Raw genomic sequence first — 144,179 nt, forward strand, 5'->3', positions numbered from 1 at the left:
AAAAGGAATTTTGTCTTTTCAACATTGGTGATGATATATGACGTAAGAATTCAGCACACTACCTGTAATTTTATTGATAGTAGCTGATAGGTGGTAGCATAAGGTCAATCAAGACCGAAGTGTGTCTAAAACTTGGAATGTTTTTATAAAATCATGTTTAGTAGTAACTTTGTGCCCTAGATGAGCTTTGCCATGCTCTAAATGGATGGTTTTCTTATCACATTAAAAAATCACCGTTCATGAGTCTATCAACAAATAGAAAGAGAGTGCTTTGAAAGTTACAAAGCATCTTGTAGACTTTTAGGAAAGTGGATTGAAAGAGACGTTGATGGCTCTAGTATGTAAAATGAAGTGTAGTACATTGAAAGAGTCCATTGAACTTGCTTCTGTCTTCAAAGATGGCAAGCAAGGCCCGATCGTTCGTCAAATCCAAACACCCCTATGATGCAATCTAATTTGATGGAGGGAAGGGAAGTAAAGGAGCCTTTTAGGATTACAACTCTCTCAGCTATCAAAAGAAAGGGATCATCTATGGCAGAGAGAGACTTTAATGAGTTGGTGTTGACCCCATAGAAAAAAGGAAAGGCTAAATTAGGAAAGTGAATATTATTATTTCCTCAAAGTGTGTAAAATAGAGCATTTCTATAGAGGCCTCGAATGCACGTGATATACATGGAGGGCTCACAAATAGCTTGGTGCACAGCAAATGCGTGCGAACAGTGTCTACACGAGTAGGGAGGAGGGTAACAATAAAAGATCTAGAAGGCAATGTTGTGCCACGTGGAAGGTTGGGGGAAGTAATTTGAAAAGGTCGAGTCGCTAGACGCGACGTAAGCAAACGCGTTTTACGTGGTTAACAAATCTAAAAGTTGATGACAATGCCTACCAGCAGATTACCGTGAGGAGTGAGGACGGGACTTGGTCCCCGCAGCAGCAGCGACGCCTATAAAAGGAGACGAGCTCATCAAGTGTAGCCTCATCAACTGATCAGCTGCTCAGTTAATTCTTTAAGTCGCAATTTTTGCATTCGCCTTCTCTCCACCGCCCAGCTCTCGCGCCTTCACAGATCATAAGTGATGTCTCCCAAGCAGCTTATGGCTGCCCTGCAGCTACCGCTGCTCCTGCTGGGCCTGTTCGTCCCCTTGGCTCCAACCGCTAGGGCCGCCGACGAGGACCCCCTGCAAGACTTCTGCGTGGCCCTCAGCCCCGACGAGCTGGAGGAGCACCAGCTTACCCTCAACGGACTTCCCTGCAAGCCTACCGCCGCCGTGCAGTCCTCCGACTTTGTCTCCCAGCAGCTCCGCAACCCCGCCAATTTCACCGGCAACCTCGGCTCTGCCGTCAACCTCGCTGCTGCCGCCACCTTTGGCGCCCTCAACACGCAAGGCCTCTCCATCGCTCGCGTCGACTACAAGCCCCGTGGTATCAACCCGCCACACGTGCACCCCCGTGCCACCGAAGTCCTTTTCCTCGCCAAAGGCACGCTCCTCGTGGGCTTCGTCTCCACCGCACCTGCCAACCAATTCTTCTACCAAACCATCTATGCCGGCGATCTCTTTGTGTTCCCCCGTGGCCTCGTCCACTTTCAATTCAACCCTGACAAGTCCAAGCCCGCTCTTGCCATCGCCGCCCTCAACAGCCAAAACCCCGGTGCCTCCCAGCTTGCCGTCGCACTCTTCGCTTCCGACCCTCCACTCCCCGAAGAGGTGCTCGAGACCACCCTGGGCATTGACGATGATGAGGTGCGTCGCCTCATCACCAGCGTCCAGAACACCCTCAATTAGAACTAGGGAAACTTTGTCATTGTACGTACACCAAACTTGTTGCGACGAACACGTCCCTAATTAGTTCTCAAGAATAAAAAAAAGTCACCCACACAATCAACCTCCCAATATTGTAACTAATTACCATTGAATTGTTCGCACTGCAGACTGCAATGGCAGCTAGCCCTGCTTATATTTGTAACAAATATATATACAATGGTGTAGCATTTATAAAGATCATTTGTAATTTTTTAATTACTGGCAACCCTGCTTATATTTGTAACAAATATATATACAATGGTGTAGCATTTATGAAGATCATTTGTAATTTGTTAATTACTGGCAATCATCAGGTCATTCAAGCATGTAAAGAGCTTCTTTGAAGCAAGAGTTTTTCATAATGGATCTAGGAGAGCTCCATTAATTCCTTTTTAAGAATTGAAATTATAGGCATGAAAGAGGGTACATGGCTATCCCCAAAAACAATATGCTTTGAATATGTTCGCAACATATCATATGCATGATTGTATTGTTATTAGTTACAGTATTGGGAGGCTGATTGTGAGCCTGTAGTGCAAGCAATTCAATGGTGATTAGTTATAGTATTGGGAGGTTGATTGTGCATGGGTAACTTTTTCAATTCTTGAGAACTAATTACGGAGGTGTTTGTCACAACAAGTGTTGTGTACATACAATGACAAAGTCTATTCTTGATTTGGCAATGTCACTATTACTAGGGTTTTGATTCTCCAATGCTAATGCAATGGCATGGCTATGAGCTACAGGCAGTGCATGAGACGATGGTATGGTGATTGATGAAAGATGTTGGTATGAACTCCATTGTGTAAGATAACAACCATCCAGGTCATGAAACCCACCTTTGTAAGATAACAACCATCCAGATCATGAAACCCACCCCCTTCCCTATGCCGAATGCTCTCGGTGTCTCTCTCTAGAAGGAAAACAAAGACAAGAGAATTTTTTGAGAGTCAGCATATTGTCTAGAATGCAAGCATGAGCACAACATGCATAAATGTCTCTACATTCTCCCTACAAATTATGATCCAAGGGAATCACCATTGAATGGCTTGCATTGTATGCTCACAATCAACCTCCCAATACCGTAACTAATTACCATTGAATTGCTCGCACCACAGCTCGCAATGGCATCTTTTCTTATGTTTGTATTTCTTTTTTTTATATGGCCCCATGTATAAATGTAACAAATATATATATATCACTATTTCAACACATGCTTCTCCAAGATACAATGGCGTAGCATTTATATGGATGATTTGATTGGTGATTGGTGGCAATCATGAGGTACCTTAAGCATGTAAAGAGCTGCTTTGAAGCAAGAGTTTTTGAAGGATCTCGGAGAGTTGCGTTACTTTTTCAACATTGCAATTATAGGAACAAAAGAGTGCACACGACTATCAAAAAAACAACATGCTTTGAATATGTTGGTAAAGTATTGTACGAATGATTTTATTGCTATTCCCTTGGATCATAATTTTCACGGGGAATGTAGAAATATCTATGCGTTGCTATTCCCATGTTTTGCTCATGCTTGCACTCTACACAATATGTTGACTCTCATCAAGTCCTCTTGTCTTTATTTTCCTTCTAGAGAGAGACATAAAGAGTGTTTGGCATGGGCAGGGGTGGGATTCATAAGTTAGATCGTTTTTCTCTTACACAATGGAGCTCATACGTACAACATCTTTCATCAATCACCATACCATCATGTCATGCATTGCCTGTGCAGTGTGGACCATAGCCATGTCATTGAATTACAACTTGAGAATTAGAACCCTAGTAAGATTGCATCATAAGATTTTGTGAAGTGCATGAGCGGGAGCATGTGTGAGTGTGTGTGCGGCAATGGAGAAGAGAGGAGAAGAGGAGACTTGTGTTTCAGGGGCTAAACTTACTATCAACATGTGAGCCCCCTTATTCTATTAGGTACATAAAGAATAAGTATAGTGGGTGGGCACCTCGCCTAACCGATCACATGGGCTTTACCCCAACAACCTCCCACGTAAAGGCCAATGTGGCCATGAGGGGGAAAACAAAAGAAAACTAACATGTACAAGGCCATCACAAGTATGACCTTAGCCAATGCCCACTGGATCATTGAATCTGTGTGCATGTAGCTCTAATTGTAGAGGAAGTATAGAGCGATCGACCACATACTCCTCACTAGAGCCGCACACATCCCACGGGTATCTCAACATACACTGCAAAATTCCCCTATGCTCAAGGCCAATATCAGCCACTACATGGCTGATTGCTCCCACTACAAATGCACCTACCACAAATACAATATCAGGTCTCGAGATTAGTATATCGTACTTGAGACTCTCGAATGATGATGCAGTAATGACAATCTCTACCAATCTACCATCTTAGTCAAATCTAGCTCAAAACTCCACTCATGGTAATCACTTTGACATTTGAGTTTTCAACGACGCCAATCGTAGAGGAAGTGGGGCCAAAAAGTTTTGCCACAAGACATCGAGCAAAGTTTGCTTCATGCCACCACCATCCGAGCATCACACTGGCCAGCGCAAGCTCTTCTCCTCCCACTCTCAATGCCTATCGTTGCCTGTGCCAAGTCATCCCCTCTTTTTTCGTCCCTTTCCCACTATAATTGCCCTCCCCCCACTTTACATTGGGCGGCCTCTGATATGGGCACAATCCTTGCTCGTCGCTAATAGGCGCCACCTCTCCCAAAGGGCACCACATTTGGCATGCATATTGACCAAAGCATTTCTAAGCACCAGATCTAGCATGAAATGATCAACCAAGGTAGTGGCAAGCTCCTCTGCATTCGGTTAAAATTTCCCGTGGCTTCCTTGCATAAGCACAATAGGCATACCCTACAATCAATGCTTTCCATGGACGACAGTTTGAACAAAAAAGCTCATCAGAAACTTTATGTGATTTTGTAAGGCAACCACATTTGCCATATGTATCGACCAAAGCACTGCTAGGTACAACATATCCACCAAATCATTGCCTATCACATCATATATCTTGAACCGCCCCCAATTAGCATAATTTTTTAACAAAGCACTAGCAAATAAAGCATCTTCCTCTGACAATTCCCAATCAGTAATCATATTGTGAATTCCCATATCAACCTCTTGTATCAGGGCCACATGCCTTTTAGGTGCAAGCATGAGTGAAGGCATTTGGAGAAAGATCTTTCATTTGCATCCGATTTAAACACATTTCTTCCATGCCAATAGTTCCCTCATGCTTTCGTAAAAGCATCACATCTGGCCTACACATCAACTAAAGCATTGTTAAGCACAATATTTGGCATAAAAAATCAAGCAAGGCATTGTCAAGCATCTACTTTGGCTCAAATATCAAGCACCCCTATGTTGAGCAGAATTTTAGTTGCATGCCCCATCAATTTTCTCTACTGATGGATATCCAAAGCTGCATAGAGAATTGATATGGCCATAAGTTGAGTGTTTAATGCCCGATTGAGCCCTGTAAAGCACACGTTGTAGCCCATGACAAGCACTATCAGTTGGACCTTGTTAAACTTAATTCTACTTCGTCAGCACACATCTCGAGGTGGATCAAAGCACTGGCAAAACCGACCTCTAGAAAATCTTATACTGCCCATATCTTTCTTGTTCAGACTCCGATTGACGAGCCGTAAAGAGGTGCATGGAGAGCATGTCAACCACTACAGTTTTGACCTATAAAACCACATTTTAAAAGCATCATTACATCTTGGCATGTAGGCAGCAACTTCATTTCTAAGCTCCAAAATCCACATTTAGCATACATCTTAGCCATCTTGATGACATAACAGCTACTGCTAGCATTGTTCATAAGTTTGGCAAAACTTGAAAATGCATTCAGATCCATAGCTTTCATCCCATGCTCACAAAGTGGTACAACATCCACCCCCTCTGAACCTGCACATCCTTTGGTATGTGGCAATCTTTAGAAGTCCTTCAAGGCAACATCTTCATTAGAAGACACAACTTCATAATCTAAATCCCCATCTTTATGCACATTCAAGTCTCCATCTCCAATCTGCAGCTCTGTATCCCTTTTTTATATATATTTTGACACGTTTACCTTCAACTAAAACCTTTAACTTTGTGCCATCCATTTCACAACTTGTAAATAGCATTGAGAAAAACATGTTTAACCACATAGGGGCCAAACCACCACTTAACCACCTTGCACATAGCTGTGTATTGATTATCTAAACTGCTATCATAAACAAGAACCCAATCCCCGTCTTGAATAGCATTTGGTCTTAGCCTATGTCGTTTCTCAAAATCATCCTTGTTCTTTAAACGAGAATCCCTTTGTAGCTTCCACATCCTCACTTTCTCCTTTCTAGCTGTTGAATCCTCAAAGCAAGTAAATCTTCTTTACTCATCTCCATATCCCAAGGTAATATACTCCATGTAGTTATTGTTTCCTCAAGAGGCATAATAGGTTTCCTACCATATATCAACTCTGACAGCATGAACCCTATAGTTGTAGTGTGTGAGGTACGATCAACCCATAAAGCATATGGTAGAAATCGAGGCCAATCATCACCAATATGTCCTTTGCATAGTTTAGCCAATGCTTTAATAATGAGGGGATGTCCTCTTTCACTTTTACCATTTCCTTTAGGGTTATATGCAGTAACTTATTATCGAGAGGAGCAAAAAAGTCCCTGGCCTCATCAGCATCCAGTTCTCCTCTGTCTCCAGTAATTTTACCAACACATCCATATCTACATATTACATCTTCAAGGCAAAACTTGCATATCATACCTGTAGTGTTGGTTTGCAAAGCCCTCCCTTCAACCCGGTTTGTCAAATCTTCCCAGGCAAGCACGATGTACCTCATTTGTCATAACCTTGTGGGAATTGTAATCAAATCAACTACCCATTTGAAATGCATGCACAATGGATACGTTGGATGTAATCCATCATGATGCTTTACGCTTGAGTAAATTCGACATACATTACAAGTTTCAACAAAGTGCATCACATCTTATACATACCCTTCCACCAATATTGATCTTTGATTTTAGCAAAGTGGTCCAAACTCCCCTGTGTCCTGTCCATAGTGACTCGTGAAATTCTTTAAGTATGTGGAGTTGTGTTACCTTATCACAAAAAACTCGCTGAGGGGTTCCTGTTCGCTTCTTTGGATGATTCCATAAAAACTCATCTTGTAAGAAATACCTGTAAGCCTTCTTTGGAATTTGCTTAAACTCTTATTCGGTCCAATCCTCCTGCTTCTTCAACGTACTCAAATATTTCCGAATCGGCAACCATTCACCTTCATATTTGTCCTTCGTAAACGATTGTAGTGCAAAAAACATACTTTTACATTATACATTTAATTTTGAAGAGGTAAAGAACCTCAATCCCACATCTTCAGCTTCAGAAACCATAGTCTCTTAGTCTTCAAATCTGGCCCTAGTTAACATATCAGCTATCAGATTATCCTTGCTTGCAATATGATGAAACTCGGATTTAATGACTTAATATATGCCATCCAGTGCAGCATGGCTATGTCTGGTGTAGAGTAACTTGTGATCTTCCCAAGTAATGGTAAGCAATATGTCTCTACTGTTACAAAAGCACCAATAAAGTACTCCTTCTCAAATCTTGTGTGCATCCAACTCTAATTGTAGAGGAAGTATAGAAATAGATCACATACTCCTCACTAGAGCCACACACATCACATAGGTATCTCACCATACGTTTGCAAAGTGTCCCTATGCTCAAGTCCAATATCAGCCACTGCATGGATGATTGCTCCCACTGTAAATGCACCTATCGCAAATGCAATCTCAGGTCTCGAGATTAGTATCCCGTACGTGAGACTCTCAAATGTTGATGCAATCCTAGCAATCTTTACCAATCTGACCATCTTAGTCAAATTTGGCTCAAAACTTTACTCATGGTAATCACTTTTACATCCAAACTTTGATCCCTCAAATCCATCCTCGTGTCCATCGCATGTCACATGCGCACAAAGAGCATCTGTCTATCCGAACTCTGAGTGGCAAGAGCAATGCCTAGATCCAACTCACACCCATCTGACTTTGGTCTAAGCATATCCATGAATGGCTGAATCATATGGCTAGGGGTCTATGGACTTTGTGAGGTTGTTATTGCGTAGGGAACACTATGTCTGTAATCTGGATCTACCCAGGTGCTGGCTCTAGATCCCTTTGGGTATCTTCTACCAAACTCCTTAATTGCTTGACTCGCTCGATCTTCTCTGTCGGGTTTGGGTAAGTTCCTATCTTCTTCTTGGGTCCTGGCCATTGTGTCTCATGAAGACCTTCCTTATTGGTTTCTTTCCTAGTGGGCCGTTTTGGTCTCCATGGTTTCACCTGAATCAGAATCCTCTTCAGCGTCGTTCATATATACGGGGTCGTTAGCAGTCCCTATGTTGGTCTTTGAACTAGGGTCTGACTTCACTGCTTTTTGTGATCTCTTCCTTCGTCTTTTCTTCTTCTTCTGAGATTGGGCAATTGATGCTGTGTCTCTTTCTTCAAGAATAAAATTACGTTTTTGGAGCATTGATCGTGTGAGTACATTTACTGGTACCACAGGTGTACTTTTGACGGCTCCTCGGTAACCTCAATCAAGTTTAATGGCATGATCTTCGGGCATTTGGATTATTCAGACAATGGGCAATCAAATTATCTATGCTCCATCTATGCCACATCAATTACACATGAGTATCGGCATTGTAGACGTGCTTGCTTACTTGGTTTGCATTAGTGTAGCATTCTTTTGTAGCCTAATAGGACACTCGGGTACACGATGTGGACCTCCACACTTGTAGCATTGAAGAGGTGGTCTCTTGGCAGTGTAATTGATATTCTGGCCTCTTGCAGCAAGAGTAGCTATTTGATAGACAGGTTTGACTTATCCCCAATAGTCCTCCATATAGTATTGTGGACTTTCTTCAAGTGCATCAATCCCATAGGCAATATTAGGGTCTATATCTTCCTCACAGCCTTCCAAACAAGCAATAGATGACTCACAACCCACTTGATTCACAGAAGTGATTCTCGAATGTGGTGGTTGCAGTCCTAGCATTGGAGGTGGTAAGGGTGTTGTTTGAACAACACTTTGGGCCCTAGGGACCATGTGTTGTGACGTTTGTTCAAGAGGTGGGGCCGACATCAATGCAGGCACTCGAGGTGTGTCTGTCCATGCTAAGGTTGGTCTATTGGCCATCGTGCACTTAAATACTATGCAATCCTTAGCTTGATGATCATACCTCCCATAGGCATTGCAATTCCCATTGAATTTTACTCTAAAAGTCGGGCATTCACTGGTACTATGCAGACCATAGCATACTGAGCAGCATTGTTTCTCCCTTCTTGGATACATATGATTGTTTTGCGGAGCACGATTGTCTTTAAGACTCTCTTGAATGGCCTTGGTGAGGTTTGCTAAAGTCATCTCAGATATCTTTGTCTCCTTAGCAATAGGATTTAGGGTCATTGGCTAATGCCCCGATGCTTGCGAGCTAGTAGATTTAGGCTCAGCAGACACTCTTTCTCCTTGAATCATTAAATTATCCTCCAATTGGATCGCATCGGTGGTGACTGCTTCCCAAGTGGTGATACCTCTAATGATTAGGCCATTGTAGATATCCTCCTGTTGTAATCCCCTAATGAATCTATCAAACAATTGGTTATTATTGAAGCGCTCATTTGGATTACAACAAAAATTCAAATGCTTCAAGCAACTAATAAAGTCTCTCACCGACACTCCTTCCCCTCGTTGGGCTTTTTGGAGCTGAGATGCTACACCCCAAAGTACTCTCTCTCATATGTATTCTTTCAAGAACGGTCTCCTAAGAGTAGGGTAAATCGTTTTTCTTCCACTCTTAGGGTTCTATACCAATCCCCAGCCTTCCCACTTAAGGTTAGGCTTAAAGCATTACTCTTATGCAGGTCATTGTGTTCTCCTAGAGAATTGCATATTTGTTCAAACACTTCAATATGCTTTCTCACATCCCCGTCTCCACTAAATTTTTGTGTGAGCTTGGCTATTTGTACTGCCTTACTTCTAGGCTCTCTATCAGGTGTGTTACTCATATTCTCACCAATAGATCGATCGATAGCTTGAGCAAATGTTTCCAAGTCACCTAAGTGAGCAGGCACCGTGGGTGAAGACGCTCCAACGACTACATGTGGAGTAGGTATTGGCATTGGGCTTGGTGCATAGGAAGCCCTTGGGTTCCAAGTTTGGTACGGTGTTGTGCCATGTGGCTGTCCAAAGTTCATATGTGTGGCCTTAGGCATATCAGACGTCGGATTTGACATGCTAATGCTAGCCCATATGGTCCCATTAAAATAAGAGCTTGGGTGTTGTGGTTGTGGAGCATAGGGTGTTGAAACAATGGGAGGGGCTGGAGCTACATGAGTACAAGGACCCAAGGTGTATACAATTGGTACACACTTGTAGGTATTGTTGCAGGCATTCAGCTACCATGTAGCGGTGCTTTACTAACAATTGAGGTCCATGGCGTGTTTCTTGGCATGCCCATCATTAGGGTAGTCATGGTAGCCATGGTGTCATCAAGGGAAAGATGAGCTAGACTTGAAAAGGTGAAGCTATCACTTGTGGGCTCAGATTACACTGAGACCCCTGGCGAAGCAACATATGGAGGATCCATCGGACTTACATAGGGAGTCTCCATTTGCGATAAGGTTGGTTTTTTAGCCTTCCCTGTATCCAAGAATCTCATGAGACCTGTTGAAGTATGAGGATCCCCTTGTTCTGTCTCTCCAGCTCAATAACCCTATGGATGACCTCACAAACTCTTTTTTGTTGATCCTCTACACTAGTAGCACTCGTTGTGGATTGTAGAACATCTAACCAACCCACGTGATAGGTGTGACATGTGTATAGGTTGGTTAGAGTTTCCGTTTATAGCTCGTACTCCCAATTCTTGTTTAGCAACGCTCTATCTAGGATTGAGGTGCGAGGGGTGTCCTTTGAACTAGATGCAATGTGGCTCTCTATGGGTTGACCCTTAATTGTCAATAATTCAGGAGCACTCGATTGCTCACGTGGCATGTATGTTGACATAGGAGCTTTCGTTTTTTGCTCTCTCCTTTGCTCTGCCCTACATAAGCTCTCGATTTCCTTTTCATTTGATGCAATGATATACCGCTTAACCTCTTGCACTTCGACAAGGCTTCTACCATCAAGTAATATAACCTCTGAGGGGAATAGCTCTGAAGAGTCAGGGGGTGCAATGAATGGAGTATTCACGTGCACACTCTCTAAGAGCATGGGGTCTACGTTGGTCATGAATGGCCCACCCCCCTCATTTACATCGTTAGCTCCATGTTTAGAGAGCGAGTGGCTCTACTAAAGGTTTCCTTCAAGCAACTAAGCACGCTCGGCCCGGACCGTGGGCCCATGGCATGCATGTCTTGGCTTGAGCTATCGGGATTAGGCATTGGGTAACCGTCCATGATGCCATAGTCAGAGGAAGAGTCACTAGACGCAATATGCGGGTCCTAAGTGGTACTGCTGCCTTGGGTTCCCATTGAGGGCCTAGAGTAGGCCTAAGGTAGAGGAATAATGAGTGCTGGCGTAAACGGAGACACTCTTGATGTGCTCGTCCTCTAGCACACGACCAAAGCATAGGTGCATGTGACCTCAATACTCTAAAAGTGTTGGTGAGTGCCCATAAAGGCCACTCACCTAGTTTTTTAGGTGTTTACAACCCAATTTTATTTTTTTTGGTCCCTTTTTTTAACCGAGCCATGAAATATGGCGTGCAATAGCACAAGACAAGCGTCTTGGCTAGGGGGACGTGTCGTGCTTTACAGCCCCTGATTTGGTTACGTACAACCCTCGAAATCCTAAAACTAGTCTTTTCATAAGTGGTCGGAGGACTAGAATTAGTAAGTCCAAAGGGTGAGTGTAAAGGGGATGGTGGAGGACTTGAGGAACTTGTCTCACATGCCCTCCCTTCACTTGAGATCCTAGTCTTTATATATAAGGTAGTGTGACTAGTATATCATAAGACTGAGGACTGAGGTCTGGGCCTAATAAGCTCGGACTCAGGCTCGAGGCTCGGGGGAATTATCCCAATTCCTTCCTTTCAGGATAAGGATTTTTAAATTTAATTTTTGAATTTCTTTTTGGTCTCAATATTCCCGAACGTTTTTTTTTTCAAAAAAAGCTTTTCGTGAGGATAATGTGGCAGCGTGGACACCGAGCTCCCACGCACACACGGCAGCTCCTAGGAGCTCTGTCTAACCTCCTTGCAGCTAATTAACTATCTAACACAGAATTGCACACTCACACACAGTCAACCCTGCGACTCACTATCTACTCCACTTCTCACTGTCTACACTCAGGAACAGCTCTACTAACACCTTCACAATACAGATCTTGCAAAACTAACAAAAACAAGTACAATGCAGTACTAATAAACCTTACAACCACTAATAGAATCTGACAAAAACCTGCTTAAACTGCATATTACAGTCACTTAATAGTAGTTAACAGAAAACCTACTCATCTGTCCATTGCAGCCACTTAACAATTCTCATAGAACTCAACAAAAAGCAAAAAAACAGATGGAAGAAAGGCTTCCAGAGGTAGCAATGAGTGCTCCTCAAGCTTAATGCAAGGCTGTCCCCGGTACTGGTGCCAAAAATGTACGCTTTGCCATACATAATGAAGACTGGGAACTTGCCTATGCACTCTGTGCAAGCCATGAAAGGTTGCACACACATAGCTAGACAGTGCTAGCAAGCACAAAGAACAATTATGTATCACTCACATCTCAATGCTTCCGTCGTGAAGGATCATGTGCTGCGAAGAAGAAGGAGCTGTCGTCGATGTTGCACTATCGAAAAATTTGCGGTCTTGCCAGGAAAGCACCAGGCTTTTGGCTATAAGAGTTTGTGATAGAAGTCCAAAAAGTATTTGACGGAGTTAAACCATAGATACCATGAAGTCTAGGGTTTGGAAGGAAGTGCAATCAACGAAGCCCCACTCTTTCTCTCTTGCACTCACACACACAAAGAAAGAACACAAAAGAGAATATCAAAACAACACAAAGATGAAAACATCAAGGCTATGGTCATATCATATCATGGGTAATATGAAAGGGTTAATAGATGAGTTAATGGCGTTCAATCTTTGCCGACCAAACAGGCTAGAATTGTTCTTTGGAATTATAATTTTGTGCTTACCATAATATATATGTTTTGTCTAGTGATTGGGAGTAATTGTGTGTACAACTCCTCTTGGTTCATAGCAAGATAACTACACTTACGTCAAAAGAAAAGTTGTAGTCTATAAGGGGTAGTATGATGGGATCCGGTGAAAGAAGTATTTCATTGAGCCTTTCTAGGCCAAAGAGAAACACTATACGTTCTTGAAAGTATATTTTACGGCTACTCCATATATTCATTCTAATCGATCGCACAGAGTGGAAGCGATAGAAATTCACATCATTTGGATTATTCATTTAGGATAATATGCGAGAAATGTAGATATGAGAGAAGTGAAGAGATGAGAAGTTTCCCTCCCAAGCCTTATTCTTGCCCATAGGCTAGGCAATAAGGATACTGCGGGGAGAGATGTACCTGTAGCAAGGAGAACCTAGAATTTGTAGAGAGAATGGATTTTTAGAGTGAGAGAGATAGGTTTGGTTAGAGAGGGAGATGAAACTAGAGATATATGTTGGATTAGAGATAAAAAGAAGATGAAAAAGAAATCAACAAAATATCAAAGTAGAACACATCTTACTTGACAAACCCTTCGGGAGTTATTCACCATTTTTTATGGAGAGAGAAGAAGAGGGAAGACTTCAAGCCTTGATTGATCCACCAACTTCAAGTCCTTCTTTGATTAGAGCTTATATTCCAAAAATAGCTTACAAGATTGGCTAGTCTTTCTCTAGGAGTAAGTGTAGGCTTAGGCTTATGTTTATGGCTAAGTACAATTAGGTATTACTACTCTCACTCGCTCATGAATTCATCTCATGAATGGCTTGAATGGTTTTTTAAGGGAGAAGAGGTCCCCTTTTATAGGTGAAGGGAACCGCCAAGGGTTTACACAAGAAGAGAAGAGCCAGTGTGAACAGAAACTGGAAAAGTTTGAAAAGGGGTGTCCCTACATGATGTGGGCAGACTAGGGTCCAATATTTTGATCATATCTCCTCAACCGTGGCTCCAAATAAAAAAGTAAAAATAGGGCCAGCACATTCAGCTCATTAGCTATACGACTCCCTTTTTATATACTTTTTTCAATTCGGATTGGAACCTTGTGTTAAAAAATTGTCAAAATAGGGTACAGTTTTGGCAGCAAAAGTCTTCTTGTGGTCCCCTTAACCCAGAATTTCATTTGATTCCAGTGGACACCTCATGCAATATGAAAGCATGACATTGCTCCTTGACAAAGTTTTGTAATCATGCTTGCAATAATGCAATTAAATAGGTATATCTTTGAAAATAATGTCACTTTAGTGTCCCACTAGGATTTGATTCCTTCCTAGTAGCTATTTAAAAAGAAATAAAAGGAAAAACATAGAAAATACATAGAATATATATATATTGTAAGTTACCCTAGATATAAGATCTACCTAGGGTGTGAGATAATGATGAGATAGTAGAAAGAAATAACCAATGTTTTTTGCCCCAAGTTAAAGAGGCGGAGCTATTGACGCTTTTCCCATAGTATTTTTTGACGATAAAGTAAGAATATGTTACCTTTGAGATAAATAATAGGTTGAGACATAAAGCTTATTATTATACTTAGATATGTATATGTACATTATACTGAATATACTTATGTATCTAAAAAGTTGCAAGATAGATATTGTAGCATTCATTCCCACTATGTACGTGTCACAGCACGACATCCACCCCCTCTAAACTTGCACATCCTCCGGTATGTGCCACATTTTCTCTTCGGAAGATCAGCCCTCTTGTACATCTTCCTTGCTTTCTTCTTAACTGGATGATTCCAAAGCTTCATCTTCACTTTGATCTTCACCTGTGTTTTGTTGTTCCTCCTCATCAACATCTTTTGGATCATTGTCACCTCTTCTCTTAAACATTTTGATCCTTTTTCCTGCTATGGAAATCTTTACTTTTGTGCCATCCAGTTCAGACAAGCTGTAAGTACCATTTTCATGCACATGCTTTACAACATACAATCCAAACTATCTTTTTGAAAACTTACGCATGACTGTGTGCTGGTTATCAAGGCTACATTCATACACTAAAACCCAGTCACCTTTGTCAATTGCTTTGCTCCTGAGCCGATGTTGCTTATCGAAATAGTCCTTGTTTTTCAACCTTGCATTTTTTAGTCGTTCTTTTGCAGCCTCAATGTCTCTAAGTCTTCTCTCTAGCTGCCTTATGCACAATGCAAGGAGACCTTCCCTGCCAAACCCTCTTGCCAAGGTAGTGCATTCCATGTGGGAATTGTATCTTCAATCAATGTCACTCGCTTTTGACCATACATTAGCTCAGCAGGCATATAGCCAAATACTGAGCTAGTGTTGTATGATCATCCCATAAAGCATATGGTAACAATTTTGGCCACTCACCAACTCTTCCTTCATAAGCTTTGGCCAAAGTTTTGATGATAGGAGGATGCCCTCTTTCACTCTTTCCATTGCCTTCAGGGTTGTAAGTTGTAGTAAGAGAAATCTTGATTCCTAATCTAGAAAAGAACTCCCTTGCTTCCTCGGCATCCAGCTCACCTCTATCTGTAGTGATTTTCCCCACATAACCATAATGGAAAATCACCTCATCAAGAAGGAATTTGCACACTGTTTCTGTGGTTTTAGCTCTTAATGCTCTTCCTTCAACCTGGTTACTTAGGTCCTCTCGTGCAAGAACCAAGTATCTCATCTGCCAGAGTCCTAAAGGCATTGTGACTAGATCCACAACCCATTTATAGTGCATGGCTAGTGGATATGTAGGGTGCAATCTATCAGGATGTCAAACATTTGAATACATTTGACAAATTCTCGGGGGTTCACTATGTGTAAAACTACCATATCACGTGCATTCAAAACATGTTTGTAAAACCCCTTATCTGTGAATTTTGTTAGGAATATAATGTACCCTTTTCTTTGAAAATCTTTAAGTTTTCTTCAAATTTGAAAAAATAACACACTTCTGTATATATATTTTTGTAAGTTTCAAGAACTTTAAATACGCTTCTGTTGAACTCACGTGATAGGTTACATTTTTATTAGGTGACCTCCCCGGGGACAAGTTACACACGACTCTACAAATTGAGATACATCTTTATATATACCCTTCCACCAGGTGACCTCCCCGGGGACAAGTTACACACGACTCTACAAATTGAGATACATCTTTATATATACCCTTCCACCAGTATTTTTCTTTCAACTTGGAGAAGGTTGCCCACACACCCCTATGTCCAGCCCATAGACTCTCATGAAACTCTTGCATGAGCTTTTCTTGAGTCTCTTTTTTACATATAACCTGTTGTGGTGTAGCATCCTTTTGTTCAGGATGCTTCCACAAGTAACCATCCCTTAAAAAGTACCCATATGCTTTCCTACGTATCCTCTTGAATTCTTGTTCAGACCAATCATAGAGTACTCAAAAAACTTCCAATAAGAATCCAATCACCTTCATAAAGCTCTTTCAAGAACATTTCAAGTGGATTAGTCATGCAGACATTGTTACCTTTGACATGATAGATAGAATAGAACTTTGTGCCTACATCATTTCCCTCCTCAATCATCTGTGACTCATCTTCATACCTTGCCCTTGATAGCATATCTTCCACTGTATTTTCTTTACCTGCAATATGCTTAAACTCGGGCTTTAAGGACTAAATGTAGGCAATCCACCGCAACATAGCAATGTCTAGCCTTGACCAACTTGTAATAATCCCAAGAAGTGGTAGACAATCTATTTCTACAACCACACATGCACCAGTTTGGTGTTGTTTTCCATTTTTCAAGGCTGTAACTATACCCCATCACTCTCTCTGTATCTGTGGATAGTTTCTTGGGCAAGCACTTAGTACCTTTGCTCCAAATCTCACCACATACCTGTGTCCTTCTTCGCCATCTTTCCCTATTGCCCATCCAATCCTTATAGAACTAGTGTCTACTGTAACAATTATTGGCCTTTGACACTCATAGTCTACCTTTCTCAAGGTTGCTGCTGACTAAAGCAACTCCTTTATCTTTCTCATGGCTTTTACATGTGCTTCTATCGATTTAAACTTTTGATTCTTTCTATGCAATTGATAAAGAGGATCAGCTACATGTGCATAATGTGGAATCCAAATAACATAAAATACAAATGCTCCCAGAAACCTTCTAACCTCAGTGATGCTAGTGCATATTTCTTTCATTATTTGGATGGCATCTACCTTTGTTGGACAAGGTTTCTTACCAGATGGCCCGCACATGTGCCCCACAATGAGCACTTCATTGACACCAAACATAAATGTTTTTCCTGACAAAGTAAGATTCACTTCCACCAACTTAGATAGAATTTTATCACAATCATTTATATGATTTACCACAAACCTTCGACATCCCTTGAGATCCAAAGCTTCATCTTTATCACTTTCTTCACATCCTTTGATAAGCAAATCATCAATGAAAGGCATTGTTTGAGGAATAAAGTCACGTAAGACCTTATTCATCCCATTCATCATATGTGCAACCGAGTTGGTTGCTCCTTGTGGCAAGGTACACATCCTTACCAAACATAATCACCCATGGTTACCCAAAAACTCTCACCCTAGCAGATTCACGTCGAGTTCACCAAAAATATGTAGAGAAATTTGCGATCTTGAGAGGACAGCACCGGGCTTTTGGCTGTGAGAGTTTGTGAGAGAACTCCAAAAACTATTTGAAGGAGTTAAACCATAGATACCATGAAGTCTAGAGTTTGGAAGGAAGTACAATCAAAGAAGCCCAAATCTTCCTCTCTTGCACTCTCGCACACAAAGAAAGAACACAAAAGATAAATATCAAAACAACACAAAGATGAAAACATCAAGGGTCATATTGTATCATGGGTAATATGAAAGGGTTAATAGATGAGTTAATGGTGTTCAATCTTTGCCGACCAAACACGTTACGAATTGTTCTTTGGAATTGTAATTTTGTGCTTACCATAATATATATGTTTTGTCTAGTGATTGGGAGTAATTGTGTGTACAAATCCTCTTGGTTCATAGCAAGATAGCTACACTTAAGTCAAGAGAAAAGTTATAGTCTATAAGGTGTAGTGAGATGGGATCCAGTGAAAGAAGTATTTCATTGCCAAAGAGAAACACTATACGTTCTTGAAAGTGTATTTTACGGCTAATCCATACATTAATTATAATCGATCTCACGGAGTGGAAGCGATTGGATTATTCATCTAGGATAGTATGTGAGAAATGTAGATATGGGAGAAGTGAAGAGTTGATAAGTTTCCCTCCCAAGCCCTATTCTTGTCCATAGGCAATAAGGATACTGCGGGGAGAGATGTACCTGTAGCAAGGAGAACCTAGAGTTTGTAGAGAGAATGAATTTCTAGAGTGAGAGAGATAGGTTTGGTTAGAGAAGCAGATGAAACTAGAGATATATGTTGGATTAGAGATGAAAAACAAAACAACAAGAATCAAGCAAAATATCAAAGTAGAACACATCTTACTTGACAAACCATTCGAGAGTTATTCACCATTTTTTATGGAGAGAAAAGAAGAGGGAAGACTTCAAACCTGAATTGATGCACCAAGTTCAAGTTCTTCTTTGATTAGAGCTTATATTCCAAAAATAGCTTACAAGATTGGCTAGTCTTCCTCTAGGAGTAAGTGTAGGCTTAGGCTTATGTTTATGGCTAAGTACAATTAGGTATTACTACTCTCACTCCCTCATGAATTCATCTCATGAATGGATTGAATGGTTTTCAAGGAAGAAGAGGTCCCCTTTTATAGGTGAAGAGAACCCCCAAGGGTTTACACAAGAAGAGAAGAGCCAGTGTGAACAGAAACTGGAAAAAATTGAAATGAGGTGTCCCTGCATGATGTGGGCAGTCTGGGGTACAGTATTTTGATCATATCTCCTCAACCGTGGCTCCAAATAAAAAAATAAAAATAGGGACCAAAAATTCGGCTCATTAGCTACGACTCCCATTTTATATACGTGTTTCAATTCGGATTTGAACCTTGTGTAAAAATTCACCAAAATAGGGTATAGTTTTGGCAGCAAAATTCTTCTTGTGGTCCCCTTAGCCTAAACTTTCATTTGACTCTAGTGGACACCTCATGCAATATGAAAGCATGACATTGCTCATTGACAAAGTTTTGTAATCATGATTGCGATAATGCGTTAAAATAGGTGTATCTTTGAAAATCATGCCACCTAGTGTCCCACTAGGATTTGATTCCTTCCTAGTAGCTATTTAGAAAGAAATATATGAAAAATATGAATAATACATAGAATATATATATATATTGGAAGTTACCCTAGATATAGGATCTAGCTAGGATGTGAGATAATAATGAGATAGTAAAAAGAAATAACCAATGCTTTTTGCCCCAAGTTAAAGAGGCGGAGCTACTGACGCTTTTTCCATAGTATTTTTTGACGGTAAAGTAAGAATATGTTACCCTTGAGATAAATAATAGGATGAGATAGAAAGCTAATTATTATACTTAGATATGCATATGTACATTATAGTGAATATACTTATGTATCTAAAAAGTTACAAGATAGATCTTGTAGCATTCGTTTCCACTATGTACGTGTGATAGCACGACATCCATACCCTCTAAACCTGCACATCCGTTGGTATGTGCCACATCTTCTCTTTGTAAGATTGGTCCTCTTGTCCATCTTCCTTGCTTTGTTCTTCACTGGATGATTCCAAAGATTCATCTTCACTTTGATCTTCACCTGTGTTTTGCTCCTCCTTCTCGTCAACATCTTCTAGATCATTGTCACCTCTTCTCTTAAACATTTTGATCCTTTTTCCTGCAATGGGAATCTTTACTTCTATACCATCTAAGCTATAAGTAGCATTTTCATGCACATACTTTACAACATACGGTCCATACCATCTTTTTGAAAACTTATGCATGATTGTGTGCTAGTTATCAAGGCTACTATCATACACTAAAACCTAGTCACCTTCGTCAATTGCTTTGCTCCTCAGCCGATGTCGCTTATCAAAATAGTCCTTGTTTTTCAACCTTGCATTTTTGAGTTGTTCTTTTGCACCGCGTCTTCTCTCTAGTTGCCTTATGCACAATGCACGGAGACCTTCCCTGCCAAGCCCCTCTTGCCAAGGTAGTACATTCCATGTGGGAATTGTATCTTCAATCGGCATCACTGGCTTTTGACCATACATTAGCTCCGCAGGCATATAGCCAGTTACTGAACTATGTGTTGTACGATTAGCCCATAAAGCATATGGTAAAAATTTTGGCCACTCACCAACTCTTCCTTCGCAAGCCTTGGCCAAAGCTTTTATGATAGGAGGATGTCCTCTTTCACTCTTTCCATTGCCTTCATGGTTGTAAGTTGTAGTAAGAGAAATCTTGATTCCTAATCTGAAAAAGAACTCCCTTGCTTCTTCGGCATCTTGCTCACCTCTATCTACAGTGATCTTCCCCACACAACCATAATGACAAATCACCTCATCAAGAAGGAATTTGCACACAGCTTCTATGGTTTTAGCTCTTAATGCTCTTCCTTCAACCTAATTAGTTAGGTCCTCTCGTGCAAGAACCAAGTATCTCATCTGCCAGAGTCCTAAAGGTATTGTGACTAGATCCACAACCCATTTATAGTGCATGGCTAGTGGAAATGTAGGGTGCAATCCATCACGATGTCGGACATTTGAGTACATTTGACAACTTACACACGACTCTACAAATTGAGATACATCTTTATACATACCCTTCCACCATTATTTTTCTTTCAACTTGGAGAAGGTTGCCCACACACCCGTGTGTCCAGCCCATAAACTCTCATGAAACTCTTGCATGAACTTTTCTTGAGTCTCTTTCTTTTGTTTAGGATTACCATCCCTCAAAAAGTACCCATATGCTTTCCCACGCATCCTCATGAATTCTTGTTCAGACCAATCATCTTGTTTTTCTAGAGTACTCAAATAAATTCCAATAAGAAGCCAATCACCTTCATAAAGCTCTTTCAAGAATATTTCAAGTGTACTAGTCATGTAGACATTGTTACCTTTTACATGAGAGATAGAATAGAACTTTGTGCCTACATCATCTCCCTCCTCAATCATATGTGACTCATCTTCATACCAGCATGTCTACAACTATATTGTCTTTACCTGCAATATGCTTAAAGTCGGGATTTAAGGACTTAATGTAGGCAATCCACCGCAACATATCAATGTCTAGCCTTGACCAACTTGTAATAATCCCAAGAAGTGGTAGACAATCTATTTCTACAACCACACATGCACCAGTTTGGTGTTGTTTTCCATTTTTCAAGGCTGTAACTATACCCCATCACTCTCTCTATATCTGTGGATAGTTTCTTGGGCAAGCACTTAGTACCTTTGCTCCAAATCTCACCATATACTTGTGCCTTCTTCGTCATCTTTCCCTATTTCCCATCCAATCCCTGTAGGACTGGTGTCTACTGTCACAATTACTGGCCTTTGACACTCATAGTCTACCTTTCTCAAAGTTGGTGCTGACTGAAGCAACTCCTTTAGCTTTCTCATGGCTTTTACATGTGCTTCTATTTATTTTAACTTTTGATTCTTTCTATGCAATTGATAAAGAGGATCAGCTACATGTGCATAATGTGGAATCCAAATAACATAAAATACACATGCTCCCAGAAACCTTCTAACCTCAGTGATGCTAGTGTATATTTCTTTCATTATTTGGATGGCATCTATCTTTGTTGGACAAGGTTTCCTACCAGATGGCCCGCACATGTGCCCCACAATGAGCACTTCATTGACACCAAACATAAATGTTTTTCCTGACAAAGTAAGATTCACTTCCTCCAACTTAGATAGAATTTTATCACAATCATTTATATGATTTACCACAAACCTTCAACATCCCTTGAGATCCAAAGCTTCATCTTTATCACTTTCTTCACATCCTTTGATAGGCAAATCATCAATGAAAGGCATTGTTTGAGGAATAAAGTCACGTAAGACCTTATTCATCCCATTCATCATATGTGCAACCGAGTTGGTTGCTCCTTGTGTGGCAAGGTACACATCCTTACCGAACATGATCACCCATGGTTACCCAAAAACTCTCACCCTAGCAGATTCGCGTCGGGTTCACACAAAATATGTACAGAAATTTGCACTCTTGCTAGGAAAGCACCGGGCTTTTGGCTGTGAGAGTTTGTGAGAGAACTCCAGAAACTATTTGAAGGAGTTAAACCATAGATGCCATGAAGTCTAGAGTTTAAAAGAAAGTGCAATCAAAGAAGCCCCACTCTTTCTCTCTTGCACTCACAAACACAAAGAAAGAACACAAAAGAGAATATCAAAACAACACACAGATGAAAATATCAAGGCTATGGTCATATCGTATCATGGTAATATGAAAGGGTTAATAGATGAGTTAATGGCGTTCAATCTTTGCCGACCAAATAGGCTACAAATTGTTCTTGGGAATTGTAATTTTGTGCTTACTCATAATAATATATGTTTTATCTAATAATTGGGAGTAATTATGTGTACAAATCCTCTTGGTTCATAGCAAGATAACTACACTTACGTCAAAAGAAAAGTTATAGTTTGAAATGGTTAGTATGATGAGATACGGTGAAAGAAATATTTCATTGAGCCTTTCTGGGCCATAGAGAAACACTATACGTTGTTGAAAGTGTATTTTATGGCTAATCCATACATTGATTCTAATCGATCGCACAGAGTGGAAGCGATAGAAATTCACATCATTTGGATCATTCAGCTAGGATAGTATGTGAGAAATGTAGATATGAGAGAAGTGAAGAGATAAGAAATTTTCCTCCCAAGCCCTATTCTTGCCCGTATGCAATAAGGATACTGCGAGGAGAGATGTACCTGTAGCCAGGAGAACCTAGAATTTGTAGAGAGAATGAATTTCTACAATGAGAGAGATAGGTTTAGTTAGAGAGGGAGATGAAACTAGAGATATATGTTGGATTAGAGATGAAAAAGAAATCAACAAAATATCAAAGTAGAACATATCTTACTTGACAAACCCTTCGGGAGTCATTCATCATTTTTCATTAAGAGAGAAGAAGAGGGAAGACTTCAAGCCTTGATTGTTGCACCAAGTTCAAGTCCTTCTTTGATAGCTTACAAGATTGGATAGTCTTCCTCTAGGAGTAAGTATAAGCTTAGGCTTATGTTTATGGCTAAGTACAATTAGGTATTACTACTCTCACTCCCTCATGAATTCATTTCATGAATGGCTTGAACTATTTTCAAGGAAGAAGAGGTCCCTTTTATAGGTGAAGGGAACCGCCAAGGGTTTACACAAGAAGAGAAGAGCCAGTGTGAACAGAAACTGAAAAAGTTTGAAAAGGGGTGTCCCTGCATGATGTATGCAGACTAGGGTCCAATATTTTGATCATATCTCCTCAACCGTGGCTCCAAATAAAAAATTAAACATAGGGCCAAAAAAATCAGATCATTAGCTACGATTCCCATTTATATACTTTTTTCAACTCTTATTGGAACCTTGTGTAAAAAGTTCACCAAAATAAGGTACAATTTTGGCAGCAATAGTCTTCTTGTGGTCCCCTTAGCCTAAACTTTCATTTGATTCCAATGGACACCTCTTGCAATAGGAAAGCATGACATTGCTCCTTGACAATGTTTTGTAATCATACTTGTAATAATGCATTAAAATAGGTGTATCTTTCAAAATTATGCCACCTAGTGTCCCACTAGGATTTGATTCCTTCCTAGTAGCTATTTAGAAAGAAATATATTAAAAATATGAATAATACATAGAATATATATATATATTGAAAGTTACCCTAGATATAGGATCAAGCTAGGGTGTGAGATAATAATGAGATAGTAGAAAGAAATAACCAATGCTTTTTGCCCCAAGTTAAAGAGGCGGAGCTACTGACGCTTTTCCCATAGTTTTTTTTACAATAAAGTAAGAATATGTTATCCTTGAGATAAATAATAGGATAAGATAGAAAGCTTATTATTATACTTAGATATGCATATGTACATTATAGTGAATATACTTATGTATCTAAAAAGTTACAAGATAGATCTTGTAGCATTCGTTCTCACTATGTACGTGTCACAGCACGACATCCACCCCCTCTAAACCTGTTCATCCATCGGTATGTGCCACATCTTCTCTTTGTAAGATTAGTCCTCTTGTCCATCTTCCTTGCTTTCTTCTTCACTGGAGGATTCCAAAGCTTCATCTTCACTTTGATCTTCACGTGTGTTTTGCTCTTCCTCCTTGTCAACATCTTCTGGATCATTGTGACCACTTCTCTTAAACATTTTGATCCATTTTCTTACAATGGGAATCTTTACTTCTGTACCATCTAAGCTGTAAGTAGCATTTGCATGCACGTGTTCTACAACATACGATCCAAACCATCTTTTTGAAAACTTACGCATGACTGTGTGTTGGTTATCAAGGCTACTATCATACACTAAAACCCAGTCACCTTTGTCAATTGCTTTGCTCCTGAGCCGATGTCATTTATCAAAATAGTCCTTGTTTTTCAACCTTGCATATTTGAGTCGTTCTTTTGCACCAGGTCCTCTCTCTAGTTGCCTTATGCGCAATGCAAGGAGACCTTCTCTGCTAAGCCCCTCTTGCCAAGGTAGTATATTCCATGTGGGAATTGTATCTTCAATCGGCATCACTGACTTTTGACCATACATTAGCTCTGCAGACATATAGCCAATTACTGAGCTATGTGTTGTACAATCAGACCATAAAGCATATGGTAACAATTTTGGCCACTCACCAACTCTTCCTTCGCAAGCCTTGGCCAAAGCTTTGATGATAGGAGGATGCCCTCTTTCACTCTTTCCATTGCCTTCAGGGTTGTAAGTTGTAGTAAGAGAAAGGTTGATTCCTAATTTGGAAAAGAACTCCCTTGCTTCCTCGGCATCAAGCTCACCTCTGTCTGCCATGATCTTCGCCATACAACCATAACGGCAAATCACCTCATCAAGAAGGAATTTTCACACAGCTTCTGTGGTTTTAGCTCTTAATGCTCTTCCTTCAACCGGGTTAGTTAGGTCCTCTCGTGCAAGAACCAAGTATCTCATCTGCCAGAGTCCTAAAAGTCAGGACAAGGATCCTAAGCCTAGGGGGTCAAAGACCTGAGCCGCGGGCTCGGACTGGACCAATGTGGATTGGGGATCCATATATGATGGCTAGGGCTAGGAGCCGGTCTATACATAGGGTGGTAGGGCGGTGGATCCGACATCACAATCTCCTAGGTCTTATATTGGTATCAGAGCTCACGCGGGAGGAAGGAGAAGGAGGGTGGAGGGCATGGAAGCAAGGTCTCTCTCATGGAAGCATGGTCTCTCTTTCTTTCTCTTGCATGGAAGCATGGTCTCTCTCTCTCTCTCTCTCTCTCTCTCTCTCTCTCTCTCTCTCTCTCTCTCTCTCTCTCTCTCTCTCTCTCTGATGGCGGGTATGGCCGCTTGGTTAGAGGAGAAGGGACCTACAGCCGACAGGCCGCAGCACGGGCATGATCCCTTGGGTGGAACAACAGTCTCTCGGCTACTCGCATGTGAGGGACCGTTAAGCAAGGACAGGCTCGACAAACACCCCGCAGGAACGACCTCCTGCATGTAGTCAAGACGTGCACGCTTTGGGCCATTGCTAGTCTCGCTGAGGTCACGCTGGGGAGAGGGTAAAAATTTGACACAGGGGCTCGCCCTGGTAGGGCCTGTAGCGACGCGATGTTCTCATCTTCATCGGTGCCCACAGATTACACCATCGCGGTGCAGGTTTCAATATTTTTTTTAAATTTTTTTTGGCATTAAACCCTAAGCAAGGGAGCATGCCCACCCGGGGCACACACCCCGCAAGATATGAAGCTCTTGCTTAACCAGGCTTGGAGATGCGTGGCCATGGAGCTCTCGAGTTCATGAAGCAGGCAACAATAGCAGAGGCTGCATTCGATCGTGGCCTTCCAAGGCATGGAGTACAACGGGCACACTCCTATGATGGCAAAAAAATCCCGATTTGCCGAGATAGTACATTAACGGCTTGAGACTCAGCAAGGGTGTCGTCAAGGGTGAGGTGCAACCGATTGAGGTCCATGGACACATCGATTGAAAGGTCGAATCGCATGATTACCAGGAATGCAGTAGCTTTTGTTTTGGGTTTGATGACGTTTTCAAACATGCTATGTAGCTCTTGCATGCAGGCATAAGCACGGCTTGTGACAGTTCCATAGGCATTCAACTTTTCTTGACTACTTTGTTTGCAAAGAACCATTGTTTGGTTGAGGGGATCAACATCAAGCACGGCTTGAGTACAATACTTTGCCAACTCACGTTCGTCGGAGGTTGAATGTTGATACAAAGGGAACTCAAGAAGGGCCTGTGACATATCCGATTACGGTATTCGGCAAGGCCGATCGGTAAGTATAATTTCAAGTAAATGTCTACCATCAGAAACATTTCAGGAGCAAGGCTCCCTATAGCGACACTCCAATAAACCGATTTGTGGCTTACACCGGTTATTAATTTTTCATCTCTCCTCGTTGTGCTATCTCGAGGTGGAGGAAAGCAAGATTTCTGGGAGCACGGCTCCATGCATTGGATGCATATTCATGTCTAAGCCATTGCAGCTTGCTAGGGAGCAGGCAATATAGGTACATGAAGCATCGTGGAAAAAACATTGACATCCCCAGCTGGGAGCTGAATGCAATGTTGACCACCATATGAATTTTCACAATGCCAACTTGTCAAGCAAAGGTTGCTTTGAACAAGCAGTATTGGACAATCGCTAACATTTGATAGCTTAGCTATAGATGATATCTTTCTCACTATCGGGCAATGTTCTGATTCTCAATCAGTAGCAAAATTTGGCAAGGCCGTTTCCCTATGACATTTTTACAAGGTCAATCTTTTTTTGCACGGACATATGTGTGTCACCAAGAGCATTTGTTAGCTATGAGCACTCAGGTTACATTCTTGTCTCATCCATTTGTTGAACTTATGTGAAGCAAGGCTTCTATTTATGCATTTTGCATTGTGACTCCCCACTTCGGACTATGCTATGAGCATACAAACTTGGAATGGACTTGGCAATATGCTTGCATGTTATTTCATTACGTGACAGATGGGTGTATATGATACACGAAACGTATATGTACTCATGCAGCAGACATGGTTATGCATCATTTTTAAGCGAGTTTTCTTCCACGGAATCTCGGGCCAACTGGTACAGCAATGGCCAAGTTAGCCAATTTTACATTCTTCTTATTTTTCCATGTTTACATTTTTTATTGGAAACTATTGCTTTTGTGCAAAGCAATGTGCTTTGATAATTTTACATGAAGCACGGCTTCTCCCTTGTGCCAAGGTACTACCCAATGACTTGGCATCAAGGGCAATGGCACACAAGTTTGCAAAAATTGGCAAAATAGGGAATATCACCTCATAGACTCCCTACCAGTTTAGATTGTGCAAGGCACTGCTAGTTTTGGTTCTCACGTTTGGGGCCATCACTTTTGCCAAGGGCTTAAAATTATGTATGCATGGCCTGCTAGCTAGGTGGATTCAATTACCGCCTCATGAAACACGCTTTTGCTATAACACCAGACACTTTGTCAAGGACAAGATAAGTTATGGATTGTTTAACATGATTTTTGGATCGTTGTCAAAACACAACAACACTAAAAAGAACCTAAAACTCGGACTTAATTTAAAGGCAAAGTGCTATCAATAAGTCACACTGGTGTTGTCACAACCACATACACGGTAGGTGGGTTAGTCTGATTTGTTTGTATTTTTTTGTTACTTCTCTCGATGAGAGTCATAGCAGAAAATTGTTGCATGCTTATAGGATAAGCTGCACGTTAGGCATAAGATGCACAAGAGCATGGCAATCAACTATACACATCATAGTCGTTTAAGGAAAGTTCCTCAGCCCAGCATGCTCTTCTTTCTCCTTTCTTATTTCTCTCAAAGAATAATGAAAACTTTTTAAGAATATTTTGATACATGATTTGCTTGTGAGTCAACATGAGCCAAGGTGCTCTAACTCTCAGTTAGTAAGTGGCCAAGACGCCACTCCAATTAGTCTTCATCGGTTTCTTGATTGAACACTAATTTGTTATTGGCATAAGGGCTATGAGCTACACATGCTAAGAGCCATTGTCAGACCTAGGGTAAGACCCAATGTTGGTATTTTTTGGGCGATTGTTCTCCAGCTTGAACAGGTCTATCCCATGGAGTTCCCATTGATGGTAATGGCCAAGCAAGAGTCTTGCCATTACAGATCTTTTGGGTGTTATGTACGCACTACATGTTTTTTGTGCGACACTCGAATTGAGTTTCTGAGAATCTTACACTCACACCATCTGATTTCTACCACAGAGTATAGATGCAGCAATCAGTTGAGACAGCATGGCTATCCATAAGAGCTAGGCATCTCCCTTGTGTAGATCTCTTGCTCTCTCTATAGCACTACGAGTGTCTGGCAGCACAATTTTGGGGTAAGACCCAACGGGTGATTTAGTGTGATCTATTCCTGTTATATTTTCAAGGAAAGAAGTAGCACAAAATTCAATTTTTTAAGTTGATTCCAATCATTCTCTACACGGTTGACTATGTTGGTTACCATTACCTACTCGTTGAGCAGTTTCTACAAAGGGTCTTATCGAGGGGTTGGCTACGTAGATTCTAACCAATGGGTTTGAGTTGCGAAAGCAACACCCAGGGTTTCCAGTGCAATCTTGCTTGGTTTTTTCTCAGGTGGGCGATGTGCTCCTCTGCATTTGAATATGGGTAAGTGACCATTAAGTTCAAATCTCCAGGTATGCATCTATTGATTTGGTGTTACTCCATTTTTTAGTATGCTTTGCTTGGTTTCTTCAAGTCATATAAATCTGCTTGAATATTTCTGAGCCATGCCAAGGGCATGTTGGAACAAAGTATTTTGGGCCGTAGTGTCCAATATACATTATGATGTTATGAACTCACTTGTTGGGTTCGATTTGGCACATGTTGTCACATGGGATGAAACATGGTTTAGGAACTCAAGGAGTTCAGTTTAGCCAATGTGGAGCAATGATGATGAGGGTCCCTCTCACTCTTGTTGCGGAGTGTTTTGTAGTTACCTCCACACACAAGTACATCTTATACTTGATGGATGTCGCTTTTTCGGCCATCTTTATTTGAGACATATTCCACATGTGGAGAATATGAGTCTCTGGGACTGACACTGGCGCCTAATTCCTAATGATGTGTCGCGACGACATCCCTACGTTCCGGTCGCATCCCTTTGTTAGACCATTTGGAGCACACCATATCAGGAACAATTTCAGTGGTGGCCAGAAATTGTCGAGTACTAAGGGCAAACTTGTTCCGATTACAAGTGTTGTGAAACCACCTTGATGGAGGATCGTTTCTACATATAGCCAAGTATGCTATGTTCATGAGAATGTCTCATGGATTTGCACTCCATAGCCAAGAGTGTTGGTGTAGGCTCTCAACCTCTACTTGCTTGGAGAGGGAGCTCTTGCCTTTTGCATAGCACCAATCAGAGTGTTTGTGAGAGTGTGTGGGTGAGTGTTCCCCCTAAGCACCCCCCTAGCTTGCTTGGGTCGACCCCCCCTTGTAGCTCATGCTTGAAGCTCATTGGACCCCTCCAGGCCTAGCCAATCACAAGCAGGAGCCATTACAAGCAACATGGGTAGCCTTGGGACAAGTGTCCCCCTTTCCCCTTTGAGAGAGAGGACTTGATAAATGCAAAATCAATTAATTAAATATCCTAAATTATCATTGGACCCCTTGGGTGGCCAACCAATAGGCTTCAGGCACACCATGAGGGCAACATGAGGAGGAACTTGACAAGTGTCCTTGCTGCCTCTTCAAGTTGGGGCTTCCCTTGTGTGTGTGTGTGTGTGTGTGTGTGTGTGTGTGTGTGTGTGTGTGTTCTCTCTCATCCCCCCCCTTGTAGGCTCGCCCCCTTCCTTGTAGGGATCTTTTTGACTTTGGATGAGCAAGCCCCTTAGTCATCAAGCATGACAAAGCACTTGAACTAGTGGCTCTTCTCTCAAAGAGCCCCATAGGAAAGGCCATCGCAAGTTCTATCCGGTATGGAGAAGGTCCAAGAAGCTAAAGAAGTTCAAAGAGGGAGGGAAGAACACCACTTTCCTTGCCTATGCTGGCACCTTTGGTGCTATGGACAAGGTCTTGGCCTTCATCCAACAACTTGATGCGGCCTTTGGTGATGAGGGCTTCACAGAGTCCTCTAAACTGCGTCAAGTATCCATGCTTATAGCAGGTCCAATACATGACTTAACAAAAAAGAACGTTAAGTATACATGGACCGCAAAGAGAGAAAAATATTTCTAAAAAGTTTAAACAGAAACTTATTTCTCAACTTATGGGATCTCTCAAAGCTATTTGAGGTCCAATGTAATGCCTGGATGATTGCCTTTGAGCAAAACTTTGCTTCAAGAAGGGAATACCATAGCATACGAGATTCCAAAGACTCAACTCCAATGAGCGAATGTTGGTCATATACAAAAGGACCTATGAGCTGTTTTAAATGCTCTAGACACATGGAAGTACTTCTTGCGAACTCCATTCATGATGCAAACCAAGCTCTGATACCAATGTAATGGGAATGGCCTATGAACTTAGAGAATAGTGGAATTAAGAGAATTAGAGTGAGCAATTTTGAGAGCATAGGGGGTGAACTTAATTGGTAGTAGCAACTCTATCATAACACTTAATTAACTAGGCATGAGCAATACTCTTAATGAGAGAATCTATAATACAAATGCCTTTTGGAGGGGGGACCGGCTCCACATAAATCCGGTCCTCAACTGTTGTCATATTCTCTATACTCTCTCTCTTGTAAAAGTATTGTTCATGCTTAGTTAATTAAGTGTTATGATAGAGTTGCTACTACCAATTAAGTTCACCCTCTATGCTCTCAAAATTGCTCACTCTAATTCTCTTAATTCCGCTATTCTCTAAGTTCATAGGCCATTCCCATTACAGATGAGTTAATGGCGTTCAATCTTTGCTGACCAAACAGGCTACGAACTGTTCTTTGGAATTGTAATTTTGTGCTTACCATAATATATATGGTTTGTCTAGTGATTGGGAGTAATTGTGTGTACAAATCCTCTTGGTTCATAGCAAGAAAACTACCAGTGACAAGCCCTGGGAACTACCGTGTCCAAAATCCTCCGCCCAACCTCCCTTTTATAGCCTCCTGGCCCTAGGATCCCTTCTCCACTAGGAAGCCGGCCCTTGGCCAGCAGGTCCTTGACCTCCAGGGTGGCCCTTGGCCTAACATTACTCGCCCTTGGAGAAGCATTTTCGTCCTCGAAAACACGAGTCATAGTATCTTCGTAAGAACACTGATGTTTTCCTTATTGGCATCCTATACGCGAGCCCATTGTCCATATGATACTTGGTACAATGAGGAGGTTCAATGAAACCAAAAGCAACATCTTGATTTTCAACATTGTTGTCCTTTTGCAACCACATGTATCTAAATGGTAACTCAGTTTATAACTCACTTGAGTACTTTAAAGGAGTAGCCACAACTAAGAGGTGTCTAAAGACATAAGTAGTTTTCATACTTTCTGAAGATACTAGCAAAATACAAAAAAACCTTGGCGCGACTTTCCGTGAAGTTGTGAGCCAGATATCCAACTCGCGTGAGTATCTAGAAAAGCTCATAGCTACTGAGGGATATAGTAGGGAGTGTCCTCATGTCAGACTTCTGAACGTTTTGGAACACACAGAACTACATGTTCACCCCTAATGAAGGTTACCTACCAACATACTTTGTCAGCACACCTATTAAGTCTTTGACTTATGAAACTATTGAAACGGTATCCAACCCCACTATAACAGGTGTTCAAAGTTAAAAACCTTACTTAAGCAAATTCTAGAATAGGGAAAGAATCGCCCATTCAAAATGCGTTGTGCTAACGTATGCTCTTAGTAAATCCTTTTAGCAAAAAATACTTGTAAGGTGCGTATCCAACACGGGATGAATAGCAGCAATAAGAGTGAGGTTCTTTCCCCCAACCACTTACAAACAATCTTCCATGACTGACGATAAACTATGGCTTAACCATTGAGTATCCAACCATAGACTTGAAATGGAGTGGAGACAACCAACTAGGTTGAAAGCGGGTTGGACTGGAGGAAGCTCATAGAGTTTAGACCATCCAAACAGCCATTCTGAGCTAGTACCTTGTATGGCAGGATATAAACTCATAATAAATCTGCAGTAGAGATTGCACTTGCAGTGCAAAAAGGTGCAGAAAGAATAAAGTCCATGGATTTTGTATGCCGCTCCAAATAAATCAATGTTAAACACTAGGGCCCATAACACCTAGTGTGCATGCATTTAACACAAACTTATCCAAACCGCAATTCCATGATGAGACTTTCCACGGTATATACGGAAAAGCCTGGCAACAAAAGTTGGACCTTAATAGAATATGACAACCCAGTCACACCTAGGTACCAACCATGAGACATTCTCATGAACGTAGCATACTTGGCTATATGTAGAAACGACCCTCCGTTAAGGTGGTTTCACAGCACTTGTAATCTAAACAAGTCTGTACTTAGTACCCGACAATTTCTGGCCACCACTGAAATTGTTCTTGATATGGCATGCTCCAAATAGTATAATAAACGGATGCGACCAGCACGTAGGGACGTTGTCGTGACACATCATTAGGAATTAGGCGCCAGTGTCAGTCCCAGAGACTCATATTCTCCACATGTGGAATAAGGATGGCCGAAAAAGCAATATCCATCAAGTATAAGATGTACTTGTGTGTGGAGGTAATTGCAAACACTCTGCAGCGTGAGTGAGAGGGACCCTCATTATCATTGCTCCACATTGGCTAAACCGAACTCCTTGAATTCCTAGACCATGGTGTATCCCCTGTGACAACATGTGTCAAATCGAACCCGACAAATGGGTTCATAGAAACATAATATATATTGGACACTACAGCCCAAAATACTTTGTTCCGACATGCCCTTGGCATGACTGAGAAATATTCAAGCATTTTTATATGACGTGAGCAAGCAAAGTATACTAAAAAATGGAATAAAACCAAATCAATAGATGCGTACCTGGAGATTGAACTGAATGTGCACTTACTCGTATTCAAATACATAGGAGCACCTCGCCCACCTGTGGAAAAAAACAAGCAACATTGCACTGAAAACCTTGGGTGTTGCCTTCGCAATCCAAACCCTTTGGTTAGAATCTACGTAGGCAAATAGCAAGACGCTTTGGAGGAACTGCTTAATTAGCCGGTAACGGCAACCAACATAGTCGACTATGTAAAAAAAATGATTGGAATCAACTTGAAAAGTTGAATTTGTCCACTACCCTCTGGTAGATTGCGGACTTCTTGCCTTGAAAGTACAACTGGGAAGTTTCTAGAGTGTGTACCCAAGCTGGGGCTCTTACGCATCTTATGCCTGACTTGCAACTTATTCTATAAGAATTCCATAGTTTGCTGGTATGACTCTCTCATCAAGAGAGGGAATTGAAAAACATAAAACACATCCCGACCCACCGACCGTGCAGGGGCGGTGAATGTACGAAAATGACGTACAACAACCAAAAGGAGAATGATGGAAAACCATTCATAACTAATAGTGTTTGCGAACTGAGTGACTTTGTGAGAGTAGAAGTACGCTCTAGGTAGCATGCTTGGCCTACAAAAGTGGAAGCCCTTGGCTACCATGACAACCGTAAAAGTCAAGACCATAAGTGCTTGCACTGGCTAGACTGGGAGGGATTTGGTGAGATGATATCCTAATTAATGTAGGCGCACCAAACATGGTTGCCGCTGCTTTGGAAGCCAAGTCAATCGTAGCATGCATTAGAAGGCTTGCGTTACGTGAAAGTGGTCAAAATTTGGCGTTTCACAACAAACAATATTGTCCAAAATAAAAGCGAAATGTAAAATTGTGTGACACGTGTATCATATACACCCTAATGCAGTGATCGTGTACGCACCGCGTAATGTGTTCAGTTGATCGTATAAGCCGAGATGATGTGACTTGTCTTACCAAAAATTACTATACCAGAACAGAAATTGGGGCATAACACTACCCAATTCAAAAAATGTACAATATGCTGAAAATCCATATGCAAGTATGAAAAAATGGCTAAGCATAACATGTTCAAAAGACATATAACTACTATGCCGTGCACAAAACTTGGAGTTTATATCGAATTACAAACTCATGCATCATGCTTAAGTTGTCGTACATGTGGACAGTGCTTTTTTTTATGCGTTCCTAAGCAATAAAAGCATAATTTTTTATGCTTTGCCCGTTGAAAGTCGGATTGTGATAGTCGCTTCCTGACCACGCTGGTCATGACCAGATCTGTATTGACAATCGATTTCTCTTGTACCTGCTAGACCTCTTTGGTCATAACTGTTGGGCAGACAACTCCTTGGGTTGCCGGCAAGTGAGAAGCTGATTCTGGTAACATATTGTAAAGTAATTGTGTGAGGTTTTCCGCTTGCGTAGCCAATATTTGGACTCGTACGCCAAGCTTGCAAAATCGGGCATCAAAATTTTGCCAGTCCTGTCGAGTGACACACTCCCTGGCATCCAACAAGTTACTATCATCCTCCAGAATATCAAACACACTCTGAGGAGGAGGTGTAAATAGTCGCGGAGAGAGAGATAGATCGCCTGGGTTTGCATCATCCATCCCTGTTGCCACGTGGGTACCCTCCATGAGAGTATCCAACCACGCGGCATCCACAAGTGAAGCAGACTCCAAGTATTCGAAGTCAAACATGTGTTGATCATCAATTTCCGCATTCATGGCAAGATGTGTTGTGCGAACAAAAGAGAAAACAATACCTTGGATTGCAGAAAGGCTCGTTGTCGTAGTATGCACCTCAAACAACGATAATTAGCCGTGCTAATTAGATCCGTAATCTTAATAAAAGATATAAAAGTGCCGTCAAAATCAATTCATGCCTGAACTAGGAAACAATTGAACCCGAATCCCAAGACGTTCTTGGATCCGTGGTTGTCTAGTTAGCCAACCGTTACAATCGACATGGACTCCGACAAGCTGTCCGTCGTACCCTTTCCCAAGTAGGAATGCTTGAAGATTTCAAAAGAGGACACTAAAATTTGGCCACTGTAGAAAACCAGCTTGTTGATGATGTGCTAAAGAATCTCCAAGAGGCGGCTTGCGGTATTGTGCCAAAATCTCCCGAGCGAAAGCCTTCGAGGATGCAGTCGAAAAGCCTGTGGGTACATGCCCTTATGTTAAAAAAATCCTTGCCCTAAGGCCAAAGGCCTTTGGGCGCTTGAATGTGAACCAAAAAGCTCAACTGCGTAGCGATGGTGCCGGAGAGTGCCGAGAGAGAGAGAGAGAGAGAGAGAGAGAGAGAGAGAGAGAGAGAGAGAGAGAGAGAGAGAGAATTTTCGCTCGCTGTGGTGCAGCTACTTGATCACCTTGTGATGTGATTGCCTCCCCACGGCTATGCGCTCATGTTGAGCCCATCCCCGCCGTGCTACATGCTGTTCGATGTTCTCTCTCCCCTCGCCGCAAGCGGCCCTGCACACGACCTCGATTGACTTCTCTGCTAAGCGGCCATGCCCACCTTCCAAATCTCGCCCTTAGGTTGCATGAACATGCATCAAGTGGAGGTCCACAACCCACTTTGCCTAGAATAGACCGGAGCTCTGATACCAGTGAAAGGCCCTGGGAATTTTCGTGTCCAAAATCCTCCACCCAACCTCCCTTTTATAGCCTCCTAGCCCTAGGATCCCTTCTCCACTGGGCAGCCGGCCCTTGGCCAAGTCCTTGACCTCCACGGTGGCCCTTGGCCTGACAATAACTACACTTACGTCAGAAGAAAAGTTATGGTCTATAAGGGGTAGTATGATGGGATCCGGTGAAAGAAGTATTTCATTGAGCCTTTCTGGGCCAAAGAGAAACACAATACGTTCTTGAAAGTGTATTTTATGGCTAATCCATACATTAATTCTAATCGATCGCACAGAGTGGAAGCGATAGAAATTCACATCATTTGGATTATTCATCTAGGATAGTATGTGAGATATGTAGATATGAGAGAAGTGAAGAGTTGATAAGTTTTTTTCCCAAGCCCTATTCTTGTCCGTAGGCAATAAGGATACTACGGGGAGAGATGTACCTGTAGCAAGGAGAACCTAGAATTTGTAGAGAGAATGAATTTCTAGAGTGCGAAAGATAGGTTTGGCTAGAGAGGGAGATGAAACTAGAGATATATGTTGGATTAGAGATGAAAAAGAAATCAATAAAATATCAAAGTAGAACACATCTTACTTGACAAACGCTTCGGGAGTTATTCACCATTTTTTATGGAGAGAGAAGAAGAGGGAAGACTTCAAGCTTTGATTGATGCACCAAGTTCAAGTCCTTCTTTGATTAGAGCTTATATTCCAAAAATAGCTTACAAGATTGGATAGTCTTCCTTTAGGAGTAAGTGTAGGCTTAGGTTTATATTTGTGGCTAAGTATAATTAGGTATTACTACTCTCACTCCCTCATGAATTCATTTCATGAATGGCTTGAATGGTTTTCAAGGAAGAAGAGGTCCCCTTTTATAGGTGAAGGGAACCCCCAAGGGTTTACACAAGAAGAGAAGAGCTAGTGTGAACAGAAACTGGAAAAGTTTGAAAAGGGGTGTCCCTGCATAATGTGGGCAGGCTAGGATCCAGTATTTTGATCATATCTGTTGAACCGTGGCTCCAAATAAAAAAGTAAAAATAGGGCCAAAAAATTCAGCTTATTAACTAAAACTCCATTTTATATAATTTTTCCAATTCGGATTGGAACCTTGTGTAAAAAATTCATGAAAATAAGGTACATGTTTGGCAACAAAATTCTTCTTGTGGTCCCCTTAGCTTAGACTTTCATTTGATTCCAATGGACATCTCATGCAATATGAAAGCATGAAATTGCTCCTTGACAAAGTTTTGTAATCATGCTTGCAATAATGCATTAAAATAGGTGTATATTTGAAAATCATGCCACCTAGTGTCCCACCAGGATTGGATTCCTTCCTAGTAGCTATTTAAAAAGAAATATAAGAAAAATTTGAAAAATACATAGAATTTATATATATTGAAAGTTACCCTAGATATAGTATCTAGCTAGGGTGTGAGATAATAATGAGATAGTAGAAAGAAATAACCAATGCTTTTTGCTCCAAGTTAAAGAGGCGGAGCTATTGACACTTTTCCCATGTATTTTTTGACAGTAAAGTAAGAATATGTTACTCTTGAGATAAATAATAGGATGAAATAAAAAGCTTTTCATTATACTTAGATATGCATATGTACATTATAGTGAATATATTTATGTATCTAAAAAGTTACAAGATAGATCTTGTAGCATTCGTTCCCACTATGTATGTGTCATAGCACGACATCCACCCCCTCTAAACCTGCACATCCTCCGATATATGCCACATTTTCTCTTTGTAAGATCAGCCCTCTTGTACATCTTCCTTGCTTTCTTCTTCACTGGATGATTCCAAAGCTTCATCTTCGCTTTGATCTTCACTTGTGTTTTGCTCTTCCTCCTCATCACATCTTCTCGATCATTGTCACCTCTTCTCTTAAACATTTTGATCCTTTTTCCTGCAATGGGAATCTTTACTTTTGTACCATCTAAGCTGTAAGTAGCATTTTCACGCACCACTTTACAACATATGATCCAAACCATCTTTTTGAAAACTTACGCATGAATGTGTGCTGGTTATCAAGGCTGCTATTATACACTAAAACCTAGTCACCTTTGTCAATTGCTTTGCTCCTGAGCCGATGTCGCTTATCCAAATAGTCCTTGTTTTTCAACCTTGCATTTTTTGGTCGTTCTTTTGCAGGTTCAATATCTCCACGTCTTCTCTCTAGTTGCCTTATGCGCAATGCAAGGAGATCTTCCCTGTTAAGCCCCTCTTGCCAAGGTAGTACATTCCATGTGGGAATTGTATCTTCAATCAGCATCACTAGCTTTTGACCATACATTAGCTACACAGGCATATAGCCAGTTACTGAGCTATGTGTTGTACGATCAATCCATAATGCATATGGTAACAATTTTGGCCACTCACCAACTCTTCCTTTGCAAGCGTTGGCCAAAGCTTTAATGATAGGAGGATGCCCTCTTTCACTCTTTCCATTGCCTTCAGGGTTGTAAGATGTAGTAAGAGAAAGCTTGATTCCTAATTTGGAAAAGAACTCCCTTGCTTACTCGGCATCCAGGTCACCTCTATCTGCAGTGATCTTTCCCACACAACCATAATGGCAAATCACCTCATCAAGAAGGAATTTGCACACAACTTCTGTAGTTTTAGCTCTTAATGCTCTTCCTTCAACCTAGTCCTCTCGTGCAAGAACCAAGTATCTCATCTGCCAGAGTCCTAAAGGCATTGTGACTAGATCCACAACCCATTTTTAGTGCATGGCTAGTGGATATGTAGGTGCAATCCATCACGATGACCTTTGAATACATTTGACAAGTTACACACGACTCTACAAATTGAGATGCATCTTTATACATACCCTTCCACCAATATTTTTCTCTCAACTTGGAGAAAGTTGCCCACACACCCCTGTGTCCAGCCCATAGACTCTCATGAAACTCTTGCATGAGCATTTCTTGAGTCTCTTTTTTACATATAACCCGTTGTGGTGTAGCATCCTTTTGTTTAGGATGCTTCCACAAGTAACCATCCCTAAAAAAGTACCCATATGCTTTCCTGCGTATCCTCTTGAATTCTTGTTCAGACCAATCATCCTGTTTTGCTAGAGTACTCAAATAACTTCTAATAAGAAGCCAATCACCTCATAGAGCTCTTTCAAGAACATTTCAAGTGGATTAGTCATGCAGACATTGTTATCTTTGACATGAGTGATAGAATAGAACTTTGTGCCTACATCATCTCCCTCGTCAATCATCTGTTACTCATCTTCATACCTTGCCCTTGATAGAATATCTGCCACTGTATTGTCTTTACCTGTAATATGCTTAAACTCGGGATTTAAGGACTTAATGTAAGCAATCCACCGCAACATAGCAATGTCTGGCCTTGACCAACTTGTAATCATCCCAAGAAGTAGTAGACAATCTATTTCTACAACCACACATGCACCAATTTTGGTATTGTTTCCCATTTTTCAAGGCTGTAACTATACCCCATAACTCTCTCTTTATATGTGGATAGTTTCTTTGGTGAGCACTTAGTACCTTTGCTCCAAATCTCACCACATACATGTGTCCTTCTTCGTCATCTTGCCCTATTGACCATCTAATCCTTGTAGGACTGGTGTCTACTGTCACAATTACTGGCCTTTGACACTTATAGTCTACCTTTCTCAAAGTTTGCGTTGACTGAAGCAACTCCTTTAGCTTTCTCATGGCTGAGATGTGCTTCTGTCCATTTAAACTTTTGATTCTTTCTAAGCAATTCATAAAGAGGATCAGCTACATGTAGTGCATAATGTGGAATCCAAATAACATAAAATACACACGCTCCCAAAAACCTTCTAACCGCAGTGATGCTCGTGCATGTTTCTTTCATTCTTTGGATGGCATCTACCTTTGTTGGACAAGGTTTCCTACCATATGGCCCGCACATGTGTCCCACAATGAGCAATTCATTGACATCAAATATAGACATTTTTTCCTGACAAAGTAAGATTTACTTCCTTCAACCCAGATAGAATTTTATCACAATCATTTATGAGATTTACCACAAACTTGCCACATCCCCTCAGATCCAAAGCTTCATCTTTCTCACTTTCTTCACATCCTTTGATAGGCAAATCATCAATGAGAGGCATTGTGATTTGAGGAATAAAGTCATGTAAGACCTTATTCATCCCATTCATCTTATGTGCAACCGAGTTGGTTGCTCCCTGTGGGCAAGGTATACATCCTTACCAAACATGATCACCCATGGTTACCCAAAAACTCTTACCCTGGCAGATTTGCATCGGGTTCACCAAAAAATGTCGAGAAATTTGCGGTCTTGCCAGAAAAGCATCGGGCGTTTGGCTGTGAGAGGTTGTGAGAGAACTCTAGAAACTATTTAAAGGAGTTAAACCATAAATGCCATGAAGTCTAGAGTTTGGAAGGAAGTTCAATCAAAGAAGCCCCACTCTTTCTCTCTTGCACTCACACACACAAAGAAAGAACACAAAAGAGAATATCAAAACAACACACAGATTAAAACATCAAGGCTATGGTCATATTTTGTCATGGGTAATTTGAAAGGGTGAATAGATGAGTTAATGGCGTTCAATCTTTGCCAACCAAACATCCTACGAATTGTTCTTTGGAATTGTAATTTTGTGCTTACCATAATACATATGTTTTGTCTAGTGATTGGGAGTAATTGTGTGTACAAATCCTCTTGATTCATAGCAAGATAACTACACTTACGTGTAAAAAAAAGTTATAGTCTATAAGGGGTAGTATGATGGGATCCGATGAAAGAAGTATTTCATTGAGCCTTTCTGGGCCAAAGAGAAACACTATACGTTGTTGAAAGTGTATTTTATGGCTAATCCATACATTAATTTTAATCGATCGCACAGAGTGGAAGCGATAGAAATTCACATCGTTTGGATTATTCACCTAGGATAGTATGTGAGAAATGTAGATATGAGAGAAGTGAAGAGATGAGAAGTTTCCCTCCCAAGTCCTATTCTTGCCCGTAGGCAATAAGGATACTGCGGGGAGAGATGTACCTGTAGCAAGGAGAATCTAGAATTTGTAGAGAGAATGAACTTCTAGAGTGAGAGAGATAGGTTTGGTTAGAGAGGGAGATGAAATTAGAGATATATGTTGGATTAGGGATGAAAAGAAAACAACAAGAAACCAACAAAATATCAAAGTAGAACACATCTTACTTGACAAACGCTTCGGGAGTTATTCACCATTTTTTATGGAGAGAGAAGAAGAGGGAAGACTTCAAGCCTTGATTGATGCACCAAGTTCAAGTCCTTCTTTGATTATAGCTTATATTCCAAAAATAGCTTACAAGATTGGATAGTCTTCCTTTAGGAGTAAGTCTAGGCTTAGGTTTATGTTTATGGCTAAGTACAATTAGGTATTACTACTCTCACTCCCTCAGAAATCAAGGAAGAAGAGGTCCCATTTTATAGGTGAAGGGAACCCCCAAGGGTTTACACAAGAAGAGAAGAGCCAGTGTAAACAGAAACTGGAAAAGTTTGAAAAGGGGTGTCCTTGCATAATGTGGGCAGGCTAGGATCCAGTATTTTGATCATATCTGTTGATACGTGGCTCCAAATAAAAAAGTAAAAATAGGGCCAAAAAATTCAGCTTATTAACTACGACTCCATTTTATATACTTTTTCCAATTCGGATTGGAACCTTGTGTAAAAAATTCATGAAAATAAGGTACATGTTTGGCAACAAAAGTCTTCTTGTGGTTCCCTTAGCCTAGACTTTTATTTGATTCCAATGGACACCTCATGCAAATATGAAAGCATGACATTGCTCCTTGACAAAGTTTTGTAATCATGCTTGAAATAATGCATTAAAATAGATGTATCTTTGAAAATCGTGCCAGCTAGTGTCCCACTAGGATTTGATTCCTTCCTAGTAGCTATTTAAAAATAAATATAAGAAAAACATGAAAAGTACATAGAATATATATATAATGGAAGTTACCCTATATATAGGATTTAACTAGGGTGTGAGATAATAATGAAATAGTAGAAAAAAAGAACCAATGCTTTTTGCCCCAAGTTAAAGAGGCGGAGCTATTAATGCTTTTTCCATAGTATTTTTTGACGATAAAGTAAGAATATGTTACCCTTGAGATAAATAGTAGGATGAAATAGGAAGCTTATTATTATACTTAGATATGCGTAGGTACATTATAGAATATATACTTATGTATCTAAAAAGTTGCAAGATATATCTTGTAGCATTCATTCCCACTATGTACGTGTCACATCATGACATTGCTCTATCGATTCGCCATCGCCGATGTCACCGCAATGCTCGATCATACTCTCTCTCTCTCTCTCTCTCTCTAGCATACACACACACATACACGAAGGAGAAGGAGACAGACATGGAGCAAGAGCACTTCTTAGCTTACACCTCAGAGAATGAGGATGTTTAGGTCAAATGGACCTTTTATAAGAGGTCGGCTCATTCACACATGGGTACCCACAGTGGCTGGTTGTTGCACAAATATTGTAAAAATATGATAAGTGGTGCGCCTCTCATCGGTGATCCCCTACACAACTATTGGATCGACAAGCCCGGTCCATGACTCTATAAAATAAATAATAAGGCGTCCGTCGTAGGTGATAGGGTGTCCGTGAGGGTTAACACCCTCCTGCTGAACTCACATGATACATTAACATGATTACATAGTGCACCCCTCGAGACCTTGCGACCTTGGATAGACTCATGCATTCTCATAAGCTTGTTCGTTGAAAATCCAATTGCCACATGGAGGATGTAATACAACACTCATGAACCACTTTGGTATGTATTACTTCCACGTTGGGATAGCAAGGAGAGGATTCTAGGGAAAGCGATTGCACCATGTACACTGCCTTCTCCTTGCTGTGGCTAGCAGATGTCCCCTTGAACAATCCTTTTTGCCACACCCACTTCCCAAGCAATTAAAACATGAGATCAAGAGATGGTTGAAGGAAGGAACAAACCTTTCTGGAGGTCTACTTGCTCTTGTAGATCTTCGGGGAATAGGTTGAGGCTCCTCATTTGGTTGACGTTGTTGCACATTGTCACCGTTTGCAGTCCTTGAGTCTTCACCGTCCTCAAGCTCCATGTACTCATCACCTGTTTCTTTTGTTTGTTTTCTTTCCAAGTAATCTTTGTATATATTTTGTTCGTTAAAAATTACATCCCTACTCCTTAAGATTTTACCATCTTCAGGATTCCATAGGCGATACCCAAAGTCTCCTTCTCCATAGCCAATGAAGAAACACTTTTTGGACTTTGCATCTAACTTTGATCTTAGGCTTCTATCTATGTGCATGAAAGCCTCACACCCAAACACTTTGAGAAATGCATAATTCACCGGTTTACCTGTCCATGCCTCTTCTGGAACCCCCCCATTCAATGCCGTTGAGGGTGACCGATTGATTAAGTACACAGACGTACTTACAGCTTCCGCCTAAAGCTCAAGCGGTAGGCCTGCATGTAGCTGCATGCTTCGTGCTCGTTCCATGATTGTCCTGTTCATCCTTTCCGAAATCCCATTTTGTTGAGGTGTCCTTGGGGTTGTCCTTTGCCTCCGAATGCCATTGCTAGCACAAAAGCTTTCAAAAGCTTGGCTGCAATATTCGCCTCCATTGTCGGATCTGAGGCATTTAACCTTGGTACCTGTTTCATTCTCCACAAAGGCTTTCCACCTTTGAAATATGGAAAATACATTGGATTTATTCTTCATGACATAAACCCATGTTTTTCTAGTCGCATCGTCTATGAATGTTACATAGTACAATGAGCCACCAAGTGATGGTGTACTTGAAGGACCCCAAACATCAGAATGAACCAACTCAAGTTTTTTATTTTTTCTTTCATTTCCTGATTTTTGAAATTTTACCCTCTTTTGTTTACCATAAACACAATCTTCACAGAACTCTAAGTCCACTTCTTTCAAACTTGGTAGAAGCTTCTTTGTTTGAAGGATTTGCATTCCTTTGGCACTCATATGCCCAAGTCGGTAGTGCCACACCGCACTGTCAACTTCTGTAGTTGCTGCACAAGCTGAAGGTTACGTGCTAACAGTACACAAGTAAAGTGTAACGACTTTTTCACCCTTGGCAACCACCAAAGATCCCTTTGAGATCTTCCACCGTTTGTTTCCGAATGCAATGTTGTGACCTTCATCGTCCAATTGTCCTGTAGAGATCAAATTTTTGCGAAGAGAAGGAACATGCCTAACATCTTTAAGCTTCCATTCATTTCCGTTAGCAGTTTTGACAGAAACTGCACCTTTGCCGACAATCTCACAAGCTTCATCATCTCCCAAGTATACATACCCAAAATTACCTTTGGTGTAGTCTTGGAAATGTTGCTTGTGTGGTGTCGCATGGAATGAAGCCCCGGAATCTACTATCCAGGAATTAGACACATTGTCTAATGAGAGAATTAGAGCATCTTGCTCTACTTTACCTGCCACATTGGCCTCCGATGTTGGCTTGCTGTCTTGAGACTCTATCTCCTTCTTCTTCTTGGACCAGCAATCCTTCTTGACGTGGCCCTTCTTGCCGCAGTTCCAACATTCAAGAAATGACTTTGTGCGTGACTTGCTCCGCCTTGAGCGATCACGACCCTTTTGGTTTTTGAACCTCTCCTTAAGCCTTCCTCTTGTTTCCACTGATAGTGCAGCACTTAATGATTCTCCTGTGCTTCTCCTTCGCATTTCCTCGCTTAGGAGAACACCCACAACATCATCAAACTTAAGAGTATTTGTGCCAGAGATAGAATTACTTACAGCCATCACAAGGGTGTCCCAACTATCCGGTAGAGATGATAGTATAAGGAGAGCTCTCACTTCGTCTTCGAAATTGATTTTCACTAATCGAAGTTGACTTATGTTTGTGTTAAAGTCATTTAGGTGTTCTGCAACTGAACCATTCTCTGCCATCTTTAGATTGAACAAGCGCTTCATAAGAAATACCTTATTGGATGCCGATGGTTTCTCGTAGAAGTCATCAAGTGACCTCATCAAGTCCTCCGTGGTCTTCATCTCCGAAACATTGAAGGCCACCGTTGACGCCAAGCTTAACCGGATTGTTCCCAGTGCCTTTCGATCAAGGACACTATGAAATGTGTGTAGAAATGGCCTCCTTTTATAGGCCAAAAGGGCTGCCCTCTCTTATGAGAGACAGCCATGTGTAGCCGCCCTTGTGCGAATAAGTCCAAATCGGACCCTCCAATCCGCCCATGTGTGGCCGCCCTTGAGAAGACAAGTCCGCTTTTGAATTCGGCCACCGGCCACAGGCCATTGACTTCCGACCACCGGCCATCGGCCATTGACTACCGGCCACCGGCCAACCGACCGGTTGTTTTCCGACCACTTTCCGGCCGCCGTCCGGCCATAATATTCCGGCGAAAAAAAAATATTCCGACGAAAAAAAAAGTCTCGGGGGGCGGAGAAAGTTGCCCCTGATTCTTGTCCGTGAAAATTTTGGTTTCCGGTGAGTGATTTTCCTTCACGCACGATGGCTTCTCCTCATAATGGGGGCCTTACAAATGTGCGCTTTTACCACAGAAAATTACAAGGGTAAATCAGGCTCCATACTTAACATGATATGCAATGATTTTTATATGGATCATCATGGATATGAGCTTGCAATATAGCTTTTGTAAGTGTTTTGGGATCTTAGGTTTTAACGTGCTTCTTAAGCTTAGGAGTTAGCCCACGGATGAACCCACACACCTAGTGGAAGGCGTCTAGACCCTCCATCTTGAGGATACCTATAATGCGAGATATACTCAAGCAGTGCCTTATGCTTACGCATAGAACACTTATCCCATGTAGTCCAATTTCTGTCCTTCTCATTAGTTGGTAGAAATTCCTTTCTAAAGAAGTCCAATAATGCAACACAATGCCCTTCTTCGTGAGTGACATCATCCACCATTTATAGGCTTTACCTTCTAGTGTTAAACCAGTTTGCAATACCTTGATTGCATCCAGAGTTCGACGCAAATAATAAATACCATCCCATTCATGTAGAAAGATATTTACCGCATCCTTGTTCTGCTCTACCTCCTCCCAACGAAAGGTTGGTGGCTTCATGTTTTTCAACAACTTGTCCACCTCTTTCTGAGTGAGAATTGGCAATGAACCCGGAACAAAGCCTTGCTCTAGCATGCCAAGTGCAAAATTTGTAGGCACTGTGCCGAAGAAAACCCCAGGCTACTCACCTGCAAGGCCCTCAGCTTGCTGATGCATATATTGCACTACTAGATCACACAATTTAGTGAAATTCTCATTCAACCATGCAAAATTTGTTTCTGTGACAAATATGCGTGATTGTAATGCCTTGAATTCTTGTAAATCAAGCAAGTCGTTGATTTGTTATTGATTTTAAGTTTGATTAGAATGTCCTTTGAGATGTCAAATTTGGAGCTTTCTCATCATTATAGGTTGATGGAAGTATTGCTTTGTGTAAGACAAAGTGCACCGAGACATTGTTGCATAGATTCAACCTTGGAGATTGCAAGCGTATTGCTATTCTATGACGGCACATTTTAAGCTTCGTCTCCATCAAGTTGGAGATTGCTTTGATATCACTCTTTATTAGTAGGCTGTTGGTTGCCTAATAGTTCTCTCACTTGTATGAATGCTAGATTAGCGATGCCTTGGGATAACTGGTTTGGTAAGAGAGATCTTCTTCTTGGTACCTTCCCATGGCCTTTGTAAAGGAGGACAAGTGGATTCGTCCTACCTCTCTTACAATATGGCTTTGTAGGAGATCTGCATCCTACCTTGATGTAGTGGATGTAGATGATTTTGGAGGCACAACATAGGGTGGTTCTTAGTCTCACAGTTTCTATGAGTTGCTACTCTTGGTTTTTACGTTAGATACTTGAAGTCATTTTCATTATCTAGCAATGGACTACGTGGTTTCACTACACTATTATGGGTGTACATTTTGGCAGATTTGTGCAGGCTTCATGTAGCCAGTGGCTTCTATACCACTTTTGATGATCAATTGTATCTTGTATGGGTGTTTTATTCCCATGATGTCATTATATATTGTTCACTACTTTTCTTATATTACCTGTATATCGACCTACCACCAAATTTGATATAATGCAAAGGGTACAAGCCCCACTTTTTTGGGGAGAGAGAGAGAGAGAGAGAGAGAGAGAGAGAGAGAGAGAGAGAGAGGTGCTTTTACCTGTGTTGGTGTGTGTGGTACGTAAGGGAGGACAAGCAAGGAGTTGAGAGGCTAAGACGAGCAAAAGACAATTTGTGGTTGTTGTGTGTGCTCAGAGAGGCATGCACTTATTTTCTTTTTTGGAATTTGTGTGACATTGACAAATGATGTAATTGAAGGCAAGGCACTAAGGGAGGTTCATGCCAATGGTCACTCCAATTTTACAACTTTTAGTATCCAATACATAAAGCACGGCATGAAGCTTTGCTAGCCTCATGTGTCTACTCTCTCTTCCCTCTAGCATTGAGAGTGCTTGTCCATTTGAAAGAGCCGACCTTTGCCATGATGCTTGTTTTATGGTAGAGAGAGCCTATCTTTGTGTGCGATGAAACCCATCAATGAGAATGGATTTCCATAGTCCATTGCTCACCATTCGTATGGGGCAGATGCCCTAGGTTCGTGGTTTGATTCGAAAAAGCTGCGTTGATGACGATTTAGATTTGTGACATTGTCAACGTGAAAGGGTTCGCACATGTAGCTCAAAACTCACAGCAGCGACAAGAAATACAGACGTGGTAGTAAAGATTCCCTGTAGTGTCAAAATGCATAAAAGTAGGACTTTGTATGCAGTATGCTGCTGCGGCCCAACAATCAGGCTTGGTGGTATCCTCCATTCGTTCAAGCTGCCTTCTCATGTGCGCACCCTTTGAGCGAATGCTAGCAACAATTGCATGAGTGACGTGGAAGGCAAGATTCAAGCAGTGAGAAAATGCAAAGCTCCATATGGGGATATGTGCATCAGTGAGTAGACAAAACGGGCAAGTTGAAGGTTAGGTTATGTGCATGTTTTCTGCAATCCACATTGACTTGTAAGTTATGGCACCTGCAGTGTGAGCCTCGCCATCGGTCTTTTGACTTTTTTAATCCAGATGCCATTTTTCTCGAGCATCTAATTACTCTGCTGTTACTGTGGAATCTGGATTCTGGAAACGCGAAGGTCTCTCTTTCTTCTCTCTCTCTCTCTCTCACACACACACACACAGGTATACGAGCTCTTCGTCTCTCCCTCTCTCTCCCTCTGTCCTCTGGTTCAAGTACAGAGTAAAGAGTTACTCGCTCTCCCTAGGGTTTCTGTACGTTCATTCTTTGCCTTTTCTCTCTGCTCGAGCAGGTCGATGATCGTAGAATATCCAGATCTGCAGCTGGGTCCTGAAGATCGCCTTCTTTTTACTCAGAAAGTGCACCAATTTGGGTTGCTCAGTGTTAACGCAGTGGCCCTCCATGGAAGGCCTAGGCCAGGGCTATGAAGCGTTTGTGGAATCTTTGCAGTCTGGCTTTGCCGCCGTCAGTGGTGGCAATAACAGGGATAATGCGGCCCTTAACAATGGCAATGGCAGTGGTAACAACAACAACAACAACAACAACAACAACAACAATAACAACAACAGCACCAACAGCAGTAGCTCAGCGGCAGGGCCTGGCCGCAACGGATTTCCCCCTCACCCCTCTCAATCACAGCTTCATCACTCCAAATATGCAGCCTTTCCCTCTCCCACTAATGCATTCTCTTTGAAAAGAGAACCGTCTCCTTCCCCCTCAGAGTCCTCCATGAGAAGTAGTTCTGTCTCAATGGATGTCACCATGCAAGAGGGAGCAACATCTAGCTTCAGTACAGATGTTAACCTCATGCCTGACATCCCCCCTCGCAACCGTGGCCATCGCAGGGCCCAGTCTGAGATTGCGTTTCGTCTACCTGATGACATATCATTTGATCATGACCCTGGGATGCTGGAAACCCCTACTTTTTCTGATGAAGCAGGGGATGATTTGTTTTCTATGTATATTGATGTGGACAAACTAAATTCGTTCTCTGCAACATCATCATCATCTGGTTTGAAGCTTCAAGCAGACATGTTGGCTCCCTCAGCACATCACATGCGCAGTCTTTCAGTTGATGGGGTGCTGGCAGGCCCTAGTGGAAGCGTGGGTCCAGGTGGGATGGGAGAAGAGATTCGTGAGCGAAGGCCTCGACATCAACACAGCCTTTCTATGGATGGGTCATTCCCTATCAAACACGAGTACATGACTTCAGAGTCTTTAGAGGCAAAAAAAGCAATGGCAGCCAGTAAACTGGCAGAGCTTGCTATGGTCGATCCCAAGCGGGCAAAGAGGTAAGCTCTCTTTCTTTTTGAAGGTTTTACTCCAAGGAAAGTATGTTTACTGTCTGGAGAATTGTACTGTCTTTAACAAGTCTCCTTAATGAAGTTCAACAATAAGCTAGACAGGTTTTGCACTTGCTGAAAGTGTCCAAGAAATGAAGGTGTCATTTTAGTCAAGTTATTCTGTGTTAGGACGGTATTTGATGATTTTTCATAGACCAGTTACTCCGTTTAAATGATACCACTTGCATGGGATAGAAGAAGTGCCATTGTTCAAGGTATCCAAATGGTGTTTCTTGTGGCAGCTCCAAATTCACATAACCTGTGTTGGCTCGCGAGTCAAGTGTTCCTTACCGGCATAAGTCAACTTTTGCTAAATGAGTCTGCTTTTTGCAGAATTCTTGCAAACCGGCAGTCGGCGGCTCGTTCAAAAGAACGCAAAATGCGCTATATTGCAGAGCTGGAACGAAAAGTGCAGACGCTTCAGACTGAAGCTACCACACTTTCTGCACAATTGACTATGCTTCAGGTACGGTCTCTTGCATATGGTTTAGTGCATGTCTGATGTTGGTTGGGTTGTTTTAGCATATTTGTTTTTGACAAATTAGGAAGACAAGAAGGCATTGCTGCTTGTTGGGGGGATTTTCTAGCCTTATTCTGGCTCTCTACATATGCCATGAAAATGTCTTATTTCGGAGTTTTGCTTCTGCCTCTATGATTTTCGTCTACTAATTTCTTGATTTGGAGTGCTTTGGAAGGAAGGGGTATACACACATACATACATATATATATATATATATTCCCTGCTTTAAGTTGTAGAGTTTTGTCTGTAAATCCATACGATATTGAATTGGTTTCTTACCTGCAGCGCTGTTTGAAAAGTCGTAGGAAGTTATTATGTTCATAAAGTATTTGGTGTGACCTTTGTTGGTATAAGTAGTTGTGCAACAAAACAGAGCAATGTTAGAAGTGCGGAAATTAGAGGAAGTTTTGTCTAATTCTTGAGGCCTTGAACTATCTATCTTAGAAGAAAGGATGGCGATACTAGCACAGTTTTCCCGCTGATTGGTGCCCTCCTTATCATCATTCAAGGATATCACAGCAAGGTAGACTTTCATATCATGAAGTTGGGGCATTGCGACGCTCTTTTGGGCATGCCTTGGCACAACAAAAATGATACTAACATCAAATCCGCAACAAAACCATTGCTTTGAACCAGGATGGCAAGATAGCCCTCCTTTGAGTTTGACTTAACCTGGAGTCTGGAATAGTTTTGCTTTGTATTTAGATACTTTTTGGAACACTGTTTGAAAAATTGTTTGGAATACTTTATATTTGTTTTGAACTTATTTTGGTGCCGATTGAGTTTGTTTGATACTGGTATTAATGCTGTCTAAAAAAATGATGCAGACTCTGGTTTGGGGGGCATTTACTTGTATATGCAACCTTGTGAACGACGCAGACTTCAGTGTGGGGAGTGTTAGGTTGTATCTTGATATTTTTAAGTTACGTGACTGCACACATGAATCGGTGTCATTTGTAAAGCTTTTTGTGAAGCATATGAATTGGTGCATCAGTAGTTCCAAATTGGATGAGATTGCTTGGGCATGTGGTCTTAATGCATCGAGACACCTCTTGAAAGGATCAACGCGGTCTGCGTGTGTGCTAATATTGTTACGCTAGAATATCAAGAGCTCCAATGTGGATGAGATAACTGGATGAAAATTTGATTGTGAAACCGTGTAATGTAATGCATGGTAGAGAATGTGCTGTCTAATATAGCGATGGTCATTGGCATGTATGCATAAAGGCAGTCTCTGCTAAAGAATAGGATTGAGTTTTGCAGGTGTAATGGCGGGCAATTACTCTTCTTCATCAAGGGGATACGATTTCCACTGAAGAAGACCTATGTTAAAGTGCTGGAAGTGACTAGACAATGTGGAAACATGAAAACAATTGATGTGGCAGCTGTACGGAAGTCTTGGATTTTGTTCCGCAAAGCGTGGAACTTTACGGACATGCCCAAAAATCGCAGAACAGCCCTTCGGGCATCAAGTTTTCATATCGGATGCGTTGGGAACTCAGCTTTTCATATTTGTTGCTTTTGGGGCTAAGCGTCTTCAAATACAAGCCTTGGGGGCCCTCTCTGGCATTTTGGTGTGCAGAAGTAGAGATAGAGCTCCTCGTCTGTTATACCTTTGTGTGGGCAATACAAAAGAAATACCGAAAGGGGTGCCACGGTGGATAGTTCTTTTGGAAGTGGAACTGCGCCACTCCGTGTTTACCTTGGTCAAACTTTTCTCTCTTTGTTTAGTAATGTTTGGAGTGCTAAAGTCTGTTCTAGTTTTGTCTTTTAAGTTGGCACATGGTGCCCAATTTCGTTGCAAATTGCTCCTCTTTGCTGCTCATGTATCTTTCTCTGGCTGAAGCATTTTGCGGCACACAACATTGGGCTGGAGATCTGGGACCGAGGCCATTGTGGTTGCCACTATGTGTACCATGTTGTTATGCTCTGTAGAACCGTTATGTCATCGATCTCCTCATCAAGGTTGCCTTTGCCTTTTTCCTTTTTCAAAACTCGAATCTTGCCTTGGGAGACTAGGACAACTTCCTTCTCCACTAGAAAATAGCTGCGGTTGTTGAAATCTAACTTTTCCTTTGTTATTTGTAAGAAAATTGATGACGTGGCAATGCAACGTGGACACAGCAGACCGTTGACGTGGCTGACTGTACAGACGTCCGACAAAAGCACTGATTGGTTGTTGTGGCAGATTGTACGGACGCCCGGAAAACGTGTTGATTGGCTGACGTGGCAGTCATTGTCACGGGGACGTGGCAACTGTTAACTATGTCACGAGGACGTGGCAACTGCTAACTTTAGTTGTTGGTTTCTTTCCAAGGGGTTTTGTTTTATTTTTGAGACCCTCTTTCTTGAAGTAGCAAACGGTCGGACATTGCATGGCCAATGTGAATGGTAGTTTCACCCGCAGATGGGTAGTGGTCGGCACTGGAATTCGTATGGTGAGAGGATGACTAGGCTCAGAGCAAGATCATATAGGTCCCCCCATCACACTTTGCAAGTTGGTGGATACTAGGAAGTGAACTCAATAAAGGCCTAAAGTCAAGGTGTGACTACCAACTGAAAGTATCCGACAGTTCGGCCACATTGCATTTTTGGATGCGGTCCCAATGAGGATAGATGGTCAGAAGACCAGTGGGAGCCCAACGGAAGCATCTCCTAAAATTTTGGGAACTGCTATTTTGGGCCGAGAAATGTGTTCGTGTCATTACCTTCGGTATGACTAGGGGAACATTTTATAACTCTGCCACGAAGTCAACTTATGGGCCAGGTTGAGGAGTTATTAGAGAAGGAGCTGATTCAGCCTAGTTCTTCACCCTTTTGCTCCCCAGTGCTCCTAGTGCAGAAGGATGGCTCATGGCGCATGTGTATTGATTACCGTGCGTTGAATAAGAATACCATCAAGAATAGGTTTCCTATTCCTCGAATTGATGATATTCTCGATCGTTTAGAGGGTGCTGCAATTTTCAGCAGGATAGACCTTAAGAGTGGGTACCATCAGATTCGTATAACTTTGTAAGACCAGAGGATGTGCACAAGACTGCGTTTAGAACGACATTTGGTCTTTATGAGTTTCTAGTGATGCCGTTTGGGCTAACAAATGCTCCTGCCACGTTCAACAGAATGATGGACCGGATTTTCCGCTCGCATCAACAGTTTGTTGGAACGTTCTTCGATGACATGATAGTGTATTCGAAGAATGAAGAGGAGCATAGGCGTCACTTGACCATTGTGTTCGAAGAGGTGCATAGTCACAGGTTACTTGTCAATCCTAAGAAAAGTGAATTCTTCCTCAACGAGATCCACTTTCTTGGCCACATAGTCTCAAAGGATGGTGTTAGAATGGATCCCGCAAAGGCCGAAGCTATCAAGACATGGCTAGACTTGAAGACTGTGCACGATGTCAGAAGCTGCTTGGGATTGTGTTCCTACTATATAAGGTTTATCAGAAATTTTGCAGAGATAGCATCGCCTCTTCACGCTTTGCAAAAGAAAGAGGTCACTTTCAGATGGACCCAAAAAGAGATTTCAACTTTTAGTCTCTTAAAGGAAAAGTTGACTTCAGATCCAGTTATTGTTTTGCCAGATCTCAGGAAGTCATTTGTGGTCCAGTGTGACGCGTGTGGCAGTAGCATCGGAGCAGTGCTAATGCAAGATGGACGGGTAGTAGCTTATGAAAGCCGAATTTTGCAAGGGCCAGAGAGGACTATGCAAGTCTATGAGAAAGAGCTCTTGGCCGTGATTCATGCGCTTTCTAGTTGGAAGCACTACCTCTTAGGTGCTGATTTTGTTGTCCAAACAGATCATTAGACCTTGCGATACTTCTTGACACAATCAAAGTTATCCGAAAAGCATATGCGATGGGCAAACATTCTTTCCATGTTCCACTTCCAGATTATGCATGTGGAAGGCAAGAAGAATGTTATGGCTGATGCGTTATCAAGAAAGCCACAAATTTCAGCTGTGTCAATTCCTTATCATCATGAGTTAGATGACATGAAGGAACAATATACTGCTGATGAAGATTTTCCAAGGATCTTTGATCAGTTACAAGAGGGCAACATCAAGAGCACTACCTCCTCAGAGATGGTTTTATGATGATGCATGGTAGACTCTGTGTCACTAGGCCACTGCGACATAAGGTCATGGAAGAGAGTCATGTCCCACCGTATGCAAGGCATTGTGGCATTGATGCAACAATTAAATTGGTAGAGACATTCTTCTATTGGCCTACCTTGAGGAGAGATGTGGATGCTTTTGTGCGTTCATGCATAATTTGCCAAAAGGTCAAGTTTGACATGCAAAAGGCACCAGGTTTGTTACAACCACTGTCGATTCCGGATAAGCCATGGGAAAGCATTGCTATGGACTTTATCTTTGATCTTCCAAGGACGCCAACAGGGAATGATGGTATATGGACCATTATCTGCAGGTTCAGCAAGCATGCCCATTTTATCCCTGTCAGGAAGAAGATAAAATCTGATCAGATGGCACACTTGTTCATGTACAATGTGTTTTAAGTACCATGGTATGCCACAATCGATTATCAGTGATCGTGATTCTTGCATGACTAGTTTGTTCTGGAGAGGACTGTTTGAGAACATGGGCACTACGCTCAAGTTCTCGTCTTCGTTTCATCCACAAACTGATGGACAGTCAGAAGAGGCTAATTCTACTGTCTTAGATCTGCTGAAATGCTGTGTGTCAGATAATAAGGGCAAGTGGGAACAGTATTTGCCTATGCTTGAGTATGCGTACAATAATACGGTGCATTCGCTACTGGCAAAGCACCTTTTGAGATTGTTGAAGGCGGCAAAAAGGTTCCTCCCATTTTGCACACAAAGGACAAGATCTTTGAGGTAGATCGATATGTTGAGAACATGGATGAGATGTATAAGAAGATTAAAGTTGCCTTGGAGAAGACTCAGGCAAAGCAGAAAAAGGCTGCTGATCGTCACCGTCGTGAATTGCTGTTATCACCTGGTGATTGGGTTCTCTTAAGGTTCAAAAAGGCAAGGTTAAAGAAGATGAAGGGCAAGGAACGGCTGTTTCCTAAGCTCAGCATGCGTTACTATGGGCCTTTTCAAGTGCTTGACAAGATCAGCGATGTGGCTTACATGCTGAAATTGCCTGATGCGTGGAAGATTCATAATGCGTTTCACGTGAGTCTTCTAAGACCCTTCGTGGGTGATGTGCCAGAAGATATGCCAGAAGATATGCCAGATGAGGATCAGCCAGAAGTTGAGGAACTTGATGAGATCCTGGTACCTGAGCAAGTTTTGGCACATAAGGACAGAAAAGTTAAAGGACAAGTTGCAAGACGCTGTTTGATGAAGTTCAAGAACTATCCGCCTATGGATGCAAAGTGGATGGAAGAGCATGAACTGTCAGAGTCACCAAATGTATTGCAGCTTTACCTTGAAGCCTTTGGGTTACAGCCTACTTATGCCCCAACCCAACGTGTGCAAAGGAGGGCTAATGATAGAGCTAGTACATCAAATGTACATATGAATTCGGTGTAATAGATGGAAATGACAAAAGTATGAAGGCCTCATTAAGTTATTTGTATCTATATGTTATGACCTTTCTTGCGGATACATGCGATGATAAAAGAGTGTTAATAGCACAAGATCATCAGTGGGGTGTATTTATGGTATGCAATCGAGGACGTTTGCGATTTCAAGAGGGGGTAATGTCACGGGGACGTGGCAACTGTTAACTATGTCACGAGGACGTGGCAACTGCTAACTTTAGTTGTTGGTTTCTTTCCAAGGGGTTTTGTTTTATTTTTGAGGCCCTCTTCTTGAAGTAGCAAACGGTCGAACATTGCATGGCCAATGTGAACGGTAGTTTCACCTGCAGATGGGTAGCGGTCGGCACTGGAATTCGTATGGTAAGAGGATGACTAGGCTCAGACCAAGATCATATAGGTCCCCCCGTTGCACTTAGCAAGTTGATGGATACTAGGAAGTGAACTCAATAAAGGCCTAAAGTCAAGGTGTGACTACCAACTGAAAGTATCCAACAGTTGGGCCACATTGCATTTTTGGATGCGGTCCCAATGAGGATAGATAATCAGAAGACCAGTGGGAGCCCAACGGAAGCATCTCCTAAAATTTAGGGAAACTGCTATTTTGGGCTGAGAAATGTCTATCCGTCATTACCTTCGGTATGACTAGGGGAACATTTTATAACTCTTCCGCGAAGTTAACTGATGCGTCGGTTGAGATATTTTTAAGCGGCAAACCTGAAACGAGCAAAATGCTTGTAAATGCGCCAAGTGTCGATTTCTCTTGCACTTGCCTCATCAAGAAGAAAGGGCGCTGAATTTTAAGCTGGGAGAGGCCTTCACTTGCATTCTGTCCACATGTTAAGAGCTATGGAGTGCTTCCTTTCCCTCTTATGTACAGTGCGGTGCCAGGAGTGATGCCCTGCACGCTACGCATTGCCCTCTCTCTCCCCTACGAGCAGTATGTTATGCCCCACTAGTGGGCTTTTCATTTGACTAGTGTACAGTTATGTGGGTTCATAAACGATTGCTGAGGCAAGAGCCTCTTGCACAGGTACTGGATTAGCTAGCGGCTAATCCCCCGCAAGTACAGGTGACTTCGGAGAGGTTTCACACCAAAAATCTCGTCCGATTCAAAGGGCAAGTAGCCCTACAGGTGAAGTAAACTCTCAGACTTACAGTGATTGTGATCTTTCAATGCAAGAGGTTATCTTGAAACATCAAGACTTTTGTAAGTCTTTTGGTTTCAAGTGTCAGCCTAAATTACCTTTTTTATATATCGTTTGGAAGTTCCACAAGAACCCTATAAAGCTTAGATTTATAGTTGCTTCTTGTAACACCTCTTTGACCGAGGTTTCCAAATGGCTTAGTTATTGTTTCAAAGCCATTTTACCTACCGTAAATGAATTGTGGAATAATATGGTAAAGGAAGCAGACGTACCTACCGATTCAAGTTGGATTTTAAATGATTTAGTAGGTGTGATTCCTGTTTTAAAGTTTTTGAACTCTTCAAGAAGCCTTAAGGAGAAATCTTCTCCTTTATGTCTCCAAACTTTTGACTTTACAACGCTATACACTAAGCTAAATTTGGAGGACCTTAAATTTAGAGTCAAGTCTCTTATTTCAAAAGTTTTTGCGTACAAGCTTGAGAAGGATAGGTACAAGGCATTGCTAGTAGAAAAGTCAGCCTTGAACTTTGACTTCTTATGGCTGAAAAATAAGAATGTAGATGTAGACAAAGGAAGAAAGAGATTCACCAGGATTGTAGATGACATTGACATCATATTTTGGTTAGATTTTCTTTTGGACAATTTATATATAACCATTGGCGACTCTCTTTTCAAGCAAACAATTGGTATCCCTATGGGCACCAATTGTGCTGTTTTTCTTGCTAATTTCTATCTTTTTACTTATGAGTTTGATTTTATGGAGCGTCTTGTCCTTGCTAACACTTGCCCAATATTTTTGCACAAGTTATGCAATGTAAGACGCTTTGTAGATGATCTTTTTGTCCCTGACGTTCCTTCTTTTCAAGATTTTATGTACTTGAATTCGAGTTCTGTAGGCGGAGGAATTTATCCCAAGGAGTTTTGTGAACTTAACTGTACCACAAATAGTGATTGTTGTGCCTTTTTAGACCTTAAGATTTTTTAGACTCCCTTGGGATTAGAAGTAGATATCTATGATAAGCGCCTTGAACCAGAATATGCCAATCTAAAAATCATCCGTATGCCTCACATTTCTTCGAACATTTCTCTTTTAGCTAAGTACGGTGTCATTTGCTCTCAACTATTTAGATTTTCTCGTCTTTGTTCTACCAAATCTACTTTTGTTGTTCAATCTTGCCATCTTATTTCTTTACTAGTTGAAAAAGGATACTCATTCAAAAGAATCATGAGAAAAGTTCGTTCATTTTTGCATCGTAGTAAGTTTATTTTTAGTGTTTCTTCCTTTTGAATGTTCAAGATAATCAGTAGTAAATTCAATAGAAGTGGGGAGCTAAAAAGCCCACTTATTGTTTGACTTAATAACACCTTATGTTGTTGTTTTGATCTTTAGCGCTTCTAGTATTTTCACTATAGCTTGACAATCGCTAGCCTTTATCATGGCTGAGTATGCCCATCACCTCCGGAGGGTGATAGAAACTCAGCTCGTTGGTTTTGTAGAGTACGTTCAAAGCATGAATGACCTCTATATAAACCTGCACCTACTCTTGGGCACTGACGACGTGAGTAGGGATGTCATAGCTGTTGTCCAAGCTATGCATGATAAAGGTGATAATCTTATTCTTCCTGTTTGGACAAGCAGTGAAGTTGAGATCACATATTGTCAAGTTTGGTTCTTTGCTCTTCGTAGGTTTGTAGTAGTATTCTTTTTCGATTTCATATTTAGCTTACCTGAGGACTTAAGAATGTGTTCCGTTAGAAGAAGTTGTGTGAAGTTTGATTTCTAGGATTAAGTTTTTAAGATGTCTTATCCTTTTTTTTTTTTTTTTGCGTAAAGTTGAGTACTTGTTTTAAGCCAAGTAAGTTGCGTCAACTTATTTTACTCATGCCTTTTCTAAAAACATTTTTAAGTTAATAATGCTTTGTTTTATCTAGTTTTGTTTCGTAGCAAACAAAGTGATTTAGTTTGTTTGTTTGTTTGTTTTTGTTTTTCTTTTCTTTTCTTGTGTCCCTTGCTTTTATAGTTTTAGGAGTGCTTTATTCCCTCTTATAATTCGTGAGTTCAGACTATTCTGAACTTATGAAGGTATATATATATATATAGCCCTACAGGTGCGGGAGCTCGAGGTCTTGCTACAGATGCGACCGGCACGCGAAACGGAGCCCAAAACAGGGAATTACAGCCTGCTGTGTATTTTTGTAGGTTTAGGGTTTCGGCCCTAAACGGACCCTAATACCCCCAGGAGGTTTGGGGACGCAAGGGGACCGCTGTACAGGTGAACTGGCGCATTTTCGGGGCAGAAAACAGAGAATTCAGCGTGCTACAGATTCTCGCCGGGTTTTGCAAAATGTCCGTATGTGTCGGGAAAGTCACCTATTGCGTGGGGATATTGACTGTGAAGCATCCTAGTACAGTTATGTTGCTGAAATCGGGCCAGAACAGGTGTTTCTTAGCCTAGATTGTGCGGGGCAGCTTGTAGGAGATCACAGGTTTTATTCCCTCTGTTAAAGAATAAAGAAATACTGAAAGGGGCGCCAATTTTGGGGCCTAAGGTTGTTGGTGTCTGCTCGGAGCATTCTAGCTTCCGAGCCGTGTGTGTACTTAGGTGTTAATCCTTGTTACAGGTTACCTTTGCAAAGTGCTGTGTGTGTGTCTAAAGTAAAGAATTTCGGGTGAAAGCCAACGTCTACCGCCCTACGGGCCGGTTTCAGTCATACGGATTTTCCGCGTTTTACATCGGCTGTTGACATGGCCTGGCTGTACGGATTTCCGATATCAATGTTGATTGCTTTTTACTGGTAGATTTTAGCCAAGATGCTTTTGGAGCAAATTGCTTTTGATTTACTGCTTTTGGGGCTCTGCTTTTGACATCCCTTTGTAATCTTTATAAGTAACCCAAGGAGGCTCATTTCTCAAAGCATCTGGACGCAGAGTCTGAGAGCGAGCACTCGCGGACAGTTGTACTTTGCTCAAGGATTATTATAAAAAGAAATATCGAAAGGGGCGCTAGTCTTTGAGACCTATCTCTCTTGGCACGGAACTACGCTGGGCCGTGTCGACTCTCTCTCTTAAATTTGTGAAGTGTTTTGAAGTGAATCTCTGCAGTGTCGCGATTGAATCTTGACTTGGGGTGTCCAAGTTTGTTATAGTGGTATCAGAGCACGACCGATTTCTCTTCTACTGGGAAATCCGATTCCTTTTCTCGCGACACTTATGGATTCCGAAAAGAATCAATCAACCTCTTTTGCAGCCGTCGAGGCAGGAGGAGGCAACGCAAAAAATTTAAATGACTTAACAGAAGATGAGTACAGGCCACCTCGGCCTGCACAATATGAACTTTTGGAGATGCAACGTCGACAATAGGTTGACGAGTGTACAAAGCAGATGCTTCAGTTTGCTAAAGATCCCTAGTTTGCAAAATTTTTGACCCAGCAATCCATGGCTAAAGTGCAACTTAGTGGCAGAAAGCCACCGAACCACCAATAAAACCGGCAAAAGAAACGTCCTTCTCCGAGGATGTTCACTGAACAAGAACTTCAAGAGGTGGTTCAGACTCAGATCAGTCAGCTTTTGGACACGAATAATCAATCGAAAAAGCAATTGAAGAAGTGCAAGAAAGGGACTGACTACCCTGGTTACTTGGACCGTCAATCTTCTTTTGCATCTGCAAGAAAGCAGAAGAAGCATGTGCGTTTTGAAGGACTACTCAGTTCTTCCTCCTCTTCTTCTGACAGTTTTTCTAGCTCTTCGGACTCGAGTGAGGAGGACAAAAAGGGCAAGACGCGAAGCAAAAAGCAAAGCTTCGGAAAGAACAAGAAAAAGGCAAAGAAATTCAGATTCCGACTAGTTTCTGATAGCCCTACGGAGGAGTCATCTTCTGACAGTTTGGACTCCGACGACCACATGTTTTATGCGAAGAAGAAGCATTTCTACAGAGTCAACCAATACGACTTCCTCGAAGATAAGAGCAAGAAGACTAAGGAATTTAAAGAGGGTAGACAATCAATAAAATCTGAAACCTTGTCTGGATTCTGAGATGCTCCTAGGGCGTTGGCTTTCATCCAGCAGTTTGACATAGTCTTCTTCGGCATTACTCAGAGCACTCCAAGATCAGGAGGGATGCACATTTTTTAAAAGGAAATGCTCGCAGCTCGAACATGGTGGTCCACTCTTCTTTTGAGGAAAGAAGGTTCAGTCAAGTGGTTGAAATTCAAACGGCTCTTTATTTCTCCTAGGTTGACGCGGGAGTACGAACGAGATGTAAGAACCGCTTGGAACCATCTTTGAATGACCAAGGGAGATTCTTTGGACGTATATTGCGAAAATTCTTTTCTACCCACCTCTTCGTTTAAGATGATATTCTTGACCGACTACAAGGATCCTCTTGTTTTAGCAGGATTGATATGAAAAGCGGATATCATCATATTAGAATTGCTCTCGGAGATGTCTTCAAGACAGCCTTTCGGACAAGCCTTGGTTTCCTTTTAGACTTACCAATGCTCCAACGACTTTTTACCGAATGATGGATAGGATTTTTCGAGTGCTCCAACGACTTTTAACCGAATGATGGATAGGATTTTTCGAGAGCATCGATCTTTTGTGGGCACTTTCTTTGATGATATTATAGTTTTCTTCAAGGATGAAGCAGAACATTGACACCATCTGCTACAGGTCTTTCAGGCATTGCGTGATCACAAATTAGTTATCAATGCCAAAAAGAGCGAGTTTTCTTGCCGAAGATCCACTGTCTGGGACACATCGTCTCAACAGCAAGAGTACAGATGGACCCGACCAAGATTGGGACTATCTGCGATTGGCCAGACTTGAAGAATGTTCATGAAGTTAGAAGCTTCTTGGGCTTGTGTTCTTACAATCGGCGGTTCATTCAGAAATTTGCAGAGGTAGCTTCCTCTTTGCACATTTCGACTAATCTCGTGGGGACCGACAGAGGTGACTGCCTTTGAGACACTTAAAGAAAAACTGACTACTAGACTAGTGTTGGCTTTGCCAAACTTGCAAAAGCCATTCAAGTTTATTGTGATGCTTGTGGTCGTAGTCTGGGAGTGGTCTTAATGCAAGAAGGCCATGTGATTGCTTATGAGAGGAGGTTGTTTTCAAGGCCAAAATTGACAGCACAGATTTATGAGAAAGAGCTATTGGCAATGATCCATGCTCTTACTCAGTGGCGACATTACTTACTCGGAGCCGATTTCACGGTCTTTATTGATCATTAGAGTTTACGCTACTTCTTGTCACAGAAGCAGCTGTCAAAAAAGCAGATGCGGTGGGTTAACATCTTATCACAGTTTCACTTCCAGATTATCTATGTTCAGGGACAAAAAAACTTAGTGGCAGATGCATTGTCTCGAAAGCCTCTAGTCTTGGCTATTTCCGTGATTCATCATAGAAGCTTTGAGGATATGGTTGATTAGTACGCCACCGATCCAAATTTTTCTGACGTTTTTACTCGGAGACACAATGGGGAGATAGTGCGAGGATATGCCATACGGCTACTTGATGAGGAAAACGATGTTGTGCCATTGTGCACCTTTTACGGGTCACCGCGGCATCGACACCACCTTGAAAGGCGTAGAGCGTTATTTCTTTTGGCCGAGACTCAAGAAGGATGTGAACGGCTTTGTTCGCATTTGTTTAGTATGCCAAAAGGTCAAGTTTGACAGGCATAAGGCACAAGGATTACTACAGCCTTTACCCACCGCCCGTGGGAAAGTATTACAATGGAATCAGAGTGGAAGGACTTGGCATGTCACAAATTGCTGACATGTCAAGCCACTGAAGAACGGAGCAAACTTGCAGATCTCAGTCGAGGGGCCTAAACCCTAAGTAAAGAAGTAGAAGAAGCAGATTGTACGGATTTTCGCAATTCACGCTAGCTTGCTGACGCGGCAGACTGCACGGAATCCTGCGTTTCACGTTGACTATCGACGTGGCGGATTGTACGGATTTTTGTGATTCGCACTGATTGGTGCTGACGTGGCACTGTATGGATTTCGGTAATTTGTGCTGGCAGCTTTTGGGCATTTGCTTTTGGACTAGATGCTTTTGAGTTTGAAGGCTTTTCATGTAAACTGCTTTAAATGGCCAAGGGCCTTTAAATATGAGGCTAGGACTCATTCTTTGGCATGCTTCTGGACAAAGGTGCAGAGGATGGAGTACCGGCTTGTACTTTGATAATGCAATATAAAGTAATACCGAAAGGGGCACCAAGGTTTGGGGCCAATACTCTCTGGGGTGGAATTATGCCACTCCTTGTCGCGTGCGTCTCTCTCTCTCTCTTAGTTCAGCTGTTATTGAAGTGCTAAAAGTCTGTTCAGTCTGTTCTTTTCTATTGGCACGTGGTTCCTGTCTTGTGACAACGGTATCAGAGCATCAGGCGTGTGCTTTTCTGAAAGCATATCGGTCCTACAAAAGAGCAGACAGAGCAAACCAAAAAGTAATGGAATTTTATTTGAAGTAAGTATAGAAGTTCGGGGTCTGACCCTAGACTTGTTAGCCACTCTCACCCTGACTTTATCGCGCATCGAGCGCGCTCCCGTCTTCATCGCTCATGTCTTACAGGGCATAAGCCATAAAGATCACTTGCAAGAGAAGGATCCAAGATTTGTTTCGAGTTGCTATTTTTCTTAGATGCAATATCATAAAGAGGTTGATATCTATAGCTACCAAGCCGCACACTCCGAGGACTTGGCAAGCTTTCAAGAAAACTGTTTTTTGCCCGAAGTTATATGGTTTCTGGCAGCTTCTGGCAAAGTGGGGTATCTTGAAATGCTTGCCATGGAAACCCTAGCAGATTATAACTTAAAATTTCTTGACACCTCTCAGTAGGTGTCTCTTTTCGAGCTAAAAACCTTGGAGGTCCAGTGTGATTGCCAGGTCTTGGGACTATCATCACCGCCATAGGAACATTGCTTGTCGAGGCTTGTTTCGACTATTCAAGAGTTCGTGGATCATGCTGCGGTCGGCTATGACCTTATGAAAGGAATCTAATCTTACTTTTTTGGTGCAGGTTTTAAGATGGAAAAGTCAGTCGACTTTTCAAACTCGATTGATGTCGGGATTTTTTTTTAAAGTTTGAAATCTGTTTGCGAACTTGTTTGGTGATCCTGTTTGGAATTTGTTTTGAAATGGATGATATCTGTTTTAGACCTGTCTTGGTGTTGATTTGAATCGTTTGACTCTGGTTTTAATACTGGTTTCAATGATTGGTGATTTTACTCCTGGGTGGAGTAGTGAGAACTGCTGTTTTGGTATTGTTTGAACCTCGGAACGACGTAGACGGGATGTTTGGGGAGCGTTTCGTTGTATGCTAGAAAACCTCCGAACGACGCACACGAGATGTCTGGGGAGCGTTTGGTTGTATGCTTGAAAAAAATGATTGTTGTTGTTACTCCCGGCCCGGACCTGGATGGTTATGCAGGAGGAGTATTAAGAAGTCTGAGCAGTGGTTACTCTCAACACCTCCAAACAACGCAGGTTGTGGTCTAGGGAGCATTTGGTTGTAAAAGGCCTCTATATCTCCTGGGCCGGACCTTTTTAGTTTATGCGGGAGGAGTGATGAGGGAGTCGTTGATTATCTCCCGGCTCGGACCTTGTTAGGTTATGCGGAAGGAGTGTCTTGTAACATGCATATGTGAGCATTTGTGCTGCATTGTGATGTGCCAACCATTGAATATTCCTAATTGGATGAGATTGCTTGGGTATGTAATTTTAGTGCATCAAGACACCCGTGGAAGATCAATGTGGTCTTGGTGTGATGGCTAATTTTACTACGTCGGAATATCAAGAGTTCCGATCTGGACGAAAGGAGAAGCAAACTCCTTAACAAAAGAGCCGAAAGGAGAAGCCAACTCCTTAATTAAAAAAAGCAAACTGATTGTCCCTCTGAATGACCCTTGGAAATTTTTGGCTAACTTGAGTTGTTTTGCAGATATGCTGTTTGCGGGCGGACGATTACTCTCTTTCAAGAAGGGGGATGTCATAGATTGTTGACGTGTCAAGCCATTGAAGAATGGAGCCGATTTGCAGATCTCGGCTGAGGGGCCTAAACCCTAAGTAAAGAAGCAGATTGTATGGATTTTTGCAATTCACGTTGGCTTGCTGACGTGACAAACTGTACGGAATCCCGCGTTTCATGCATAGTTACCAGGAACGGGAAACCGGAACGGGAACGCGGAACGGGAACGCCGAACAAAATGCCATTCCCTGTTACGGGTACTCACGTTTGAAACACGGAACGGGGATTTGGAACGGGAACTTGGAATGGGAACGGGGAACGGAGACCTGAAAACGGCCATTCCCTGTTACTATGGTTTCACGTTGATTGGTTGTTGATGTGGCAGACTGTACGGATTTTCGTGATTCGCGTTGACTGGTGCTGACATGGCACTGTACAGATTTCCGTAATTTGCATTGGTTGCTTTTGGGCATCTGCTTTTGGACCAAACGCTTTTGAGTTTGAAGGCTTTTCATGTAAACTGCTTTTAATGGCCAAGGGCCTTCAAATATGAGGCTAGGGCTCATTCTCTGGCATGCTTCTGGATGAAGTGCAAAGGATGGAGTTCCGGCTTGTACTCTGATAATGCAATATAAAGAAATACCGAAAGGGGCGCCAAGGCTTGGGGCCAATACTTCTGCCACTTCGTGTCGCGTGCTCTCTCTCTCTCTCTCTCTCTCTCTCTCTCTCTCTCTCTCTCTCTCTCTCTCTCTCTCTCTCTCTCAGTTCAGTTGTTATTCAATTGCTGAAAGTCTCTTCAATCTGTTCTTTTCTATTGGGACGTGGTTCCCGTCTTGTGACATGGCAAGCTTTCAAGAAAATTTTTGCCCGAAGTTGTATGGTTCCTGACATCTTCCTTCGATGTGTAACTTCTGGCAGAGTGGGGTACCCTGAAATGCTTGCCATGGTAACCCTATCAGATTATAACTTGAAATTTCTAGACATCTCTCTGTAGATGTCTCTTCACGAGCTGATGACCTTGGAGGTCCGATGTGACTGCTATGTCTTGGGGCTACCATCAGTGCCACAGGAACATTGTCTGTCCAAGAGCTTATGGACCATGGTGCGGTCAGCTACGACATTATGGAAGGAACCTAACCCCAATTTTTTATGGCGCAGGTTTCAAGATGGAAAGGCAATCGACTTTTTGAGCTCGGTTGATGTTGAGATTGCATTTTAAGTTTGAGTTTTGTTTGAGAACTTGTTTGGTGATCCTGTTTGAAATGGATGGCATTTGTTTTGAACTTGTCTTGGTGCCGATTTGAACTGTTTGACTCTGGTTTTAATACTGATTGGCTTCTCTTTTCGTCCAGATCGGAACTCTTGATATTTCGGCGTAGTAAAATTAGCCATCACGCTCAGACTGCACTTATCTTCCACGGGTGTCTTGATGCACTAAAATTACATACCTAGGCAATCTCATCTAATTAGGAATATTCAATGGTTGGCACATCACAATGCAACACAAATGCTCACATATGCATGTTACAGACACAACAAAGGAGCACAGTTGAGCACTCCTTCGAGACAAATGGTCTGCGGTATGAAGCTACTCGACGACTACCACGTCACTCCCCCCACAAATAACCTAAAAAGGTTCGGGCCATGAGTTCAGAGGACTGGTACAACCAAACGCTCCCCAGACCACAACATGCGTCGCTTGGAGGTTCAAGCATACAACCATACGCCCTCGAGACATCCCTTCTGCGTCGTTCGGAGGTTTTCTAGCATACGAAGAAACACTCCCCAGACATCCCGTCTGCGTCGTTCCGAGGTTTTCAAGCATTCAGCTCCCCAGACATCCTGCTTGCATCATTCCTAGGTTCAAACGATACCAAAACAGTATTTCTTTCTACTCCACCCGGGAGTAAAAATCACCAATCATTGAACTCCTTAACAAAAGAGCCGAAAGAAGAAGCCAACTATTTAACAAAAAAAAAAGCAAATGGATCGTCCCTCGGAATTTTTGAGATAACTTGAGTTGTTTTGCAGATATGTTGTAATCGCGGACGATTACTCTCTTTCAAGAAGGGGGGATGTCACAAATTGTTGACGTGTCAAGCCACGGAAGAACGGAGCTGACTTGCAGATCCCGATCGAGGGGCCTAAATGCTAGGAGAAGTAGAAGAAGAATTGGGTGGGGAACTGATGACGTGGCAAAGCTGTACGGGTTCCCGGATTTCACGCTAGCATGCTGACGTGGCAGCTGTACGGACTTCCACAATTTTTGCTAACAGTGTTGACGTGGTAGTTGTATGTATTTCCGCATTTTACGTTGATGATGTGGCAACTCTACGGATTTCCGCGAAATGCGCTGGTAGCTTTTGACACTTTTTGACCAGATGCTTTTGAGTTTAATGCTTTTCATGTAAACTGTTTTTGGGCCTAGGGCCTTTGAATATGAGGCCATGGGCTCATTCTCTGGCATGCTTCTGGACGAAGGTGTAGTACCGGCGTTGATGCAATATAAAGAAATACCGAATGGGGCGCCAAGGTTTGGGGCCAATACTAATTCCACCACTCCGTGTCGCGTGTCGTCTCTCTCTTTCAGTTCAATTGTTATTGAAGTGTTAAAAGGCTATTCCGTCTGTTCTTTTCTATTGGTACGTGCTGCTCGTAGAGAGAGAGAGAGAGAGAGAGAGAGAGAGAGAGAGAGAGAGAGAGAGAGAGAGAGAGAGAGAGAGAGAGAGAGAGAGAGAGAGAGAGAGAGAGAGAGAGAGAGAGAGAGAGAGAGGCTTCAGATGACAAGCAATTAAAAATGGACCATTGGTACAAACAATTAAAAGTGGAAAGTAGCACATCAATAAAGTTATAGTGGTCATCAATCATGAGGTTTTTACCTTTAGAGAGTTATCCATCGGCTTCGTGTTCCTCATGAGCGCCCTAAGAGCACTGCTATAACACCACAGGCGGTGCTAACATCACTCTCAAACAAGACCTAGTAGTATGTGGAGCGTTGAATATTACATCCGAACTCAATAAAAGATTCTGACACAGATGGAATGGGTAAGGCCAACATGTATCAGAGTCCTGAACTTCCCTCCAAGGGCCCCCCTCTGTATCGCTAGAGAGGGGTCACAAGACGGGCACCACGTGCCAATAGAAAAGAACAGACTGAACAGACTTTTAACACTTCAATAACAAGTGAACTGAAAGAGAGAGACGACACGCGACACGGAGTGGCGGAATTCCACCCCAGAGAGTATTGGCCCCAAACCTTGGCGTCCCTTTCGGTATTTCTTTATATTTCTTTATATTGCATCGACATAGTACAAGCCGGTACTCAAAACTTTGCAGCTTCTCTAGGAAGCATGCTAGAGAATGAGCCCTAACCTCATATTTAAAGGCCCTTTGCCAAAAAAGCAGTTTACAGTACAAAGCCTTCAAATTTAAAAGCATCTAGTCCAAAAGCAAAGCCAAAAAGTTGCCAGCGCAAAACGTGGAAATCCATACAGCTGCCACGTCATCAACCGGCGCAAAACGTGGAAATCCGTATAGTCTGCCACGTCATCATGCCAGTGCAATTTTTGAAAATCTGCCATGTCATCAATTTGTGTGTGTGTGTGTGTGTACGGGTCCTGCTTTATTTTAATCCTTTATGTCACTTGGGGCCCCATCAGACGGGGTCCCCATAAGTTGGGAGGACTTCTTCTGTTACTTGTTCTTCTTAGGGTTTAGGCCCCTCGGCCGGCATTTGTAAGTTGGCTCCATTCTTTAGGCTTTGACACGTCAGCAGTTTGTTACATCTCCCCTTCTTGAAAGAGAGTAATCGTCCGTGATTACAGCATATCTGCAAAACAACTCAAGTTAGCTTAAAAATTTCCTAGGGTCATTCCGAGGGACAATCAGTTTGCACTTTTTATTAAGGAGTTAGCTTCTCCTTTCTGCTCTTTTGATCAAGGAGTTAGCTTCTCCTCTCGGCTGTTTTAATCAAGGAGTTAGCTTTTTCTTTCTGCTCTTTTGATCAAGGAGTTAGCTTCTCCTTTCGTCCAGATGGGAACTCTTGATATTCTGGCGTAGTAAAATTAGCCATCTCACCCATACCGTACTGATCTTCCACGTGTGTCTTGATGCACTAAAATTTTTTATACCCAGGCAATCTCATCCAATTAGGAATATTCAGTAGTTGGCACATCACAATGCAACACAAATGCTTACATATGTATGTTACAAGGTATAGAAACATAAAGTCGCTGATGAACACTCCTCCCGCATGACCTAACAAGGTCCGGGCCGGGAGATATTCAACGACTCCCTCATCACTCCTCCCGCATAAACCTAAAAAGGTCCGGGCCGGGAGATATAGAGGCCTTTTACAACCAAACGCCCCCCCAGACCGCAACCTGCGTCGTTTGGAGGTGCTGAGAGTAACCATTGCTCAGACTTCTCAATACTCCTCTCGCATAACCATCCAGGTCCGGGCTGGGAGTCACAACAACAATACTCCCCACGTAAATAACCACAAGGGTCCGGGCCACGAGTAAAAAAAAAAAACAGCACTTTTCAATCATTCAATACTCCCCCGCAAATAACCACAAGGGTCCGGGCCATGAGTATGAACAAGCGTTCTCAAACATAATTTCTCACGACTCCACCCGGGAGTTAACTCACCAATCATTGAAACCAGTATTACAACCAGAGTCAAACAATTCAAATTGGCACCAAGACAGGTTCAAAACAGATACCAACCATTTCAAACAAATTCCAAACAGGATCACCAAACAAGTTCTCAAACAGATTTCAAACTTAAAAAGCAATCTTGACATCAATCTCGAAAAGTTGATTGACTTTCCATCGTGAAACCTGCACCAAAAATTAGGGTTAGGTTCATTGCATAGGGTCGTAGCCGAGCACAACATGGTCCATGAGCTCTTGAACAAACAGTGTTCTTTGGCGGTGATGGTAGTCCCAAGATAGCAATCGCACTGGATCTCCAAGGTCATCTGCTCGTGAAGAGACAACATCTATTGAGAGAAGATGAGAAATTTCAAGTTATAATCTGCTAGGGTTTCCATGGCAAGCATTTTAGGATATCCACTCTACCAGAAGTTGCACTCCGAAGGAAGATGTCAGAAACCATATAACTTCGGGCAAAAATTTTCTTGAAAGCTTGCCAAGTACTTGGAGTATGTTGCTTGGTAGCTATCAACTTCTGCATAGCACTGCCTCTGAGAAAAGCACTGCCTCGAAACAAATCTTGGATCCTTCTCTTGTAAGTGATCTTTATGGCTTATGACCTGTAAGACATGAGCGGTGAAGACTGGAGCACGCTCGATGCACGATGAAGTAAGGGTGGGAGTGGCTAATAAATCCGGGTTGGAGGGCGAAGATCCCTCAAATAAAATTCCAATGACTCTGTCTGCTCTTTTGTGGGACTGGTATGCTTTCAGAAAAGCACACGCCTGATGCTCTGATACCACTGTCACAAGACGGGCACCACGTGCCAATAGAAAAGAACAGACTGAATAGACTTTTAACACTTCAATAACAATTGAACTGAAAGAGAGAGACGACACGCGACACGGAGTGGCGGAATTCCACCCGAGAGAGTATTGGCTCCAAACCTTGGCACCCCTTTCGGTAATTCTTTATATTGCATCAACACACTACAATACTACTACAAGCCGGTACTCCAGACTCTACACCTTTTCTAGGAAGCATGCCAGAGAATGAGCCCTAACCTCATATTTAAAGGCCCTTGGCCTAAAAAGCAGTTTACGGTAAAAAGCCTTCAAACTTAAAAGCATCTGGTCCAAAAGCAAAGCCAAAAAGCTGCCAGCATAAATCACGAAAATCCGTACAGCCTGCCACGTCATCAGCCAAGGCAAAACGCGGAAATCCGTACAGCTTGCCATGTCATCATGCCAACGTAATTTTCAAAAATCTGCCACGTCATCTGTTTTTTTTTGTTTTTTTTTTTTTTGTGCGTGTGCGGGTCGTGCTTTATTTTAATCCTTTATATCACTTGGGGCCCCATCGAACGGGGTCCCCATAAGTTGGTATGACTTCTTCTTCCGTTACTTGTTCTTCTTAGGGTTTAGGCCCCTCGGCAAGCATCTATAAGTTGGCTCCATTCTTCAGGGCTTCGACACGTCAATAGTTTGCTACAAGAGGTATTCGCTTTAGATTGCACAAATGATGATACAACGGTCCTAGATGCTGAGATGCTGGTGGGATGTTGTAGATGCTTGGAACTGTGAGGTTAAAGGCTGAAAACTGAAAATGCTAGGGCTGATCTGGCTTGATGCTACGATCTGACGACGAGGCTAGGGGGCTGACTGCTGATAAAGCTGGCGATGGGCTGATGGCTGGAAAAGGTTGAAGGTGCTTCTGCGGGTGGTATTGGATGTCTGGAGAGGTGACCCCTAGGGTCTCCTATATAGTCTAGTTCGAGCAGTGCCAGAATGAGCTCTCAGGACTTTATAAAATGATGCTAATATGTCACTTACTAATAATTTAATGAACTACTAATAAGAGGTGCTTCGTATGCAGTTGCTACCTAGACTTGGTACTAATGGTGCTATATGTGAATACTCCTCAGTGCCTACACCTAGCAGACACTATGTGCAATCACTCTAAAGTGCTTGGATATGCACGTCTTGCGTACAGGCTCTCAAGGGTGCGGAGAACATTTCGTAGGCTGTCCTAAACCCCAGAAATAGGAGTTACTGCATGCACATAGGGTTAGATGTGCACGTGACATGGGCCCTAGGAAACATTGGCGATCTCTAGTAGCGTTTCAAAAGTCTGTTAGACTTTGCACCTCCTTGCGTATAACCGGCCTATACAACGTAGAGGGCGGTACTATTTCAATTACCTGTTAACCTTACACAGAGCACTGAGAAGGGAAGAGAACACAGTTGCGTCCAGCGACTAGAATGTCACTGCGCACACGAGACCGACACCCTGTAGGCCCCAAAGACTGGCGCCCCTTTCGGTATTTCTTTATTCAAATTAAGGTAGACGATCTGACCACTTAGCACAAGCTTTCACAAAGCTGTCCAAACCTGGCGAGGGCTGAAAACGCAGGTTTTCGACCGGATTTCGACAGCATAAGGGCACAAAAACCCTTGTAGGTCAAAAACACCTGTCTAGGACGGATTCCCTCGATATCTGGAAGCTTTCTGGTGAGCTGTCACAGAAATTCAGCGGGCTCTAATTCTCTGTTTTTCACTGCCGGGAGCCCAAAAGCCTGTACACGCATCCCAAGGCTCTCACGAGGCTCCCCCGATGTTCCCTTGCAGTTTAGGTGCGAAACCCTAAACCTGCAGAAAACCACAGCAGGCTGTAATTCCCTGTTTCGGATCGTTTTTAGCGGAGCGAACACGCCTACGCGTGTCCCAAGGGCTCCCGCACGCAATGGGACAGTTCCCCTGTGAATTGGACGAGTTTTCACGCGAGAAAACTCTCCAAACTCGCAATCTTTCGTGATGGAAGTGTGGGGGATTAGCAATTATCTAATCCGGTTCCTGTTCAGAAGGCTCTTGCCTTGGCAAACGCGCATAAACCCCCAGAGTTGTACATAGGTCAAATGAGAAGTTCACTAGTGGGGCATAACATACTGTACGTAGGGGAGAAAGAGAGCAGTATGTAGCGTGCGGGGCATCACTCCCGTCACCATACTGTGCATAGAGGGCAAGGTAAGCATTCCATAGCTTCTGTACCTGCTACAATCCACCTGAGGCTGAAAATGGCGCCCCCTTTGTTGATATGCAGCTCGTTTTTGCCTCCCAGAGTGGCAAAATGACACGTCGCCCAGTTTCCGAGTTTGGGCTTTCCCTACTAAAAATATCTCAACTGGTGCATCAGTTGACTTGGCAGCAGAGCAATAAAATGTTCCCCTTGTCATTCCAGAGCTAATGACGTGAACACATTTTCTGGGCAAAAATAGCAGTTCCCTAAATATTAGGAGATGCTTCCATGGCGTCCCTATCGGTTTCCTGACCATCGTTGAAGACTACCATTTGACCAACATCTACAATGTGGGTTAATTTACCGGCCCCTTTCAACTTATAAAGTTGCAGTGACTTGACGAGTGGCCCAAATTCCAGTTTGGCGCACACGAGCTTCCATACTCATCAAAATTCAGTGCTAACTGGCCCGGGCAGTCCCTGTTTGACCGACCTAGATCCCCGATGTGAGAAACCCATTTGGCTGCAGCCGTTTCACACTGGCCATGCAATGTCCACTTGCACCTTTTCAAGGGTTTTGGGACAAACAAGTAAAAATAAAATAAATATATCTAATACTTATTTACGGAAGGCAACAGAAAAAATACACCTCTTGGTGACACACCCCACCCTTGAAATACTGCAAGCGACCTCGCTTGCATGCCAATAATACATGCGGATATCTCCTGATATCACATATATTCTATGATGGGAATCCAAGATATACATGCTTTCGGAAATGTAGCGTTGGACGATTAAACAATCCCACCAACCTGGCTACGACACATATATCAAGCATAGAAGTCTTCTAGTGTACTCTTGAGCACAAACTTCTCTAGCTAAATTCTGCATGAAAAGAGTAGATACAATTGCTTAACTACTTTCTTGAGCATCATGAACCATGTTCTTGCCTTGCTCCAAAAAGGTTGCATCAAGTCACTGTGGGTTCCATTTGAAAGGCTTCAAGATGTAATTGCAATAGCTGAGGTGAATCAAGCAATTCAGACTCTTCCATCCATTTGGCATCTAATGATGGATAGTTCTTGAACTTCACCAAATAGCGTCTTGCAACCTTTCCTCTCTAACCTTTCTTTCTTTATGTGCCAATATCTGTTCAGGAACAAGGATTTCATCCAATTCTTCCACTTCGGGTTGTTCCTCATCAAGCATATTCTCTGGCACATCACCAACAAAGGGCCTTAGAAGGCTGACATGAAAAGCATTATGTATTTTCCAGCCTTCTGGTAGCTTTAACCTGTAAGCTACATGGCTGATCTTTTCTGAAATCTGAAAAGGACCATAATATCGCATACTGAGCTTAGGAAACAAGCGTTCCTTGCCTTTCCTTTTCCTTAACCTGGCCTTTTCAAAGCGCAAAAGTACCCAATCACCAAGTGAAAATACAAGTTAACGACGGTGACGATCAGCACCTTTCTTTTGCTTAGCCCGAGTCTTCTCAAGAGCAATCTTTATCTTCCTGTATGTTTCATCCATATCTTGCACATACTTGTCTGCCTCAAATATCTTGTCCTTAGTCTGCAAAATGGGTGGGACTTTCTTTCCTCCTTCCACTATCTCAAATGGTGCCTTACCTGTTGATGTATGCACAGTGTTATTGTAAGCATATTCAACCAATGGGAGATGGTGTTCCCAAGTTGCCTTGTGGTCTGAGACATAACATTTGAGTAGGTCCAAGACAATAGAATTTGCCTCTTCTGCCTGTCCATTAGTTTGCGGATGAAACGAAGAAGAGAACTTGAGCGTAGTGCCCATGTTCTCAAACAATGCCTTCCAAAAAAGACTCGTCATACGTGGATCCCTGTCACTGACAATTGATTGAGGCATCCCATGATATTTAAAGATATTGCTCATGAATATCTTGACCATGTGTTCTGGCTTTATCTTCTTCCTAACAGGAATGAAATGGGCCTGCTTACTGAACCTACAAATGATAGTCCAAATCCCATCATTTCCTGTTTGCGTCCTTGGAAGATCAAAGATAAAGTCCATTGCTATACTTTCCCATGGCCTATCAAGGATCGGCAATGGCTGCAACAATCCCGGTTGCTTTTGTCTGTCAAATTTGACTTTTTGGCATACTTAGCATGATCTTACAAATGTGTCAACATCTTGATGCAAAGCTGGCCAATAGAAGAATGCCTCAACCCCTTTCACTGTCGCATCAATTCCACGATGCCCAGCATAAGGTGGAGCATGACTTTCCATCAAAATCTTTGGCCGTAACTGTTTAGTAACGCATAACTTTCCATGCATCATGAGAAAGTCATTCTTAAGCATATAGTGCTCATGATGTTGCCCATCAACAAGCTGGTCATAGATCCTTGCAAAATCTGAATCTTCAGCATATTGTGTCTTCATTTCGTCTAGTTCACAATGGTAGGGAATTGACACTGCTGAAATTTGGGGCTTTCGTGACAACGCATCAGCCACCACGTTCTTTTTCCCTTGCACATGCACAATCTGAAAATGGAACATTGACAAGATGTTTGCCCATCGCATGTGCTTCTCAGACAACTTCGTCTGTGTAAGAAAATATCGCAAGGTTTGATGATCCGTTTGGACAACAAAATCAGCCCCTAGCAAATAGTGTTTCCAACTAGTGAGAGCATGAATTACTGCGAGCAATTCTTTCTCATAGACTTGCAAGTTCCTTTCAGTCTTCAAAAGAATTCTGCTCTCATATGCGACTACTCGGCCATTCTGCATTAAAACTGCACCAAGACTATGGCCACACGCATCACATTGAACCACAAAAGGTTTAGAAAGATCTGGCAAAATAATTACCGGATCTGAAGTCAGCTTCTCTTTCAAGTGTTTGAACGCTAAAATTTCCTTGGCTGTCCACTTGAAAGTAACTCCTTTTCCTTGCAGTGCATGGAGTGGAGAAGCAATCTCAGCAAAATTTCGGATGAACCTCCTGTAATAAGAACATAAGCCTAGAAAGCTTGTCATGTACTGACTTCAAGTCTGGCCATGACCTAATTGCTTCCACTTTAGCGGGATTCATGCGTACCCCATCCTTTGAAACAATGTGCCCAAGGAAGTGAATCTCTTGCAAAAAGAATTCACTCTTCTTCGCATTAATGAGTAGCCTGTTCTTACGTAACTCATTGAAAACTACAGTCAAGTGATCCCTATGCTCCTCTTCACACTTTGAGTAGACAATCATGTCATCAAAGAAGGTACCCACGAAGTTTCTATGTGGTCTAAAAATTCTGTCCATCATTCTATTAAATGTGGCAGGAGCATTTGTGAGACCAAATGGCATGACAAGAAACTCATAGAGACCAAATGTTGTCCTGAACGCAGTCTTATGGACATCTTCTGGTCTAATGCGTATTTGATGTACCCGCTCTTTAGGTCTATTCTTGTAAACAATGACGCTCCCTCAAGCCGATCAAGAATGTCATCTATCCTCGGTATGGGGAACCTGTTCTTGATAGTATTCTTATTCAAGGCGCGATAATCAATGCACAGGTGCCATGAACCATCCTTCTTCTGCACTAAGAGTACAGGCGAACAGAAAGGGGATGAACTGGGCTGAATCAGCCCCTTCTCTAAAAGCTCGTTGACCTGACCCATAATCTCTTTCTGCTAGGCTGCACTAACCCTGTATGGTGGTCTATTCGGTGGACTAGAACCTGGCACAAGATCTATAGTATGATCCTCAGGTCTCTCAGGAGGTAACTCCCCTGGCAAAGAGTCCGAAAAACAATCACTGAAACCACTCCAAAAAGTTGACATGTCTTTATCTAAGGTAGACAAATTAGATACAACTTGAGGTACTTCTTTTGCAAAGATCAAGTACGCAGAAAGATGATTCTTTATTACAGATGAAATAGCAGAAGCAGAAACAACTGGAACAGACTCGCCTTTAAGCTTTACATCAAGGACATGAGTCTTTCCTCTATGTACAAGGGTAATCTTTTTGTTGTAAGTATCCACCATAGCATGCAACCTGTAACACCATGGGATACCCAATAACACATCACAGCCCTCAAGCGGCATGATATGAAACTCTTCCGAATCGACATAACTCTGAATGTGTAGACGAAGCTTTCCCAGAATGGGAGTAACAGGCTCTGAATGTCCTGGGCATGCCAAACCTGCTTCGCCTGTCATACCTATCTCCTCTGCACGAATGCCCAACTTTGATGCCAATTCTGGTGATATGAAATTTGCACGGGCTCCTGGATCAAAGAAAACCAGCACTGTCTGGTCTCTAACTTTGCCCCAAGCTCTGCACAGCTCCGTGGCATCTGTGTTTGGCTGATCTCCAACCAAATCTGGAACAAGTCTTGCACTCAGCTTTGGCTTCTTCCCTTTATGGTATGACTTGTCATCCTTATCCTGTGACTTCTTCTGTGGGCACTCATTTGCAAAGTGTCCTTCGTGTTCACAAATGTAGCATTTCTTGGCCTCCCTAAGAGCTTTCCTTTCTTGAAAAGTTTTGCCAAAAAAATGCCTTTTTTGTCCTTGTCCTCGTTCCGAAGAAGATTTAGATTGCTTCTTGGACGTATCAGCTTCTTCAGTGAAGGGCTTCTTTGCAGGAGACTCAGAAGGCTTTGCTGCAACATTGCCCTTGGCTGAAAACTGTTTGCCCTGGGACCCTTTCTTGTGGCTATTAAATCCATTGGAATCTCCCTTCGACAGATTACTGGCCACCCTTGCATTCTCTATCAACTGAAACATATTCATGACAGTAGTCTTTGTGCAATAGTCCCTGATTTTCTTGGGCAATCTGCAACAGTACTTCTCAATCTGTTCTGACAATGGCACAAACCTGTAAGAGGTGACTGGCAACAGTGCGGCCCAAAACCGTTTATTGTACTCTTCCAAATTCGCACACTGTTTAGCATTCAACTCGTGCCATTCTGTCATCACATCCACTTCAAAAGTGTTTGTCAACCATGCAGGCGCAAAAAGTTGTTTGAATTGGACCCACGTTGTTGGGGCTTGACCCTGGTTCAACAATGCGGTCCACCATTGGAGTGCATTCCCTTTCAAGAAAGTGGCAGCCTTGCGTATCTTTGAAGATTCCGTGAAGTTTCCTCCAGCATAAGCTGCACCGAACTGCTGTATGAAGGTCAAAGCCTTCAATTGGTCCTCAGTTCCTCTGAAAGTTTCAAACTTCACTCCTTGCCCACCTTCCTTGTAATCCTTAGGCTGACTCAAAGGAGCCACATTATCATAAACAGGTGCCTGTAGCAGTGGTGCTCCATGAGTGTTCATTCCAACACTCGCATCAACTGTTTTCCCTGTCATATCTGCATTTTGTACGCATGGCTGCGAAAAACCAGCCATACCAAATTGTGTTCCAGGCACTCGAAACTCGCCATAGGCACCCTGAAAGCCTGGTTGGACACCCATGTTCGCGTACATAGGGTTACCCATGCCTGTTTGCATTGTCCCGAACACATTCCCTGGCATATAACCTGTGGAAGGTCCAACCATAGCTTGAAACACCGAACCACCTCCAAAATAACGAGGATAAGTATTAGGTAATGGAAGGGTCTGACGCATAGCCTGTTCATTGCTCCCTTGACCATTCACAAACGGTTCCTGTCCAGCTAAAGCAAGTTGCTTTGGATCATTGGACACCGCTAGTTGCTCAACCACATGGGCTTTCCCTTGAGCATCATGAGTCCTCTGCGCATTGGAAATCTCCTTTTCCTGCAACGGCTCAGTCATGCCCTGTGTAGGAGGCTGAAAACCCTGTGTCAGAGCATGTAAGAATTCCTGCATCCTTGGGTTGTTAGCCAACTGCTGAAACATGTCCATCCAACAACGCAGTTGAGTTCTAAACAACCTGTCCTCTTCTTGAAGAGTTGAAGGAATTTTCTCTGTGCCATGTGAGGAAGATCCCTCCTCAAGTACTTGGTCTCTCTTCTCTGCCATATCGACAAGCTCTGTGTTGCTTTCACCCACAACAATCGACGCTACACTTTTTGAAGAAAAAGTGACTATCCCGTCGATGGAACCATATAACCGGCCTATACAACGTAGAGGGCGGTACTATTTCAATTACCTGTTAACCTTACACAGAGCACTGAGAAGGGAAGAGAACACAGTTGCGTCCAGCGACTAGAATGTCACTGCGCACACGAGACCGACACCCTGTAGGCCCCAAAGACTGGCGCCCCTTTCGGTATTTCTTTATTCAAATTAAGGTAGACGATCCGACCACTTAGCACAAGCTTTCACAAAGCTGTCCAAACCTGGCGAGGGCTGAAAACGCAGGTTTTCGACCGGATTTCGACAGCATAAGGGCGCAAAAACCCCTGTAGGTCAAAAACACCTGTCTAGGACGGATTCCCTCGATATCTGGAAGCTTTCTGGTGAGCTGTCACAGAAATTCAGCGGGCTCTAATTCTCTGTTTTTCACTGCCGGGAGCCCAAAAGCCTGTACACGCATCCCAAGGCTCTCACGAGGCTCCCCCGATGTTCCCTTGCAGTTTAGGTGCGAAACCCTAAACCTGCAGAAAAACACAGCAGGCTGTAATTCCCTGTTTCGGATCGTTTTTAGCGGAGCGAACACGCCTACGCGTGTCCCAAGGGCTCCCGCACGCAATGGGACAGTTCCCCTGTGAATTGGACGAGTTTTCACGCGAGAAAACTCTCCAAACTCGCAATCTTTCGTGATGGAACTGTGCGTACCTGTGGGGGATTAGCAATTAGCTAATCCGGTTCCTGTTCAGAAGGCTCTTACCTTGGCAAACGCGCATAAACCCCCAGAACTGTACATAGGTCAAATGAGAAGCCCACTAGTGGGGCATAACATACTGTACGTAGGGGAGAAAGAGAGCAGTACGTAGCGTGCGGGGCATCACTCCCGTCACCATACTGTGCATAGAGGGCAAGGTAAGCATTCCATAGCTTCTGTACCTGCTGCAATCCACCTGAGGCTGAAAATGGCGCCCCCTTTGTTGATATGCAGCTCGTTTTTGCCTCCCAGAGTGGTAGAATGACACGTCGCCCAGTTTCCGAGTTTGGGCTTTCCCTGCTAAAAATATCTCAACTGGTACGTCAGTTGACTTGGCAGCAGAGTAATAAAATGTTCCCCTTGTCATTCCAGAGCTAATGACGCGAACACATTTTCTGGTCAAAAATAGCAGTTCCCTAAATTTTAGGAGATGCTTCCATGGCGTCCCTATCGATCTCCTGACCATCATTGAAGACTACCATTTGACCAACATCTACAATGTGGGTTAATTTACCGGCCCCTTTCAACTTATAAAGTTGCAGTGACTTGACGAGTGGCCCAAATTCCAGTTTGGCGCACACGAGCTTCCATACTCATCAGAATTCAGTGCTAACTGGCCCGGGCAGTACCTGTCTGACCGACCTAGATCCCCGATGTGAGAAACCCATTTGGCTGTAGCCGCTTCACACTGGCCATGCAATGTCCACTTGCACCTTTTCAAGGGTTTTGGGACAAACAAGTAAAAATAAAATAAATATATCTAATACTTATTTACGGAAGGCAACAGGAAAAATACACCTCCTGGTGACATTGCGTCTACCTTTGTTGTCGGAGAGCACTAGGCTTTGATACCATGTCAGAGTAGGATGAGAGAGAGAGAGAGAGAGAGAGAGAGAGAGAGAGAGAGAGAGAGAGAGAGAGAGAGAGAGATGCTGAACCAACCAACTTGGCAATGAATTAGATGATTATACAATGGGAGCTATATGTGCACATATATTAACTTGGGGACCTGAAGTACCCCACCCGTTCTCGGATTGAGGTTATTGTGGCTGCCACCACGTGTGCTATGCTGTTGTTCTCGATGGAACAATTGTTTGTTCTCATCAAGGTTGCCTTTGCCTTTGTCCTTTTCGAGACTCGAATCTTGCCTCGGGAGACTAAGACAGTTTCTCCACCATGAAAAAGTAGTTGAAATCCAGCTTTTCCTTCACGAGTTGAAATCAAGCTTTTCCTTAACTTGGGGACCTGAAGTACGTCACCCGTTCTGAGATTGAGGCTATTGTGGCTGCCACCACGTGTGCTATGCTGTTGTTCTCGGTGGAACAATTGTATGTTCTCATCAAGGTTGCCTTTGCCTTTGTCCTTTTCGAGACTCTAATCTTGCCTCGGGAGACTAAGACAGCTTCCTCCTCCACGAAAAATTAGTCGAAATCCACCTTTTCCTTCACGAGTTGCAAGCGTGAAGCCTTGGCTGCTATGTCGTACTTCTTTGGCAACTCCATAAGTACCAAGGCATGCGCTATCTATAGCTGAGTATTGATTGAAGATCACCGTTGATGATGAGGCTTCACAAAGGCCGAGGCTTCAAAGGAACAACCCTTAAGGAACTTCATCATGGAGGCTGACATCCAACAACATCTCAAAAAGTTGAATCTAGGCTTATCCTGAATTTATTTAGATATACTAGAGCACTTCCACGTGGCGGGACTGGACGTCGACTAAGTGCTTCTCAAAATCTCAATGGGGGGATCACGTACGGTTGAAAAACCCTCTCCGTGTGTAGGAGTAAAATCCCAAAGGGGAGGGGGGAGGACATTAGTGATCATAATGCCTTAAAGACAAGTATGAGCTGCAAAGCTAGATCGGGGTGGGTTGGAACTGGGAGAATATGGAAGGCAAGAAGGATGGTCGGACCTAGGGAAAGCCCTGTAAAAATCATCCGAGGATGTCGAACGGACCTATTCCAAGGAAAGTTCTATAAAAATCATCTTGAGGATGTCGAGCGGACTCAAGGGGGGAACACCTTGAACGCCCAGATATTTTCGGTCAGTTACCAATCAACCCCCCTAGGTTTAGAGGCTCGGCTTCTCATATTTGAACGCAAGGGGAGAAAGAATGTACCTCATGACACAACCGGTGGCAGCCAAGAGGGACACAATCCCTGGAGGACCACTTGGGGGGAGAGGCTTTTGACCGTAATTCCGCACCAACGGTATGAAACACTTACCCAGTGGAAGGGGGGACGGTGACGGCCTGAGACCAGAACCTAGACTGGTGGATTGTGAAACGGGGGACGGGTGAGGTGAGGCGACGAGTTCCCCTGACCCACTTCATTTCACGATTTACCAGCGGATGGGTGTTTCATATAGCTGAGGTTGGTGGGTTGAAAGCGCTCCTTGTGTAACCTTTCCGCTGGTCCCCCCCTTGACTCATGGAGAGAGTAAACTCCAAACTAAAGGGGTGGCGGTGACGTCCTGAGACGGACTAGTGGGTTGTGAAACGGGGGACGGGTGAGGTGAGGCGACGAGCTCCCCTGACCCACTCCATTTCACAATTCACCCTCCCTCGGGGCGGTGCCAATGTCACCCTCCACGGAACAGTCAACGCTTGTGGAAGGGTGGGTGCGCTGTGAAACGGGAGACGGGTGAGGTGAGGCGCCGAGTTCCCCTGACCCATCCCATTTCACGGAACACCCTCTACCTCGAGCCAAAATCATGGACCCTCGGGCTTGGTGATCCACCCGCAAGTGTACCAACTACGTGATGAGTTACAGTAGGGTGTGGATTCTAAAGTCTTGCTAACCACGGGACCGTTATGGACCACACCTAGATCAAGGACCCGCTTGTCCCTCGGCCTCGCCCACCGATTGAGAAGCAAAACGTTGTGCGGATTGTACCGGTACTACATGTGAATCCACGAGTTTAGAGGATGGAGTTGATTCGTCAACACGTTGGCAGTTGTGACCATGAAAGCTTACATGCAGGACAACCACAGTCCGGAAAGTGGGTTGTCTATCCCTCGGGAACGACGTACCTAACCCGGACCCCTCCAAATTAAAGGTGAGCAACCTGTTCGTTAAGTATAGTCGTGCATTTTCTATGAATTCACAACCATATTATATAAACGATCCAGGAGCACCAGTTAAGGGTACCTGGGCTGACGTGGAAGAGGGCTGCTACCACGTACCCTCGGGGAGGCGGGCGTTGGGAGCCTCTCCGAGTACAGCGAGCGACAACACCCCAGAAAGTGGGGAGCGGGGCCCTGCTGGTCGTTGCTACGGTGAACCCGAACTCACAGAAACCGGGAAGGACGGGATGAACCAGTGCGTAGCGGGGCAGCGAAACTCACTAGCTATGGCTGAGACTGGACGCCTCACAGTTAACTCGGAAGGGCAACCATCTGAGGAGCTGAGGGGCGGGGGCATAGATCAGGATGGACCGAGCTCAACAAGGGAAGTACGGTACATTGAGGTCATGAATGCCGATCAACTTCAAAACAACAGGCTAAGATCCTTGTCGATACCCGAGATTGACCCGGTCGCCGCCCCAAGCAGACCGGCTAGAGAGGAACGGGTAATGATGAGAAGCAGGCTTGGGAGGGGTGTTTCAGAAGGGACGGTTGGCAAGCTGTGCATTTGGGGCGCTAATGAACACACCGAAGTGTCATTCAGCAAGGCCTTGAAGCGCGCACTAAGATCAACCTCCCTGTTTGCAAATATTGAGCTTTTGGATTGATTCCTTAACAATCGGACGGGGAGCACCCGCTTTGATGTTTTCACTTCTAGTAAACAAGCAACCCTAGATATCCTCGAGAATATCCAAGCGGAGAGTAGGCTTAGGTGGTTTGCTAAGATCTCGCTTCCTTTCGTAAGGAGAGACAGGAACCGTTTGATGCCGGTGATGGAAGTGCTGAAATCGCCGATCTTTGCCACGCTTAACATTAATGGACTCCGATCGAAGCGGGGGGAGTTGGAGTACGTAATGTTACAAAAGACTTGGAATGTGGTGGGTCTCCAAGAGACTCGACTATTCTTGGGTGCATGGCCCCTTAGAATGGCGGGGTATTCGACATTCCAAGTGCCAGGGTCTGATAAGCCAGGGGCCAGGGGACTTGTGACCTTGGTCTCCCAGGAACTCAGAGCCTTTGAGTTGGGAATGTCGGACGTAAACTCCTTGTTTGTCCAACTCTTTCCTTTAAATATGAAGGATGGTTGGATTTACGGAAATGTTTATGTCCCGCAGAGGCAATTAGTGGATGAGCGAGCAGACGTTTTAAGCGCGTTAGCTTCGAAGCTTCGTAGGTTGGGCAGAAAGGGCCTTCCTCTCCTGATAGGAGGGGACTGGAATCTTAGACGGCGCTCGATGAAGAGATGGCTGGGGAGTGAAGACCTTGATTTTAAGATTGTCCAAACGAGAGGCTCTGGACTCTCGTATCACTCTTCCCGTGGTAAAGGGCGATCAGACATTGACTTCTTTTTGGCCAATGATCTGGCCCTTCAGTTCCTCGGCCATGCCAGTGTCCAGAGAGCGGTGGATTTGTCGGACCATTGGCCTGTTAAGGTGAAGTTGGTTTGTGATGCGGTGTGTGCGGAGCCTCCCCCACCACCCCCCCCCTCCATTGATGCGACTAGAATTGAACCGGCGGCTCAACTTTTTTTGCACCACAACTTCTGGGATTCCCTACCAGAAGCAACGGAGGAAGGGGAAATCACGCAGGCGGCGGTGAACCGCCAGTCGAAGAGCTTTGAGGAGGCGGCTGAAAGAGTCTCTCGAGATGTTGGTGCGTTCTCCGTAAGGCCTCCCAAGAGGCCAAATAGAGGCTTTAGGCTAGACTCGAGAGCCCGGAGATCCATCAACCGAAGACGGGAAGCTTGGAAGTCTCTGCGGCATGCAGAGAGTGATTCCTGTAGTGAAGATAGGGCGTGGAGGAAGTTTGTTGAGTGCCGAAAAGAGGCGCGAGCTGAAACGAAGAGAAGCGAGAGAGAGGCTCTCAAACGATTCATGCTCAAGAGCGTCAAATTGGCAAGACGCAAGGAGTGGTATGCTTGGTGGAAGCATATGAAAGCCGTTCTAGGAGGGAGCAGAAAAGGAGGGCCCGCTCAACCCCTAAGAGACCAGAACGGCGAGCTGCAGGCGGACGAAGAGAAGATCCGAGACATTTGGAAGGATCATGCTTCTCGCGTCTTCGCCGATCCCTCCGGGCACAGCAAGGACCCAGAACACTGGCATAACCATGCTGTGCGACTTTGGCCTAGAATAGAGGGTATCAATGACTCTATTAGGTGGACCGAAGTTCGAGAGGTATGTCGCAAGATCAAGCGACATAAAGCAGCTGGGATAGATGGCATTCCCCCTGAATTTTTCAAGATCCTTATGCAAGATAAGGGAACTAGATCGGATCGATTTAAACCAAATACAGACATGGGAAGAGCAGTCTTCAAACTGCTATGTACTTGGTTTGATTCATGGAAGTTGCCGGAGGCATCATCTACCTCGGTAGTGGTGTATATCCTGAAGAAGGGTGATCTTTCTAATCCGGACAACTACAGAGGGATATCTCTTATTCCAATCTCTGTGAAGCTCTTGACCTCACTCGTGATCAATAGGATCTCAGTGAAACTTGAGAAAAGAAACTTCTTCTTGCGTGGTCAAGCCGGATTTCGGACTCAGGAGGAGTGTGTGGCACAAGTGATTGCCTTGAAGGAGATTGTGCTCAGATGGAAGGTTGTTAAGAAACCGACGTTTGCGGCATATATTGACTTTGAAAAGGCGTACGATACAGTGCCACACGAGGCGCTCTTTTTAAAGATGGAAGCCATAGGGATTGGAGGTCGTTGCTTGAATTTCTTTCGAGCCTTGTACCAATCTTCCAAGGTCAGAGTGCGGGGGGGAGCGAAGTTGAGTGAGGAGGTCCAAATCGCCCGTGGCGTGCGTCAAGGGTGTCTCGCGTCGCCTACTCTCTTTAATATATTCATTAATGACATCCTGGATGAGAGTGCGACTGACCTTGGGGTGGCTATTCCAGGCCTACTCCTGAAGATCCAGGGCCTGCTTTTTGCAGATGATTTAGTTTTATTTGCGGAGTCTAAGGAGGAGTTGCAGGCTAGTTTAGATAGATTGCATAGTTGGGCGGAGAAGTGGGGGATGAAGTTCGGCATAAAGAAATGCCAGGCGACCGTGTTCAACGGGGACCTTGAGGAACTTATTGCCTTCAAGCCTCACATCGGACCTGAGGAGATTCAGGTAGCTTCGGAGTATAGATACTTGGGCATATTAATAGACAGCGAAGTCTCGATCGATACTATCCTTAAAGATAGGATTGAAAGTGCACGTAAGTCTCTGTATGCCCATAAACATCTTCTGTGCTCTAAGAAAATTCCGATGTGGTCAAGGTTGGCCTTTCTCAAGGCGTGCGTCTTCCCAGTGGTGACTTATGGAGCGGAGATTATGGGTTCACATGACATGAGGAAGTTGAACCCATTAGAGACGCTTATAGCAACTGGAATGAGGTGGGTAGTCGGTAAGGCCGCGAAGTCGAGTTCTGTGGCAGCAGCAACTCTTCACCGGGAGTTAGGGCTCCCCCCCGTACCAGCTTACTGTGCATGACAGAGGGTACGAGCTTTTACCAAATACGCAGGTCTAAAGACTTGGATTGCAGATTTGGTTAACAATATACCAGACTGGAACCAATTCAAGAAGTGGACTTGGTGTAAAAGGACAAAGTTTTGGGGGGAGAGGTATATCAACGGCGCTTCTGTTGGAACCGCAAGACAGGAGAGCTGGAAGCTTTGGGAACACTCACATCAGTGTCTCCCTTGATCCTTATATCGAGAGGAAGTATGAGGACACGCGTGGATACCTCTTTAGGCAGAGCATTGGGAAGAACCCTGGTGGGATGGAGGAGAAAGTCTTGTTACTAGCAAGAGTGGATGGCTTAATGCTTAAGGATAAGATTGAACGGGCACAGTCGAGGACTTGCCCGTTGTGCGGAATGGAAGAAGGTTCAAGGTCACTTACGCACATGTTGGTACAGTGCCCTGAGCTGGACAATCTCAGAAGCTCAATACGACCCTGTTTGGAACATGCTAGACGGTTGTTGAACAATCCTAGCGGTGAAGATACCGAAGTGTTACTCTTGGGAGGGGAGATTAGCGGAAAGCGATTGCCAGGTTGGGTTGTCCCTCGTGGGGCCCATAATGGTCGTCGTGGACCGCAACTGAGGAGTGCCTATGCGGATAACGTTGCAACATTCCTCTGCGGGGCCGTACCGCGATACTACAATGCTCTGGCCCATGAGGGTGTTTGAAGGTCGTAGGGCTTGTAGTTATTGCGTACGGTGCGGTCTCGCCTAACATGGTCCTGGGGCTTTCCGAGCGGGCCTTGGTGACCATGGTTGGCCGGATCGGGATGCCTCCTTTGAGCCGACGCCCACTTTGGGTATGGCAGTCCTACCGGACATCCGCTGGACGGGGGCCTTTTTCTACTAGGCGAAAATCCTGGAGTACCTGGGCAGGATTCAACACGGTCTGTGAGTTACAAGGGTTTGTCCCTCTCTCTCAGCCTTGGTCCTTAAATGCATCACTGAATTCGTTTGGTGATTTCCCGACGTTACCCTCGGGTGGCGTGACTAACAAGGGAACATGGACTGACTAACATGGCATGAAAAGACTTTTTACTCCCCCGAGGGGGAAACCTGCTTTCATTCCCCGTTGACATGCCATGATACGGCATGGAGGCGCTTTTCCCCTTGTCGGCAAGTCCGCAAGATAACTTGTCTTTGACTCGTTTGCGTGCACGCGAAGCAAAGGCAGTTCCTTGCTGGCTTGCCGGCTCTAGCCCAAAAAAGTAAAAAGTAAAAAGTAAAAAGAGCACTTCCCCCCCAAGAGAAGCTGATCTTCTCAAATAACGCCCCAAAATTCTTATGCAATGAGACTCCAGGCCTTTTGCATTTCAAAACGCTCAAATAGCAACCAAGCGTTCGTCCCTTGTCGAATGCACCTAATTCTCAAAATGTAGTGAAAAGCACTTGCCAGTGGGAACCCCCCCCCCCCCCCCTCCAGTCGACTCTGTTTTAAAATGCCTTGGAAGTGAGAGCCTCCCCCTGACTGCGGTAAGTGCAAAAGGTCGTGGTCACTATCCGTGTCTCAAGACACTATGTAACAAACTGTTGCCGGGGGAGACAGACCCCTTGCACTCAAAACGCTACGACGGGACCTAGAAAACGTTGTCGATCTCCAATAGCGGTCTGAAACGTTGTTAGACTCCGCACTTGTCATAAAGCTGGTGACATGGCACTAAGTGAAGATCAACCAACCTACCGAAGACGGCTGAGGAGCCTAAAACTTCTAAAGGGAAAATCATAAACGTGACCTTCTTGCAGATCCCGGTCCGGAGGCCCTAAACCTAGAAGATAATGAAGACAACCAATCTGCGTAGACATGCTGACATGGCCAGGTCGTTCGAACACCCCCATGTTTTATGGAATTTGTTGATGTGGCATGTACGGATAGCCCGTATTTTATGGGTCAGCCTTCTAAGTGCCAGAAGCTGTAACAGACTTGGACACTCCAAGTCAAGAATCAACCGCGACAGCACCAAATAACCACTTCAAAACAATTCATAGATCACAATAGATTTGCACTGGCCCGGCGGAGTTCCGTGCCTAGAGATATTGGCCCCAAAGACTGGCGCCCCTTTCGGTATTTCTTTTTATATTAATCAATCATCAAAGTACAAGAGAGCGGTTAGGGTTTCACTCTCAGACTCTGCGTCCAGATGCTCTGAGAAGTGAGGCCCTCACCACTAATTTAAAGGTTACAAGGGATGCCCAAAAGCAGAGCCCCAAAAGCTTCAAAGCAAAAGCAGATTCTCTCTCTCTCTCAATGAGAGTCAGTAAAAAGCAAGTTCTCTTTTTCTCTTTCTTTCTCCCAAATCAAAGCGAAAAGCTGAGATTTTTTTTTAAAAAAAAATATTCCGCCTCCGCAATTTCCGGAAATTAGGGTTTTTGGCAGAAATTAGGGTTTGCAGGAATTTTAGGGTTTCTGGCAGAAATTAGGGTTTCTGCTATCCTCCACGTCATCACTTTGTGACATACCCCCCTCTTGAAAGCATTGTAATCGACCGCGATTACGCCTGCAAAACCGACAAAAGCCATAAACCGTCTTAGCAGACACTGACTTTTAGTACCTACGTACTAGGACCACACATCTAGCACATGTACAAAATCGACAGTCACATCACACGACATCACATGACATCACCAGACATCACAGGACATCACATGACATTCAACATTCATTCGGATCTTAGACCATGATTTATCGGCAATGTAGCTAGCAATCACATCTAGGTCCAATCGGGACCTCATCGATGTCCGATTGACTAACCCCTATTGCAACCATGTCTATTCGAGATCAAGTAGACCAAGATGCTGCAGTCATTTCGTCTATCAGTTCCTGCACTCACTAGAAGTCAAGAACAAATCAGTATCATAATCAGGAATTCCATTTCATAAAGTCATCCAGCAAAATACTGTCAGCTCTCAGTATCCCTGAAGCTCAAAGAGACATCAGTGACTTTAGTATCAAAATCGAGGCATCTGTTGACAAGGGAGCGGAGTGACTCCCCTCTTGTGCATCCCACTGCACCAGATCTCCGGCCAAGCTGAATTCTGGGTTCCGTTTGGAGTAGACTATGCTAAACCAAAACATCGAGGTAAAGTTTCACAATCCGAGGAGTATCTGCTAGGTCCTCCTCCTCCATCCACTTCGCATCAAATGCAGGAAAGTTCTTGAACTTAACCAAGAACCCGCCTTCGGACTTTACCTTTCTTCGTATCATTATGTGCCAAAATCTGTTCAGGAACAAGGATCTCCTCGTTTTCTTCCACTTTGGGTTGCTCATCAGGCTCCCCATCATCAGGCACATCACCCTTAACAGGTTTCAAGAGACTCACATGCAATGCATTGTGAATCCTCCAAGTATCTGGCAGTTTCAATCGGAAGGAGACATCATTTATGTTGTCGGTAATCTGGAAAGGTCCGTAGTATCACATACTAAGCTTTGGACAGTGGCAATCAGTCATAACCTTTTCCCTCAACGGCTGTGTAACGCACAACATAGTCTTTTTCATCAAGTAGCCTTCCCGAAGGGAGTATCCAGCTACTGTCTCCCCATCCCGTATCCGTGTGAAAATATCTGCAAAATTTGTATCTGTGGCACACTGATCGACCATATCCTCGAAGCTCCTATGATGTATCGCGGAAATAGCCAGAACCAACGGTTTCCGAGACAAAGCATCTGCCACCACATTCTTTTGTCCCTGCACATGGACAATCTGGAAGTGGAACTGTGACAAGATGTTCACCCACCGCATCTGCTTTTCCGAAAGCTGCTTATGTGACAAGAAGTAGCGCAAACTCTGACTGTCTGTAAAGACAGTAAAATCCGCTCCGAGTAGGTAATGCCGCCACTGAGTAAGAGCATGGATAACCGCCAAAAGCTCTTTCTCATAGATCTGTGCTGTCATCTCCGGCCTAGAGAACAAACGGCTCTCGTAAGCTATGACATGTCCTTCTTGCATCAAGACCGCACCCAGACTACGACCACAAGCATCACAATATACTTCAAATGACTTCTGCAAGTCCGGCAAAGTCAAAATAGGTCCCGTAGTCAATTTCTCTTTCAATGTCCGAAAGGCAGTCACCTCTGTGGGTCCCCACGAAAAAGGTACTCCTTTCTGTGTCAAGATATGCAAAGGGGAAGCAACCTCTGCAAACTTTCGTATAAACCGCCTGTAGTACGAACACAGTCCCAAGAAGCTTCTAGCTTCATGAACATTCCTCAAATCGGGCCAATCACGGATAGTCTCTATCTTGGCCGGGTCCATTTGCACTCTTGCTGCTGACACAATGTGTCCCAAAAAGTGTATCTCTGGTAGGAAAAATTCACTTTACTTTGCATTAATCACTAGTGTGTGATATCGTAATGCCTGAAAGACTTGAAGCAGATGATCTCTCTGTTTTGCCTCATTCTTCGAGAAAACAATGATGTCGTCAAAGAAAGTGCCAACAAATAGCCTGTACTCTCGAAAAATCCTGTCCATCATCCGGTTAAATGTCGCAGGAGCATTGGTTAAGCCAAAAGGCATCACCAAAAACTCAAAATAACCCAAAAGTCGTCCGAAAAGCTGTCTTGTAGACATCTCCTGGCGCTATCATGATCTGATGATATCCACTCTTCAAGTCAATCATGCTAAAGCACGAGGATCCCTGTAACTTGTCGAGTATATCATCGATCCTAGGAATCGGAAATCTGTTCTTGATGGTGATTTCGTTGAGAGTGCTATAATCGATGCACATTCTCCAAGATCCGTCTTTCTTCAAAAACCAACAACACTGGAGAGCAATACGGTGAAGTACTAGGCTGGACAAGACCCTTTTCCAAGAGATCTTTCACTGGGTTCATAATCTTTTCATTCTGTACTCGGCTCACACGATAAGGTGGCCGATTCGGTGGCGTGCTTCCAGATATCAAATCAATGGTATGATCTTCAGGCCCTCTCAAAAGCAATCGGCATGAGCGTGGAGAAAAAATCTTGGCGTTCTTTTCTTCAGGTCAAAACATATTCAACCTTTATCCATCGTTCAGTTCTCCCAAAAGAATGAGTAAGAAAACTGAAGTTCATCAAGTACAATCTCTAAGCCCTTCATTTATCAAAGTCGCTTTCTCGGCCCGGTAGTCAACCACGGCGTAGTTCTTGTGGTACCAAGGGATCCTGAGTAGAACGTCACTCGCGTGCCCTGAACACCCCTGTCATTGCAAACAAAGTTTGCCAATGCTCGGTGTAATGGCAACATCCCATCCGGGTGCCAGTCGAACTACCTCCCCCTGTGGCGTCAGTTTGTCGGGCGTAGTTCCAAATCGAGCCGCCAATTCCAAGTGAAAAGAAGTTGGCCTTGGCTCCTTCAAAAGAGCTTCCTGATCCTTCACTTTGCCCCGAAAGCGGCAAAGTTTGTACTTTCATTCATTAGATTCGGTGCAGGTCCCACGCTATGTGGTACCAGTTCTGCTTTTCTATCTGCCTTTTCTGCCACATTCCTCAGCTGCTCTCGAACTCTCAGACCTGTCGTCGTCTATATCATTCTATTCTTTCTGTGCCTTATCAGGGCACTTCGCGGAGATATGTCCATGTTCCTCGCATCCAAAGCACTTCCCCTCTCTGATGAAGCGAGCTCTCTCCTCAGGAGTAAGCTTGGGTCGTGCATCCTTTTTTTTCTCTGGGTTGCTCTTTTTCATTCTACTTTCATTCCCAGAAGTCTGTTCGGCTCGTTGTGTCATGGCCTCATCTGTGGGGTAGGTCAGACTGCCAGAGTGAATGGCAAAGCCCCGCTTCGCATGACTCATCAACTCCTGAATAGAAGCTGACTTCTGTTCCAAGCAGTGATCTCGGATCTCTGTAGGTAGACCCAAGGTAAACCGCTCAATCTGTACTCTGAACGAGATCTTCTTGAATGAAGAGGTGGGTAGAAAAGAGTTCCAGAATCTTTCACAATAAGCATTGATTGTATCTTTCTTGGTCATCCGAAGATGGTTCCAAGCAGCTCGTACATCTCGTTCATATTCTTGCATCAACCAAGAAGAAATAAAAAGCTTCTTAGATTTCAGCCATTTAACTGGCGCACTCTTGTGAAAAGAAGCATGGACCACCAAGTACGAGCATTCCCCTTAAGGTAAGAGGTAGCTCTCTGAATCTTGGAGTGCTCTGAATAGCGTCCTTCCGCGAAAGCGATGTCAAACTGTTGAATAAAAGACAAAGCCTTCGAAGCATCTGAGTATCCTGAAAAAGTATCAAACTTGATCGAGTGGCCACCTTCCTTAAACTCTCGGACTTTCTTGCTTTTTTCTTCGAGAAAGTCATACTGGTTTGCTTTGTAAAAATTCTTCTTGTTCGCATAAAACTTTCCGTCATCGGAATCTGAGTTGTCTGTAGACGAGTCCTCAGAAGAACTGTCAGTCTCTGGGCGAGATGTAGCCTTCTTCTTGCCCTTTCCGAAGCTTTGTTTCTTGCTTCGCTTTTTACCTTTTCTGTCTTCTTCGCTCGAATCTGAAGAGCTAGAAGAACTGTCAGAAGAAGAAGAAGAAGAAGAAGAAGAAGAAGAAGAAGAATTGGGTACTCCTTCAAATCGAACACGCTTCTTCTGTTTCTTTGCCTTGTCAAATGTCGACCGACGACCCAAATATCCCGGGAGTCAGTACCTTTCTTCTGCTTTTTGCCGTGCTTTTTGTCTTTCTTTTGCACGTCGAAAAGCTGAGCAATCCGTGCATCAACCACGTTCTCCAGTTCCTTCTCCGTATATTTCTTGGAGGCAAAAGGTTTCTTGAGAGCGGGTTTCGGGAGTGGTGTTGTGGTTCTTTGCCACTCCATCTGTACCTCTTCCAAAGAGGTCTGGTTCATATATTTTGCCATCTTCGGGTCCTTGGCAAAATTGAGCATCATCTTTGTTGCATCGCCGATCAATTGGCGACACTCTATCTCTCGCCGCTCCGCCTAAGTAGGCCAAGGCGGGCCGTACTCTCTGTCGGAATCTTCCTTGTGATCCCTACCCGCATCTCCAAATGCAGAGGGAGTCGACTGATCATTGCCTGAAGCCATAGGTGCCGCGGAAAAAAAATTTTCGGGGATTGGATTTTCCGTAGAAGAGAAATCGACCGTGCTCTGATACCACTGTAACAGACTTGGACACTCCAAGTCAAGAATCAACCGCGACAGCACCAAATAACCACTTCAAAACAATTCACAGATCACAATAGATTTGCACTGGCCTGGCAGAGTTCCGTGCCTAGAGATATTGGCCCCAAAGACTGGCGCCCCTTTCGGTATTTCTTTTTATATTAATCAATCATCAAAGTACAAGAGAGCGGTTAGGGTTTCACTCTCAGACTCTGCGTCCAGATGCTCTGAGAAGTGAGGCCCTCACCACTAATTTAAAGGTTACAAGGGATGCCCAAAAGCAGAGCCCCAAAAGCTTCAAAGCAAAAGCAGATTCTCTCTCTCTCTCTCAATGAGAGTCAGTAAAAAGCAAGTTCTCTTTTTCTCTTTCTTTCTCCCAAATCAAAGCGAAAAGCTGAGGTATATATATATATATATATATATATATATATATATATATATATATATATAAATAAATTATATTCCGCCTCCGCGATTTTCGGAAATTAGGGTTTTTGCTATCCGCCACGTCATCACTTTGTGACAAAAGCTTTTGGATGCATCGTGAAACTGACTTGTAGACTCGCTAAACGGCGGTAGACTTTAGCTTTCACCTGATCTTTACATTGTTTAACTTTACGACACAAAGGAACTTCACAAACAAACCTGTGACTGAAATTTATCACTTCACACAAGGCACGGCATGGCAGCTAGAGTGCTCCAAAGCAAATAGCGACACCATGTAGGCCCCAAGGTCTAGCGCCCTTTTCGGTATTTCTTATTCTTATTGCAAATAGATGATCCGAACGCTTTCACCTAACTCTCACCAAGCTTTCGAAACCTGTCCATGGCTGTATTACTAATTGCAGGTTTTTGACCCAATTTCGCCAAGGACACTCTCCCTTGCATTTTGGAAGCTTTCCAGTGAGGTGTAGGTCAATTTCAGCATGCTGCAATTCCCTGTTTTGTCACTGTTAGGTGCCCAAAGCCCTGTCTAAGCATCCCGATTCCCAGGGCCTTCCCTAGGCTCCCTTGTTGATTTCCTGTAGTTTAGGTGTGAAACCCTAAACCTGCAGAAAAACACAGCAGGCTGTAATTTTCTGTATTGGATCGTTTTAAGCGGAGTGAGCACGTCTACGCGTGTCTCAGCTGCTCCCGCATGCAATGGGACAGTTCCCCTTTTGAATCGGACGAGTTTTCATGCGAGAAAAACTCTCCATTTTCACAATCCTTCCCGACGGAACTGTGTGTACTTGTGGGGGATTAGCAATTAGCTAATCCAGCTCCTGTATAGAAGGCTCTTGCCTTGGCAAACGCGCATAAAACCCCAGAACTGCACATGGTCATCTGAGAGCCCTACTAGTGGGGCATTACCATATGTGCAAAGGGGGGAGAGAGATGCGTGAGAGCAAGTCTTCGCGCTACATGTTACAAGGGAGAAGGCAAGCTTTCCATCAAAGCTGTGATCACGTGCACCCACTACTCACACACACTGTAGTCACACTGATAAACATCAGCCTCCTCTCTTAGTTTTGGGTGGCCTCTCTTGGGATGAGCTCTTTTGGAAGAGTGTGTGGCCTGCAGGTTGCTCTTCTACAGCCATGTGTCCAATTTGCCTCTTTTGAGTTAGTTTCCTAGTACCCACCAACTTGTAAGTGTCGCGTGGGGCCTAAATGACTTTGAACTGAGCCTAGCCACCACTTTACTACTCGGATTCTAGTGCTGATTAGGCCGACCAACTCGTGGAGACTTGGCCTTTACTGTTGCCGGTGATACTCTTGGCCATCGTCCGTTTCACACTGGCCATACAATATCTGACCATTTGTGACTTTAAAAAGAGGGTCCCAAAAATCAAATAAAAATCAAGGGAAAGAAACCAGCAACCAATGTTAGTGGTTGTCACAGCCTCGTGACACGTTCCTTATTTATAATTACTTTTAGAGAAGCCAAGGGCCTTCAAATATGTGTGCAGGAGTCTCTCTTTGGCATTCTACCTTGCAGAGAAGCAACGTAGAGCCCCAGAGCTTGTACCAACAATATAAGGAAATACCGGAAGAGGCACCAGTGTTTGTGGTTAGTGCATCGGGACTTCCTTTCCCCTTTTTGCACCCGGTTCTACCTTTGCTATCAGACAACACTAGGCTCCGATACGATGTCAAAGTTGACGATGCGGAAGTGTGGAGTTAGGGAGAGAATGCATGAGAGAAAAAAGCCTGAACCAACCAACTTGGCAATGAATTAGATGATTATACAATGGGGGCTAGGTGGACTTATATACTAACTTGGGGACCTTAAGTACCCTACCCTCAGGAATTGCCCTACTCAATATCTTGTCAAATAAGTATAATAAATGCTTAGAAGACAATGATTAGTGGGAATCGGGATCACATTGGGCATTCACTTGATGTAAGGTGCAGCGGAATGAATGTTTGAACTTTGCTCAAGATGAGTGCTCCATAATGTGCTCAAGATTCCTTTTTGTTCTTATGGAAGGGAGAGCCTTCCGCCTTTAATGAGAGAGTGCAATGATCACGAACAAAGTGAGTGGACACTGTGCGTGCAAATGTATGAGATTGAGAGATAGAGAGAGAAGAGAATACGACACCAGAGACTGTTGTAAAACCCTCCTCCGAAGGCCCCGCTCTCGTTGGCGAGAGTGGTCTACTATTGATTGCACAAATTGGTCAATGATGATGCATGTGAATGATGCAACTCGAGGCTATGTTGGTGATGATGACGGGGATGGCGTCACCGACCTAAGGGCTGAAATCTGCAATCTTTTATCTGTTGTTCAAAACGCTGATGGCTGAATTCTGCCCTGCTTGAAAATGCTAGGAAAAATGCTAGTATCTGCTGTCTTTAAGGCTGAAAATCTGCAGCGTGTGTCGGGACTGAAATGGCTATCATAAGGGCTGAAATTCACCTGCTGCTCATGGCACAAAAGCTGAAAACTGAAGCTTCTCTATCTTCGACCAAAAACGCTAGTATGGAAAATCTGCTGGCGATGGGACTTTGCAAAAACGCTAGGCTTGGACTTGCTTGGCGATGATGCCTTGTTGTAGAAAATGCTATGGACTCGGACTTGCTGGCGATGGTACTTGGAGGTAAAAACGCTAGGCTTGCTAAGGGAAAAACGCCAAGGAACTTGGGAGTCTTGTTGAGAGAGAGGGAACCTGTCGCCGAAGCCTGATGTTGTCCTTGCTCATCTGCTATTTAGTGCTAACCTTGGTTTGCTTATATATTATCTTACCTAATTTGCCCTACCTACTTTCCAACAAAAGTCACTTAAAAATAATAGGGAAAATAGGCCAAATGCATTGGAAAATTTCCTTGAAGGATTCTGATGGGAATGCTTATGATCATGTTTTGTGCAACCAGAGGATATGTATCTACACTAAGTGACTGGGCAATGCACGGTCTACGAATAGACTCACAAAAGTGCCAGATCACTTCTAATCTAGACTGAGTGGATTGACTGAACTCTTGTCGTGCTGTAGCTTGTCCACGGACACACAGGGTTGGATGTGTCACGTGACATCCCCTCCTTTTCAAAGTGAGGTGCTGGTACCGAACTATATGGCGTCGAGGGAGATCGCCAATAGCATCCGGAATCCTGGAAGGGACTCTTCGCCGGCCCACTCTGATGTGTGGGTCGTGCGGTATTTGAACTTCATAAAGGTCTGCAACGCTTGCTTCTTTGGGCCGCGCCGAAAGCGACACAAAAGTCTCTTGTGGCTCCTTCGATGCTTCAACTTCGTCTTTAGTCATGCTTCTTTCTTCTTCAAGAATCTCCATGGCTGAAAATTCCTGAACCCATTTCCAACACAAAACCATGAACATACCTATTCTATGTAAAGTGAGTGGGAAAAATTTTGTCTTCCTCAAAGACTGTGCATGCAATGTAGATGAACAAAGAGATGGAGTGCCAAACCGTTCACCACACACGCAAACAATGAGATCGAATCTTTCTCTTATGATCTAGAGCAATCAACTGTGACAATTCACAACAGAAATGCCCATGCTTGATGCTCAAACTTTCATGTGCTCTTTCTACTACTGTGTCGTACAAAGGAAGAGACATGGAATGTGACTTCCTTGAATGCATACTTTTCAGTTTTCTGTATGTCTTGCTTCGTGTTCTAACTTCCTTTCCATAAACATCTGGTTGTGCAATCAATAGTAGACCACTCTCGTCGACGAGAGTGGGGCCTTCCGAGGAGGGTTTTACAACAGTCTCTGGTGTCGTATTCTCTTCTCTCTCTATCTCTCAGTCTCATACACTTGCACGCACAGTGTCCACTCACTTTGTTCGTGATCATTACACTCTCATTAAAGAGCACATTATGGAGCACTCATCTTGAGCAAAGTTCAAACATTCATTCCGCTGCACCTAACATTGGTATCAGAGCTTTTGTATCTCTCAAGGAAAGAACCACAAGAATCACAAGAATTTTTTTGCTTGTTGCGATCGCACGAACCCAAGTTTGCTTGGGCGTGTCGATTCCTAATCCTGTTTTTGAAGAGTGACATGAATCCCAGGAAAGAAGGGCTTGTCCAACCTCCCCTTGTGCCTCTTTCACTCATTGAGAGCGGACCGTGCACTTAACGGCCGGCCAATCGACGTGAGGTGGGAAAAAGCAACCTTGGTGTGAGCGCAAGGTCGCCAAGGGGTGCGCCCGCGGAAAAGAGCAGAACTCGGGTGAAGAGAAGATCCTTCTCTAACACATATTGCAAGCGCAAGAAGAACCTCAAGAACTCAAGACCCCTAAGAACCCAAGAACCCAAGACCCCCAAGAACCCAAGTTCCTCATGAACTTAAGAACCCAAGACCACAAGAACCCACGACTTCAGTAGATGGTCATCACTCGAAGCAGAATGGATACTTCGCTTAGAGGTGATGAACATGAGAGAGGCGAAGAAGAATTTTCCCCACCAGGAGGTTTTTCCGACCCTCCGCCTTCCCCATCTACGTCAAGGATTGCCCTAACTCCTATGGTACAATGATGATGCATGTGAATGATGCAACTCGAGGCTATGTTGGTGATGACGACGGGGATGGCGACACCGACCTAAAGACTGAAATCTGCAATCTTTTATCTGCTGTCCAAAAACGCTGATGGCTGAATTCTGCGCTGCTTGAAAACGCTAGGAAAAACGCTAGTATCTGCTGTCTTTAAGGCTGAAAATCTGCAGCGTGTCGGGGCTGAAATGGCTATCATAAGGGCTGAAATTCACTTGCTGCTCATGGCACAAAAGCTGAAAACTGAAGCTTCTCTGTCTTGGACCAAAAACGCTAGCATGGAAAATCTGCTGGCGATGGGACTCTGCAAAAACGATAGGCTTGGACTTGCTTGGCGATGATGCCTTGTTGCAGAAAACGCTATGTACTGGGACTTGCTGGCGATGGTACTTGGAGGTAAAAATGCTAGGCTTGCTGGGGGAAAAACGCGAGGGAACTTGGGAGTGTTGCTGAGAGAGAGGGAACCTGTCGCCAAAGCTTGCTGTTCTCCTTGCTCATCTGCTATTTAGTGCTAACCTTGGTTTGCTTATATATTATCTTACCCAATTTACCCTACCTACTTTCCAACATATGTCATTTAAAAATAATAATTGAAAAGGTCAAAAATAGGGAAAGTAGGCTAAATGCACTAGAAAATTCCCCTGATGGATTCTGATGGGAATGCTTATGATCATGTTGTGTGCAACCAGAGGATATGCAGCTACAATAAGTAACTGGGCATGCACGGTCTACGAATAGACTCACAAAAGTGCCAGATCACTTCTAATCTAGATTGACTGAACCCTTGTCGTGCTATAGCTTGTCCACGGACACATAGGGTTGGATGTGTCACGTGACACTTGAGATGCATAAACTTTTAACATAAGGGTTCCTTATTTTGCCTTCTCATGGGTGAAGCTTAGGCGTATCATCTTTTACGCATCTCTTTTCATTAGAGGATTGCTTGAGGAATCTCCTTGGCATGATGAGATATAGAGGACTGAAAACTGTTTCCACGTATTGCTACATTACTGTGAGAGTTTTTCTTTTGGATGTGAGCGAGGATGATCCTTTGTTGGCTTAAGCCTAACATAATGGAGTTGATGGTTATGTTGTATTTCGGATGGCTAACTACCAGGAGTCCATAAATTGTCCTTTTCCATTTGAGGTGAATGTGTTTTTTCTTGGATTCACGTGTGAATATATCGCCATGATTATGCTTTCCCCAAGGTCTTACGGCTTTGGGCTTACACATTGTGCGTAATGAGATAACCTAAACCATGCAAGGCTCATAGCAGCTAGATTTTAGAAATATTACATACATACTCCAAACTTAAAAGCGAAGAAATATGCCCGGTTCGCTTCTGAGCGCATATTTTTCTTGAAGTTAAATTTTTGGCGTGGTGTGTGTGCGTGCGTGCGTGCATGTGTATGCAGGTGTGCTTGTGCATGCTTGCATATACATCACTCACATCTTATGTAGTCACTTGGATGATGCTATGGAAATTGGCAATCTTTTCATCATTGGGAGGGTTGACTGTAGATTTTCTGAATGAAGTTACAAAGAAAGTGATGTTAGGTGCATTGTGTATGAAATTGTTGTAAAGGTCATAGTATCTAATTTTGTTCTCTGCTGGCGTAGCTTGGTATTCTTTGATTGACTACAATTGCCTATAAGATTGTAAAAGCATCTTGGTCTTTTCTTATCCAGAGAGACACCTCGGGATTGTCAGTTGAAAATAATGAGTTGAAACTTCGACTTCAGTCAATGGAGCAACAAGCACAACTTCGTGAGGGTAAGCTTGTTGCATATGGTCTTTGTCAAAGTTTGAATGTGAAATTTCGGAAACGATACAATTTAAGAGCAGATATGGTGTCACACAATTGTGGCAAGACAATTTAACAAGCTCAGCAAGAAAAGAGGCCTGCCATATGCAAATAATGCAAAGCATGCCGTGTCAAATGAAAGGAAGGTTCCCTGGTCTTTTCTTTGAAGCTGCCAATTATTTTGCGTCTAAAGTATGACACAATTGACAAGTTTCAGGCTTTCAGCTTCCAGAGAACACATTAACCTGTAGTGGCAATGGTGCTTGTATTTTTGTTGTCTGGTTATTCTTTTTCTTGAGGAATTTGGTCTTTATAACTTGTCTTTTGTAACTTCTCATCTAGTAGTATATCCTATTTGAGAATCGTTATGATTAATAAGAGGTAGCTTAGGGTTGTTAGAGGATTTGAGTATAACTGATTTATACAAGGCCTTAATCTCTGTTTTTTATTTGTCAAAAGAACAGAAGCTAGCTGATAGATGAGAAATTTTTTGCTGAGCATGAGGTTAAATGAAACATTACATGAGCTTTGTGGTTGAACACTAAGCACACCCACTGGCGACAGAAAAGGGACTTCGACATGAAGTAATTATGATCAGTGGTTAAAGTTTACAATTATTATCTTTTTTAATAGAGAGAGAGAGATGAAAGGAAATGAAATTTTTATTTGCACTTGCAAGAGGCCCAAAACATGTATGAGACCAAAAAATAATATCATTGGCATATGATCCAAATGACAAATACATATTACTAAGGTAAAACATGCAAAATATGTAAACAAACAAGTGAATAGATAGAGGTTGTTCATCCTACCCCAAACGTTCCTTCAAACCGCACAATGGATGAATGCTAAAGAAGAGGGTAGGTGCGACTTATAAGACACCGCACTAAGGTACACACTGAACTTCATCAAGATTTGGAACGATTATAAAGTCCTACAAATAGGATCCTTGGCTCATTTGTGAGCCATCTTGTGTGATCCCCAAACTAGTCTGAAGTGCCTCTAGAGGGTCAATAAGGTTCTATGGCTAGGAAGTGGGTAGGATGTCTAGGGATGTAACAGCTATACTCTCTTCATTAATAAATTTTTCAGGTGATGAAACACTCAGTAGAGCCGTGGGACAAATCACTTGTATCAACATAGGGCTCTCTTGTATAGAGCTGCAAAGACTAGCAGAACTTGCAGTCTCTTTCCCGTCAACAAGGTATTCCATCCAGGCCATGATTGAGAGGCATAGAGCAGCTCCTATGTTACAGAGGAGGAGATTGATGCCATGATGCAGCCGCTCATGAGAGAGTTCTATGTGATGTTACCTATTGTGACAGCCTACTCAAGAGATCAAGCGTTGACAGATAGTCCGTTTGAGAAAGTTCCTAAATTGGAGAGAGTTGGAGAGAGAGAGAGAGAGAGAGAGAGAGAGAGAGAGAGAGTCGCTGTCATCTTTTTGAATGCAGCTCTCAATGATGCGCTCAAGGATGAGGTACAAAGGTTGAAGCTTGTGACAGGACAGTTGAACGTGAGTAATGGTCACATGCTTCAATCACTGTCCATGAACCAACACTTCTACCAATTGCAGAAAATGTCGCAACAGCAGCAACAACGACTCAGTACCCCACAACAGCTGCATCAATTTCATACATCTATGACCAATCAGGGACAGCAAGAACATTCTCGCCCTTCAGGCGCCAGTCTCAGCATGCCTGGTTTAAAACCAGAGGGCGTTCCAATAGCAGGTAATGGAAACTCCCAGTGATACAATCTACACAACCCCTTTCGCCAGTAGCTCATGTCGTCGACCCCTTCACAAAAGCTGCAAGTCATTGCATTGTATTAGTCTTGGGCAGATAGCTAAGGCATGTAAATCGTCTGTTCCTTGTGAAGCAGTAGGTGGGCGACTAGATAAAAGGTCAAGAGACCCAGTTCTGGGGGCCGATATATTCTTTCATTGTCTAAGTCGTCACTATGTAGTAATCCAAGCTCATGCAGAATATGATAGAGGCTTTGTAATGACATTGAAATCATTAACATTTAGCCGATACCATGCTGCACTGTTCTGTCCGACGGTTTTTGTGAGGTTTTTTTAAGGGGAGCTGTGTTGTCATGGTGTAAGATCAAAGTATAGCTGTATATTAGCAGATACGTCAATATCAGTAATTTTAACCTTCTCCATGAACCATATTGGGTATATACCCCCCTAGTGCTTCAGTCACTTGATTATGACTACATGTAAGTTGATTGCGAACCTTCACCTCGCCGTGCCACTACACAACCAATGACGAAGTTTGATGCGTCATTGTGCACAACAAGCAACTGTATTGTTCCTAGCTACATTGGTTGTGATCTTACTAATTTATCATCAGTCAATGCTTCACAAGCAAAAGCCAAATGTATGAAAGTAGCATTCATGCTCGTGACTATTTATAATTAATTAATCATTTTCCAACCAAAGTTTTTCATAAATTCACAATTGCAAGTATCAACATTAGGCTCAAATTGTTGAGGTGTCCCATTATTAATAAATTTTATTGCTTGCACGTTAAAAAGGGTAGACTAAGCTCTTTGTTTGATGCCCCTCTCAAAGGAAATAGGAAGAGGGAAAGACTTTGCCTTGTGGCACTAATCAACAAGTTTTATCCAATGATCCACAATTGCTCCCATATAATTTATTGAGGCGTCACAATTGCTCCCAAGAGTCCAATGGTACAATTTCTTGCCACTCCAACTAGACTCCACAACACATCCAAACCGAACCTCTTTTGCATATTTCATCCAACAATAGCTCCCTCCCTCACGCTTCCAATGGCGCTCTGGACCATTATTGTTATAGATTCTCACAATAATTCCCACATTATGACTTACCTCAACATCATGAGCTTTTTTGAGGGAGGCACGGCATACCTAGCATACCTAGCTCGCTATGATTGGGCGGCAGGGGACCGCCGGCCTGGTGGGGGGGCCGGCGGTTTCTTGCCCCCAATCGTACCTAGCTAGGTATGCGGTGCCTCTGGAGCAGAAGCTCATGATTTTATGCATTGTATAGAAGCTCATGATGTATGCATTGTATGAAAAACATTGAAAAAGGCTCCCTTCTCCTACATGAGAAAATTTCTAAATCTTCTTGTGCTACTAGAAGGAAATTCAAATATTAGTATATAGACAGATTAAAATTACTTGCAGTACGTTCGTCCACGTGGCCAATATTTTCAACGCTAGTCAATTGAAATAACAGCGTCTATAGCCTGTTAAATCAACAAAAATAGCGCACACACCATCGTTGTCTGAACCTTATCGCGCTGATTACAGGGATATGCGCAAGCTCTGTTTCACAGGGCACCTTCCCTCTCTCCACAGGTTGGGCATGGAAGCTAAGGGCTAGTGTTTGCACAACATGGATAGATTATCTTTAACATGATAAGGGAGCCAAGTGTAGTTGCATGGAATACATTGATCATGGGTTACGTCAAGGAAGGTTTTAGTAGAGATGCCTTTGCTCTTTTTAGAGCAATGCAAAAGGTTTCTGTCCCATATTAGGTCCCTTACGTGGCCACCTTTGCAAGCATTTTGCAAACATGTGCCTTCATGAAAGCTCTTGAAAAGGCTTTCGCAAATCGTGAAAGATGGAATCGAGTCGAACGCTATAGCAAACATGCAATCTAGTTTCTCTGTACTCCAAGTGTGGCAGCATGGAGGACTCACAAGTTGTCTTTGATAACATACAAGATAGAGACATTGTATTTTGGAATACATTAATAGCACGCTACTCTATCCATGGCCCCTCACAGATGGCCTTTTCTCTGTTTTAGCGAATGCAAAAGGATGGTTATAAGCCAAATTCAATCACATTTGTGAGTGTGTTAAAATCTTGTGCCAGCCTTGCAGCTTTAGACCGGGGGGTGTTTCTTTATGCACATGGTGAAAATTGGCATCAGTTCCGATTTGCTTCTTGACAGCACCAAAAAGCTCTACGCTATTTCCTTCGGATGCAAGGCAAGTATATCTCTCCAAATTTAGTCATCCATAGTTTCGTAATGAAGGCTATGCTACATCTTTTGGCATGTGGCTCTATGCAAGTGCTCGAGGAGCTTCCTATCCGAAGTGTGGACTCTTCAAATGCATTGATAGTCTGTTTTTAGCAGACGCGAAGCAAGGGCCTCTCCAAATGCATTCACGTATGCAGGCATCTTGAAGGCATGTGGCTCTAAGCAAGATGCTGATATGGACACAAAAATTCACAATTACATTGTTGAACAAAGATGTTGTGTTCTTCCAAATCAATGCAACTTCAAGCTTTGCAATGTCTACTTCACCTCCCCTATCATGTTTGTTACGAGCCGTACGATCATACGGAAGGTTAATTGTAACCTATGTGCAACGACGGTAATCGCATGGCGAGTAAGCATTACTAAATTTTATTTTTGACACTAAGAAAACAATTAATGGACGTGTTGAAAAATGCATGCTGCCGTGGGATGGCACATTCCCGCGTATTATAAAAATTGGGAAGGATTATGCAAACTCCCCCATGCAAGGAGACTTGCATGTTTTTGTTTTTGAAAAATAAAAAGGAACAAACAATTAATAACATTGACATCTTGTATGATTACGAACATTGAGATTGACAAAACTCTAACCCTTCTTGTGGTTTTTTGCAAGGTACACTTATGAAACAGTACGATCAATATCCTAGACACACTCTCAAGTAAAAGAATCCAACACTTTGATGAAAACTCTCTCTCTCTCTCTCTCTCTCTCTCTCTCTCTCTCTCTCTCTCTCTGTCTGTGCATACGCACTTCATTTTAATGTCTTTCCTCTTAGTTAATAAATATCTTAGACATAATTAATAGCATCAAGTAATTGAACTTGTTGAATTTTTTTCATTGAGAAGTTTTGAAATGGCATATACAGTATTTTAGTACTTTAATCGTTCTCAATTCAATGCAAAAACAACTAATGAAGCACTCTAGTTGCAAGTGATGATTTTGCAGAGAGAGTTAAGCTATACTTTAGGAAAACAATGCACAATCGCATTTCTATGTCGGTCTACCTAATGAGCAACTTTGCCTTTCACCAATATCATCTCCTCTTTTGTAGCCCAAGCTGCATTTCTCTATTGGTGCAACCCGAGGTCAAAAATTTCTATTACCCCTATGCAATTGGGTGTGACTCAGTCCTAAGAGCACTCTCCCATATTCCCATGACAAAAAAGGGGTCATCATCCATCAATGGCCCATCCCATTTTGAAGTGTGGGAGGAGTCCCATACCCCCTTTTTGTAGCCAATACACAAGGCATCATTGGTGCACTATTGCAATGAACAAAAGAAGAGTTGGGAAACATCCGCATGGGCAAAGTTGCACCCCTGCTTGATCAAGTAAGCAAACCTTGCCCGCTAGTCTCAACTCTATCAAAATTGGCATGCAAAGTTCTCTACCCCCGCTTTTCTCAAGTTGACTTTGTTATGAGTGGCTACACAAGTTCACGCTTGCTTGTGTCGCTGAATTGGCCTCGGGTGGTGCAAGTCATAAAGGAGGAAGATCTATGTCGGGGGAGGTTGAAGCACCACACAATGGCGATAACCACTACTATTTTGGAAACGAGCTTTTTCAATAGCGGGCAAGCTATGGGAAGCTCGTGTATCTAACAAAAGGGTCTCTCTAAAAGCACCATTATGGAGCATATGGGGGAGCCCTCTAGTCTAAAGCCACAAGGATCACTAAAAAAGGTTTTCCTCATAAAAGGAAATATATTGGCGCTTTTGAGCCTTAGAAAAAGAGAGGAGGCCCCGCAAAACGTCCGGCTCCTGGAGAAGTGCTCGGTGCTTTGGGGCCTACCTCAAAAAGGGGAAGAAGGACCCCGGCCCCCAAGCGCCCCCCGAAACGTACAGTCGATAGAGTTGGTAAAGAGATTTTTTTAGAGCCCAAAAAGACAGCGCCATTGAAAGCCTTCTGCGATGAGACGTACACTCGGTTGCGACCCACTTTAATGCATTCCATTGCATTGTAAGTACTCTGCACAATTGCAGTTCCAAGAAGTATGGTCAAATTACTTTCAAAAATTCAAATGATCAACCCCCCCTGTCTTGCACATGCCACTTTGTCTAAACCCCCTCCAATCCGCTCTACATACCTTCTTTAATTGTGTAATGCAACAAGCCTTGCACCAATGTAGCTCCATTACATGAGATACTGCCACAGGTAGAGAAAGTAACAATGACACAACACATTCCTAGATTGAAATGCCCACTTGAAGTATTCACAATCGTGGCAATGCTGATTTACGGCGGGGACGAGGATGAGGACGATGACCGTGACTATGCACAAAGAACTTCCAAATTGCATTCCGCAACGGCGGTGCCAGTCAGTTTCGTTGGAGTCGGTTGCTCAATTGTGCTGTTTGCAGATGATTCAAACCTTCACTCCCTAATTGTCTCTCAAAGAGAGGCTACATGCTTGTGCTGACTATCAGCAAAACTGTAGGCTCCTTCTATGTGGCTGAGACAGCTTAGGTCTACTTCCTTGCCACATACATTGCAGCTCTTGAAGTCAGTGATGAAGGGCCATGCATTCCGAAGCCCTACTTTGGGACCATTCACCTCCATGTCCACTAAAATTTCTGTGGCCGGTTGCGTCCACTGCTCTGCATCTGCAAGATACTCTAGCGTCCACTCGCAATTCCGAACCAACATACTCCTTCCGACACCATTTCTTGCCCCACCTCTCAAACTGTGCTTCACAACATTGTGCCCTGTGTACCTATCAAAAGGAAGCCGATGCGACATGTTGGTCACCATTGCTGCGCTGTCCATCCACCATATCCACTCCACCTCAGGATGTGAGAGTATAAGCTTGTGGAGGAGGCGCGACTTCGCAACATCGCTATCTGTGTCCGTCTCTGCGGCGAAGAAGATCTCGAAACCATGCAAATGGCAGTAATCCATCTTGTTCTTCAGGAACTTAAGCAGAAATTGGGCTTCTACTGCACTCTGACACTTGGCAAGAGTGGAGGCTGTAACAAGCATGATGCGAGGTGCAGAAGGGCCGGCGGCCCCTTCTTTGTCGACGCCGACATTCCCAGTGCCTTTGTGCTTCACCACAGGTAATGTGGGAAGAGAGAAAGTGCTCTTGATGAAGCTCCCTTCCAATTCCACAGACGGCAAGGTGGGGAGAGACAGTGTGATCCGCGACGCATCTTTCCGCAATGTCAATTCTGCAGCGGCTAGCTCTCTTTTGATGAGGAGCTTTTGCTGATGCCTCAGCCTGAAGTTATGCAGGTGATGGCGAATTTCATCGTAATCTTGCACTGGCGTGCCGAACTTGCCGGCGCCGAGAGAGCTTCGAAGGACGACGAATGTAAGCAGGCTGCAGAGAAGGGTAACTCTGAAGTTGTGGAACGTTTTGTAGAGGCGATGGCGGCTTCTGGGGGTGAGGAGGAGGGAGCCCTTCATTGTGAGGGGCTCTATCTTATGGAAGCTGCAGGGATGGCAGCGAAATGCAAGCTACATAATGATGTAGAGGGTATCAACTGTAGAGAGAGAGGGGGAGGGGTGTCGGTGGGGAAGAGGGGGGGGGGGGGGGGGGGGAGGGGCAGACGAAAAGCGTGTGCATTGTGTCTGTGTGAGAGAGAGAGAGAGAGAGAGACAACGTTGCGCAATGCATACAAGTTACAATGTGTGCTTGTGTGTGAGAGAGAGAGAGAGAGAGAGAGAGAGAGAGAGAGAGAGTGTGTGTGCGCATGTCTCTCATAATACAGGCCTAGAAAGAGAGTTGCATTGCTGCCCTGCATCGCATTGATCCCGGAAATGCGCACCAGCAAAAGGCCGCCGCCACGTCCGCCTCCAGCCTGCTGACGTGTTATAGCCTTTTTTGTTGACCTGTCCATATTCTGTCCACGTCATCTTCGTTGCTGCAGCTGCAGGCAGCAGCACTCTCTAATGGCAGGGGGCCGTTTCTGCTACGGCCATTCATAGACCGCCGTGGACCCACGGGCCCTCTGCTATTGATACAGAGCCATATCATAGGTCCCACGTGCTTTTTCGCTATTGGCTTTCCCTTTCTGCTCGCAATTTTTTGAACGATGGATAGCGCTCTCTGCCCCACAAAGCATTGTAAAAAGCAGACGACTAGATTTTATTAGTAGATAGCCGGCTCTCTTAAACGGGAGAAAATGCAAGAAGGTGAAACAGGTTCCATACATGTACCCTACCATTTTTGTAAACGTTACATATGTTCTTTCTAACACTTGGCATTTGAAACGCCTTCTTTGCCTTCCTTCACACTCTAATTTGGTTACATGCATATATATATACATTTAAGGAACATTACCAAAATACCCCTCTCATTTGTGGAAATTCCCAAAATACCCTTCAAATTTCAAAAATTCCCAATATACCCCTCATAAATTTCCAAAATGCCCTTCAAATTTTCCAAAATTCCGAAAATACCCCTGGTTGTGAGAGTAAATTTATCCAAAGATAAAAAAATTTGTAGCTTTTCATAAGAAGACTGGTTGTCTATCAATACAACATACTAAAACTAAAATTTGAGCTGGTTATCTACGCTTTGGAGATGAATTGCTTCATTGTTTTTAGACATAATTGTCTTTTTTGAGGAGGTAATTTGTGACAAATTTATTGCTAAGCACTAAAAAACGGATCGCCATTGTAAGAAAAGAATAAAAATTAGGAAATCGTAAACATTCCAGGTAAAATAGATACAAGGGTATTTTAGGAATTTGAGGGGTATTTTGGGAATTTCCACAAATTAGAGGGGTACATTACCAAAATACCACTCTAATTTAGGGAAATTCCCAAAATACCCCTCAAATTCCAAAAAAAATCCAATATACCCTTTATCTATTTTGGTTTAGTTGTTCAAAACTTTCTATTCTTTATTCCTTTTTGACAAATTGAGATCCTTTTTTGAGTGCTTTGTATGTAATTTGTCACAAATTACGTTGCAAAAAAGGCAATTATGTTTAAAGATAATGAAGCAATCCATCTCTTAGGGTGCGCACATGCACCCTAAGCAATGGTATTTCCGATGGGAAAGCGCAGCAGCCCCACCACAGGCCCACCAAGCCCCTATGTACACTCACCGTTTTCCCCACCGCCTGGCATCGTGTGAATCGAAACGTGAGAAGGTAGTGTAGCACCGTTCACCTGCGTTGTCGTGCCGCTTCGCTCCCATGGCGAGAAAATAAGCAAAGGAATGCCGGTCAGGTGTATTTGAATCCTGCATGATTGTTCAGCAGTTATAAGGGCTTGTTAACAAGCCAATTGTTAAGTTCAAGTGTATCAGATGTGGCTCTAAGGGCCAAAAGATGTCTTGGTAAGGCCAAACAGTGAGTGTGCTTACTGTGGTCATAGTTGGGGTTTTATTAATCTAAGTTGAAGTACTCAAAAAGCATGTCTTTACGGCTCGTCAATCGGAGCTACGGATAAGAAGTTATGACAATTTTAAATTGAGTCAGTAACAGATCGGTACCGGATTGGGCAACTGCACCTGAGGGGACAAAACAGAAATCAATGTGTTGAGCTAAAGTGCTCACTTTGTGGAGCATGTCGGAGATCGGGTTTACGGTTGCCAAGTTATTGGCTGTTAAAGTATCACCGGGGGCCGGGTTCGGACCGCCCTAGTTGCCCTGATCAGTTACATTCATCTGGCTTAATGGAGTGCGGTGTCCGATGTGTATGTCAAATGAGGGCTGATGCGGAAGCATTTTTATAATATGCCTAGCCTTGACGGGACAACTCTCCAAAAGCAATCACTTACACTTGCTTCTTGCAGGTATGTGGCAATATTGAAGATTTTACGACATCAAAATTCACGATGATATTGCTAATCGATAACGACTAGAGAAAGATGTTGTGCTTGTCATTGCTTGCTCAGCATTTATACCAAATATTATACTCTTACAACCGCCAATGAAGGAAGCTTTGGCCGGGAAAAAATGTTGTGCTTGGCAAGGCTACGGCCAATATATATACTTAATGTGGTGCCCTTACCAATGCAGTGGCCGCCCAATGGATAACCTTGGTGGTGCCTTGGCCATTATGTCTGCCTAATGTGGTGTCCTTATGAAGGAAGCCGGCCGCCCAAAGGCCACGCCCAAAGGCCAAGGGCCATAAACCCAAAGGCCGCCCTCCCATGGGGTGACCACCCAAAAACAAAAGGTTTTTTTTAATTATTGAGTGTGAACCTAAGAGGAAAAAAAAAAAAGAAATGGCGAGGGCTGAGGCAGTGAGCAACAACGGCGTGCAAGGAGGGTTTTGCTCGCGTAGGTCGGCTCGGGCCTCAGACGGCTTGGGCGAAGAAGAAGAAGTTGCATGGGAGCTCCTGGCGCTTTGATTCGGCACCATCGGCGCTGGTTTCTTAGCCGGTCCAACGTGGCTTGCCACATCATCAAGCAACCATTCCCATTAGCGATATCGCTAATGGGATGGCTAAAAATAGAAAGCCCATGCAAACAAAAGCGACGGCTCTTGGGACTCACTCTTCATCATCTTGTTGTTGAGTTCTCTCTCCGAAAGAGGAAGCCAAGGCTCATAGCCTCCGAAAAACCACTCTTAACCTCATGAGCCCTCATGAACCTCAAGCTCAAGCCCTTAAGCTCCCATTAACCGACTCTTAACCACATATGCCATTCAAGCCTAATCTCTAAAAGCGGTAAGCCAAGCTCTCGAAAATCAACCATAATCTCCAATCTCTTGAAGCCAAGCTTTAGCCTTGATGACCATAAGCTCTTATCTCCTTAAATCAAGCCGCTCTCAAACTCGTTAGCCATCAATCTTAAGCATTAGCCAAGCCTAAGCAATCTCCTTAACCTGGATTATCATAAGCTCTAAACCAAGTTTGCATAACCTGCTTAAGAAAAAGCTTCTCAAATATCCAAGCCATCTTAAGCCTAATCCCTCTCGAATTCATAAGCCGAGCTTGGACTCTAACCTCGCTTTCTAAGCCATAATCCTTGACACTCATAAGCCAACAAAACCTTAATCCGGATTATTAAAAGCTCTCTAAAGCAAGCCAAGCTTAACCAATCGATTAATCAGAATTCTCTAAGCCAATTCCCTAAACTAGGTCAAAGCTTCTAATCCACCATTAACCATTCGAATCGGGAAGCAAAAGCCAAATCAGACGGCCATTGGAAGAAGAATCTCCTGTGCCTTAACGGGAAGAAGCAGAAGGCGGGACAAATCAGGTCTTTGATAATTTATTTCATTTGCACCTGGTTTAAGCCAGGATTCATCTTGTAAGGAGCATTAAGCCTCCATTAATGATTGATTAATGCTGATTATGATTGATTAACTGGAATTAAGAGAACCGTTTGTTTTGAGCACTGTTGTCGTTAATTTTGCATGTTGCACCTCTCACAGCCAGGGGCCCGGTGCCTTCGCGGCTCACCATTCGCACATTTATCCCGCGACATTCTTGGTGAACCCGACGTGAAATGAGCCGGGGTGGGAGGTCAAGATGGAAATTCCAGCAGAATGGAAGCAGTTTATTGAGATTACAACCTGAATAGATTTGATAAAAATCTAGCAACAGCAGATCTGCCAAAAATGTTGGGCTTAGTTCAGAGATGTTTGCACGAAGTAAAAGTTATGAAGATGAAAGAGCAGATTGATGCTGCAGTGGAGATGACACTTGATGCCGTACATGAACAGTATGGGATTTTTCAAGGTCATGATCCAGATGGAGTCCTTGCATGCTATCAAGCGGAGATGAAGAGCCGAGGAATTCCAGAAGATCAGATGATTTCAACCTTTGAAGAAGTGGTAACCTCTGAGTTTAAAGATAAGGTCCGAGAACTGGCAGAGTCATATCCCACACAGTGGGATGATTTTGCAGAAGGGTTTGTTCATGAAAGCTCAAGAATTATCAAGCCCGGCGGAAGAGTGCTTCAAAATCCAACCACTTAAATTTCGCCATGGAGGATCCACACCCCTTTCCATTTTTCTTCTGCCGCCTAGTCTGAACCCACCCTCATAATACAGGCCTAGAAAGAGAGTTGCATTGCTGCCCTGCATCGCATTGATCCCGGAAATGCGCACCAGCAAAAGGGCCGCCGCCACATCCGCCTCCACCCTGCTGACATGTATAGCCTTTTTTGTCGACCTGTCCATATTTTGTCCACGTGAGCTTCGTTGATTACGTGGGCTGTAGCTGCAACACTCTCTAATGGCAGGGGGCCATTTCTGCTACGGCCATTCATAGACCGCCGTGGAACCACGTGGCCCTCTGCTATTGATACAGAGCCATATCATAGGTCCCACGTGCTTTCTCGCTATTGGCTTTCCCTTTCTGCTCGCAATTTTTTGAACGATGGATAGTGCTCTTTGCCCCACAAAGCATTGTAAAAAGTAGAAGACTAGATTTTGTTAGTAGATAGCCACGGAGAACGACTCTCTTAAACGGGAGAAAATGCAAGAAGGCGAAACAAGTTCCATACATGTACCCTACCATTTTTGTAAACGTTACATATGTTCTCTCTCCTCTCCTCAGCAACACTTGGCATTTGAAACGCCTTCTTTGCCTTCCTTCACACTCTAAATTGGTTACATGCATATATATATACATGGGAAAAATTACCAAAATACCCCTCTAATTTGTGGAAATTCCCAGAATACCCTTCAAATTTCAAAAATTCCCAATATACCCCTCATATTTTGTCATAAATTCCCAAAATGCCTTTCAAATTTTCCAAAATACCCCTGGTTGTGAGAGTAAATTTATCCAAAGATAAAAAAATTTGTAGCTTTTCATAAGAAGACTGATTGTCTATCAATACAACATACTAAAACTAGAATTTGAGCTGGTTATGTACGCCTTGGAGATGAATTGCTTCATTGTTTTTAGACATATTTTTCTTTTTTGGGGAGGTAATTTGTGACAAATTACATGCTAAGCACTAAAAAACGGATCTCCATTGTCAGAAAAGAATAAAGATTAGGAAATCGTAAACATTCCAACTAAAATACATACAAGGGTATTTTGGGAATTTCCACGAATTGGAGGGGTATTTTGGTAATTTTCTCTACATACCAATTTGTGGAAATTCCCAAAATATAGAGAAAATTACCAAAATACCCCTCCAATTCGTGGAAATTCCCAAAATACCCCTCAAATTCCAAAAAATCCCAATATACCCTTTATCTATTTTGGTTTAATTGTTCAAAACTTTCTATTCTTTATTCCTTTTGACAAATTGAGATCCTTTTTTCAGTGCTTTGTATGTAATTTGTCACAAATTACGTTGCAAAAAAGGCAATTATGTCTAAAGATAATCAAGCAATCCATCTCTAAAGCCTACATAACCAGCTCAAATTCTAGTTTTAGGATCTTGTATTAATAGACAATTGCTCTTCTTGAGAAAAGCTACAATTTTTAAAAATGTTTGGAGGCATTTAATCTCATGACCACGGGTATTTTGGGAATTTTGAAAAATTTGAAGGGCATTATGCGAATTTATGACAAAATTTTGGTTGTATTGGAGTTTTTGAAATTTTAGGGGTATTCTGAAAATTTCCACAAAATAGAGGAATATTTTGGTAATTTTTCTAAAAGGTTAATTTGTGAAGGAACTTTTTCACAAAACTACCCAATTGCATAGGTTGTGAAATGTTTAACTACCTAGCTGGGTGAATAACAAGTTGATTGAGAGAGAGAGAGAGAGAGAGAGAGAGAGAGAGAGAGAGAGAGAGAGAGAGAGAGAGAGAGAGAGAGAGAGAGAGAGATGCATCTTCCATAACCTATGAGACCAAAAGTTACAAACATATGAGTTGTGTTGCAATTGTCTGGAAAGACATAAATGATGAAAAAGTCTAATGGTGAGGATCAATTGCCTCAATCTCCACTGTCTTGGCAATATTTGCAAAAGTTGTTGATAAATCTGGTCTGTTCTACAATATATGTCTCTCCAATCGTTGATTTTAGTTTGGGGAAGGCCTTCAAACTATGTTGTGGTCTCTAATCCTTGGAAGAACATAGAAACCGAGGAACGGTAGAAATATGTGGCGTTGGTTGATAATCATAGAGAAGAAATCGGAGAGGGTTAGAGAGGTTACTCCGAGGTCTAGTCCCCATCCCCATATTAATGGACAATTGCAAGATAAATCTGGCTCCCAAGACAATGAGGTCTCTTTTGAACATGAGGCTATTATAGGTGCTACCAAACTAGAGTCTTGACACAAACAACTTCATGAGAAGGTGGTCATTGGTCCATGTCATGGCATTAGACCTCCATAGGACACTTAAAGGCTTGGATCTATCAAGAAACCTCTTTCCTTCTTGTGTGCAGTACCTTCCCCATAACTACTATTGTTTTTCCTTAATGAGGCTATGAGTGCTTTACATATAATTAGCCAAGGGTACTGGCTCATAAGGAATACTTCTATATCTTGTTCTAAATGGCACCCTGGCTTGAACCCTTGAGGACAAAAAATCCTACCAACCAAGTTTCATTGTCAGTGGACTTCCTAGATTTTTTTGTTGAATACCTCCCATGGCTCATTGTTGTGGGATAGTAAGTGGGAAAAGTCTTGGAGCGAAATCCGTTCGAGAGGATCAACCTCAAATGGGACTCTCATTGAAGTGGGTGTACAAAAGGACTTGAGGGACTTGGTCACCCTCAAAGATTCACATGGTAACCTAATTCATCAACAAAAGGTACTTAATAAGCCCCTGGCTAATGCTTGTTTTAATTGCTTCAAGTAGGGGTATCTAATCAAGGATTTCCCATACCTAGCCTAGAAAAAGGAAGAGGGTAAAGTTGGAAAGGAAGAATAGGCATGAAATGTTATTGACTCAAAAAAATGTGGCTAACATCAAAGGTTGCAATAAGATTACAAGGATTTGTTGGATGAAGTTTTTCACCATTTCAAAGATGTAGAGGAGATGGTGGATCATGTTCAGAAAGATGCCAACTATAACAGGAACCAAGAGAAGGGGAAAAGGAGATCCGGCCTCATATCCTCTTAGTCCCAACAAATTACTCACCAATTGAAAGCCTTGTATCAGAAGATGGGGTGGTTTTGAGCACTCAAGTAAAAGTCTTACAAAACTCTAAAGAATTCAAGGAGCTCCAAAGCTTTAATGAAGAGATTGAGAAGATTACTGCCATAAGCATGCTAGATTTGACAAGATTTACCATTCTCTTCTCCATTCTGATTATCTACCTAATCTTTTCTCTTTCTCTAGAAATGATGTTAGTTACAAAGCTAGTTAGTCCCATCTTGATCAGTCTCTTTTCAAGTTGAATATTGTTAAAAGCTAGTGCTATTCAAATGATCTTTGAAGAAACTTATCCCTTTTCAAGCTTGGTAAAAGGATATCAAGACTACTAAAAAAATTTTGATGAAATTAAAAAAGAGGCCAGGGAAACGAGATTGCATATAGAAGGATGATGATAGAGCATGAGATCCAGAAGATCCTATATGATCAGTGTGGAGATCGTCCTTCCGCGCCTCAATTGGTTACTTTAAAGAAAAGATCACACAAGAAGAGTTGCTAGCTACTCATGAGGCCCTTGTTTGGACTCTGGGAGTTTTGGGCAACGAATTGAAGATTGACAGGCCTACCAGACACAAGTTTGATTTGTTGAAGAGAAAAGAAAAGAAAGGCTATATTAGGCTACGTTGTATGATAGTCAAGGTGCTCAAGCTATGGATCATGAAGAAAACTTGAAGCTAGTGTATGATCATTACTCATTGGCAAATACCAATTCCCCTATGAGATACGAGGCAACCACTAATGCCAAAGCCCAAATTGCCCAAGTAAGGCAAAAAATAATGGTCTCACATATAGAAAAATTCTTGAGTAGCCACTGAATCAAGGGTAGATTAGGCAAAGGCAAGTCCCCTGGGATTGGAGGTACTCGAAACAAATTTTTGTTTCCTTTTAGGATTCTTGTGTAGGGTTCTTTGGGGGTTGTTCAAATCTCTTTAATAATGCAAGTTCAATCATCTAAAAATAGGTTTTAGATCTCTATCAGAAGTCTCTCCACTTTGTAGTAACCACAACTTGATGTAATGAGATTCCTTCAAGGCAAACCTCATCTTGCTAGGCATACCTATGGGCTTTGAGGTTACTATCGAACATAGATGGGATTAGAAGTAAATTCAGGGGTCTGGCAAGTTAAAAAACCTAACATATAAGCAAGGACCTTTGTATCCAACTGCCATTTCCTTCCTAATTGAATTTGCATCTTGTCTTGTTTTGCAGACTAGCTTCCTTCCATGTTCAGTAGGTCTATTATTCAGTTAGATCCTTTGTGAAAGGAGGCTTAGGTAATGAAATAGGGTTCCTAATGCTCCTCTCTGCACATGCTTTCTTTTGGAAGAGAATGGGGGTCTAGGGTTTCTTGACTTAGAAAGAATGTATACACATTTGGATGTAAAGTGAACTGTTAGAGCTATTGATTTTTGGGCCTTGAGGAATATCACAATTTTCAAGTTGGATGACCAGGAGTTGGAACCATTTGTCAATGGATGTAGTCATATTCTCTATTTATGTACTAATCCTATAGTGTTCTCCCATGTATGTAGGATCTGGAAAGCTTGGTTAAAGAAGGCCTTGCAAAGAAGCTTGAAAATTAGGCTCATTTTGTTCTCACGTTGAAGATTATTTATTAAGTACATACTAGATGGATGTCAAAGGAAAATATGGTTCAACCCTTGAGACATGTGGTGTGGGTGAGTGGGCGCCATCCCGTAAAACTAATCGAAACAAAGCTTCAAACGGCTTCTAAAAAAAAGGGTTGAGAGAGAGAGAGAGAGGGAGAGAGAGAGAATTTTCATCACAAAGTTCAGATTGATATATCTAATGGCCACTCATGGGTTTTTGACTCAAGGCCTTGGATTGGTGAGGGTCACTATACCACATTTGCATGATAAAAAGGTTAGCTAAAATGTTCTACATGCACACACATCGATAATGGGGGAGGGAATTCTGGTTCCCTCCCACTGCCACATGTCAGAAGCTCCTTCAAGCGGTGGGTGTGGCCTGCAGCTTCGGGAGCACAGCGACGCAAAGAGAAAGAGAGAGAGGCGACTTCGGCCTTACTAGTACAAATAGAAATCCACTCAATTGAGGTATATGTATACAATAGGGCCAAAAATCTAATCTCTGGATTTAGAAACAGGTAAATGAGATATTTGATGTGATAGAAAAGGTTAGCAATGATGTTGCGTACAGAGAGTTAAGGATGGTCTGAGGGCGCGAGTGTTGGCGGTATAGCCAAGGTATTTCCCCTCCTGCAGTCTGTTCGCCTTCGGCATCAAGTGAAGGCTCCCCTTGCCAAGTCTTTCTAAGAGGAGCCGCCTATCAACTGCTCTCTCGTAGCGCTTGTCGATCAGTTGCTGCTGTTTAGTGCACCTTCCTGCGGCCGTGCGCAGCTCCCCCATCCTTCGTTCAGTGGTGCGATATCTCTTGCTTCATATGCCAGGAAGCCTTCGCGATTATTATCGCAACGATAGTAATCGTTTTCGTGTTAATTGGTGTAAATATCACTGAGTTCTTCATGCCAACCGTTGTGTTATCAACAAGTTCTTCATGCCACCCTTTGTCTGAAGCTCTTGCCCCATCGACCAATCGCGGGGTTAGCTATGGAGATTGAGATATTGGAGGAGGATATCGTCAAATTCTCACAGATCCTAGCGAATAGGAAACTATCTTCGATGGATGAAGGTGGGTCGAACTTGCGACCATCCATCGATGTCGTGTTGACGGGTGCTATTTCGTCTGGCAATGGGAGATAACACAACGGTGTCGGTTGAAAGGCCTCCTTTGCTTAAAGACAAAACGATCAACCGAGTATGTACCAACGATTTTGGAAAAATCGTTTAGAGTTAGAATCTCGGGAGGATGCTTAGCTTTCAAAAAAGTGAAACGATCCCTCCCCTTGAGGTGTGGGCACCATGCCACCTCTCTCTCTCTCTCTCTCTCTCTCTCTCTCTCTCTCTCTCTCTCTACAATGTTCTAAACTTTGAGACTCTCTCTCTCGACTCTCTCTCACGCCTCTCGCGACCCCTGCAAAAGGGCAGCCTGCAAGCTCGCTCTTTCTCTCTCTCTCTCTCTCTCTCTCTCTCTCTCTCTCTCTCTCTCCACGCAGGAGGGCAAGCATGCTTCCCTCGGCAGTTAGGTAATGGCTTCTCTCAACCTGCATTGAAAGGTGGGGCTGTTGCTTGCGGCAGGAGCAACAACAACCTCCTCGTGAATTCTCTGGGGCAGGGTGAGAGAGTGACAGGTCGCGAGGAGAGGGAAAGCTGTGTGCAAGGGGATCGGCGAGGTGCAGAGGAAGGCAACGGGGAATCGCAAGAGGTTGCAGAAGATCCTTTGGAATCTTCCAAGCTAATGAATTTATTTCATTAGTTACCACTATGCTAGTATCCAATTGCTCAAGGAAACAACTTCGAGGTAAATACCCTTAAGGCCACTGAGTCCCAAGGCTCGATTTGTGTAAATGGGAGGAAAATGGCAATCGACTTTGCATCTCTCAGTCAAGGAGTCCCATTCGCAAGCATTTTGAAGGGTCCCGACTCTAAGGACGGTCGTAAAGCCACATCAGTTGAGTCTTCAAGTGAGGAAGACCTTGAAAAACTAAAGAACGTAAAGGCTCGGGTGGAACACGATCTCAAAGAAGTTAACAGACAGATTGAGACTGGTCTAAACAGCAACAAAAGATCGTGCTCACAGGCTGAAAGTAGTGGGGTTTTGGAAGAAGGGATGGCGGATAGGGCCTTTAGTGAGTTAAAGAAGTCTCTGCCGCATCAGGTGGAGGTCACAAAGGCTGTTACAGTGGCAATTCCGCCAGCTCTGATTAAAAAGCAAGTGGCCATGCAAGCTAAGCTTACACTTGTTTTTGGATTCAATGGGAGAGTCCAAACAGGTACGAGCTGACTTAGTGGCTTCATGGATCGCAAATTCTTGGGCATGGAGGAGCAATTGAAAGTACCTCGTACCTAGCCAAGGGCTTCTGTTCAGTTAGATTCAAAGAAGCCTCCGATGTCTTGAAGATCTTGGTCGCATCAGGTGGAGGTCACAAAGGCTGTTATAGTGGCACTTCCGCCAGCTCTGATTAAAAAGCAAGTGGCCATGCAAGCTAAGCTTACACTTGTTTTTGGGATTCAATGGGAGAGTCCAAACAAGTACGAGCTGACTTAGTGGCTTCATGGATCACAAATTCTTGGGTATGGAGGAGCAATTGAAAGTACCTCGTACCTAGCCAAGGGCTTCTGTTTGGTTAGATTCAAAGAAGCCTCCGATGTCTTGAAGATCTTGGATATAGGTCCCCTCTTTTTTAATAGGACCATTGTTTGTGTGGTACCATGGGACCCAATGTTTGATTCGGCAAAATCCTTTCAAGGGTTTCATCTGGTTTGGATCGAGTTTGTGGAATTGCCTAGCTGGCTCTAGGATAATAACAAGATGCTTGCCAGTCAATTGGGCATCCCCTTGCTTTTCCTAACAAGAGAGGTCTAGGCAGGTCCTCTAACATGGTATGTATAGGATCGAATGTCTCTATGACACCACATAAGAGCATGGTGAACAATGTCGTAGCTGGACTAATAACTACTTCGCTAAATTTTGGGACTTACTTTGGGGCTTATTTTGAGTGTAACAAATTCGGACACTTTGCCAAGGATTGCCCTATGAAGGCTAAAGTGGATACCCATCCTGCATTATAAGTCTCCGGTGAAGGGAACGACAACCATTTCCTGGTAAGAAAACTGTAGTGGAAGGGAATGTGAATCAGCTTAAGAGTAACCAAGGGACAAGATTAGGGAACGAAATTCTGGCTCGCCAAGTGCATGGCTAGAGCCCCCTTCTTGCATCAAAGTTGTTGTCACAATTTTCTTTGCCACGCACATTTGTACCTTTCGGCACCTTGTGCGCTTTATCGCACGTGTTGCAGGCAAGGAACTTGCCAAACACCGTGTGCGAGCCACGAATGGTTGCAAGCACACAACTAGACAGTCCTAGCAAGCTCAAAGAGGCAATGATGTGTCACTCACCACTCAATGCTTTCCGTCGTGAGGGATCCTGCATCGCGAAGAAGAAGGAGCCGCCGCCACGGTCGTGCTCAACCACCTCACTGTCGTCGATGCTGCCACAATGCTCGATCACTCTCTCTCTCTCTCTCTCTCTCTCTCTCTCTCTCTCTCTCTCTCAAGCATACACACACATACACACATTCGTGAGCATACAAAGGAGAAGGAGATAGAGGTAGAGCAAGAGCACTTCTTAGCATGCACATCAAAGAATGAGAGATTTAGGTCACAATGACTCTTTTACATGGGTTTGGCCCATTCACACATAGGCGTCCATAGTAGCCGGTCAAAGTAAACATAGTGTCAAATTAGATATGTGGTGCACCTCTCATCAACGATTACCCAAGCACCCACATGACCGACAAGCCCGACCCTTGACTTAAAACAATGTGATATCCGTGGATGTTAACTAGGCCGACGTCCGTTTTCCAAGGTCAGCACCAAGTGATGGGCAGCGTTGGGTAGTCACCAAGCCTCCTATTTGCCCAGTGCTGAATTCAATGTCGCTTGTAATGACTTTAACGATGGGGAGCGTTGGGCAGACACCAAGCCTCCTATTTGCCCGATGCTGACTCCACTGCATGACTTGTAAACACATCACTGTAAGACCTAGGGGACTGTGATGCCGGATCCACCACCCTACCACCCTATGTATAGACCGGCTCCTAGCCCTAGCCATCATATGGATCCCCAGTCTACACTGGTCTAGTCCGAGCCCCTGGCCCAGGTCCCTGACCCCCTAGGCTTAGGATCCTTTACCTGACATTACTCCCCCCTTGGAGAAGCGTTTTCGTCCTCGAAAACACAAGTGGTAGTATCTTCGTAAGAACACTGATGTTTTCCATGTTGGAATCCCATACGCGAGCCAACTAATACTTGATGCACTGAGGAGGTTCAATGAAACCAAGAGGAATATCTTGTCCTTTTGCAAGCACTTGGGTCTAAATGGTACTCCATTTATACTTGGGGGGTGCACTATGTGTAAAACTACCATATCACGTGCGTTCAAGATACTTGAGTATTGTAAAGGAGTAACCACAACTAAGAGTTGTTCAAAGGCATAACCAGTTTTGAAGGTACTGGAATAATGCAAGAAAGCCTTGGCGCAACTTTCCATGAAGTTGTGAGCCAGATTTCCAACTCGCGTGAGTATCTTAAAAAACTCATAGCTACTAAGAAGTAGAATAGGATGTGTCCTTATGTCAGACTTCTGAACATTTTGGAACACACAGAACTACATGTTCACCCCTAATGAAGGTTACCTGCCAACATACTTTGTTAGCACACCTATTAAGTCCTTGACTTATGAAACTATGGAAACGGTATCCAGCCCCACCACAACAGGTGTTCAAAGTTGAAAACCTTACGTAAACAAATTCTAGAATAGGGAGAGAATCACCCATTCAAAATGTGTTGTGCTAATGTATGCTCGTAGCAGATCCTTTAGCAAAAAATATCACCAATAAGAGTGAGGTGCTTTTCCCCAACCATTGACAGATAGTCTTCCACGACTGATGATAAGCTAGGACTCAACCATTGATTATCCAGCCATATATTTGATATGGAGTGGAGACAACCAACTAGGTTGAAAGCGGTTTGGAGTGGAGTAAGCTCATAGAGTTTAGACCAACCAACCACAGACACCCATACGTAGCCGTTACCTTGTACGGTAGGGTGTAAACTCATAAATCTGCTTGAAAAGTTGCACTTGAAGTGCAAAAAATTGCAGAAACTAAAAAGTCCATGAATTAGCATGCCGCTCCAAATAAATCAATGTTAAACACTAGGGCCCATAACACCTAGTGTGTATGCATTTAACACAAACTTATTCAAACCGCAATTCCATGACGATACTTTCCACGGTACATACGGGAAAGCCTGGCAACAAAAGTTGAACCATAACAAAATGTGACACCCTAGTCACACCTAGGTACCAACCATGAGACATTCTCATGAACGTAGCATACTTGGCGATATGTAGAAACGACCCTCCGTTAAGGTGGCTTCATAGCACTTGTAATTGGAACAAGTCTGTACTTAGTACCCGACAATTTTTGACCATTGAAATTGTTCCTGATACGGTGTGCTCCAATTGGTCTAATAAATGGATGCGACCAGCACATAGGGACCTCGTCGCGACACATCATTAGGAATTTGGCACCAATGTCAGTCCCAAAGACTCATATTCTCCACATGTGGAATATGACTCAAATAAGGATGGCCGAAAAAGCGACATCCATCAAGTACAAGATGTACTTGTTTGTGGAGGTAACTGCAAAACACTCCGCGACAAGAGTGAGAGAGACCCTCATTATCATTGCTCCACACTGGCTAAAATGAACTCCTTGAGTTCCTAGACCATGTTGTATCCCATGTGACAACATGTGCCAAATCGAACCCGACAAGTGGGTTCATAACATCATAACATATATTGGACACTACGGCCCAGAATACTTAGTTCCGACATGCCCTTGGCATGGCTCAGAAATATTCATACGACTTGAAGAAAACCAAGCAAAGCATACTAAAAAATGGAGTAACACCAAATCAATAGATGCGTACCTAGAGATTTGAACTTAATGGTCACTTACCTGTATTCAAATGTAGAGGAGCACGTTGCCCACCTGAGAAAAAACCAAGCAACATTGCACTGGAAACCCTGGGTGTTGCCTTGGCAACTCAAACCCGTTGATTTTAGAATCTACGTAGTCCAATCCCTTGGTAAGACGACTGCTCAACGAGCAGGTAACTGTAACCAACATAGTCAACCGTGTAGAAAATGATTGGAATCAACTTAAAAAGTTGAATTTGTCCGCTACTACGTGGTAGTTTCTTGCGGACTTCTTTGCTCGAAAATATAACGGGAATAGATCAAATTAAAATCACCCATTGGGTCTTACCCCAAAATTGTGCTTCCATAGACACTCGTAGTGCTATAGAGAGAGCAAGAGATCTACACAAGGAAGATGCCTAGCTCTTATGGACAGCCATGCTATCTCAACTGATTGTTGCATCTATACTCCGTGGTAGAGATCAGCTACTCTGAGTTTAAGATTATCAGAAACTCAATTCGAGCATCGCACTAAAAACATGTAGTGCGTACAGAACACCCAAAAGATCTATAATGGCAAGACTCTTGCTTGACCATTAACATCAATGGGAACTCCATGGGATAGATCTATTCAAGCTGGAGAACAATCACCCAGGAAATACCAGCATTGGGTCTTACCCTAGGTCTCACAATGGCTCTTAGCCTATGTGGCTCATAGCCCTTATGCCAATAACAAATTAGTGTTCAATCGAGAAACTGATGAAGACAAATTGGAGTGGCGTCTTGACCACTTACTAGCTAAGAGTTAGAGCACCTTAGCTGAGGCTGACTCATGAGGAAAACATGCATCAAAATATCGATTTGTTTCTATTAATAAACCAGCCAGTAAGCTTTTACAGAGACAGGTATTAATGGAGCTATATTACTATGACGTGTATAGCTGATTGCCATGCTCTTGTGCATCTTATGCCTAACGTGCAGCTTATCCTATAAACATGCAACAATTTTCTGCTATGACTCTCATTGAGAGAGGTAACAGAAAAACACAAACAAGTTCACAGACTGACCCACCTACCGTGTATGTGGTTGTGACGATGTAAAGGACTTAAATATGGCCCTTTGCTGGTGAATTAAGTCTAGATTTAGGTTGCTTTTAGTGGTGTTGTGCATTAACAACAACCAAAAATCATATTAAACAATCCATCACTTATGGTTTCCTTGATAGAGCTACTAGTGTGATAGCGGAAGCATAATTCATGAGGCGGTAGAATTGAACGCACCTAGCTGGCATGCCTTGCATGCAGAATTGTAAGCCTTTGCCGAGATTGATGGCCTCAAACGTGAGAGCCAAAACAAAAGTTCCTTGCACAATAGCCTGTACTGCTAGGGAGACATCCTAACTGGATATTGCCACACATAAAATAAGAGCAGATATCTGTATTTACCAGTTCTACAAACGTGTATACCCATGCCCTTGAGTTGAAGTCAATGGGTTGTATCAGTGTACACGTTGGAAGCCTTGCTTCACGTGAAACTGTCAAAGCACTTTGCTTTGCACAACATACAATATTTTCCAAAACAAATGTGAAAATAAGCCAAACGTAAAATTGTCTATTTTGAAGGAGTTTGCTGGAAGATGGCTCATAGCCATAGCTGCTACACGAGAGAGATTTGTCGTGTATATCATATACACCCTCATTGCATTTAATGAAATAACACGCAGACAAACTGACAAATTTCGCCAAGTTTTTACGCTCATAGCATAAACCAGACGAGAAAATCTCAATGCAAGATGCCAAATTGAAAGCCTTGCTTCCCTTAGCAACTTATGTAGTTCCTGATAGCTCGTAGCTAGAGGATATTTATGCTAACAAACAGTTTTCATAGCAAAAGAAAGTCGACCATGTCGATTATTAAAAAAAAAAAAGACCTTGTGTACTTCTAGATCTGCTAGAAAAACAGAATTATATGTGCAAAGTATGTACATCTCGTACATACTTGAGTCTATGAATGATAGCCGTGATCAATCATAGATGCCCATTGCATACAATAGTTATCAACAAGTACATGCTCAATAAACAAATAACAACTGCGTACCTCATTAATTACACCTACCGACAAAGCTTGCCGTTTTGTAAGAATCAAATGAGTTGCCAGCAAGACAAAAACCGAGAAAATATTTTCCAGATACTGATGTTTGGTTACATAGACAATGCCGACAGTGGATTCCACTTCACCATTTTGGATTGTTTGCTTCTGAGAATTGAATTAATGCTTGCCAATCACCGTTGCCTTATAAGGCACCGGCCATGCCTGAGCTGTATGTACAACAAGACAACCTTGCCTCGGTAGAGTGCCAAAAAGCCCTTGCATGGGCTATCTCTATTGGAGCCTTGCTCCTTAGTCCAAATCACGATAATGCCCAGCTAATAAATTGGACGTATTGCATTGATCATGGCCATACCTATCTTGTAGGTAATCTCGTAGTGTACCATGGTCAAGATTAACATGTTACATAATGAATTGTTCTTGCAATGCAATAATATACATAGAACTATGAAAACCAGAAGAATATGAAAGCTCAAACCTTATAATCCAGTCTGGTCTTTGTCGCGATTGAAAAAGATCACAAATTTGTGAGAAAAATCGATCTCCGCAATGCCGTCATGCAGCTAGCTTTCCTTGAAAGGTTGGCCATGCCGAAGCGTGTCACCTTTTTTTTGTGGAATTTTTTTACATGCCGATTTAAGAAACCCCTACAACTCTCTTTGTGTCACACTTCGCATGGCCCATGTATGCTGGCTGTACGTCTTCCCGTGCGTGCTTCGATTTCGTATTCGAGGTTGGGGTCGAAGTGCAGTGAATTGCCCATGGGCACTTGTCCCAAGTTAAAAAAAATATGTGCCCTAAGGCCAAAGGCCGGTGGGCGCTTGCGTGTGAAAAAAAGAAAAAAACTTCTAAGAAGCTATGGCACACGGAGTCCGCAGCGGGTTGGGAAGAGAGAGAGAGAGAGCGCTCGTTCAGTTGCTTTTGCGGCCTCGGCCCTGTGTCGAATGTGTTGCTCCCCGCCTCGCTCTCTGATCAAGCCCGGCTGTGCTAATTTTCGTGCAGTTCGATCTTGCCACCGCCATGTAGATAAACGGTCCTGCACAAGGCCGGCCCCAATCCTCTCTCATCATTGAAAGAAATCGTTCTCGCCGCCATCTCCTTTTGCCTCTGCAGGGGACGGTGCCCACGCCCATGCCCCATCCGTGCTCCTCAACCGGCAAGCACGTCCTGAGAGATAGATGATGACTTGACCTGAGAGAGAGAGAGAGAGAGAGAGAGAGAGAGAGAGAGAGAGAGAGAGAGAGAGAGAGAGAGAGAGAGAGAGAGAGAGAGAGAGAGAGAGAGAGAGAGAGAGAGAGAGAGAGAGAGAGAGAGAGAGAGAGAGAGAGAGAGAGATAACATGCAAGATCATGCGAGACTTTCCCCTCTCCTCCATAGCTCGTTCTTCTCCTTCCTCTCCCTAGCTCTGATACAAATGTAAGACCTAGGGGACTGTGATGCCGGACTTTCCCCTCTCCTCCATAGCTCGTTCTCCTCCTTCCTCTCTCTAGCTTTGATACCAATGTAATACCTAGGGGACTGTGATGCCGGATCCACCACCCTACCACCCTATGTATAGACCGACTCCTAGCCCTAGCCATCATATGGATCCCCAGTCCACATTGGTCCAGTCTGAGCCCCTGGCTCAGGTCCCTGACCCCCTAGGCTTAGGATCCTTGTCCTAACAATCACCACAAGGGTCTCGTCCTCGGTTAACATGCCCCCCTTCCTGATGTAGATTCTGTCCTTAGAAGCTAGTGAGATGAAGCCCGTTCATCGAGGTGGAAGAGCATCTGATATTGAATGTCTTTAGCTTTCTTTAAACACTGCAAAATCAACCAAAAGTGGCACAATAATTGCAGTCTCATATATAAGTAAAAAGTATATGTAGTGAGTAGGCATACAAATGATTGGTAACAGAATATTAAACAATTTGTCAACGGTAAACATTAAATTGTAATATAATCAAACGCATAAGCACTTGTAAAGATCAAAGAATAAACAAGCCTAGGGTCGGTAATTTAACGATCGAGAGGCACTAGAGGTCAACTATTAATACCATGGACAAGCTTCTCAATTCTCTTTCGTCAATTAAGCTTTTTAATCGCAAGAGCAAAGTATTTCATGTCCGAGGACTGACTAAAGGCTACACCTAAAAGACCTTCTAGTTAAGCTACTATAAAAGGAATCGCTTATGAAATCATCACCTGAATTATTCCCTTTGTTTGACCTTTTAAAGTGTCTTCCACATTGATTCAATTTTTGACGTGTGTGCTTATTTTGTATGCCTTGGGCTTATTGCTTTTCAAAGAAAAGCGCCCACACTGGGAACCTCCAGGGCTCTAGTACCATAGGCAATACAAGTACCAAATCAAGCTGGGGTTTCTCTTCCAGCTTAAGATTTTACAGTTGTGGCACTTTTGTTTTTTTTATTTTTATTTTTCATTGCATTTCAATTTTGTAACTTTGGGGGGTCATATGACACTGTTACCCTCCCCAGGTTCATCACAATAGTAAACTCCCTTTATAATACTTAAGCTAAAGGTCAAGAGAGGCTAAGCCCATTAGAAAGCACTAGTACATTGCACACAATGCTGCCTAAATTGGATTAAGAACCTAAAGTAACCATTGACAATTAGGAAGGTATTTTGCATGGTAGATCTCTAACGCCTAACTTGGTCAAGCTAGCTTAATCAGACTGCTTGATTCATAAACCTAGACAAGGGACTATAACATAAAATTATATTGAATCTAATGTTTAATACTGAGCAAATGTGCTGAATATTATGCTACCAATCACAGTTAAAGCAAACAAACATTGATGCCAAAAAAGACAAGAGGCAATGATAATGGACAAGAAACACTTGTTCGGGTTGATGATCACTCTCGATTCGAAGAGTAACTAGACAGAGATTCAAAATCCCAACAACTACAATGCGTTCCTGTTCACACTTAAAAACACAAGGAATACCTCTAGGAGGCACATCAATGGGAAGAGGCACCAACCTTTATTGAACACAATCAAAACAACATAAAGAATCCTAACCTAGTTATTTGCACCCCCCTAGAGGGTCAAGGGAACAGGATATTGAATAGATGGACCGATAGTCCTAGGTCTAAACCCCTATCCTCGTCATTGTCAAGAAAAACAAAGTAATTATTCGTGAGTGCATACGTACCATCCGTGTAATCATGTAAATCTTCCTCATCATTAGAGGCACAAATGCTCACTAAGAATGTCACTAGACGTCTATAGTCATCTTGGTCAAAAGGATAAGCATGTGCAATCGAAGAGATGTTCTCTACTAAGTAGGGATCAGTCGTGGTCAAAAGACGTATCAGCCATTATAATTCCTCAAAATTCTTCCCACACGCTAGCATATCTACCAAATCCCATTTACAGGGAAGCACCTAATAGACTATTTGAAACACTTGTGAAAAGTAAAGAGGATACCTCTCACCCAAGGTACGAGTGGATGACTCTAGCATACTAGCCATATATGTACATACAGATAGATTTTGGTTAGTGTGAAAATATTATAAGGGTTGTGTCAAAAGGTCATGTCCTTGTGCAGAATGTATTCTTATGATTTTTGGGTCCTGTACTAGAATTTGTAGGTTTCCAGATTTTTGTTTGGTGGCTCTTGCTCTTTTACTTTTTCTTTTTCTTGAGTATAGGGCTATATATATACATTCCCTAAGATTGGGAGATTGAGAGGTCAGGGAGGAAGGCTAAGATGGGAGCAAGTGAATGATAGATGTCAACAAACGCTCCTCTCTTCCTTGGGTAGATCATACCTTTTGGAATGATGTCGTCACCTTGTGAGACCAATTATTCCAAGTTGTTATGGTTGAAGACTTTGACCAATAGTTTTCGACCACCCTAGGTGTTTCATCTAGTTACAAGGGTGGTAAGGTACTCTCCCATGATTTTACTTGCAACGTTGTTGTAGGTGGTGAACTCACAATAGGAGGTGCAAATTATTTCTTGTTTGTATGGATATTTACAATGGTAGGTGGAGGTTGTGTTGAACTTGTATTTCTGTATATGAACTACATGAAGAGCAAGAAGCTTCATTTTTTTTTTCTATAATTGAGCCGAGCGAAACAAGTCGTTCTCGCTTGGATACCCAAACTAGCCCCGGATCATGAGTATAGTGTTCTGTGATCTTTCCCTTCCCACGATCTTCAATCAGCTTTATCGTTACAGGATTTGACTCACATGAGTCTATAGGTGACAGATAAGAACACAATCTACGTTTAAGCACCCAGATTTGATCATTCCCTTCATAGTAACCTTGGGCTTCCAATAGTTGTTCAGAAATCCAATGCAACATTTTTTTAAATTTCTTGGAGCGAATAGGGCGTCTCTTACAAGGCTTCTATTTTAGCATCAGAAATGGTTGCTAAAGAAGCTTTAGGGACCCATTTGCATTTTTTCTTTGTTATATTACACAGACTCTTGTGTGTCTGATGTTTTTTTCAGCAAACTGAAGTTGAAGCTCTAGAGGGTTGGGCCATCGGTACAGATGGTTCAATCTCTTGGACATGCAATGTTTTGGGTTTTATTTCCTCATGAGGTGATCTTTCAGGGACTATCGCTTGAGTGTGTGGTAGGGATAAGAGTTGGTTTTTGTGTTGTGACACTCCCAGTCCTCTAATCAATAGTCCATTTGATCGCTATCATCGCCTTCCATAAATTCAGCAGACATAACCAAAAAGTCTTGGCACACTTCTGTCAGTTATGACAATGGGATTGTAGTTTTCCTTGTTGATATCCTTGACTTGGATAGTACTCTCAGCTAGAGATGGCTTTCCCAACTGACACCACACTCCATATAATAGCATATTATATCTAGCACCTGTGTCCAATAAGGCTTTATACAGCACTTTCCCATAGGCGTTATTCAACTCAATAGGGTACCGTAGAGGTGTGTCAGAGTCCAACCAATCATGCTCTGTTTCAACTTAAAATGCATGTGTAACTCCAAGGTTGTCCTCTCGTTGGCGTCTAATACGTTGCTCTCGCTCCTTAGCCTCAACTTGAGCTTGTATCTTTTTCAGTTGTGCTTGTGTCTTGGCTTCCTTTTGTTGTTGAGCTAGCTCTCAATTTTGTCGTCTCCTTACAGTAAGGCTGAACTTTGGCTTCTTTGTAGCTTCTACCTGTGTGATGTCAATGGGTTGTGGACTGCACCACATGACGCTTTGAAGGTATTCATCCCAATTATCTACCAACTTACGATGAGCATCATATGCCCCTATATAATTAAGCCATTCTGTGGGGTAGATTTTTTTTCATATATCCTAGCACACATATTTTTTCAATATTGTCGCCTCTTATATTGCTTACTCCTCTTGTCTAATTTTCAATTATGACCTTCCTCCAGTGAAGAGTCACTAGATGAATCCTACTTGTGTCTTCTCCTCTCGTGGATAGATTGTCATCTAGGGTATCACTGGGCCTTGAATGGTATGTCCTCGCATTTGCACCAACATTTAACTCATATTCTTCAATTTCAATTGATGGTTCTGACTCCAAATTGTGTGGGTTATAGTCTTTTGAGACGCTACTGGTTCCAATGTCAGTCAAGCCTTCATTTGGTAGGTCATCAGAAGCTATATGCATTGCTCCTATCATATTTAAAGGTACGAGTTGTGGAATTTCATCCCCCTCAGGTGTTACCCAGGTTGTCCCCCTATTTTCCCAAGTGTCTATGGTTGCTCCTAGGTGGACCCAATCCACATTGTCCGACTCAATCATCCCAAGTAGAACATCCATATAAGGGGAATCTTTCCCAATATCAGTGTTCTCTTTACACGTGTAATAATACTGCAATGGGGTTGAGTCAATCGTGGTGTCAGATCTATGATCAATTATAAATTTGTCTCCTAGATGATGTGCTCGACCAGTTACAAGATGAACTCGAATGATAGAGTCTTGAAACTGCAAGTAGACATGGTTTTTAGACCAATCATGCACCATTTTTTCGTCCCTCATGAAAGGATGTCCTAAGATCATCTCAGATGACATAGTGTGCTTAGAAAAATCCATAACAATGAAGGTATGCCTTATTTTGTGTCCAAAGACCTTGATCTTGAGCTCTTCTAGCATCCCAATTGGTTTAACAATAGTCCCATTGGCCATCTTTATCACTATCTTTGTAGTCCCAAGGTGAGATCTTCCCATAGCTTCCCAACAATTTTTAGTTACATGCTAACCCTAGCGCCACCATCAAGGATTCCCTACGCACTTTGTAGTGATTGGTATGGTTGCATTGGATTCGTCGACTTCAAAGTATTGTCCCAACTTGTTAACATGTATTCCAACAAGAAAGTTCTCATCTAGGTTGGGTTGTCGATCTAGATGTTCCTCCTCTATTGGAACCTCCCTAGCTCTATCCATCTGTGAAAATTGTGGTAGTCCGAGTTTTAATTCTCCATTGAGAAAAGCTCAAAGAGATAAGAATAGCTCGGGATCTCCATATAGTTTGGACATAATGGTAGTTCTAACTTCTGAAGCCATGAAATCCATCAATTTGGCAATATTTAACGACACTTTTTGGGCTTCAATCCCTTGACATGGGGAAGATGGGATCTCTATTTCTTCGATAGGATCATGTAATCACTTTGTAAACATGCTCTCCAACGAAGGGAGTACACCCACTTTCCCATGATTTAAAGTCACTTTCTTTTTAGATGACACTAGGTATGGCTAGTGGTCTATGGACTTTGTGAGGTTGCTTTTGCGTAGGGAACATTGTGTCTATAATCTGGAGATGCTGGCTCTAGATCCCTTTGGGTCTCTTCTACCAAACCCATTAATTGCTTGAATCCCTTGATCTCCTCTGTAGGATCTGGGTAAGTTTCAATCTTCTTCTTGAGTCCTGGCTTCAACGTCGTTCATATATACAGGGTCGCCACCAATTCCTATGTTGGTCTTTGAACTGGGGTATGACTTTGCTGCTTTTTGCGATCTTTTCCTTCGTGTTTTCTTCTTCTTTTGAGATTGAGAAATTGATGCTGTGTCTCTTTCTTTGAGAATATAATTTTGGTTTTGGAGCATTGATCGTGTGAGTACATTTACTCGTACCATAGGTGTACTTTGTGATGGCTCCTCGATAACCTCAATTAAGTTCAATGGCATGATCTTTGGCACATTTGGATTATCAGGACATTGGGCAATCAAATGCAACATCTATTAGACATGAGTATCAGCATTGTAGATGTGCTTGCTTGATTGGTTTGCATTAATGTGGCATTCTTTTGTAGTCTAATAGGAGACTCCCACACTAATAGCATTGAAGACGTGGTCTCTTGGCCGTGAAATTGATTTTTTGTCTTCTTACTGCAAGAGCAGCTACTTGATAGACATGTTTGACTTGTTCACAATAGTCCTCCATGTAGTATTGTTGACTTTCTTCAAGTGCATCAACCCCATAGGCAATATTAGGGTCTATATCTTCCTCATAGCCTTCCAAAAAAGTAATAGATGACTCAAAACCTACTTGATTCACAGAAGTTATTCTTGGATGTGGTGGTTGCGGTCCTAGCAATGGAGGTGGTAAGAGTGTTGTTTGGACAACATTTTGGGCCCTAGGGACCATGTGTTGTGATGGGTGTTCAAGAGGTGGGGCCGTCATTAATGCAAGTACTTGAGGTGTGTCCGTCCATGCTAAGGTTGGTCTATTGGCCATTGCCCCAAAATGTTGTTTGAACAACATTTTGGGCCCTAAGGACCATGTGTTGTGATGGTTGTTCAAGAGGTGGGGCCGTCATTCATGTAGGTACTCTAGGTGTGTCCGTCCATGCTAAGGTTGGTCTATTGGTCACACCCTTTTAAATACTATGCAATCCTTGGTTTGATGACCATACCTCCCACATACATTGCATCTGCCATTACATTTTAGGGCATTCACTGGTACTTTATGGACCATAGCAAACTCGAGCACCATTGTTGCTCCCTTCTTGGATACATATGACTGTTTTGTGGAGCAAGATTGTCTCTAAGACTTTCTTGAATGGCCTTGGTGAGATGTGCTATAGTCATCTCATATATCTTTGGCTCTTTAGCAATAGGCTTTATGGTCATTGGCTCATGTCTCGATGCTTGCGAGCTAGTAGATTTAGGCTTAATAGACACTCTTTCTCCTTGAATCATTAAGTTGTCCTCCAATTGGATCGCATTGGTGGTGACTGCTTCCCAAGTGGTGATACCTCTAATGACTAGGCCATTGTAAATATGCTCATTTTGTAGTCCCCTAATGAATCTATTGAGAAATTGGTTATTATTGAAGTGCTCGTTTGGATTACAACAAGAATTCAAATGCTTCAAGCGACTAATAAATTCTCTCATGGACTCTCCTTTCTCTCGTTGTGGTTTCTGGAGCTAAGATGCTATACCCCAACGTACTCCCTCTTGTATGTACCCTTTCAAGAACAATCTCCTAAGAGTAGAGTAAATTGTTTTCTCCTCCACCCTTAGGGTTCTATACCAATCCCCAGCCTTTCCACTCAAGGTCAGGCTTAAAGCATTACTATTATGTAGGTCATTGTGTTCTCCTAGGGAATCGCATATTTGTTCAAATACTTCGATATGCTTTTTCACATCCCCATCTCCACTAAATTTTTGTGTGAGCTTGGCTATGTGTACTGCATTATTTCTAAGCTCTCTATCAAGCGTGTAAGGACATGGGTCCTACAGGCAAGGCCATCGGCATGGTCGGACAGTGTGTACGCTAGGGGAAGGCTATAAGATAGCACGGTTGGGTGGAGACTAGCACACCCATTATCACCGCCCTTTCATTGGTATTAGAGCTATTTTTGGGAGAAGGCGAAAAGCGGGTTGCATGTGCGTGCAACATGCTGCTTCTCTATCACGTTCACAGACAACAACGTCTCCGCTGTGCAGCAAAAAGAAGATAGACACAACAACAGCCGATGCCCCACCTACACCATCCACAACGGGTGACCAAGGTAAATTTGACTGACAACTCGATGGTACCGAGGCTTCGAAGGCTTCCGTTGGGGGCACCGTTGGCTACGCACGTAGGAAGGCCCACTTAACCCTTGCATGAAGGAAGTTTGAACCCACCCCATGAGGGTAAGAGGCCAACACTTTAAGATCAAGCTATTGAACTTTGTTGTGTATAACAAGGAAAGATAACATACTTGTGTGGAAAGGGAAAGCTTCAAACTTCAAGGAAGTAGTTTCACCCTTCCTTTTCACTTCTTGGAGGAAGGCAAGTTTTACTCCAAAAATTCTTTTTTCCTCAAGAAGGTAGCTTCAAAGTGAGCAAAACCCTTCACAAAAACAACGAGATTTTGTGAAGAGGCAACAAAGGTGTTCTTATGATGAACAACACGTGAAACGCTACAATTTCCGCAAGGCGAGGTTCACATGCAACGCAAATCATAGAGCATACAAAACAAAAAGACTTCAATTTCACAAGGTACAAGTTGACGTTTTTTCTCTCTTTACATTAGTGTGTGTTTACCATCTCCAGTGAGGATATCCCACCTACACACACTTTTGATTTTGAGCACGTAGATCAAAATCAGGGCACCATGGGTGCTGCTGACACTAATATGCTTAGTAATGATGATCTAGGAGATCATGGGCTTGTAGATATGGATTCTTTCAAGACCTTGAAACATCACCAAAGCGTACTTGAAAGAAACCTCTCTGCACTCAATGCAAATGTTACCAATCTTACGGAGTTACTCGTGAAATTTATGAATTCACAGACAACTCAAAGAGCCACAAGTGGCACGGTTCAAGGGAACCAAGCTCGCACGACTCAAGGAGTTCAAGCGACAAGTGCTGCAGAAGATGCAGAAGGTGGTAATGTATTACTTAAGAATATCACCATTCTTGAGTTTCATGGGGAAGAGCGTGATCGCAACAAGGATGGGGTCAATACGTTCTTACACAAATGGAGTGATATTCATAGATTGAGACACACCCTGGATATAAAGACGGCTGTGGAAACAAGTCTATCTCTTAAAGGCAAGGCCTATAAGTGGTGGATGACATTTCCAATAGACGCTCGTCCTCTGTCTTGGATTGCGTTTCAAGCTTCTTTCTCCAAAGAGTTTTTGGTTAGCATGGGATGCATGCCGCATGTCTGGCCTCTCTCTCACATAGTACCTTTCGAAGTATCGGGAAATCATATTAAACTAGAAGATCTAGATGAATTCCAAAAGATACGGGGTTTTAATAGGGGTCTTGACAAAGACTATCGTCTTTATGTCAAGACCCAACATCCAAAAACTTTAGAAGAAGCCATCAGTCATGCCCAAAGATATGATGATGACCAAGAAAGGAAAGGAAATGTTCCCTACTCTAAGAATACTTTTGCTAAGAGCAATGTGGCTAAGAGCCAATGGCGAGGTAGATCCCCCACACGTTCCAAGAGGAATAAGAGACAATCTACCTCTCCACGCCCACAAGAGGCTAAGAAGCCTAAGCAATCACGAGATAATCCACATGGGTCCCTCAGCACTGCTGATTTTGAGCGTGCAAAGAAATACAATTTGTGTTTTAGATGTCTTTCGGACCAACATAACAAGAAAGATTGTCCTCTTTTGCAAGGCAAAGAAAAGGCCATGCACACGGTGCAACACCTCACATTAGATTCATCTCCTAAATATTGTGCTTCAAAGAAAAGGCCATGCACACGGTGCAACGCCTCACATTAGATTCATCTCCTAAATATTGTGCTGTAGAGGTTCTTCATATGGAAGAAAAGCACAAGTGTTGTGTGCCTGGTTCAATGTGGCAGTCCACCTTGGCCCGCATGATTTGATTCACGTGCATGGCACTATTAACGGACGTGTTCGTATTTCAGTGGATGATGATGCAACGCATAACTTCTTGAAATATAAGCTAGTTAAGAAATTGAAGCTTACACAGACTCCCTGCTCTCACAAGTATGTGGTGGAGGAGATGTCTGGGAATGATAAAGAAGTATGGGACATGGTAGTTCAAGGGGTTGAGCTTATTGTTCAAGATCATATGATGACCCTCGACTTCGAAGTTATAAACATGGACCGTGCTGATGTAGTTCTAGGACGGAAGTGGTTGCATGGTTTAGGAAACACATTGCACACTAGTTATGAACACAACTCCTTATCCTTTATGGCCAATGGTAATCATGTGCTTTTGCTTGGTGAGAAAAATATACCATCTGCTGCTCTTATATGTACAACCGAGCTTTCTATTTTGCAGAAAGGAGATTTAATAGATACTTTTTGTGTTACTGCTTGTCTCCAAGTCTTGTGAATTCTCAAGAGCAAAGTGCAATGAATTCTAGTAATGGTATGCAAAGTGCAATGAATTCTACTGATAAAGAAAGTGTTAACAAATCTAACGATCAAAGTGCTCTCAATTTTAATTCTATAGAGCAACGTGCAACTAGTGTAAAACAAACATTACAGGAATTAGAAGATTCTCCATCCCAGCATAACTCTAGTTTACTTTCTCCTTTTGATTTTAATTTCTCCTTTTGCACGGCAAAAGGTCACTCACTTACTCACGGACTATAGTGATGTGTTCTCCAGTGATTTACCACCGGGTTTACCCCCTACACGTGATGTGCAACATGGCATAGATGTCTTGCCAGACAATAAACTGGTGAGTAAACCACCTTATTGTATGAGTGCTAAAGAAGCCAAGGAGGTTGAGACTCAGTTGGCTGACTACCTCGCTTGTGGTTTCATTAGAACTAGCACTTTGCCTTGGGCATCACCAATTCTATTGGTAAAAAAGAAAGATGGTACTATTCGCATGTGTGTAGGTTATTGCAATTTAAATGCGATAACCATAAAGAACAAGTATCCTCTGCCTCAAGTGGATGAGTTGTTTGATCAAATCCACGGGGCAAGATACTATACAAAGATAGATCTTCGTTCAGGATACCACCAGGTGTGTATCCTACTACAAGATATCTCCAAAATTGCCTTTAGAACACGGTTCGGGCATTTTGAATTTTTTATTATGCCTTTTGGTCTAACCAATACTCTAGCTACATTTATGACACTCATGGATAGTGTCTTATGTCCCTATCTTGGAAAATGTGTTGTGGTTTTCCTTGATGAAATTCTCATTTACAGTAAGACTGAAGATGAACACATAGAACACTTACGATTAGTGTTCGAATAGCTACGAGCTCACGCGTTGTATGCTAAACAAAGCAAGTGTGATTTCTTTAAAACAGAGATACATTACCTCGGTCATGTGATCTCTTATTCTGACATCAAAATGGACACTGAAAGGGTCGCTGCCATTCTTCGATGGCCACATCCCAACACGGTTAAGGAGCTTCAAATATTTTTAGGCATGGCTGGATTTTATCGACAGTATATCTGTGATTATGCCAAAATTGTTGTTCCTATGACGGATCAACTTAAAGCAAAAGGTAAGACCTTTTCTTGGGAAGAAGCCCAAAAATGCAGTTTCGAACAGCTCAAGGTAGCTATAGCCATTGCTCCCATCCTAGCAATTGTCAACCCACTTAAGCCGTTTGTGGTAGAGATTGATGCTAGTGGTAAAGCAATTGGTGCGGTACTTCTCCAAGAGGGAAGATCTATAGCCTTTGAAAGTAAAAAGTTAGTTAGAGCTCAACAAAATTATTCTGTCTATGAGAGAGAGCTCTATGCCATAATTCACACTTTATGAAAGTGGAAACACTATTTATATGGTGCCGAGTTTGAAGTAGTTTTTGACCATGAGAGTATCAAATGGTTTACTACTTATACGAACTTGAAGGTCCGTAAAGCTAGATGGGCCGAAATCCTGCAAGATTATGATTGTAAGCTATGATATCGCAAGGGGTGATATAATGTAGTAGTGGATGCACTCAGTCGGATGCCTCAGATTAATTCACTTGCTTTTACGGAAATAAGAGTGGATTTTTGGAGTCATTATGTGGCAAGTGTGCACAAGATCAATCATATGCTAAAGTGTGGAGTGCAGTTTTAAAAAGGGATCCCTCACACTAACATGTCTCTGGACAGCCAGATCAACATGTCTTTGCATGCGCAGATAGAAACTCCAACACACAGAGCTCCACCCCTACTCAAGAAGAGCTTAAGCGATGGAAGAATTTTTCCATTGATGATGGCTACTTACTCCACAAAGGTAGAGTATGTGTGCCAAAGGACTTAGACACTAGGCGCCAAATCTTATTTGAGTGTCACGATAGTCCAAGTGCTGGTCATCCAGGTATTCGTAAGACGTATGCCTTAGTTCGATGGCAATTTTATTGGTCGGGCTTACATCATGATGTTCAAGAGTACGTACTAAACTGCCAACAATGCTAAGTTAATAAGGCAGAGCACCTCAAGGTAGGTGGCCTTTTACATCCTTTAGAGATTCCACAAGGTAAGTGGGAGAGTATCTCTATGGAATTTGTAGTAGGGCTACCTACTACAAATCGTGGCCATGATGCCGTATGGGTAATTGTAGACCGTCTCATCAAGATGGGTCTATTCATTCCCACTAAGACTACGGTTAAGACATCGGAATTAGAATGGCTATTTGTAGAGCATATATATAAACTCTACGGTTTACTAGCTAGTATCATTAGTGACAGAGATCGAAAGTTTGATAATCACTTCTGGAGAGCTGTGTTCCAAAAGTTGGAAACTAAATTTAAATTAAGTACGGATGATCATCCAGAAACGGATGGTCAAATAGAAAGAGTTAATTAAGTGCTAGAGGATATGCTAAGAGTGTACGTTTAGCAAGAAGCAAACCAATTGGGAAGACTATTTACCTATATTGAGTTTAAAGCATGTGACTACAGGGTTTAGTCCATTTATGCTTTTGTATGGATTTCAACCTAGATCACCCGTTACAGTGGGGTTGGCTAAGGAGAAGATACAACAAGCGAAGGATTTTCTCCAAGACCATTTTGACATGCTTTGAGTTGCTCAACAAAGTGTTAAGCAAGCTCAAGATTGATATAAGAAGTACGCAGATGAGCATCGTCATCTTGCTACTTTCAAAGAAGGAGACAAGGTTTTCCTCAATCGGAGCATTTAGAAAGTCTGAAGATGGGAAAAGTTGCTAAACTTTCACCATGCTATTGTGGACCATTTACCATTCTCAAACGTATAGGTCAAGTGGCCTTTAAGATAGCTCTTCCAGAGCACTCATGAGTTCATCCTGTTTTTCATGTTAGCCGTTTACGAAAACAACTAGGACAGAATGATAATGTCATTGACACAGGTGTGTTAGTTGACCTTATCGAACCGCCAAGCATCCCTCATGAGACCGAAAAGATTTTGGATTCTCATGAGCTTTGCACCAAACATCATGTCAGATGACAGGTGTTGGTAAAATGGCTAGATAGACCTGAAGAAGGTTCTACACGGGAGAATGTCTCCGCACTTAAGAAACGTTTTCCTACATTCATTTTCGAGGACAAAAATGATTCTCCAAGGGCGGGTAATGTAAGGACATGGATCCTACAGGCAAGGCCATTGGCATGGTCGGACAGTGTGTACGCTAGGGGGAGGCTATAAGATAGCACGGTTAGGTGGAGACTAGCACACACATTACCACCGCCCTTTCAAAGCGTGTTACACATATTCTCAATAATAATTTGATCGATGGATTGAGGTAATGTTTCCAAGTCACCCAAGTGAGCAGGTATAGTGGAGACATGTGCTCTTGGGACTCCATGTGGAATGGGAGTTGGCATTGGGTTTGGCGTTGTCAAGAGTTTTTTGGAGCAAGGGATTGCACATATGTACATACACATGCATGGTGCATCAAATAAAGAATTGCCCATTTTTCAGAGCTAGGTGGTTACGTGGGGCCCACATGTGTACAGGTAGGACATCATGTACACAATGCATTGATTTTCACTATCACCAGTACCAGTGTGTTTTTTCTACAATAAGGAGGAGTTGGTAGCGCGTAAAAATTCTCAAGGAAGCTATCCGTGGGCCGAAGACATGAGGTAAGCAGGTGCGTCAGATGGCATCTAGTCGCGTCAGGAGGTCGAACGGGGTCAATATTTGCACGTGGATGAGTACGGACACAACATGGATGAGTACGGACACAACGTGGATGTTTTCTTGTGATAATTATGCAGAAAGGTCATCATGAGGACCATATTTTGGGTCCACTTCACGTGGTTGCTAGACGCATTATTGGAAAAAGCTGAGTGCCAGGTGTGCGGATGATGCAAAAAGGTGACAACTATGCACTGCGAGGTCAGTTTTTGGCCTGTTCGGGGTCCGTTTGAGGTCATCTAAAAGGCCAAGGGTGCCCAAGTAAAAAAGCTAAGTGTGGGAACTGAAAAAACTGAGAGAAGACCAGAAAAAACGTGGAGAAGAGAGGAGGAACAGCTGCAGGTGTGTTTTTGGGGTTTTTGGAACCTGTTTTGGCCGTAAATTGCTCATCCGAGGTCGGATTTGAGCACTTTGACATTGTAGACTGGGGTTTTGGGCCGTTCCGGACGTGATTGCGCTGTTCATTTTGCCAAATTATTCACTTTTTTTTTTTTGCTATTTTGGTTGTGTATGTTTCTCTTATGAGTGAAGCTTCTGCTCCTATTTGTGATTGTATCTGGCATATTTTACACATATTGTGTGAGCTATTTGCCCCAGTGGTGTTGGCCCAAGCTCATTTGTATCTAAACATCAGAAGTTCTCCTCTTTTGAGGTGAGTTTTTTGGTTGGTTGTGTGTGTGTGTGTCTCTCTCTCTGTGTGGAGTGGGTAAATGGGTAGTCTCTCTCCTCTCACTCCATAGGTGTGTTCCCTGTCTCGGCCAGGTGGATTGTGTAAGCCGAGTGTTGCCCCATAGTGTGTGTGTGTGTGTATCCTTCCAAGAGTGTGTGTGTATATCCTTCCAAGAGTGTGTGTCGGGTCATTATAGAGGCGTTCTGTGTGTTTTCATCCCGCCCACAACGTATATGCAGTAGCCCTTGGGTTCCAAGTTGAGTATGATGTTGTGCGATGTGGTGGCCCAAAGTTCATATGTGTGGCCCTAGGCATAGCAGATGTGGGATGTGACATGCTAATGCTAGCTGGTATGGTCCCATTGAAATGAGGGCTTGGATGTTGTGATCGTGGAGCACAAGTTGTTGAAACAATGGGAGGGGTAGGAGCTACATGAGCATGAGGGTCATAGGTGCATATGATTGATACACACTTGTAGGTACCATTGTAGGCATTGGGCCACCATGTAGCGGTGCTGCTTTACTAATGAATGAGATCCATGGCGTGTTTTTTGTCATGCCCATCACTGGGGTAGGCATGGTAGCCATGGTGTCATCAAAAGAAAGATGAGCTAAACTTGGAAAGTAAAGCTATCACTTGTGGGCTCAGATTGTACTGACACCTCTGGCAAAACAACATATGAAGAATCCATCGAGCTTACCGAGGGAGTCTCCATTTGAGATAAACTTGGTTACTTAGACGTTCTTGTATCCAAGAATCTCATGAGACCCATTGAAGGCATGTGGATTCCCTTGTTCCGCTGCCTCTCTAGCTCAATAACCCTATGGATGACATCACAAAATCTTTGTTGTTGCTCCTCTTTGCTAGTAGCACCCATTGTGGATTGTAGGACATCTAATCAACCCATGTGATAGGTGTGACCTATCTATTAAGTCATTTGAATTCTCCGTTTGTAGTTCATACTCCCAGTTATCATTCAAAAACACTCCATCTAGGATTGAGGTGCTAGGGGTGTCCTTTGAACTAGATGCAATGTGGCTCTGTATGGTTGACCCTTAGTGGTTGCTAATTTTGGAGCACTCAATTGCTCGCCTAGAATGGATGTTGACGCATGAGTCTTCACCTTTAGCTCTCTCCATTTCTTTGCCTTGCATAGGCTCTTGATTCATTTTCCCTAGCTACAATGATATATCGCTCAACCTCTTGCACTTTGGCAAGGCTTCTACCATCAGGTAATATAACCTCGGAGAGGAATAGCTTTGAAGAGTCAAGGGGTGCAGTGAATGGAGTATTCACATGCACACTCTCCAGGAGCATGGGGTCTACATTGGTCATGAATGGTGAATTTACTTCCCCACCCCCTTCATTTACATCATTAGCTCCACGTTCGAAGTGATGGCTCTACTCAAAGTCTCTTTCAAGCGGCTAAACATGCTCGGCCCAGACCGTGGGGCCATGGCATACATGTCTTGGCTTGAACTATCGGGATTAGGCATTGGGTAACCTTCCATGATGTCATAGTAAGAGGAAGAGTCACTAGATGCAAGATGTGGGTCTTGAGTGGTATACATTGGGTTCTCACTGAGGGCCGAGAGCCTAATGTGGAGGAATAATGAGTGCCCGCGTAAACGAAGACACTCTCTATGTGATATTCCTCTAGCACATGACCAGAGCATAGGTGCATGTGACCTCAACACTCTAGAAGTGTTGGTGAGTGCCTGCATGAAGTCCGCTCACCTAGTTTTGTGGGTGTTTACAACCCAAGTTTACTCTCATTTTTTTTTGTTTTTAAGGTCTTTTTTTTCTAACCAAGCCAGAGAATATGGCGTGTGATAGCTCAAACAAGCATCTTGATTAGAGGGACTTGTCATGCTTTACAACACCCAATAAGGTTAGTTAAAGCCCTCAGAATCCTAAATGCAGTCTTTTCCTAGTCAAGAAGAAGGCTAAAATTAGTAAGTTCAAGGGGTAAGTGTGAAGGGGATGGTGGAGGACTTAAAGGACTTGTCCCACATGCCCTCCCCTCACTTGAGGTTCTAGTCTTTATATATATATAGTAGTGTCTATACTATATCATGAGACTGAGGACTGAGGCTTGGGCCTCGACTCGGGCTTGGGCTCGGGAAATGATCCCGATCCTTCCTTTTAAAATAAGAATTTTTTAGCATTGTTTTGTTTTTGAATTTTCTTTTTGGTCTTAGTTTGCGTTGTTTTTTTTACTTTTTTGAAAAAAATCTTTTCTGGATAATGCTACGCGTGGGCGCCAAGCTCACTCGCTCTCATAGCTGTCCCTGGCAGCTTTGTCGAACCTGCCTACAAGTAACATACCTATTAACACTAATTATCTCTACTCACACACTGTATAACATAGTAAACTACACACTGATAGAACAATCAATCTTCAGACTGTTACTGCAAATTACAACACTATACACTAACTAACAGACTTGCTAAACCTGCTCTAACACAACTCAACAAAAAAAAAAAGACAAAAGTGAATAGGTTCATGAGGTAGCACTGACTGCTCCTCAAGCTTAGAGCAAGGCAGTCCCTGACAACAACGCCAAAAAAGTGCGCTTTACCGCACATGTCGGAGGCATGGAACTTGCCAAACACCATGTGCGAGCCACAAATGGCTACAAGCACACAACTAGAAAGTCCTAGAAAGATCAAAGAGGCAATGATATATCATTCACTGTTCAATGCTTTCCGTTGTGAAGGATCATGTGTCACGAAGAAGAAGGAACCACTGCTATCGCCGCGCTCAACCACCTCGCCACCACCGATGCCGTTGCAATGCTCAATCACACACACACACACACACACACACACACACACACACACACACACACACACACACACACACACACACACACACACACCCGTGAGCACATGAAGGAGAAGGAGATAGAGGTAGAGCAAGAGCACTTCTTAGCATGCACCTCAAAGAATGGGAGATTTAGGTCACAATAATGACCCTTTTACATGGGTTTGGCCCATTCACACATAGGCGTCCACACTGGCCGATCAAAGTAAAATAGTGTCAAATGAGATATGTGGTGCGCCTCTCATCGGCGATCACCCAAGCACCTATAGGACAGACAAGTCTCGCCTCTGACTTAAAAACAATGTGATATTTGCAGATGTTAACTAGGCCGACGTCCATTTGCCAAGGTTAGCACCAAGCGATGGGAAGCATTGGGCAGTTACGAAGCCTCCTATTCACTTAGTGCTGACTTCACTGTCGCTTGTAATGACTTTAACACCAAGGTTAGCACCCAGTGATGGGGAGCGTTGGGCGGTCACCAAGCCTTCTATTCGCCCGGTTCTGACTCCACTGCATGACTTGTAATCACATCACCACAAGGATCTCTGTTGTCGCGTAATACACCTGCATGTCTGTCTACACTGAGGAATTGTGCAACCATTTCTTTGGTTGTATCAATGAGTCTTTTGAACGTACTATTGCTCATGTCATGTTGGTGATTTCCTTGATGTACCATCAATTATGTTCATGTTGTCATCCTTTGGCGTGACATAGTATACAAAGTAATCACATATACGCAAACAAACAGGTGGCATAAGTAAGCTTGCCTCCATGTCCATCACAAAACTCTTCCATACAAGGTAATTTGAGCATGCTACCATTGATATACATCGTGTTAGACTTCCCAAAGTTAACCAATTTGAAATAACTTTCATTGAAACACATTAGAGTACCCACACAATGGCTTTTGCGACACACTCCATCAAATGCAATATTCAAGTTTTGAGATTTGGTCTAGGGGTGTGGATCATACTTGTGTTCCATAACATCCATTGGATGAACCTTTCCTAAGGTCGATGAAAACTCAAACACCTTGTTACCATTGTACATCTTTGGTTGAAAATTATGACACCAAAAGAGCACCCATGTTTGTAGTCGGTTGCTATATTCATCATCATGATTCCCCCTTTTATGCTTGCATGAATAGAGATCAACCATTTTTTGATTTAGAAGAGGACATTTCTTATTTCAAAGTCGAAGGTGATGTTATTGTATTTGCGGATACGAATGCTCACACATAAATATTGCAATGATACTCAACAATTTGATATGCCATACATTTCAAGCGAGTTGGATGAAGCTCACTTGTATGATCATACTTCAATGGATGAGAAAGAGCCAGATCACTATGGAAAGTTAACTTTTACACATGTGCAATAGCACGGGTATGCTCATTGCCAATGGTGTATCTTTGTGGAGTTGAACCAATGGATTTACATGTAGGAAACATAATGGGGACAGTATGATTGACCATATGCTACTCTCCGAAGCCATCATGTATCGCATAAAGAGTTTTATATTTGGCCAATGGACCTCGAAATCCGACCACCGGACCTTATGTATTGACCTTTCATGTGGAGAAGCAACTAATCATGATAATCTCAGCCAAAGGAAAGAGAAATTATCACTATGTATGGATTTCAAACGGGCACCAATGTACATTGAAATGGTTGAGCAAAAGTTATGGATGACAAAGCTTCAAT

At 43.0% G+C, this 144,179-nt stretch overlaps 2 protein-coding genes and 1 pseudogene across 4 annotated transcripts; 2 read left to right on the forward strand and 1 right to left on the reverse strand.

The window, feature by feature from the left end:
* Nucleotides 1-981: 981 nt before the first annotated feature.
* Nucleotides 982-2,018, forward strand: LOC147452156 (germin-like protein subfamily 2 member 4 pseudogene; annotated as a pseudogene).
* Nucleotides 2,019-47,756: 45,738 nt separating this feature from the next.
* On the forward strand, nt 47,757-101,330 carry LOC147452157 (transcription factor RF2a-like). Of its 3 annotated transcripts, none has more exons than XM_086517949.1 (5): nt 47,757-47,910; nt 48,085-49,084; nt 49,469-49,601; nt 99,157-99,241; nt 100,727-101,330. In XM_086517949.1, the coding sequence occupies exons 2-5, from the start codon at nt 48,195-48,197 to the stop codon at nt 101,023-101,025; spliced, it is 1,407 nt and encodes a 468-aa protein (XP_086374075.1). In that variant the 5' UTR covers nt 47,757-47,910; nt 48,085-48,194; the 3' UTR covers nt 101,026-101,330. The 3 variants fall into 3 exon arrangements, with proteins under 3 accessions (XP_086374075.1, XP_086374074.1, XP_086374073.1); XM_086517948.1 differs by having other exon boundaries at nt 47,762-47,956; XM_086517947.1 differs by lacking the exon at nt 47,757-47,910 and having other exon boundaries at nt 47,917-49,084.
* A 4,096-nt stretch (nt 101,331-105,426) lies between these two features.
* Nucleotides 105,427-106,834, reverse strand: LOC147452158 (xyloglucan 6-xylosyltransferase 2-like). Its single transcript, XM_086517950.1, has one exon. It carries the CDS (start codon nt 106,714-106,716, stop codon nt 105,703-105,705), a length of 1,014 nt encoding a protein of 337 aa, XP_086374076.1. The 5' UTR covers nt 106,717-106,834; the 3' UTR covers nt 105,427-105,702.
* Nucleotides 106,835-144,179: the final 37,345 nt, after the last annotated feature.

Source organism: Adiantum capillus-veneris, chromosome 8 (genome assembly GCF_014529385.1).
Source record: "Adiantum capillus-veneris isolate H3 chromosome 8, ASM1452938v2, whole genome shotgun sequence".
In the NCBI taxonomy this organism is placed as follows: Eukaryota; Viridiplantae; Streptophyta; class Polypodiopsida; order Polypodiales; family Pteridaceae; genus Adiantum; species Adiantum capillus-veneris.

What these genes read in the sequence shown, in the direction of transcription:
- LOC147452157 (XM_086517949.1), top strand. Translation starts at nt 48,195, where the DNA reads ATGGAAGGCCTAGGCCAGGGCTATGAAGCGTTTGTGGAATCTTTGCAG. An exon ending in CACAATTGACTATGCTTCAG is followed by an intron (nt 49,602 to 99,156) that starts GTACGGTCTCTT and finishes TTTCTTATCCAG; the next exon opens with AGAGACACCTCGGGATTGTC. An exon ending in ACAAGCACAACTTCGTGAGG is followed by an intron (nt 99,242 to 100,726) that starts GTAAGCTTGTTG and finishes TTTTGAATGCAG; the next exon opens with CTCTCAATGATGCGCTCAAG.
- LOC147452158 (XM_086517950.1), bottom strand. Translation starts at nt 106,716, where the DNA reads ATGAAGGGCTCCCTCCTCCTCACCCCCAGAAGCCGCCATCGCCTCTAC.